This window comes from Metopolophium dirhodum, chromosome 5 (assembly GCF_019925205.1).
Source record: "Metopolophium dirhodum isolate CAU chromosome 5, ASM1992520v1, whole genome shotgun sequence".
NCBI lineage: Eukaryota > Metazoa > Arthropoda > Insecta > Hemiptera > Aphididae > Metopolophium > Metopolophium dirhodum.
This window is the reverse complement of record NC_083564.1, coordinates 37,364,143-37,508,321: the sequence shown is the minus strand read 5'-3', so window position 1 is coordinate 37,508,321 and position 144,179 is coordinate 37,364,143. Positions and strand designations below refer to the sequence as shown.

General features: G+C 32.4%; 12 protein-coding genes and 1 pseudogene across 13 annotated transcripts in view; 6 read left to right on the top strand and 7 right to left on the bottom strand.

Annotated features, from left to right (window-relative positions):
* The window catches only part of LOC132945729 (uncharacterized), a 22,615-nt gene extending 13,026 nt beyond the window's left edge, over positions 1-9,589 (bottom strand). Inside the window, exon 1 of the mRNA XM_061015482.1 lies at positions 9,455-9,589. Within this exon, the coding sequence (XP_060871465.1) occupies positions 9,455-9,566 (112 nt within the window). The 5' untranslated portion in view covers positions 9,567-9,589. The remainder of the gene's footprint in view (positions 1-9,454) is intronic.
* A 1,407-nt stretch (positions 9,590-10,996) lies between these two features.
* LOC132945727 (uncharacterized) lies at positions 10,997-12,903 on the top strand (annotated as a pseudogene).
* A 17,308-nt stretch (positions 12,904-30,211) lies between these two features.
* Positions 30,212-49,616, bottom strand: LOC132945726 (uncharacterized). The gene is made up of 9 exons (XM_061015481.1): positions 49,469-49,616; positions 48,575-48,631; positions 41,813-41,821; positions 41,620-41,688; positions 39,948-39,980; positions 31,342-31,401; positions 31,109-31,162; positions 30,454-30,499; positions 30,212-30,333 (listed from the first exon to the last, which is right to left on the bottom strand). The coding sequence occupies exons 1-9, from the start codon at positions 49,614-49,616 to the stop codon at positions 30,318-30,320; spliced, it is 492 nt and encodes a 163-aa protein (XP_060871464.1). The 3' UTR covers positions 30,212-30,317.
* A 5,961-nt stretch (positions 49,617-55,577) lies between these two features.
* On the bottom strand, positions 55,578-56,399 carry LOC132945725 (ATP-dependent DNA helicase PIF1-like). Its single transcript, XM_061015480.1, has one exon. It carries the CDS (start codon positions 56,397-56,399, stop codon positions 55,578-55,580), a length of 822 nt encoding a protein of 273 aa, XP_060871463.1.
* An 8-nt stretch (positions 56,400-56,407) lies between these two features.
* LOC132945724 (uncharacterized) lies at positions 56,408-64,504 on the bottom strand. Its single transcript, XM_061015479.1, has 7 exons — positions 64,443-64,504; positions 64,204-64,372; positions 62,371-62,658; positions 61,682-62,280; positions 58,984-60,411; positions 56,548-57,798; positions 56,408-56,504 (listed from the first exon to the last, which is right to left on the bottom strand). Exons 1-7 carry the CDS (start codon positions 64,502-64,504, stop codon positions 56,408-56,410), a joined length of 3,894 nt encoding a protein of 1,297 aa, XP_060871462.1.
* An 11,198-nt stretch (positions 64,505-75,702) lies between these two features.
* LOC132945723 (uncharacterized) lies at positions 75,703-78,011 on the top strand. The gene is given in 5 exon segments (XM_061015478.1): positions 75,703-75,859; positions 75,940-75,996; positions 76,270-76,788; positions 76,791-77,190; positions 77,192-78,011. Coding segments are annotated over 5 exon segments (1,953 nt in total).
* LOC132944875 (uncharacterized) lies at positions 77,707-83,177 on the top strand. Of its 2 annotated transcripts, none has more exons than XM_061014404.1 (7): positions 77,707-79,753; positions 79,811-79,885; positions 79,941-80,270; positions 80,341-82,581; positions 82,640-82,750; positions 82,821-82,953; positions 83,011-83,177. In XM_061014404.1, exons 1-4 carry the CDS (start codon positions 79,519-79,521, stop codon positions 81,942-81,944), a joined length of 2,244 nt encoding a protein of 747 aa, XP_060870387.1. In that variant the 5' UTR covers positions 77,707-79,518; the 3' UTR covers positions 81,945-82,581; positions 82,640-82,750; positions 82,821-82,953; positions 83,011-83,177. The 2 variants fall into 2 exon arrangements, with proteins under 2 accessions (XP_060870387.1, XP_060870386.1); XM_061014403.1 differs by having other exon boundaries at positions 83,006-83,177.
* Positions 83,178-88,355: 5,178 nt separating this feature from the next.
* LOC132945722 (uncharacterized) lies at positions 88,356-89,065 on the bottom strand. The gene is made up of 4 exons (XM_061015477.1): positions 88,757-89,065; positions 88,637-88,699; positions 88,513-88,577; positions 88,356-88,446 (listed from the first exon to the last, which is right to left on the bottom strand). Exons 1-4 carry the CDS (start codon positions 88,928-88,930, stop codon positions 88,356-88,358), a joined length of 393 nt encoding a protein of 130 aa, XP_060871460.1. The 5' UTR covers positions 88,931-89,065.
* A 1,771-nt stretch (positions 89,066-90,836) lies between these two features.
* On the top strand, positions 90,837-93,361 carry LOC132945320 (uncharacterized). Its single transcript, XM_061015029.1, has 4 exons — positions 90,837-91,798; positions 91,906-92,034; positions 92,140-92,426; positions 92,502-93,361. The coding sequence occupies exons 2-4, from the start codon at positions 91,938-91,940 to the stop codon at positions 92,508-92,510; spliced, it is 393 nt and encodes a 130-aa protein (XP_060871012.1). The 5' UTR covers positions 90,837-91,798; positions 91,906-91,937; the 3' UTR covers positions 92,511-93,361.
* A 5,251-nt stretch (positions 93,362-98,612) lies between these two features.
* Positions 98,613-99,104, bottom strand: LOC132945721 (uncharacterized). Its single transcript, XM_061015476.1, has one exon. The coding sequence runs from the start codon at positions 99,102-99,104 to the stop codon at positions 98,613-98,615; it is 492 nt and encodes a 163-aa protein (XP_060871459.1).
* Positions 99,105-105,236: 6,132 nt separating this feature from the next.
* LOC132944116 (uncharacterized) lies at positions 105,237-106,200 on the top strand. The gene has a single exon (XM_061013293.1). It carries the CDS (start codon positions 105,356-105,358, stop codon positions 105,782-105,784), a length of 429 nt encoding a protein of 142 aa, XP_060869276.1. The 5' UTR covers positions 105,237-105,355; the 3' UTR covers positions 105,785-106,200.
* Positions 106,201-107,287: 1,087 nt separating this feature from the next.
* Positions 107,288-107,890, top strand: LOC132945720 (uncharacterized). The gene has a single exon (XM_061015475.1). It carries the CDS (start codon positions 107,288-107,290, stop codon positions 107,888-107,890), a length of 603 nt encoding a protein of 200 aa, XP_060871458.1.
* A 12,182-nt stretch (positions 107,891-120,072) lies between these two features.
* LOC132945719 (uncharacterized) lies at positions 120,073-134,975 on the bottom strand. The gene is made up of 10 exons (XM_061015474.1): positions 134,951-134,975; positions 133,970-134,014; positions 132,246-132,275; positions 131,521-131,580; positions 129,094-129,129; positions 128,598-128,654; positions 125,586-125,624; positions 124,232-124,264; positions 120,428-120,478; positions 120,073-120,161 (listed from the first exon to the last, which is right to left on the bottom strand). Exons 1-10 carry the CDS (start codon positions 134,973-134,975, stop codon positions 120,073-120,075), a joined length of 465 nt encoding a protein of 154 aa, XP_060871457.1.
* Positions 134,976-144,179: the final 9,204 nt, after the last annotated feature.

Below are 144,179 nucleotides of genomic sequence, written 5' to 3'. Positions count from 1 at the left end.
AATTCGCACGACTGTCCCCGGAATTCGCACGACATTTTTTTACGGTTAAAAAACAATTTTAGTGTTTTTACCGTTGCGCCAGCCCGGCCCATTATATAAATTCTGCGAATTTTGGGACTTTGACTATACCAATATTTAGCACGTCATTCGCATGAATTCGCACGACTGTCCCCGGAATTCGCACGACATTTTTTTACGGTTAAAAAACAATTTTAGTGTTTTTACCGTTGCGCCAGCCCGGCCCATTATGTAAATTCTGCGAATTTTGGGACTTTGACTATACCAATATTTAGCACGTCATTCGCATGAATTCGCACGACTGTCCCCGGAATTCGCACGACATTTTTTTACGGTTAAAAAACAATTTTAGTGTTTTTACCGTTGCGCCAGCCCGGCCCGTAATAGAAATTTTGCGAATTTTGCGATTATGATACTGTTTTCGTACCACACTATTTATATTAGCATGATAATGACCTTATTTGTCGAAGCCTCAACCCATAATAAAAAAAAAAAATATTTATATTTTTTGAAATATAATATGCAGGTATGAAGAATATAAGCAATCATCATTCATCATCGATAAAATATTAAAATGTTTTAACTTGCACTGAACGACCCTTTATAGTATAGATCATCTTAATATGTTATAAAATCGTTCATATGCATAAACTATATTATAGAGTAATATTATCCAAACAAAATTATAAGTTAAATTATTACCAGCAAAAAATAACTTGAAATTCATTAATTTTCGATTTATTATTGTACTAATTTATAATATACATGATAGGTTATTAAAACTATTTATGTTTAAATATTTTACTAGGTGGGTTTTTTTTTGTGCGGACGTGCTGGAAGTACCTATTATTTTTGAGGGAGGACTACGGTTAGGTTAGGTTATGATACGTATGACTATGGTTCTGAATTTGAAATATTTCAATTGAAATTTTTCATTTGAAATATTTCGAAATTGAAAATTTCACTCTTCTTGAAATATTTCAATGTAATTATGAAAATATTTTTTCTTCTTTTAAACGTGTTCGGTTATAGATGATTAGAAATAATATAAATTAGTAATTACACTCAGTTGGAAGTTGACGACCAACAACTTTTAGACACAATAACCCTACGCATGACCATCATTAGACAAAATATGAACTGTCGTGTAGAAACGCCTCGGAACAGTTAAATATTTCGGTCTCGCCCTAAAAAAAAACAGTTTGGAATCATTGTTAAAACTTAAAACCAATTTGGTCTATTGATCTTCAACAACTGTGGTCTTAAATTAATCCTTCACTGTTTTTTCCTCATTTACTCTTCAAACAGAGGTTCACTATTGGGTGACTTCTTATTCAAATTTTTCATGCGTTCTGTGTTTTTTCTCAAATACTTATTATGATGAGCAGTTTAGATTAAATATAAAAAAAAAGCCTGATAAATAATAGAAACAAATATTATTTTATTTATCATTTACTGTGAATGTGAATGTTATTACGTCGTATATTAAAACAAACAAAGTATTTTATTTATATTTAAAAATTGTTAAGTAAAAATATTTACTATGTATTACAACTAAAATTGTTTTTTAATTGTAAAAAAATGTCGTGCGAATTCCGGGGACAGTCGTGCGAATTCATGCGAATGGCGTGCTAAATATTGGCCGTATCATAATCGCAAATATCCCAAAATTTCTATTACGAGCCGGGCTGGCGCAACGGTAAAAAACACTAAAATTGTTTTTTAACCGTAAAAAAATGTCGTGCGAATTCCGGGGACAGTCGTGCGAATCCATGCGAATGGCGTGCTAAATATTGGTATATTTAAATATTCGATATCTATATTTTTTCTTTTGTGTCGGGCTAGCGCAACGTTGCGCCAGCCCGGCTCATCAAATTTTGGATTTAACCGTTAAACCAATATCATGCAAATTCTAATTTTAGTCGTGCAAATTCATGCTAATTGCATGCTAAATATTGGTGAAAAAATTTTCCAAAAGTTCGAATTGGGCCGGGCTGGCGCAACGTACGTCAAAAACGACTTATAATATATCATAATACACGCGCCGCCGCCGCCGTGTCGTCCGTGTCGATAGTGCCGCCGAATCAGACGACACTCACTTACGCATGCACGCATCCGCCGTGCGTACCAACGAAACCAAACGCCTGTGCCACCGCCGTGTGTATAAATACATATATATTATAATATAGTGCCGGCAGAATATAGTCGCCGTAACGTCGTGTTTGTAAACAAATACTGCCGTCTAGTAGTATCAAGCAGTGTGGGCCGCCACCGTCGTATTACGTATATATAATTATATATATCGTATTATCATATACGTTAATATTACGCGCGCTCTCAGTTTTCGTCAATATTTCGCACGGGTCGTCACTATAGTAGTATATATTATTTATATAAATATACTACACGAGTGCGCCGTGTTCATTGGCACGTGAAATAAAATTATACTATACTAGTATTATCATAGAAACCCACTACAGGGTGTAGTGGTCCCCGCGCCAGCAGTTTCGGGGCTTAGCGAACTTCGATTCCACAAGCGCCGTCGAAGAGGAAAGTCGTCATTAACAGTCAAGGAACTCGATTCAAGCCAAGCCGAACACCCGTGCAGACCATCCAGAGCATCCCGTAGAAGAAAAAAAATCAGTAAATATAAAAAAAAAAACCATGGCAAGGATCATTGTAACTGCGTTACTGTGAGTAAAAATAAACAAATTTATATTTAAAAAGGAAAAAAAAAAAAAAACTATAACCGTATCTTGATTAAGTGATAGGTCATCAGTACTGCACTCCGTACTAACTGATAAGTACGTTTTCTTTTTTTTTTAAATGTATGATTCAGAATCATAAATCCGTAGTATTGTATTAATATAATATTAATATCGTAGTTAACCTTAGCAGTGTTGTATAATTGCATGTAAATACACACACTTATGCATGTCAATTTAGCAATTTATTAAGCATCAGTGAAGTAGCTAAGTAGTTAATGAGTGGAAAATCGGAAAACGATTCGGATAGGTCAACCCCAAATTCAGATAACGAATCGAGTAATCCAATAGTACCACCAAGTCCTACCCCTCGTGTAAGTTTACCAATACGATTCTCAAATCCAGAAAATCCGACATCCGAACGTTCTATTGGGAATATCAGTACTGATAACATCTTCATCAGAACTGGCGTATTAATAGACCATAATTCAGAGTTAATACATAACGTCTCAGTAACTTTGGGGGAAGTAGATACCGTTTTGGGGGAAACAGAATATCGAATCAACCTTAATATCCTAATCGAAGAAAATCCAGATCCATCCGGTGTACGATATTCATTCGGATCAAGAGGAGAGACAATAGGACTGGAGGCCACTCTAAAACTCTTGCCAGGCTCGTTCAGTGGAGACAAGCAGGAGGAATTGGAGATATTCTTGGAAAAATGCGAGTTTGCGTTAGCATGCGCACATGACCATGTACAGGCTCGACTTCTCCAAGGTATCCAAGTAAGACTGACAGGGAAAGCCCGTCAGGCAGTCAAGTTTAAGGAAATAAGACATTGGACTGAACTAAAGGAAGCGTTGAAATCTGCATTGGAACCGCAGAGGACGACCACTTATCTATTCTCAGAATTGTATTCAACCAGACAGAAAATCGGAGAAGACATAACTAACTACGCAAATAGGATTGAGCAACTCCAAACACTTATCATAGAGCAAGAGACGAGTGGGCACAGTTGGGAGGTAGCTCAAGCGCTAGGAGCAAGTATCAAGAGGCAAAGCATTCAAGTATTCGTAGAGGGACTAGGACCTTTAAAAGACTTCATCAAGGCCAGGAATCTGTTAACTTTAGACAAGGCCATACAAGCAGCAAGGGAAGAAGAACGGGTCAGAAACTCACAAGAAGCGACAAAGAAGCTATATGGAGCGCCAAACCAATCCACGAAGAAACCCACATGTTTCCACTGTAGTAAAGTTGGTCGAAAGAGTGAATACAAAATAATTTGGCTTTGCACTGAGTATAAAAGAAAAAAATGTTTGACAAGATGTTATACAACCACAGACGACGAATCAGGTTTGTTGATTTATGATTACATTTTAGGACGTGGATATAATAATATATATAATAATAAAATATAAGAACTGCTGATACCATTGATCTTATAATATACTAGCTGACCCGGCCACGCGTTGCTGTGGCTAAAGTTTTTGTTATATTACATTATAGTAAACAATCTAAGAGGAACAATAAGAGAACATCAGTCACGGAGTCCACTATGCTTTTTCACACAGATGGTATTTGTAAAAAAATATGGTGATCTCCTTATTTGACTTTCTACTACTATAACCCTTTAGTACAATGAAATTATTTACTAACAAAGATGAAAATGTTGATGTTGGTATACAAATTCACTGGATTGAGATTTGAAGGGGAAGTACGTTGAACACAATTAATGAAAATGTTCTTACACTTGATATTAAGCAGAAATCAATAGGTACAAAATAAAAATTTATCAGATTTATTATTTCCATTTAATTTTATAACAAATATAAGTATATTACAGTATAATACAGTAAATAACATGTGACGCTTAAACTCATGAATGAGATAGGCAAGGCAGACAGTCTTAAACTTTTAACAATGTATTGATGGAACAGCTGACGATATCGAAGGATATAATTGTCTTGATGTTGTCTAACCATTATTCGTGCGTAGTAGTTCATTGAGCTAACTTTATTATTTCTGTAATCACCTAAAAAAATAAAAAATAAAATGCAATACGAAATTAAAATCTATACATACAGTAAGAAAGTAAATAGATAATTGTCAAATTTACCGGTATTTGGATCATACTGTTTGATATTAAGGTGATATTCATCTTGTCCTGGCCAAAATATCAATGGATATTGTAGTGCGTCATATGAACGGTGTAGATCCGAAATCGTACTGACAGTGTTGTCTCGCCGTGTAATTTTTATAGATCTTTTGTCAACTGGATCACCAACCATGATAACAGCAACCTCATCAACAGTTGGAGCGTTGAATCTACCAGCATGTTCACCTAATGGTACTTTGTCGGCTTTTATGACGATTTGATAATTGTCATTTTGCAGTCGTGGCGAAACTCTTTTGATCAATTGAATTAGTTGATTGTGATCTTCTAAAAAATTTTCCAATAATATCACAATTGCTCTTTCCTCTGCTTGTTCAATAAAATTATACAGGCACCGAGTCGTCACACGCTCTTCACAATCGCCCATAAAATAAATTTGAAGAAATTTCGGATTGTTATCAGGCATTGGCCTCAGTGATCCGATTTTATGGTACACCTGGCCTTGAATTTTGAATGTAGTTTCAAAATTACGTCCATCGGATGCACGATCGCAAATTTTAGGTGCCCCAAATGACGTCATTTGGAAGCAAGAATTAAATTTGCGTATCTTACGCAAAAATAATTTGGAATCATCTGAATTGCCAGTAAGAAGGGATAATAAAGGCTCCGGCGGAGTGGGTAGAGGTGACAGCACAACTTTTCCTGATGCGCAGCACATGCCGGCTGCTTCATTCCGAAATTTCAATGCCTGACAATATTGACATAGGTACTTTATCCATTCCACCAATAGCAATTTTTGAATGCGCTGAGTAGTTAATATCTGGTGCATATTCAAAGGCAAGCCGAACGAATGATGCACGTGTTAATGAGCGGCTGATCCGTTGCCTTTGTCGATCTCTTTCTCGTACTGTAGCTATGTTTCGTTCTCGTGCCGCTCTTGTTCTCGTAATATTCTGTTGCAGACGTTCGTCACGCTGTTCTTGAGATTCTCGTGCACGACTTTCTGCAGTCCTCATTCTTTGAGCGGCATTTCTTGTTTCGATTTGTTCTGGTAATTGCTGAGCTCTTTCAACACGTTTGCGTCTTGACCCTTTGCTGCTCGCGTTGTTGAGGTTAGATTTTTTCGGTGGCATTTGACTGAAAATAATAATTTAATCGTTTAAATATTAGAAAGAGGAACTGAAAAACATGTTATCATAGCACATTGAAATAATAAGTGAAAAGTCAAAAATAATTTTCAATGGAGGTTAAATAAAAATAATATAAAAATTTTTGTACAATTATTGAAAAAGTGTGGGGAGCTTTGTGCCATTTTCTCATTGATATATTAATTAACAAAAATTTGTGATATTACTTACATGTATAAATTGAAATTATTGTTCCTGTGCTCCTACTGTGGCTATGTCTCGTTTTATTAATAGGTTATTACGTACCTATGAGAAAATATATTTTTTTTTTATTTGTAGTTTATTAGTGGTTTTGGAAATCATAGAGCATAGTAAACTATTGAGTATGTCAAATGGTGCACAATATTTTTGGTTGTTGGCTGTATTAACAATTCATATCTACACGTATTATGGCGATAATTCTCGGAACAATTCATATCTACATGCCACCGACGATAAAACACATACAATAGAAAAAAGGTCAGGTTACAGATAGATATTATCGCGGTCGTCCACGGAAAAACCCGAAATACACCATGAAATCATACAAATTTATTAAAAAGTTAATTAAAATATTTAATGTATTAAAAAATTTGAAATAAAAACTATCCTACCTTTTAAGTTGGACCAAATTACACGCGGTGTAAAAAATTTCATCAAAATCGGTTAAGTGGTTTAGGAGTCCATTGAGGACAAACATTGTGACACGAGATTTATATATATTAAGATGTATAATATGTTACGGTTTTATCAGATTTTTAAGTAATATACAATTGATGACAATATTGTAAAACGAATACTGCTCGTACGATTATTCTCAATAGGCCTGGATATAATAATATTATATTGTCATATATTGTCACAATTATTATTAATATTTTTGTAGGGGAATTCCTTGGTAAGAGAGGAGATCATGAACACGCTCCAGATGCAGCCGGATTAGAATCAAAGAAGGTACTAGAACGAATAAAAAAAGCTAGTGATTCTAATCAGACAACAAGAAATATTATAAGCGAGGCATTTTCTCAGTCATCTATGCCAATTGCAGCTAGGTTACCTTCAACTGTTGCGCTTAGTCAAACAATTCAACGTTCTCGAAATCGAAATAATGTACCTCCACCCAACCCTGTGACTGTTGATTCTTGAGTAATACCTAGCGAATACATATTAACCTTAAGTAATTTACCTTTTTCGTTATCTGACAGTAAAAATAATGAAAATTTTCATATTAATAACAGAATATTCACAACAAAGGAAAGTTTAAATATATTGAATGACTCCGAAATATGGTTCGCAGATGGAACGTTTAAATCTGTACCCAATATATTTAATCAACTGTATACTATGACAACATTGACATTGACATTTGGTAACATTGACTGCACTGTATATCCACTTATATATATATTAATGTGTTATAAAAACGAAAATAGTTATTCCGAAGTACTAAATCAAATTAATATATTCAAACCAAATTTAATACCAAAAGCTATTGTGATAGATTTCGAACAAGCATTTATAAAATAATTTAAAGAATTTTACACTGATGTTAAAATACATGGATGTTTTTATCATTTTACCCAGTGCTTATGGCGAAAATTGCAATCGTGTGGATTAAAGATTCCACGGACGCAATATTTTATCATGAAATAAAAAAAATATCGGCTCTTGCTTTTATACCGGTTGATAATGTTATTTCTGCATTTGAAGAACTAATTAACTCCAACTACTACATATAGTGAAGAAGAATTACGAACAGTTGTTGATTATTTTGAGGACACGTGGATTGGGAGACCAACACGTAGTGGTAGGCGAAGAGCGCCTACTTTTCCAATTAAAATATGGAATATGTTTGATGCTGTAATGGAAGGCTCTTCCAGGACAAATAATGCAGTAGAAGGATGGCACAGAGCGTTTAATTCTGCACGGGCAGCTAACCATGTAACAGTGTGGACATTCGTAAATATGTTAAAGCGAGAACAAGGTCTGCAGGAGGCCAAAATGGAGCAGCAAACAGCTGGTGCACCTCAACAAAAAAAAGGCGAAAGTATAAAAATTTGGACGAGTGGTTAATTGCTGTTGTACAACGATATGACGACACTAGTAACAATAAATATTTAAAATCAATAGCACATACTTAGTATTATAATAAGTATTAAGTATAATAATTTTTTGACGGAAAACATACTATTTTAATATATTTTTAAAAATGTTTTAATTAATTTTTTGTATTATATAAATGTATCAATATCTTTATGTAACTTATTTTATAATAATAAGTGTTGTTGTGATGTATAGTGGATTGTAATTGGAATGTACAAATTAGGTTAGGTACTTCTGAGTAGAAGCGTATCAAAGAAAACAATATGCGAGTTGTTATAAATCAAAGCCGGGTTGCGGTCTACTATTTTACAAAAATAACGTAAGGGATAGAGGGCACAATAGGTGCTGGCCAGCTAATGGGAATACTTAAGATAAAACATACAATAATAATAAATAAATAAATACAAAATAGGTATAGATATAAAAACCGTGACGGCGGCTACAGTTCCGGTTGACGGTTGATGGTGAACAGGTAAAGGTAGACGGTGAGTAAGTGACGGATGACGGTAGACGGTGACAATAACGGTAGACGGTAGATGGGTGAACGAATTTTCACACATAAAAAGGGGTTCGACGACGATGGAACTCACGCACCAAAAATGACGACGGCGTCCTACGTCGGCGGTTCTGTCACTGAAGAAGAGAACAAAACTGGTCTGTGTGGGTATACGGTGGACACTGGACAGGTCCGCTTATCACCGATAAGGTCCATCGGGACGGGGGTATCGGTGCATAAATGTAACGGTGGGAAAAATGACGGCAGCTTTTATATAACGATATCTCAAACATGTGTAATAATTTTTGACGAAAAATATACCATTTTAATTTATTTTTAAAATGTCTTAATTCATTTTTTGTATTCAGTTAATGTATTAATATCTATGTAACTTGTATAAAAAGGTTTACATTTCTAATTAATAGTTACGCGGTATATTTTGTCATGGAATATTTTGTCGGGTATATTTTGACTGGGATATTTTGATTGGGATATTTTGACCGGGATATTTTGACGTATCACCAGTAGTTCCAAAGATTACCCTCAACGACGGTAACTAACAACTCTTCTTTATAATAGTATAAATATAATAAAACTATAATAAATATAGTTTCAAACGATTTAATATAATATAGTCAAATATAATCAATATATAATCAATCAATAATAGTTTTAAATAATTTAAGTAATATATAGTAGAGTATATAGTAATAAAGTAATTACAATAAGTAGGTAGGTCAAGTATACAAAGCAACATACAGATGTAATGACCATTAAATTGTGTAATATTTATAATATGTAACATAGGTACGTTTAATAATTTTCTAAAATTAAATTTTGTTCAAATACTTACGGTATACTTTTGAAGATTGTATTTGATACACAAACGTAATATTAGAAAATACAACTATCATCATTAAAACGATAGAAATATTTAAAACGATAATTAATGAAATAGAAATCATTTTGTTGGTTAAAAAAATGTACGTCTTCAACTGTAACTTACTAGGTAGCAAATGATTGAGTAAAAAATATTGTTATAAAATATAGGTACGATTATTGCGTTGGATTATTTTTCAAGTCTATAACATGCAGGAACATTTGAGTAAATTATTTACATTTTACTAGAATACAAGATTTAACCAACAGAGTTTAATATAACAAACCAAATACAGACAAATATAATGAAAAGCGGTATTATAAATATTGTTACCACAGCTGCATACAAATGATATTTGTATTATAACATTTAAAAGGTTGTAAGTTGCTATATGTACAACGTACATAAGATACTATATTATGTACACGTTAAATATTACTGATAGTTGTTCTTATATATTTTACTTTGTAAAACTACACTGTCTTAAAAACTCAAGTATAGAAACAAATGTCCAATGGCAAAAAATTGTATACCCATTACCCATCTATACTCTATTTTAAATAAGTTGACCCATTTTCGAGCTTGCATATTTATTAAGCCAACTAATGACGTGACTGCGAGCTTTGTCGAATTGCAGAAAATGTGTTTCGAACTCATCAATCAGTATACAAAATGGTTGGTGCTCCAGATATAAGAGAGACATGTGTAGTAAAATCTTTTTCGAAGATCTGATCATATTATAATATATATAAGATCCGATAAATAATCATTTAATTCAAATCATCAAAGATATTTTCAAAACTTATTTTAATATAAAAATACATCATTTCAACCAATCAAGTAGTCATCGTATAGAGAGAATACGGTCTCATTTTACAAAACTTGTACATTTCAGACATCAATAATTTATGTTTACATTGTAAGTTATAATAATTTAAGTCATTGATCAATTGTTATAAAATTTTTTCCTAATAAAATAAGGTTTTTTTATTCTTATAAATAAAAATGCATGATAGATTTGCAGAAAAGCATCGTATTATTCCTTTTGTTAAAAGTAAGTGATTCAGTTTTAATACCTATGTTTGACGGCACAAATCCACTGATCAATGGTTGGTCTGTGTTCCTAGCGATAGCATAGACGAACTCATCACCCAAGTGCATCGACATTTTGGCCATGTTGGACCGAAAAAATGTATATTAGCTTTTCGGGATTTTTGTTTTTTTAAAAGTTTCCAATCAAGAATCCGAAGAGTTGTTCAAGGTTGTGCTCTATGTCAAAAAACTAAGGCATCCACTGTCCGTATTGAAGGAGAATTGGTATCCGTTTTAGCGGACGTCCCGCTTATGAACGAGTACTGGTGGATTTGTACGGCCCCCTTCCTCTAGGCTGGACTCAGGTACGCTACATCTTTGTCGTACTAGACAATTTTTCTCGGTTTGTCCGCTTGTACCCGGTAAAGAGGGCAACAGCGGTAACTGTCACAAATCGAATGATTGACGATTATATTGCCACATATGGGAGACCTCGGTGTATTGTGTCTGACCATGAAGTACAGTTTCGAAGTAAAGTTTGGCAAAGATGGTTATTGGCTCTCGACGTTCTACCCACAAGTTTTATGTATTGTATGTAAATCAGTTTTTTCAATAGAAAACGGTGGTCGTTCAGATATTACACAACATGTTAAACAAAAGAAACATTTATTGGCCGTATCAAGCAGTTCTTCAAATAAGGTAACGATTTTTTTCACTAATGTACAGTCAACAAATGAAAGCAAACATATTGCGGCGGAAGAGGGTCTTTTTGCATATCATACTATCATACACAATCATTCATTCAGGTCTATGGATTGTACAACATCAATTGTAAAAAAAAATTACGAAAAAAAATTTTCGTGTGCTCGTACAAAATGTGAATCTATAAATTGTGAATGTAATAGCTCCTTTTGCCATTCAACAGATGTTAGATTAACTAAAATCCGTTAAATTTTTAACAATTATGGTGGACACGTCAAACCATACAAATTTAAAACTGGTTCCAATTCTGATTCGGTATTTTAACCCCCAAGAAGGGGTAAAAATTAAAGTGTTAGAATTTATGAATTTAAAAGGAGAAACATCAAATATTTTATCAGATTACATACTGAATGTTTTAAAAAAATATAATTTATTAAATAATGTTGTTGCATTTTCGGGTGACAACTGCAATACAAATTTTGGCGGCGTCTCGAGAAAAGGCACAAATAACGTTTTTGCAATTCTAAATGAAAAATTAAAAATAAATATTTCCGGTATTGGCTGTGCTGCTCATAATCTGCACAATGCTATGCATAGTAGTGTTGATATTTTGCCAACTGACATTGAACTCATAATTAATAAAATATTTCAGTATTTTCATATTTATACAGTTCGTATAGAAAAATTGAAGGATTTTTGCGATTTTGTTAGTATTGAGTACAAAAATATTTTAGGATCTGTAAAAACGCGTTGGTTATCTCTACAGCCAGCTGTTTCTAGAATAATAGATTTATATCCTGCATTGAAATCATATTTTATGTCACAAGAAAAGTGTCCTACAGTTTTAAGAACTTTTTTTAATGATCCTATATCCATGGCATGGTTATATTTTGTACAAAGTCAGTTGAAGGTGGTATGTGATACAATAAAAAGGATAGAAGGTGATCATATATCAGCAGGCGAGGTGTATGAAGAAATTGAAGTGTTATGGGGTAAAATAAAAAATCGGAAAAATCAACATTTTTTTACATCAGAGCTAGCTTAACTTATTTCAGATCTTGATAAGAACAAACTGTACAGTGAAAAAAAGTTTATTGAGATAACTGATGAGTCTTATGACACGTTTTTATCGTACGTAGAAAAATGGGGATATCACTTTGAACCACTAAAAGTTTTTCATTGGATTCAAGTACTAGATTTTCCAATTTGGAGTGACATTCAAGAAAGTTTTAAATATATTATTAAGAATAATCCAACATTGAAATTCGATGAAGATGAACTCTTTGACGAATTTAATCATGTGATAAATGTAATGAAGGTTAAAATGCAAAACTGGAAAAATGGTTCAAAAACCGAAGATAGGTGGTGTGAAATATTCAAAATTCTAGAAAAAAATAACATTTCAATTAAATATTTTACGGTTATTTTAGAGTATTCGAGGAACTAACGCGTCGGTAGAAAGAGTATTTTCAATTACAAATGTTTTATGGACAGATGAGAAAAATCGATTTATTGTGGACACAATTAGATCGATAATAATCGTAAAACAACATTTTAAAAATGTTTCATGTACAGAATTTCATACATTTCTTTTAAAACATCCACAATTATTAAAACTAATTACTTCTTCAGAAAAATATGAAAAATCAAATAGTGAAGACATCTCTGAACACTCGTCATCAAAATGAATTAATAAGTTTTTTTAAAAAAGTAAAGTACATGAATTTAATCTTATACAGTGTTATTAAAAATTATGTTTAAATTATAAAATATATATTATATATAGATATATATATATATTAAGTATTAATAAAAAAAAATTAAATTATTATTAATTTTGTCCTGTATTTTTTTTTTTTTAATTATGGTCACCCTAATATAATATCATATTACTTATTAGTTATTCGTATTAATAAATTATTATTATTGTTATTATTATTACAATATCATGCCCGTATGCCGCAGTATGGTATGGTATATATTTATTGATAGTTTATACGATACACCTAAATAGCTATTGCTATATGTATAATTCAGTTATTTTTCTTGAAGAATTCTGGTTAGTAAATGTAACTATACTTCTAATTTCCTATTCTAGTAAATGGTTATGTAATATGCATCATCAGTTTTAATACCTATGTTTCATACTTTCATAAAATCTTCTTTACACAGTGTTACTGTTCAGAGGATTTTTAAAATCAAAAGATTTATGCAGCATTCTGTTTATTACCTCGTTTAAGCCAAGCTGATTAAATAAGTTCTTCGTCTACAGCATGTGGTGTACCAGATTTCCCAATCAGTAAAGAAATGTTGTGCGACACACATACACAGGTTATCCATCATCATCTTGCATGGACGTTGTTAAAAAGATATTGACTAATGTCAGCTGTTTCAAAAATGCCATTTCAAGTGTTTGAAAATAACATTAAATAAAATAAACATTCAATATTATACTGCCTACATTTTTCGGTCAGCATTTCCAAATAAGTTAATAATGTCTTTTTTATGAAATCTGACAAAACATAAATATTTAAATACTTATTTATAGATACTAGGTACTATAGTATATTTTATAGAAATATTACATAAAAACCGTCTCCCCTATGCTAGCTGTACATATAACTAATATAATATTACTTCGTAATAAACATTAATCAGTAATCACTGTTGCACAAATATATTTAATTATACAATGAAGTGCTGTTTGGTTCCATAGTGGTTTTTGGAAATTTTTTTTTATAGTTTAAAACAATGATGCTATCAGAATGTTGGTCAGACTTAGTTTCAAAGTTATAACCTGTTGAAGTTATTTTGAGTATAACGTTTACACAGATTATTTCATAAATCTACATAACTCCATGTCTCCATTAAAAGTATATAATAATTATTTATTTATGATACATTTATACATGTACTTACATTATACAGATCACAATGGTTGTACAAAGAGGTATTTATGATAAAAACCGATATTAATTTTTTTTTATTGATGGGGGTGGTAATTGTTTACCCCCCACAACCCCACAAACATGACCAAATTCCACCGTTGAAATACTTGTATAGTTAATCTTAACTATTGTTAATGTACCGTTAGTCATCAATCACAATGAGTAGGAATAAAAAGAGCATTCTGGAACCTCAACCTGCTGGCTGATCCCTATACCACCTTGCTCAACCCGTGCACAACTTCTACTCAACCCATGCATGGTTGCTCTTCTGCTCAATCCATGGTTGAGTCCATCCATCACATACGTATATGATATTCCCCCGCTACCCCGTTCTTCCCTATAGTACACATCAGTTTTTCATTCTAAACTTATATATATTTACTACACACACATAATATTAAAAATACGTGTAAATATTGCAGTGTAAAGGAATAGCTTTACGTACTACTATAATATATATGTAGGTAATCGATTCACGTATTAGTGTATAAGTATTATTCTAGTTCTCCTTGAGTTGTTATGGTCTCTTAGACGTAACCTCATAGTTAGAAACCACATTCTATTTTGGCAAGCTAATCAAGAGGAGCGGGCAAAAACAAGTTATCATTACGAGGCGACGGTTGCGAGAATAACAACTTATTGAACCAGCTACATCCACCTCAAGGACACCCTGTCCACGCGCAGGATCCATCAAAGGAACCGACATCATATTATATAGGAGGGCTGGGAACACAGTAAAGACAGATGTACCTGGACCAGCAACGCAGAAGCGACTTCACTCCACTAGCCATATACAGGACGACTACTACTACTACTATTACCACGACGATATTATACATTTCATTCTGTTATAATAAAAACATTGCATTTATAATTCTAATTTGACTACTATTATTTTCAAATAATCTACATGAATGGCAGCACGTAACAGTAGGAAGAATGTATACGTAAGGGGGAAAAAGCGTGGTGAATAGTTATAAAGAAGCGTTTATTAGTATCTGTATAAACATCGTTAATTTATCTACTAGAAATAGATAACAGCCTAGATAGGTAAGTTCCAACTTTTAATTTCAAACATAATCATTAATAATTATCTGCTACACAACTGATTGTTAACAGGGGCGAGACCGTTTTCGACTAAAAACGTACCCTTCTCTTTTCGGCCAATTCACTTTTCGGGTAAACGGACAGTTTGTACTATCTATTGTTTGAGTTGCATATCGCGGACACTTTGTACGGTGATAATAAATTGGTAAAATTTGATCGCGGACGTTTTGTACGGTATAAATAAACCGGGTAATGTACCTTAAAAGATGAGATAAAATTTAATTGCTCAAAACTTTAGATTGCGAATCATGATCGCGATTAGTATGTGTTTGGTGTCACAGGCCACAGCATTAAAAGTATTAAAATATTAACTTATTTACTATATAAAATGAACAAAAATCAAGTTAACTAAATTTCCCTCTTTTTCAAAGACAAGATGGTGGTCTAAACTAGATGTTTTGGATGTGGTTATATCTCAAGAACTTCCGCTTTCATCATTTCTGAGAACCCACAAAAAAGGTGTGCATAAAGAAAAAATGCTAACAGAAGATGAAATGAAAATAATAAAAAATATCTTGTTTGTATTGAAACCAATACGGGTAATATCTGATAATTTATCTGCAGAATCTTATGTAACTGCATCTGCAATTCTTCCTGTAATAAAAATGTTGGAAAATAAAATGCAATATCAAGAGTTACAAACTGACAATGATACGAGTCATGATAATTATTTTGACCCCCTGTTAAAAAATCTATTTTTCAAAACAATTATTGATGCACTTCATACTCGGTATAACAATTCAATAATATTGCAATTTTGTACTGCTTTGTATCCAAGATTCAAATTAGAACAGTTTAATTTTGATAATGCAGAAGAAACTTTATTCAAACTTCAAAGATACATTACAAGTAGAATGTCTATGAAACTGGAAATATTGGCAATCCAAATCTGATTCACCATCATCTAGTTCTAGTACAATGGTACATCAAAATAAAAAAACTAAAGGATTATCACTTTCCGCTATTTTCAACTCTGAATTTGGCTCAGAAACAGTTAATGGTAACATGGTAAGAATATTTTAAACAATTTGAATATTTAATATTATTACACTAATACAGTAATACACTAATACATATATAGATATTATTGTTAAATGTACTAATTATTATTGTTTTGTCTATTTACTGTAGGACCAATTACATGATTCAATTTCTACACCTGTAGTGTACATTTCAAAAGAAATTAGTTCTTATTTTCAACTTCCTAAAATTTCATATGAACAAGATCCAATAAAGTGGTGGTCTTTAAATAATAGTATGTTTCCTATTCTTGCAGTGACTGCTAAAAAGTTATTAAGTGTACAAGCTATCAGCGTAGCATCAGAAAGAGTCTTTAGTCGTGCTGGGAATAAAATAACAGATACTAGGGCATCATTGACCGATGATCATTGTAGTCAACTTATATTTTTGTCAATGAACAAAAAATATGTGAGCAATCCACTTTAAATGTTCCTTTTAAATTATGATTTAAATATTTTATATAAGCTTTACTATTACCAAATAAGTGTTGTTTTTAATTTTAATTTTGTTTTTTTTTAAAAAAATATAGTATTAAAAGAAAATAATTTCTTATGTGTACTTAAAAAAAAAAGTTTCTTTTAAATTTTTTTAAATGATTATTTAAATATTGTACAAAAGTTACTTACTATTGCAGTCTGAATTACCAACAAAGAATGTTTTATTTTGTTTTTAATTTTAATTTTGTTTTTTAAAAAGGAATATAGTATTTAAAAGTAAGTTATTTCTTATGTGTAATTGAAAAAAAACAAGTTTTTTAAAGTTTTTAAATGATTATTAAATTTAAATATTATTACATAAGATACTATTAAAGTATTACGAAAGAAAAATGTTTTATTTTGTTTTGTTTTTCGTTTTATTTTGTTTTTACAAAAAAAATATAGTGTGTAAAACTAAGTTATTTCTTATGTATACTTAAGTCTTAAAAGGAAACAAGTTTTTTTTAAATGATTAAGTATTTAAATATTGTTACAGAAGTTACTAAAAAAAAATACTATTTAAATATTGTTACAAACGTTACTATTACAGTACTATTACAATGACAGTGACAGAATGTTATTCATCATCATTATAATCATCAAATAGAATACCTGAATACCTGAATACTCTTTATACTTTTTAGTATTTTACAAGTATATTAAATATTAATCTAACGATAAGTCATTGCATTTGAAAAATCTTAAATGAGTAATGTAGTGTATTACAAGTGGCAATACTGCAACATTATTTTGTTAACCTCAATGTGAACAAATACGGTTAAAACATGTAATGTGAATATCACACATCTTTATTTTGGAATCAATGAATAAAAGAATAGTTATGATTTAATGAGTGTTAAACTATTAAATGTATTACTTCCTCTCTCATTGTCTTTGAGACATTACAAGTAAACCATAAACCTAGCAGGAAATATAATTCAGCAATGCTTAAAACAAAACCATTAAACTTTTATCGATTAAACTAAAGACGAAACGGCAGTCGGACGCTAAAACATGTGCTCACTGCTTGATAACACGAATACTGGAAATCAGTTTCAGTATACTTACCTAACCTAACTATAACAACTATAGACTGAAAATTTCGATTAATCGAAGATTTTTATCAAGAAGTGCTAGAGTGCTCGATTCCTTGTTGAAATAGTCAAAGACACATCGATTAATCTATTAAAACAATCGATAAAAGTTTAATGGTTTTGTTTTGAGCATTGCTGAATTATATTTCCTGCTAGGTTTATAGTTTACTCATTTAAGATTTTTCAAATGCAATGACTTATCGTTTGATTAATATTTAATACACTTGTAAAATACTAAAAAGTATAAAGAGTATTCAGGTATTCTATTTGATGATTATAATGATGATGAATGTGTGTATGTATGTATATAATATATAATTATATAATAATGTATAAAGTATCTAAATATGTATGAACTATACTATAGTAGTGTATGAGTGTATGTGTGTTGCTAGAGAAATGTGTGAACGAAACTCAACAACATCTGTAAACAATTAAACGATTGACCATATATATTATATATATTTTTGTATGTTGCCAGGGAGAGGAATGTGTGAATGTAAACGAATGTATCTATATTTTAAATTGTATATTTTGAAAATAAAATTTTTTACAAATTTATGTTTGTGTGTGTGTACGTATGTATCTAAATGTAATACCTATGTAGGCATAAAATGTGTGCACGTAGTGCGTTTAGTATACATGTATGAATACAGGTATATATAATATTATATAATATGCATTCCATCTATTTTATCCACTGTCTTTATCCAGCTAACTATATATCGCTCAACCAGCCATAAAACGAATTTCAACTGGAAGTCGCTTATACGAGTGTGTTAATATTCTATATACAAAAATAATGATGAATAAGCATTGTTATTTAAATGTGACTTTAAATTCAAGGATATTAACACACCCGGTACATACATCAAACCGACGACCCTGTATTATATCACATGACGGGGACCGGAGGCGGCGTCAGCGGCGGCGGTAGATCTTAGGTAGGGATTTTTTGAATGAATAGCGGCTATTTATTACTCCCTGTAGTTGGTGATATTCTCTCATAATATATTAACCTACATCTCTATCGATCGCTCTGTGTCAATACTATGCACGTAATTATTATATGACGTATTAATTTTTCTTGTCCGTTTATTTTAAAATGTTTAAATGTGAGTAATGTTTTCTGGAATTCGTATACAAGACAAATTTGATCGCTCACCGAAAAACACATCTCGAAATGTTGAAATGCCGACAATGTCCTTCGGAATCCACGGTGAAACGTAATCTGACTAGACACGAAAAAAATCACAACGAGAAGCGTATCCCATGTATTAGGTGTGGCATTACGTTCAGTTACAAGACCAGCCTCAATAAACATTTGAAAAATGCTCATGGTATGCATTTTTGTATCCACTTTAAATATTTATTATATTCTAATTGTTCTTACCAGGTATAGTACAGATCGCGCCGCACGTTTTTGTATGGGACTTATAGCCTGGTACATTATCCGTTGGTAAAGATTGTGTAACAACTGCACGAGATAAACAAAATTTTCGCTTATCACCAGAACGAGATAACACGAAGGACGAATTTTGGAGTAACGTGAATGATGATGAATGCTTGGAAGTTCTAGACACCGTTAAGAATCTTGGACTTTATGAATTTCAAGGTTAGAAATTTTTTTTTATAAACGCGCTATAAGCTAATTAGTTTTTTTTTTAAAAGATTCATACACTACGTTCGATAATGGCAAACGTGTTTCCAGTGCCAATACAACGTCGGCTGTTAGGGCAAAAAAATTACGCTTAAAACTCGTAAAGTCTTCAGGATTTACACAAATCTTTACATCATCAAACCTACAATCACCTGGTATTACGTAAAAAATACCAACAATATTCAAAACTACTTTCTTGATTCGAACTAGTTAATTTACTAAAATCATTCGGGAATAAAAATCAGATCAAATTTAGTTTAAAGCTTGAGGCAACAATTAGGAATATTCGTCGGAAAACCGTGCTTTGAAAACATTAGCTAAGGTGATTTTCTGTGATACCGGAGTACAGGAAATTGTTGAAGAGGCATTTACTAAAATAATGCGAGAGCAAGATGAGTACGCTGGTAAGGGTAGTGGATTCACATTATAGTGTATTGACGGGTTAATGTTAGGTATATATAAATATATACCTATGGGCGGGTCATCATACATGCAACTACCAGACGCAATAGAAAATAAAAAAGGTGTGATCAATTCGCAGAACTTAGACTCACAATGCTTCAAATGGGCAATCCTAGCAAAACATGTCACAGGAAATAATAAACATCATGTTGGTGATAATTATTTTAAACACCAAGAAAGATATAATTTTACAAATCCATCATTCTCAACACCGCTACATCAGGTTAACATTTTTGAAAAAAATAATCCTAACATCTCTGTCAATGTTTACGGTATCGACAAACAATTTCAACCACCAAAATTTCCAGAATATAAAGTATTTCCACTAAAAGTAGTATATGAAGAAAAACCCGATCACTTTGATCTTTTACTAATTTCAGACCAGGATGATAACAGTCACTATAGCTAGATCTCTAATTTTTCAAGACTCATCAGGTCACAAAAAACCAAACATAATAGACAATCAATTTTCTGCAAACGGTGCTTTACATCATTCGATAAACAACAAAACAAATATAAATTAAACGGAGTTGCAGGACTTGAGCAACATAAATTAATATGTGGGGAACACAAGCCCATACTACATCAGATGCATGGGATAAATGCAACGTCACCCTATAGTAATTTACGTGGATTTCGAAGCAATTCTCAAGAAAAGTGATGAGACAATTGGAGAAAAAACAACGGCTTTTCAAGAACACGAAGCCATGAGTTATGGGTTTATGGTTAAAGCAAATGAAGAAATACCTGTGGAACTGCTTGAACAATTTTGAATTTCAACATCACCTGTAATTTATCGTGGAAATGAAAATAATAAGGACGTGGTGAAACATTTTGTAGATAGTATTGTGGGAATAGGCGAAATAATTGAAAAACTACTCTGAACAAATACCCCTATAATTTTCATGGTTGATCAACGGAGAACACATGACATATGTAATACTTGTAATTTATGTAAGAGCAAGTTTTCTTGAGAAAATTGTAAAGTGGTTGATCATTGCCATTTATCAGGAAAATTTAGACAATCATTATGCAATACGTGTAATCTTAAACTTCGTACCGGTATTTTTCCATAATTTGCCAAATTATGATGCACATTTTATCGTCACCCGTCTTGGCTATGATACAAACTCCATATCGGTAATACCAAACAGCGAAGAAAAATTTATTACGTTTTCAAAATACATTAGCAACTTCTTCACATTAAGATTTATCGATACACTAAGATTTATGGCCTCCAGTTTATCAACACTTTCAAACAATTTAATAACACCAGGATTTGAAAAGTTTAGAGACAGTGCAAAACATTTTTCTAAACAGGATTTAACACTAGTTAACCGTAAGGGGGTATACCCATACGACTATACAGATGATTGGGATAAGCTTGAAGAAACCAGTTTACCAGCAAAAAAAGATTTTAAAGTTCATTGGAAGAATCACATATAAAACATGAGGACTTTGAGCATGCAAATACAGTTTGGAACCATTTTAGCTGCCAAACACTCAGAGAATACTCTGATCTTTATTTAAAAATCGACGTGCTGCTGCTGACTGATGTGTTTGAAAATTTCCGAAATCTCTGTATAACCACTTACCATCTGGACCCATAATTTTACTACATGGCACCGGGATTTAGATTTGACTGTACGCTGAATTACACGGGTCAAAAACTTGAATTGATTTCATATTATGATATTTTATTAATGTTCGAGAAAGGTAAGGTTAGGTTATTTATTAAAAAAAATAATGTGATAGAATATCTGTTTTTATTATAGGAATTCGTGATGGCTTGACTCAGGCGAGCATGAGATATGCAAAGGCGAATAATGAAAAGACACCAGATTATGACCCGACACGGCCAAAATCAAAAAAACTTGTATAGTTTCGCAATGTCACAATTCATGCCATACGGAGGATTTAAGTGGTTTGAGCCCAAACTAGAGGGGTTAAATGATTTTGACGATAGATCATCAATCGGACAGATGTACGAGGTCGATATATCATATCTAAAAGAACTTCATGACAAGCATAATGATTTACCATTCCTACCGAAAAATAGTATTCCGCCTGGTTCAAAAGTTAAAAAACTTATGGTGACTAAAGAATCAAAGAAAAACTATATGGTTCATTATCGGAACCTACAGCAGGCTATAGTCAACGGACTCGTTGTGGAAAAAGTAGCATATTTATTTTATTTATTACATATTTTGTTTTATTGTAGGTCCACAGAGTTGTACAGCTTAATAAGTCAGACTGGCTTAAAAAATACATAGAATTAAACACTGAGATGCGGAAAATAGCGAGGAATGACTTTGAAATGGACTTTTTTAAACAACGCTGTTTTCGGTATATTTATATTTATTATATTTTTCAATTCTTTTGCTGACATTTTCTACAACGTTAAAGGCAAGACTATGGAGGGTTTAAGACGTAGAATTAAAATGGAGCTTGTTTATAGTGAGAAACGTTTGCAAAACCTTACAATATTCAAACCCTGTACTACGTATGACGCAACTCTTAACGCCATATCATTAGAAAATAAAATTATCAAGTTTTGCAAGCCAATATATTTAGGTAAATATATATATATAACTAATTTACTATTATCAACCATTTTTTAATATTTTTAATTTTCATCAGGTTTTGCAGTGTTGGAAATTCTAAGACCGTCATGTATGATTATCATTATAACGTTATGCAGGCCCATTATAGGTATAAAATTGAACTCATGTATACAAATACAGGTAAATGTTTTGAAACTAAACTTTCTGCTCTCTGCTGTAATTGAAATTGATGTCGCATCCGTGATAATATTGTTGTACTTCTAATGGAGGTGGTAATTTCCAAAACTGTCATAATAATCAACTTGATTTCCGATTTTTTTATACGCTATCCAGTAAGTACCTGCACCGTTTTCCATATCCAAGTTAACAATCACTGATTTTACTCGTTTACGAAGTACGGGTAACCTATCTTGAGTAAGCACACCGATGAAATGAGGTATTTTATTCAAACGAGCAAATGTTATAAGTTGGAAATCGTACAGCGCTCTTCTGGGTAACGTAGTTATTAGTTTTTTTATTTTTTTTTATTTTTTTTAGTTTTTATTAGTGATGGGCACTATCGAATAGTTTGTACTATCGAATGATGGTCGATAGTCCAAGTGAACTATCGAATAAACAACCGATAGTTTTATTCATGGACCGAATAGTAACAACTATCGAATAAACAACCGATAGTTTTATTTGTGGATCGAATACTAAAAAGTAAAAACCATCAAATAATCATTTGAAATATTAAAATAAGGAAAAAAACCTATGTGACAACGTTTTTGATTCATATTATAATAATCTAAACTAATTTGGTAAAGTATTTTTTTTTTTATTTGAATGGTGAGGTTCAAGGGGTAACTTTTTCAAACGGTAACCTATATTTTTGAAATATGATTCGGACACAACTTAATTTTTAATGAATTTTGACGGGTGGTTTACATTAATTTAATAATAATTGATGAAGCTGTTACGTACCCACGTATTAAGTAGTCGTATATTAACTATGTACAGCGCACCGCACGTTTCTAATAATATATGACACTATAACTAATAAGGCAATTAGTATAGTATAACATGCGGAGGTCGTTGCAAAAGCGTAGAGAAAACAATTAAACTATAGAAGGTGCCGTCACATACGTATCTTTCCTGGAAAGCCAACGCCCATACGCAGGATACGAGTCGACCAGCATACCAAATACGAGACCCAAACTCTGTCTCATGACCGAGCTTAGACACTACTACAACCACCCACTCCAAAGGACACAATCATATATATAGAAGCCCAGGACAAGAGCTCTTCAGACGGTTAGGGACATTCAGAGTCAGGTCGTAACACCACTCACAGTTTAAATTCTATCTTAAAGAGTCGTAACACCACTCTTTTACGCCATATATTATAACATTGTAATTTTGTACTACGTTAATAAACATTCATCATACCTAGTACATCACGTATTTCATTTCTGCGTTGATGTATATATCGACGTCGGTTGGGACGTAACAGAATTTTAGCGTTGTGGACAGGGTCTTCCAAGATACAAGGAAACTTCAATCAACAGAGGCAATTTCACCTTCGTGGATCACCGTTGAACTGAGGAGTGCACACTTCAATTCAACGACTCTGGGAAGACCGAACTTTTGTTACAATTCAACTACGGCGAGAGAGATCAAGCAACGAGATGAATACAGCAATGTTGTAAGCATAATTTATACAACCGTCTCCTTTGGACTATTGGTCCATCGTATTTAAGGAAATTATTATTAAAGGGCAATTTATTGAAATTATTATTGAAGTTATTATTGTGATTTATTAAAGGGCATTTATTGAGAATTGTTATTGAAGTTATTATTGAGAATTATTAAAGGGCATATTATATTATTTTGAGAATTATTATTGTGAATTATTACAGGGCATTATTGAGATTATTATTGAGATTATATTTATTATTGATTATTGAGGGCATATTATTGAGTTCATCTTATTTAAGTACAACTCCCTTGGAATTAGCTACTCCATTGTATAGAACACGTGTAGATTTTTGAAGCCCATGTTTAAGCCCCTAGCCCATGTTTAAAGCCCGATTTGAAGCCCACTAGCCCGATTAGAAGCCCCTATGCTCGAATTTCAAAGCCCAAATCGAATAAAATATATGAATAAAAGAATTTTATGTTTGAAATCTATATTAAACGTTAAGAAGAATTAAACAAATATTAATGAACAATAGTTCAGAGGAAAATATTAGCGACGAATTCGAAACGATAGCTAGGGAAACATTAGATAGAATAATTGAAATAATCGAAAACGAGAATAATTTAGAAATTGACGTATACAATACTGATAGCGAAATAATTGACGACATAGAAATACATAACTTGGACGAATAGTTAGACACATTTAACGAAGAAATAATTAACGAACGTATAGAGATCAAACCAATTAGTAGTGAAATATTAAATAAAAGTTTAAGATTAATAAACCTAGAGGAGTTTGAAAATAGTCCTACTACTGGCACAATTCGCCAAGATTTACGAAGTAATAGAAATACTATTCACAATATATACAACCGATAAGAATAGTCAAAGCTAAGAAAATGACAGGCGGTACCGATATGAAACAGATAAGCGCGTTAGACGCAATAAAATGAATTCCTAACTATTCAGGACAATCCGAAATATATCCATTTTTAAATGCATGCGAAGTAATTATATGTACAGTAGACTCAGAACAGCACCCTTTCATGTTAAAAATGATAGCAGCTACTAAACTATCAGACAGAGCTTTTAACGTAACCAGATATAAGGAAATTATAGAATAGGGCGATTTGAAAAAAATATTGTTAGGCATTAACTTACAAATCGAATTAAACATAGTAAAAACAAAACATAATGAAACCATATGCGCATACAGTAATAGAGTAGAGGAAATATATCAGAAACTATGCAACACAGTAGCCATAGACAAAACACCCACTGAAGCAAAAATATTACGTGACAATATTAGGGAACAAGCGTTAGTCAGTTATATAAACGGTTTAAGCGACCAAATAAAATTCGAAGTAAAAACAAAAAATCCTACTACTCTCGAACAAGCAATGCAAATCGCGTTAATTACCGAAAAAAATATTCGTACATATAATGATGTACAAGAAATTTTCCGCGCAAATAATACGTATGGCAATAGAAATACGCATCAAAATAGACAATTTAACAATAATAATCAAAACACAGCGTACAACTATCGTAACAACGACAATAACAATAATATAAACAGAAACAATACCTACGATAGGAATACTAATAGAAACCCCAATCCGAGGAACATCAATTTTAATGTTAGGCGTTGTCATACGTACAATCGCGAAGGACATTTTTCGTCACAATGCCGAACGAACAATGTCGCGTATAATAGTAGACCACCCAATCAGAATAATTTCCACGAGAATCCGAGTTAAATAAGAAAAGCATATATATATAAAGAATAAATATAATATACATGTAAATATGATCATTAACAATAATTGATAGGATTGGGCAATGAAAATATATATATGAAAGTGTATATATTTAATATATTTATATATCATATTGTATTTATATTTATAAATATATTTAATTTAATATATAAGGAAACTTTTTAGGATCATGATGACGATCGTCATGCTCCAAGTCGCATTGGCACAAACAAAGCCGTATCAAATTTCAATTCTTTCAAATCACGTACATTCTTCACTTTTGCTTTCGTGTTCGAATTATATTTCAATCCTAAACACGTACCAATAACGGTCAAACACCGTACAAAAATATGTAACGATACATAAGTATAAAGTAAATAAGAATATATATATAAGCGTATAATTTTAATTAACATCTTTAATTATAGGGCTAAAATAGTACTAAACGAAATTTTATTAGAATTAATTTATAAGCACTCTCAAAATTTGATGGTTACTACCATTTCTAGTATTTCTTCATCTATACCTATAATTTGGAATCAGGGAGTACCTAAGTAAGATTCTACATACTTGAATGGACATACTCTAGTTAAGAAATAGATAACATTTTAACTAACGATTCAATCATTAAAACAAAAACCATATAAGACCAATAGAATATAGGACGGATATATAAATATGTAATAAATGTAATGTCAAGTTTTATAATTTTAGGTAATAGCATAAGTATTTACATATATAAACATGTAATAGTTATAATAATTAAATTATATAAATGTAACAAAATACGTATATTAACCACACATATATGACCACCATGTACTAACACTAGACTAAGAAGAAAATGTAAAACAAAAGAAACTATATACTTATATAAAAAAAAAAAATCTACTAATATCTAACAACTATTATATTACTAACAAAATGTATCACTATTTTATGTATCAATATACATTATGTATTAATAATCACTATTGTAAAATTATTGTAATGACTACATACTATGGAAATGTTAAAGATTAATGTTTAAGCTTTTAAACATAAAGTCTTTTTTTTAGAAGGGAGGTGTTACGTATTAAGTAGTCGTATATTAACTATGTACAGCGCGCCGCACGTTTCTAATAATATTTGACAGTATAACTAATAAGGCAATTAGTATAGTATAAAATACGGAAGTCGTTGCAAAAGCGTAGAAAAAACAATTACACTATAGAAGGTGCCGTCACATACGTATCTTTCCCGTAAAACCAACGCCCATACGCAGGATACGAGTCGACCAGCATACCAAATACGAGACCCGAACTCTGTCTCATGACCGAGCTTTGACACTACTACAACCACCCACTCCAAAGGACACAATCACAATCATATATATATAGAAGCCCAGGACAGACGGTTAGGGACATTCGGAGTCAGGTCGTAACACCACTCACAGGTTAGGTATGGTCTTACACCATATATTATAACATTGTAATTTTGTACTACGTTAATAAATACAGTGGCGGATTTGATTCGTCTTCTAGGGGGGGGGGGGGGGCAATATCCTTTGGGTCCACAAATGATACTACTTTTCAACCAACAGAGGAAAAACATGTAATAGGTAGGTATGAAGGTAAAAATGTAAAATAAATATTTATATTAAAAAAATTAAATGGTTAATTAACATATTATACAATATAGTATAATTTGTATATTGAATATACAAATTTATATTAGTCTTCTATAATACAAAATCTAAATTTCTTTTTTTCATTGAAGCAAATCGACTAATTATATTTTCCACTGATATATTATACTCTCTGTGAACATTAAGTAATGCTAGCCCTACTAGTCTATCTTGACCCATTTGTGACCGCAACCATGTTTTTAATCTAATGTGCAAAAGCATAGGCAGTATTAAAATTAATTTTCAAGCTAAGCAATAATAATTATACCTGCGAAGCGTGGAAAAGCTGCGTTCAGCTGTAGCAACACTTACAGGCAGGGTCCCTAATATCAATAGAATGTTGTGAATTGTAGGAAATATTATTGGCGAACAATTATCTAATGATGCCCATACAGTTTTCGGAGGTTCAAATTCTAAAAATAAAATTATTATGAATGTATATACTACGTTGCAATGTTTGATGTCTAGGCCTCTAGGGAGGGGCCATGGCCCCTATGCCCCCCCCCCCCCCCCTAAACGCCGCGCCTGAATAAACATTCATCATACCTAGTACATCACGTGTATCATTTCTGCGTTGATGTATATATCGACGTCGGTTGGGGTTGGGACGTAACAGAGCTATAGACACTAAAATGTCAATGGTTTTTATTCGAATGAAAATGTCGATAGTTATTGTAAAACAATCGATTGACTAGATAGTTACAAACAATCGAATATGTCGATAGTTTTCATTCAATAGTGCCCACCACTAGTTTTTATCGTTTTCAGATCCCCACTACTTTTATATGGTGCAAGATACAGACTTGACCCGATTTTATACAAGTTGCCTTTATACGGTGCGATGTATAATCAACTACCCAAATGAGATTGTGTATTTCTTTTAAATTCATTCGCAACCTTGACAACGTTGGCAACACCACCACTCAGTGCTCCTAGTGCTGATAAACCGGCGAAAATCGGGATTAACGGCAACACCCCACCCTTTTTAGAATTGATAATCCTTGGAATTTTTGTCTTTTTATTTTTGAATGTTTTTCGTGCGACGGCTATACATTTTTTACTTAATTTCATCAGGTTTTTTTCACTGATATTTTTCTTTATAACGTTTTTAGCTGCTTTAATGGCTGCTTAATTGGCTGCTTTAATGGCTGCTTTAAACCCACATCCAGCGCCAATTTTATGTTTCACTTTCATGGTGGTAGTTACGCCCCAAGCTACAGCTTTTTCTTTTAAACTCGAATTTTTAGATTTGAACTATCCCAGGCTCGTGACATCGTGTACTGATTACGTTCTCAGTGTTACAGGGATATTTATTTAAAAATTAAATTCATTAAACAAGATATACAACTCATAGTTGAAAACGTGGACCCAACTTATTCGTATAAAAAACAAAGACATGCTTCTACCTAATACGATTAGAGCACTTATCGTGGGTCCTGAACAAATTACAGACTTCCAAAGTCGATGATGATATGGTTTCCAACGCGTCTGACAGTCGGTTTACAAATTTTCATAAATTAGACGACCAGGAAAAAGATAAAGTATATGGTCCAAAAATATCCTTGCTGTTATTGTTGCATGAGGTATAGCATTTTTGAAAATATAGTCAATCGAATATTGCAATTAATAGTTTATATGTTGCCATAATTATATAATAATCTAAGGTGATCTTTTGTAAGTTATTTATTTGTTTATACAATTTTAAAATCTTGAGAGTTGTTGACATCTAGCGCAGATACTTAAGGACGATCATTCATTTTTCGGTATCTGAATTTTTTAGTCATAATGGTCGTTAATTAAATTGACGCCTATACGAATATTGTAGACTCTAAGATTTAAAAATGGCACAATTCATGGATCTTACATGTCATGTATCGAAGTTAGTCAGATGAACTTCCTGGAGACTTGTCACTCAGTACACAACTATACTTATATATACGCTTGCGTCAAGGTCTTATTTCAAAGATTTTTACCTACTGCCTAAAATAATATTGAAACATTTTTTTATGAACTCATCTGGACTATAATATATTCTCCCTCCCTCCAAACAAATTGTACTTAGATACTTTAGTACAATACTTTAGATACTTTAGATTTTGATCATGTCTTGGAGAAAAGAACAGAACAATTTTCTTTAATTTAAAACAATACGAGTACCTACCTATATAACTATAAAATGCCAATATTATACTTTTATTTTTCTTATATACTTATTAGTTTATTAATGATTACAATATTAGTTACTAAACAATCAATATGTATTTATTTAAATTTTAAAGTTTTAAATACAAATACAAACTATTTACTTCACGCAGGTTTCAAATTATAACCTTTAGACTATAGTTGCTTATAAAAAAATATTTAAATATGGAATTAATTTTGTCATTAATCAAGTAAAAAATATAATTATAAAATATTTCGTATTTCATTAGATTAATTGATTATATTATATTATAATTAGAATAAATTGTTACATAAAAAATATGTTAAATAATTGTAATAATAAAATAAAATTTTTGATTTCTAACATTCAAGTATATATTTTTATATATTTTATAGCTTAGGACTCTATATAATTAATTTATATTGTTTAATACTTCTACTTTATACTTATATTCTATAATAAATATAAAATATTGTTAGTTAGTAAATCGGTATTTGTTATTTACGTATTTAGTTTACTATTTTTAAAAGTTATGTATGTTTTCACCAAAGACGCCGCCATATGAAAGAAAAAAAAATCAGTTATAAGATAAATATTCTTGATAGTTTTGCCTATTATCAACAAATATGGCGTTTACTTCACGTTATGTAAATCCATCTGCAGTTTAGCGACATTATTAGTTTCTGAAATATTTTGAATAATATGTGTTAACCTGTAGCACTGAATTGACGTAATTATTTTTAAATTTTTTCATTCGTTCACACTAATGGATAGATTTATCTAATAGATAGATTTTTATGTAATTACCCAATTAATATTGTTTAGTAGATTAAGACATAGGTTTATAGAAACTGTTCTTCAATTAAATAAATAGTTATAGAATGCAATGTGTGGTATATGGATGAATATTGCTTATAAGTTTTACATATTATGTCAAAAATATACGAAAAAATGTAACAGAAAATGCAAGTCATAATGCAGTCTCTATGTTTGGTTTAGAAAATTAACTCAAAATCTATGTTCCGGGAACACAAACTTAACATAAGCAGGTCATACTACTAAAAAAAAAATGATCGTGTTTACATTGACAGAATAGTGAGTAATTTACTGTAAAATACACATATTTAGACAAACCACAACCACTCATAATCTTGCCTATATTGAATTTCATTAATATAGCCTGAACACAAATTGCTTGAATACATACAAATTGTAAAATATTATAACTGTTATTGAAGTATAACATTTACGGTAGTACGTAAAATATTAACCTTAACATTTTAAAATCTTACTTTCTGTATCATCTAGTTCCTTACGCCACTCTTTATCACCTAGTGGTCTGCATCCTAAAAATTAGCATCAATAAGATAGGTAGGTATTGAATTATTAAATAAATAAAACGATTAATTTTTTAGGAATTGAAGTGAACTGAGAAATAAGATTATATTAAGTGCCTTGTATAGTCTTATTTCCATAAATATAATATAGGTACTATTGAAGAAATCGTTTGATTAAAATATTTTACCGATATTAATTAGTCTCATTACGTATACTTCATAGAGTTTTTCTCCGCTAAGTGCCCGACCTGATAATTATAATAATACGATTTGAATACATTAAAATTAATAAAAAATATACAAAAATTGAATTATTCATTGTTAATAATTAAAGATATACAGAAGTTAAAGGTAAATAATAATAAGATCGGATATATATATAATATAATAATAAGTATAATGATTCGATGTACAATAGTGTTACGAGGAGTAATATAAACTCCTATCTATACCCGGCTACACTACACAAGACATATATGCTGTAGTATTATAAAAATGTATAGTCAGCGTCTGCTGAACTACAGTGTGTGTATATTACTTATACACTACATTATATAGGGGGTTTTGTTTATAATTCCAACACTTTCCCTTAAACAATATACCCTTATACATCAATATTTATAACTCCTAACATCTCCCTTAGCTCATTGAACCGCGTTCGTGGAGTTGGCTTTGTCATAATGTCCGCAATCTGCTCCTTGCTGGATATGTACTCCAATGACAACAATCCCTCATTGAACTTTTCTCTTATATAGAGGTAGCGAACATCTATGTGCTTTGTTCTTCTATGAAACTCTGTTTTTTTACGAGTTTAATCGCACTTTGATTGTCTCCATACATCGTTGGCACCATTTTTGGCTTGTCCAGAAATTCACCTAAAAACAATTTTAACCAAGTTAATTCTTGTACTGCTTGACTTAAGCCTATGTACTATGATTCAGTTGTGCTAAGGCTAACACACTGTTGACGACGTGAACTCCATGCTATACTTCCAGATTCTAATGTAAATACTGACCCTGATGTTGACCTTATTGTAGCCAAGTCATCTGTATAGTCAGCATCACTGTATCCCTTTAACATGAGTTTTTGTCTAGAACTAAAAATCAATCCAAAATTAATAGTTCCCTTTAAATATTTCAAAATTCGTTTCACTGCTATCCAGTGTTGTTCCTTTGGATCCTCGATGTATCTACTAACTAGATTTACTGAAAAAGTTATGTCTGGTCTTGTAATCTGACTGAGATATAATAAGCTTCTGACTGCTTCACGATATGGGACTTTACTAGTTAGATTAGTATTTTATTGCTTGTCATCTAATGAATGTTGAGGGTCTGCTGGTATTTGAACTGGATTTGCTTCAGTCATATTGAACTTCTCCAATATTCTTTTACAATACAACCCTTGGTGCATTACAATTGATCCATCAGATTTTTGCTCAATTTCTGTACCTTAAAATTGATTCAATTCTCCTTCGGTAATATTGAAATGTTGTCTCAAATATTCAATTAATGCATTTACATCCTGACTCGATATAGCTGCAACTAGACCATCATCAACAAATATAGCGACAATTAATACTTTGTTATTTTCTCTATTAACAAAAACACAGGGATTTGCTTTTGTTTCTAATACATTAAAGTTAAGAAGAAATGTTTTGAACTTTATGTTCCAACATCGTGGTGACTGCTTTAGACCATATAAACTGCGTTGAAGTCGGCACACCAGTTCAGTACCATCGTTGAACTCTTCTGGTTGTCTCATGTAAATTTCTTCGTACCCTTTTGCTACTAGTCTAGCCTTGTATCGATCAACATGTCCATAAACATTGTATTTTGTTTTATACACCAAACCACAATTTACAATAGCTCTGTCCTTAGGTAACTTTACGAGAGACCATGTTACGTTTTGTTCAAGAGATTCCATTTCATTGTTCATGGCTTCTATCCATTTTTCTGAATTTTTTGACTCCACAGCTTCCTTGAAATACACTGGATCGGATTCGATTACGAAAAAGGCTGAATTATCATAACGTAATGGTTTCTTAATATTACTTCTGTCTCGCAAGTTGTACACGTTGACATTTGACCCATTTCCTTGTTCATGTCCTTGTTTTTCATTGTCAGCTACACTTATTGATCCAAATTAATTTTCCATGACTTCATCTCCTTCTGATTTATTGCTGTGTTCTAATGAGCCGTCCTTGTGTAAGCTAAGAACATCAATGTTATTACTATCATTTAAATTATTAGAACATTCTACAAGTGGGTCATTTATAACACTTTCATCCTTGAAAATTACGTATCTACTAAGTGACACCTCGTTATTTTTTTTATGCCAAATACAATACCCTTTTGAAGTTTCTGAATATCCAACAAAGTATCCTTTTCGGCTTTTTGCATCCCACTTCTTTCGTCGTTGTTTTGGAACTAAACTATATGCATTGATTCAAAATTCTATGAACTTTTCTATTTTAGGAAGTTTACCAAACCATAACTTGTATGGAGATTTACATACTTTCCCTGAAGTACCAGTATAATTTAATGAGAACACTACTGTATTGACTGCTTCTACCCACAGTGATTTTGGAAAATTCTTGGCATATACCATTGTTCTAGCTGCCTCACAAATAGTCCTCATTGAACGTTCAGCTCTTCCATTTTGTTCAGGAATATAAGGTACACTTGTTTCATGCTTTATACCAAAATTATTTAGAATTGATTGAACTTCAGAATTCTTATACTCTAATCTACAGTCACTTCTAATAGTTTTAATAACGTTTTTTGTTTGAGTTTTAACCATACTCAGAAAACAATTAAGTTTTTCTTCAACCTCAGATTTATGTTTCATAAAATATACATAAGTATATTTAGAATAATCATTTTTAAAGATAATGAAATATTTTTTACCTCCTAATGAATTCTCTTCCATGGGTCCACATATGTGTATTATTTGCCCTGGTTCAGTAGTTATTGTTTTGCTCTGAGTGAACGTCTCCTTATGCTGTTTGCCATAGATGCATGGTTCACAGAATAACTGTCCTTATATATCTGTTAATTGTATTTCATTGTGTTTTAAATACTCACGAACATGTTTGATATTCTGATGACATACTACATTGTGCCAGTGTTCTAATGTAAATTCCTTAACTGCAACGTTAGCACAGTGTCCAATTTCCTGTGAAATATCTGTTTTGATTAGCATTGTAAACAATTTATTCTTACAAACACCGACTGCAATTACACGATTATTAATTTTAAATGTACAACCTTTACTGTCTGTTACCATTGTAATTCCTTTATCAAGGCATGCCCCACAAGAAAGTAAATTTACCTTTAGATCAGGTACATATAAAACATTTTCTAAGTAGCCTTTTATCCACTTATTGTCAACATAAGTATGAATATTTATGTTACCTTTACCGACTGCCATAATGTGCTTACCATCTCGAATACGTACAGGCGAATGCACATCAATATAATCGACGAACCACTCTTTTCGATTAGTCACGTGGTCGCAGATTGAATCGTAGATTTCTTCAATTTTTCTTTGTACACCTATAAGTGCCAAACCGGAAGTCGATTTCTTTTCTTCTTGTTCCTTTTTGAATATCCTGCAGTCCCTTTTCCAGTGTCCTGGTTTTTTACAGTGATTGCATTTTCCTGGTTTTGAATTACCATTTTGCTCACGTATTTTTGACTTTTATTAAACTTGCCTTTGTTTGCAGTCAAAGCACTAATTTCAGCACCATCGTCACGGACCTCCTGTCGTGTTTCTTCCACCATCAATTGAGTGGTTAACTGTTCTAGCGTTCTATTTGCACAATTGAGTCACATTGAGCCCATGCACTGTAGAAGTGCCTATAGCTCTCAGGTAATGTCATCAACATTTTTGTAATTAACATTGATTCTGATATAGGTTTTCCCAATTGTTTTAGTTGTCTACTTAGATTTTCTAAATTTGAAATATGACCTGCTATATTTTCTTTTGGATCCATTGTATAACGATAGAACTTTTGTTCTACTATTGTTATGCTTGTGTCCGGCATATTTTGTTCGTACACACTAAGTAGTTTGTTCTACATACCATTTCCTGTGTCACAGTTCATAATGTATTGTAGAGGTTGTTCATCTAACGATGTGACGATACATTTTTGAGCCTTATTATCTGCCCTTTTCTATATTGAAAAATCAACGCTATGCCTTTTTCTCGCTTCATCTTCAGTTTCATTACCGATTTTTGCTACAATTGGTTTCTTTGATTTTCCTGTTACTACATCAAATATTTCAGCTGCATTCATGATTACCTTAATTTGAAATTTCCACATGTTCCAATTTGATGCATCTTTGAGTTTGTTGATTTATATTGTTCGTTTTCCATATTTAATAAAACGTAAATGTACACTATCTGCACACTAAGAAAACGCAAGCACACTCCACTGCACTGACTTCGCAAATTATTATTGCTGTACACTATCTGTATACAAAACACGCCATTCGTTAATCAATTATTATTTTACTAACTATTCATGACTTTATTATAAAGACCTTACTACTGGGCCCATAACCTGTTGAAGTACACAGATATATAGAAGTTAAAGGTAAATAATAATAAGATCGGATATATATATAATATAATAATAAGTATAATGATATGATTTACAATAGTGTTACGAGGCGTAATATAAATCAACGACTAACTATGTATACCCAGCTACACTACACAAGACATATATGCTGTAGTATTATAAAAATGTATAGTCAGCGTCTGCTGAACTACAGTGTGAATATATTACTTATACACTACATTATATAGGGTGTTTTGTTTATAATTCCAACAAATGTCATTCAAGAATTACTTTATTACGTATCATAAGAGGCTGTCATTGGCCAATATAATTCATTAGGTAATAGGTATTGAATCTATAAGTATACTCTATTCAAGTTAAGAAACGTAGGTAGTTGGCTGCGACAAGTTTTCGTCGGGCAGCAGTCAAGCAAATACGCAAACACCCGTTTGCAGTCTTGTGTTTTATCTATATTTTATATCTTTTATCTTATCCAGATAAATGGGAAATATGTTATCTGAGCCATTATTCAAGATAAATCATCTAAATCATCTAGATCAAATTTAAATTTTAAATTAGGTACTTTCAAAATTCAGCTTTGGACAAACGTAAAAAAGTCAAACTTGAACAAAATTCAAACCTTTTAAAATATTGCTCTAAGAAAACTTAGAAAACATTAAATAAATATCGCTTCTTATTTATCTAATCACACACACCACAAAGATCTTATTCCGAAGACGCTAAATAAAGAAGTCAAACTTAAGTATAAAAGGTTTCATGGCAGGATGACTTCTAATACGAACAGTGTTTGGAATAGATAAATACTTTTTATCTAGATAAAGATAAAGATAATGCAACTCAAATGTATCTAGATAGATATAAAAGATAACTTAACTCATATTTATCTAGATAAAGATAAAGATAAATACTTTTTTTTATCTAGATAAAAAAAAGATACAATTATTTTTTAAATGGTTTTAAATTTAGATATATTTTAGTTGGACACTAGGAACATTATAATAATAATGATATAAATAAAAATAATTACATTATTTATAAACCATAAACTTTGTTTGAGAATCTGTATAAATATTTAAAAATGCGTTTGTACAATTTTGCGATATTTATAAATAAAAAATGTATCTAGATGAATTTATTAAGATTAGTAAAAAAATTATCTAAGATGAACGTTTAGATACCTTGTAACTATTTATCTAGATAAGATAAAAGATGAACAAATAATTATCTAGATAAGTCCGAACACTGCATACAAATACTCTAATTAAAATCCTTTGTTTGCTGGTCTGCATTTTTTCTAGATAGTACCTACCATTTATTTAGTCTTTTCATCGTTGTTATATAAACCCATGTTTTTGCTGGTTTCTATTGGTTTATAGAGTGAGTGGGCAACTTTATCTCGTGTATTCCCTTAAAGAACTATGTCATCAATATATGCTTAAACAGTTTCTTCACCAATTACTTCCATTTTCGGTCTTCGTAAGATTCTCTTATCACTTTTTCTAGTCTTAAGTTTAACAAAGTATTCCAAGGATATTTTAGGATAATTCCTAAGAATTCCAAAACGTATCACTGCTTACCACAATTCCTATCTATTCACTCTGTCATAAGATTTTTTGTAATCAACAAATACCATATATATCGTCCTTATCGAACTCATACTATTTCTCCATTGTTTGTCTCAGGGTAAATCATAGAACAACTAGATAGCCGACTATAATTTGTTATTGAAGCCACGTCCCCATCCCGTCCGCTCTATGCCTAAACGGCAATGTTTACATCTTTATATTATAACAATGATCAATATATATATATATATATATATATTATAAATATGATAAAATATAAACATTGCCGTTTAGACAAATGGCGACACAACCTCAAAACATTGCATGACAGTTGTATAGTAGTAGGCTATCTAGTTGTTCTATATATTTATGGGGTAAATATATGGCCGATAGTGGATTTCCCTTTTATAAAACCACATTGGTATCTTCTTTTGATGTCCTCAGCGTACTGTGTTATTCTTTCCAGAAGCAGCGTCGATAATATCTTATACCAAGTGTCTAATAAGGAAATTCCTCTATAATATTTTGGGTCTAGCATGTTCTTTTTTTAAAAATATTGGGCATAATATTGTGATGTTAAACTCACGTGGCATTACTTAGTTTTCCCAGATTAACTTTATCTTCTTCTAATTTTCACTCTTAATCGATTTTCCTCCATTTTTTTAGTAATTCCGCTACTACGTTGTTCTCTCCCTTTCTGACTGTTTTTCTATACAGTACAGAAAACTGCAAGTTCCTTAATTTTTTACATCATCCCATATTTTAGATAGTTTAACTTTAAGTTTTGCGATTATAATTTAGTGGTCTGATTCAGCGTCTGCCCTTCTATAGCTCCTGACACTTTTTATGCATCCTTTGTGCGTATTCTATACGTGGTCAATTTGGTGTTTTGTTATCCCATTAGGCCTAGTATGTTTGTAAATGTCCTTCCTTGGGAAGTATATACTACTTAGGGTAAAGTACAAGATGATTAGCTGTGTTCCATTATCGTTACTCAAGTCGAGTAAGCTATTTGTTCCAATAGTTTGTCTGTATATCACCTCCTTCAATATTTTCCAATTGAAGTCACCTACCAATATTTTGATGCAACTGTTTTATATTGTGTCAAGTATATATTCCAGTTTATCGTAAGATTCATTCAGAATGTTTTCTTCTTTTTTTCAGTTGGTGAATATGCATTTATGATAAATGTATAAAAAAAATTGACCTAATGGTCGAATATAGCATATCCGGTCACTTACTACCTTGAATTATTTTAACTGTGGTAGTATGTTTTAATGCTGAATATACTCACAACAAATACCACACCATTTTCATGTCTTTCATATTTTCTTCCGTTATAGAATATTATTTAATCTTCTTTTTTCAGATTTCTGTTGTTTGGCCATCTAATTTCTTGCAGATCTAATATGTTCGTATTATACTTATTAATAGCATTCAACAAGTACTGTAAAATTGTTACATTATTGTATATTTAGCAAAATAAGAAAGGAACAATAAATATTGAGGTAATTTTCAATTTCAATTATATTATTCTTACTGATATTGGTAGAATGGTTCATTTAAAAAATACATACATATTATCTATTTAGAACTTATCTAACCTTAGAATATATCTAACCTAACCACTGAGAACGTTTTAAATGTTAAATGTGTGCAGTGTGCTACTATTATAGCTATGGCTATAATTTGACTTGTAAAATAACTTGATTTTAAAAAGCCGTACTTAAGTAATAAAAATAAAATAAAATAAATAATATTAATAATATATTATAAAATAATGTAATCCCGCACTACGTTTTAAAAGTTGCCATCGTGGCGACTGCTGCGCGACTGAAGTGCGTAAATCAAAAATCGCGCACGTGAATTATTAATTAACACAAACACTGTTTTTCGGTGTTTCAACTACTGCGTGAACACGCATCACGCACCACGCATTCACGGATGCGTGATTGTAGGAAACCACAGCTTAACTCTCCCGTTTTAGTTAGAGATTAATTAAAATGTATCAATATGGAATTAATATTTCGAGATTGTTACCACCGAACGTGGTCTATATGATAGAAAGTTTATTAAGTGATTTTAGTATACAATTTACATAATTAAAACATTTTATTAGTGATGTGAGTCTCGTAAATTTACCAAGTAAAATTTTACCGGTAAAGTAAATTTACAAAAAAAAATTTACAATTTATATTTTTTTTACCACTCAAACAATTGAGTGACCACTTTATTTGTATGTTATTGTATTTTTTATTAAGATAGTAGGATTATAATACAAATCAGGATTTTTATAAAATGATAATGACAGTTACGCGATACGAATTATTGTTATATGGTGTATGTGGTTACCACGATTTATTTTTATTTTATATTACTATAATTAATAATTACTAATCGTTATTTTTAATAAAGGGATTAAATACTAATACTTTATTTTATATTTATCTTGTCTTACATAATGTTGTGAAAAAAATCAACAGGTACACTATAAATTGAATTTTAATAAAAATTTACCAATTTTACCGTACATTTGGTAAATTTACTTGGTAAATAACCAAAAAAATTTTTATGTAAAATCCACATCTCTACATTTTATACTAAAATTATTAAATAAGAGAAAAAGAATATATGAATGACTCACATTTTCTCATCAAATTATAATAATTTTCGTCCACTGAAACATAATTATTAATAGGTATGTACTATTATATTTTACATTATAGCTACATTAGTATAATATAATATGTTTGGTACTTATAAATACTACAAGCACACCAATATTATTTAAAAATATACAACATTATATTATCATGTTCCTACGTGTACTGCTCCTTGTGTATTTGTTGTGAGGTCATACATCAGCCGACATCGAAAGTTCCCGGATGGATGAGACCACCCAACACACGCTTTTTCCTCAACCAACCGTCTCTAACCAATGTCTCTAACTAACAATACTTAAAATCAATAATAAAAAAAAAAAAAAACATTATTATCAAAATTGTTTTTTTTTGTGCCTGTCAGCAACATTTTAGGTTGTAAAAATGCTGCGATTTTTGAGATTAGCATCTTTTCAGACAGAAAAGTGAATCTAGTTGGTACTTTAAGGATGTCAATATTGAAAATTCCAAGCAATGTTAGAGAGCGTCAAGAAAAACAAAAAAAAAAAGTTGTAAATTTACGCAAATCCACTTTTTTTAAATTCTTTTTAACATAAAAACATATAACTAGCTTGACATATTTATATTAAAATTTTCCTTAAATGTTAAAATGTTCGAATTATTTATTTATATAAATACATTTATATAATCATTTATTAGAATTTAATAAAAACTTTTTTACTTGGTAAAAAAGCATGAAAGTTTAAGGCTTTCTTATAAATTTAATTAATGGAAGTTGAAAAATATTAAAGATACATAGACTCAATTATTTATTTTATATTCAAATTTTGAGAATATTTATCAAATTTTTGTAAATGTTAAAACTATTTTTCAGTTAAAAATTCATGAAGGTTTTTCCTTTAATAGCTTACATTAGAAATTTGATAGAAGATTCCCCGAAAATGTTCCTACCTTAAACAAAAAAAAAAATGTTTACTGGAAAGTATAACATTAATTTTTTACGAGCTTTTGAGTTTAAAAGTTCTACGATATTGGATTTTTGTTGCTAAATGAACGAATTTTCATCTATCAGTTTTTGATATTTTATGACAATTAAAATTTTCACCAAATGTTAAAATGATAATTTTTCATAAATGGTTAAGTTTTTAAACTTTGTTGTTTCTTTTGAAGATATTTATAGCCATGATAATTTTTCCAAATTTTGCAAATTATTTTTCAGTTAGGAACTTATAAAAATTTTACTTTTCATAGTTAACATAAGAAATTTTAATTGAAGGTTCCCAACAAGCTGTTGTATCTTTAACAAACAAAAAAAGTACACCGGAAAGTCACGCTGTTTGTATAGTCATCTTTGTTATTTTTTTTTTAATTATTAAATTTGATTATTTATACAAGTACGAGGCTGACAGCTGACACAACGTCTTCACTCAAAATCATTTTTCGTAAAGAATGATTTACCATTGAATTCAAATATAACACATCCATTACAACGACATGCTCAACAACTATTTTACAGCAAAGTGGTACCACTTGTTCACTTTTTATAAAATTAAAATTAATATTTATATGAATCATTTATAATTGTGTTTTCATTAATTATGAATCTCATTAACTACTATTTAATTATATATTTCCACTTTACATTTAATAAACTATATAATATGACGCATATAACGAATACTGTGTACTATATACCTTTGCTATTTGCATCTTCTAAAATTGTGTACATATTATTTGCCGAATCATTTTTGTGATGACGTTTGTCTATAAGGAAAAGTAAAAAATGGTATAATTTAAAACAATTTTGTTTTTATAACTATAAGATTGGTATAAAATACGATTATCATTGTTCGAGTATCAATATTAAGATTACAAATAAAATACTTACCAAGCAATTCTACATGGGATTAAAATAAATTTAACATTTATACAACTTTTAATATAATTTTTTGAGATTCAAACATATTTATGGCCTTGAGGTACATATATTTATTGAATCTATCTGTATTATTTATTTTTAATTATAAATAAAAATAAAATACCACTTAATTTACTATAAATTTATAAATATATATATAGTAAGTCAATGACCTGCCTACTGGCTATTAAGCAGACCAGCAGGGGAGCTCTATACATTTATTTTTAGGGAAGATTGGAGTACATTTTGCAGACTTCAAAGGACAAAATCTGACGACTATATTATTCCTCTATACCAATCCTCTAATCAAAGCAGATAGTGCGTGTTAATATTCACCAGTGAATGTCTACATCTATAGTCTATTCCACGAGAGATCATGCCGGTTCTGCGCATGCAGAATGAGCCCGTCGTCCACGGCGAGCCGTCGTATCCCCTCCATGCATCTACATTTTACCGACGACGAACGCACAAGTGCTGCTGCTGCCGGCGAACGCCAAATGTTAAGAAATTGGTGGGGGATGCGCAGCGCCGACGAAATTTCGTTTTCCCGCGGCATGATCTCTCATGGAACAGACTATAAGAATAATAGAACTCATATTAACAATATCAAATTCAAAGCGTTTAATGTTTTATGTTTTATCAAAACTTAAAAGAATAGTTGGGGAATTTAAAATGTCGAACTCATCTCTTAGAGAAATTTTTGTTCACATGTTAGGCCTATTGTTTAATATGGCTCTGTTATTTGTGATGCACAGACAGCAGCCGCTTGCAAACAACTTGAACGTGTCCAGCGCAGATTTCTAATCATTGCAAAATACACTTTTAGTATTAATTGTGAACCTCACGACTATACACTCCTGTCCACCGCTTTCTAAATCTCTCCACCTTAGGCGATCGTCGTCGCCACAATTATATATCTTTTTTCGAAAACTTCTCTCTGGCTCTATTAACTGTCCTTCCCTCCTCACGCTTATAAATATAAAGTTACCAATCCGAAACACTTAACATTCACAATTATTCTTGTTTTTTCATACAGTTATACTATACTGCTCAAAATTGAATTCGTAAATAAAAATTAATACAATGAACTTTAATAATATTATATTATATCATATTGTACCTATATAGCTAATGAACATAACTGTTATATACTTAAGTTACGGAAAAATTAGTTATATGATAGTTGTTAGTAAGTACTTAAGTATGTACTTACGTAACTTTTTAACTGTAATTTATGTTTGAATATAATTAGGTATATAAAGGTATAATTGTTTTATAAGTGCTCAAGATTTTTAAGTAACAGGTGTATTTTTCTCCAAAAATGAAATACTACCCACACAATACTCTGGACTAAAATGTTGACTAAATTAAAATAATAAATACTAGAATATGGCATACTATCATGGGGGGGGGGGGGGGGGGGGGTGGGGATCATAGAAATATGAAACTAGACATAGAAGTAGGTATAATAATACTAGCAGTAAAACTGTGTAACTGTGAAATGCAGCAGTCATTTCACTCAGACAGGTTTAGTTCTTATACCTAGAAATACAGAATTGCTCAGCGCGTTATTGAATTACTTTTCATATTGTGATATATATAAAAAAAAAGTCAAACTATGGTTGCTAACAAATTATAATTAAACCTACCATCATAAGCTCTATAATATGCCACATTTCGTCAACATTATTTAATATTAATTACAGGAAAGTAGATACTTTATATTAATTTTATACTACAATAATTAATTTTGTATTCAATTATCTATATTGTCTCAATTCGTATTTGTTATCTTAAAATTGTAATGTTTTATTATTATTAATTGTTTGTTTTTAGTTTTTTCTGTCGTTTAACTTTCTTATATAATATGTAATTACTTAGTGTATTCCACCTTATATTTTAGGAATATTACTCAAATACTATTCCTCCGATAAGTGGTTTGCTAGGACGTAGCCCATTCTGCTCCCGTTTTTCTTAAACGTTGTACAAAAATGTAAATTCCCCGACTGTTCTTTTTACAACACAAATTTTTTCCTACTTCATATAGACTTCTGATATAGGACTGTACAAAAGAGGCGTGGTTAAAAATGTGTTGGTGTTTTTTGATGGTTATATTCTAAGTAAATTTTAAAATTTATATAAAAAACCATATATTGTGAATTAAATTTTATTAAAATAATATTAAATTGTAGCGTCAACAAATATAAAAAATGTATGTAAGATAGTACCTATATGTAAAAAATATAAATGTTGTTAAAGCACAATATTTTTATATAATCCATATATGTTATTTCATTCGATGAAAATTCGTCAATAATGTTTCCAATGGTATACCGTTAATACCGTTAGCCGTTTGAGAATTTACCTGTTCGTAATACCTTTTTCGACGGTAGCCGTTTGGGAATAAGCAAACAATAGACGGGAGCCGTTTGGGATGCACCGGTCATCTTCAGTGGTGGATAGGGCATATTTAAAACTAAGTATAATATTAATGTTGTAATCTTTTCTTTGGTCAAATAAACTTATTATTATTATTTTAACTTTATATTTATGATCTATTAATTTGGGGTTATTAAAGTTCTGAATTATTACGAAAAAATATCTACATTTACTTTTTTATTTTATCACAATGAATTTGAAATAATTTTAATTTATTTTTAATTCGATGATATTTTTGGTTTCAGGAATGCACAGTGAAGAAATGCGGTATCCCATTTTTGAAGGAAAATGGTTTTTGCCGTTTATAATTGCTTTTGGTGTCAACTATCAACAATTTGTTACATATGTAGTTCATACTACGTAACGTATACCAGATAAAGCTTATAGCTCAGTAGTTGGTATACGTATCAACTATTGCTGAATAAATAAATAAAATAAAATAAATAAATAAATGAATACTATACAATTATTATAAAATATTAAAATATAAGTACATAACCTATCTATCGTACGTAATAAAAAATTTTAAAAATAGGTGCTGAAGTAAAAAAAATAATGTATAATAATATTTTAACTTACTTATCATTTGTCTTTTTTTTTTATACACACTCAGGGTATCTGATTGAGATGGGTATACTAAATATTCAAAATTATAAAACTATTACTACTTAAAGGATTTATTAATTGTTAAAAATTATAAATATTTTTTATACTTAAAACAGTTTTTAGTCAAATAAATGTTGTTAGTGTTTTAAAACAGTATTATATTAATTAAAATGTGCTTACTGTATTTGTAACCTGTAGGTAATGAAAAATCCTATTAATATGACTTTAAAAAGCAGGTAAATGGATGTTTCTTTGCTGTACAGTAGGTTACAAGTGGGTCAATGTTTAATAAATTGTATTAAACTTGAATTCAATGATATAATATCATTATATAAGAAAATGATTCTGAGCGAAGACGGTTTGTCAGTCTAGATTTTTTATATTGTTATTATTTACTATAGCTTGTTAGTTGAATTAATATTATAATATTATTTTTATTTGTAGCTCTGGTGATAAACAAAGCGTTAGAAATTAAAAACCCATTTTTAGCGGTTTTTCGTAATTTGTTGGTAGTTTTTCCTGTGGCATTAAATAACTATTGAGAAAATCGAAAAATGACATCATTAAAGTACCATCTTGATATAATTTTCTAAAAAATAAGGTTCTATATGTGGAAATCAAAGCACTCCTTCTGGTAGAAATGTTGTATACAGGATAAAAAAAAAATAAACACCATTGTAAAACCACTAGCTTCCTCGCTCCGCCCAGAATCTAAAATAAGACGAACAAACAATTGAAATACAGTATAAAATTAAAAATTGATAATTGTATGATTTATAACCAATGTTTTAATAATAATTATAAATTTATAAATGAGTTCAGTCGTTACGTTAAACATGAAAAAAAATTTTTTTTTTTTCAATAGTAAAAACTTCACAAAATCAAAATAACTAAAAAATAAAGTTTTTATTTTTCCTTTACATTTTGCCATATTCACCACCGTTGATACTAAAGATAATGTAATTTCCACGCTCTCAATCAGCACCATGTCTGTGGACAATCTTCACTACCAGCCTAACACAATTCACGCCGTGGAGCTTCAGTTCCTACATATAAATATAGAATATATCAAAAATATATCAAACTTCTTCACATTCAACATGGTCATATCTCACTGTATCAACCACAAGTCACCTTAATTACAATAAAAATTATATATCACATAAAATCAACTAACGCTAGCTAAACTAACATTTATTTATTCCCTGTTCTCTCCACACGTATAGGTATAGATCAAAAGAACCCTACATCATCCCACCTTAATCATTGACATTATTACAGGCAAGGCTGGGCAAGTTAACGATTTTTTTCAACTCGTTAAGTTAAGTTATTTCAAAATAATTAAGTTAAGTTAAGTTAAAATATACTCGTATTATAAAAGTTAACTTTGACAAAAAAGTAACTTAACTTAGTGTAAAGTTAAAATTTACTATTTTGCAAAAATAAAAACTCCAGACACATAATATGGTTTGTTAGATAGTTTTTATTTACACTCAAGAAAATTATTGGGAAAATTTAAAATGATACATCAAAATAAAAGTAAACTCATTAGAAAATTTGTATTTTTCTTTGGATAAAAATTAACTTGATTTAGATACTTTTGAAATAAAATTAACTTGAAGTTAACACGTTAATCTTGAAAAAAAGTAACTTATTAAGTTAATAGTTCTATTTGAAAAAAAAATTAACGAGTTAATTAACTTAACGTCTTAACTTAATTTCAACTTTTAAAGTTTTAACTCGTTAATGCTCAGCCTTGATTACAGGTCTAACTGAATTAGGGCAATCGCAGTTAGCAATTGAGAAACCATTTAAAAAGAGTTGTGACGCACCAAAATGTCATAATATTTCCAATCCTACTGACACACGCACACTCCTTGCCATCACGAAAAAATTGTATCGTGTATAGAAGTGCATGATAGTGTATGATAGTGAAAATGTCATGTATCTACGGTTATTTGTTTTAGAGTTACATCAAAAACCAGAATTGATTTTGCGTAAAAATTCTCGTTTTTCCTTAATATTTATTTTGTTTATTGCTTTTGAAAACTATTGAGAATTTAAAATGTTAACCTCCTGAATGCACCAACTGGATTCACTTTCCCATCGATAGATACTGTTGAAGAAAATCTAAACAGTTTTACTACCACAAACAATGATGATAGACACAACAATATAAAAAAATACATATTATTGTAAAATCAATACATTCATCGATCCGCTCTGAATCTGAAAGTATCTATGTACTGTAAAAAGTTTGAAAATTTAAAAAAGGTTTATCATTATTGGTACTATCGTAACTTTTACTATGCAAATTAAAAATATCAAAATAATTTGATGGAATTATTTTTATAGTCGTTAAAGAATTTATATAATTTGTTAAATACACCAACATTTTAAAATTATTTTATATAAGTATTTGAAACTACATAAAATGTTTTATCTATTAACTTTGAAACAATTTTTTTTAGATATTTTATGTTTAATTTGATATTTAAATGAAAAATAATAGTTTTAGTTATTTTGTTGTATGTTCAAAAAATATTATTCGTAATATTATTTCGTTCAAATTAATATTAAATCCTCTCGTTTTCAGCATCCGATAGTGGTACTGAAAAATGTATACCCCTCAAAGTATTTCATGAAGATACATTTCCTCTCTGGGTATCTCCTGAACTTAAAAGCTTAACTGTCCATAAAATGCGAGCCCATCTGACATTTAAAAAATCTTTAGACTATTATGTTTTCTCTGAACTAAGGGCTATACATGTATTTATTTCTCCAAGTCAAATTACCGTGCATATATTGGCAAAACAGAAAGAGAGTGGTCCAACACTCCACGTATTTCTGAAAATATGTAAGGGATCTTAAACATCATCCTGAAATTCCAGTTTCTGTACGCTTTACCAATCACTCGTCAAATAACCTTTCTCTGGTTCCTTATATAATTTGTATGTTTTTTCTTATTATTGTTATAGCTTTTTTACTGTTACTTAATTGATATTGCCTACATATTGGTATTCTTGTTAACTGTCAGTTAGTGTAAAATATATATAAAATTAATAAAATTAATACAATTACGAAAAAAGAAATGCACTAATCGCTATTTGTCCAGTAAAATAACTATAAAAAATGTTTATCATACGAAGTTGGGTTATAGGAAATATAAAAATCATTAACCTGATCCCATTTATATAATAAAATAAAGTAATAATTATTATTATAACCCTTCCAGGACAGCACCTTAAAAACATTAAAAAATTTTTTTTGGACTTTTCAACATTTTTCCTATTTCTAAGATGGGATTTGAAAAAAATTTTTTTTTTATCCTTTATCCTTATTTTATCTTGGGACTTTAAATTCCCGTCAGTCATCTAAGTCTTTTTTTTACATACACGCAATGTAAAAATAATTATAAAGTTAAGGTAAATTTATATATTTTTTTTTGGCTGGGACTTTAAAGTCCCGTCTGTCCACAAAGGGTTGGCAAATCAAATATTTTATAGCGTTTTCATTTTACAGTTAAAACGGTTTTTATGGTAAAATATTGACCAATGGACGATAGGTACTAGTAGGTATATTATACATAATTATGTTTAAACGTTTCATGGACAAATTTAGGGAATCTAAATTAAAAGTCGTTTAATATCTGAGTTAAATATATTATATTATGTTGTATGAACTTACTCAACTGTGTTAATCTAAATATCCATTCATTCACATTGGAGGGGTCTCCTAGTTTTTCTAAAATGTATAACAGTTAAAAAAGGTAGTAATTATATGTTGTATGAAAAATATAGTTAGAATAAACTGATATACAGATGCAAATAGAATGTTTTTTGCATTGGGGAGAGGAGGGCAAAATGAGACACGGGGTACAGTGAAACAGTGTAAATACAGAGCCGCATTTAACGGGGGGCAAAAGGGGGCAATTGCCCCGGGGCAGCAATGTTAAGGTGATTTGAGGGGCGGCAGATTTTTAGAAAATATATCATATTATAATATTATACATTCTCCGTTACGAATTTCGTATTAAATTTTTAAAATAATACAATATTATTATTATATTTAAAATATGAATACCAATAATATAATCTACTAACGATTCAATAATAACTAAATGCATCACAGTTGTGTGCCTGTGTTATTTATAACTTTTAATTTGAGGCATGTGGCTCAATCATAACGAAGAGCTGTCGCCTGTTGGCTGTTGCGGGCAACGCAGGCTGTATGATCTAATAATAATCGTAAAATACGTATTTGATTAATTATCATTTTAGTAATTTTATTATCGGCAGTCGAAGATCACAGTCTCGACGAAAGTTCGATAGACAACAGTGTTGTGTTTGTGAAATTTATGTTTACCATTCAATAATATTATTAAATACTATGTCAGGTAAGCGAATTAAATTAAGTGATGAAGCTTACCTAAAAGTTGCAAAAGAAAAAAAAAAAAAATAACGAAGAATGTTCGGTGCCGACTCCGGCGGCGACAATATTTATTTTTGTCGTGGGTCTACGACGATAAGGCGTAGAATCTTCTAGAAGACCCCACCCCCCCCGCCGCCGTATAGTGCAAACCGGCTTCCCGTCCGGCCGCCGCCAACAGAGGCCTACCGCCGCGGTGCACGGACTTTGTAGCAATTAAGTCAGTCGTCGTTCTGTGCCCACCGCCGTTGTCGTAGTCGCGGTCCGTAACATATTTACACGTCGCGTCGCCTTTCGACATATTTGATTACGGAATCAATACGGTGCAGTGCATTTGCCATCGGTGGCATATAATTTTGTGTAACGTCGTGAGTGCGAACGGGCGACTCGGTTATTATTAAATTGTCAATATAACTGTTTGAAGTACGCGGGTACTTAAAGCAGTAACGGGCAAGATGGCCGTTTAATATTAATAATCGGTAGTTAGTGATCGCGCGCGGGTGCAATCTAACCGGACGCCGAACGTGCGTCGGACATTCGGGCCTGTGTGTACGATGTGTCATCTGGGCGAGGAGACGTCGTATCACATGCATAATTAGTGTGGTTCAGCCATCGACCAGCAACGTGGATCGCGGGATCAGAACGGGCAAGCAGGCGTCATGGAGGGTCATAAGGACAGTCGAGTGGTCGGCGGCAACAACCGGTAACGCGGTATCACGACAGTGATACGCGCTTTTATTATCACTGATTGTATATCAACAAATTATTGTCTATGATACCATATCATTGTTTTGTATTTTGTTTGTTTATTTTTCTTATATTGCCTTCGCGGCGTTTTGTATTATTATTATACTAGCTCTAAGTGAAACTCGGGGCCCGTTGGATTCGCTGAGAGTGGGTACCGATTTTGGAGACGCAGTCGAATTATGAAAGTCGCACTTATAATGAAGGTGATGTTGGTAGTCGGAGGTGATTTGGTGATAAGAATTTGTAATAAGACTTGGCTCTTTGGCGGTCTTGTCTCAAAGGCGGGAAAGTTTAAAAGTCGAATTTTAGCGTCTAGAAATCTCCCATGGGAATCGGCAGTACAATGATACGATTCCCCAGCGTATGTCCGGTGCTTTTTTGTATGTGTGTAGAAATATAAATTTGAAAACCATGTTAGAGTGTCTAGCAAGTCAATCACATGAACTCTGAAGTGAAAATCGATTACCTTTCAAGTTGGCCACCTATGTGTGCTACAGAAAATCAGGTGGGCAGGTATTACAGACATTAAGCGGCTATAAGTGAAACTCGACTACCGTCTACCTTTATGAATGATGAACAATCCGACTTCATCGTAATTCTACAACTGTGGTCGTAGTAGAATGATAATGAAGTTGTCGAGTTGGTGATAACGATTTGTGTTATGGCCATGATAGCGCTTGGTGGTTTGGCGGGAATGTTTAAATTTTTTAACTTTCGGTGTCAGTGCTGTTACCCGTCGCATGTCCGGTGACTATTCGTTTGTGGAACAACTATAAAGTTTAAAACCGTGTTGGAGTGTCTAGCAAGTAGATGCCTCATGTGATATTCGATATACGTTCATCGAAGTCACCTAGGTAGGCACCCCGAGTACGTCGATCGCGTACAATATTCAACGGTATATCAGGTATGTATTGCAGATGGGTACTTTAGCTTAGATGTCACAGTAATAGTTTAAATGTTACAGCCATCATCAACAAATATATGGATCGTACGCGGTCATACCTTGCGTATACGTTAAAAAATTAGTGTGTCGAGTCGTGTATTTATAGGTATGATATTGTTCATATAATATGTGAAGGGAAAAATTATGTCTGCGTAAAACGTATAATTCGGTTGAACGGTATGTAGTTGCCATAATGTTGATATCAAAGGCGCGTTTATCGTGACGGTCTCTGTCTATCTACCTGTGTTCACTATCGATCTCTCTTATACGAAGCTTTTACGTTATCGCGTAATTGTCGATACGACCGGCATCGTACCTAATTTAGTGGAGTGATGGAAAATCCGTTTTTTTGCGGACAGGCTGTATGATCGGTGACGAACGCCGGACATATTTCATTTAACATTTGGACGCTGACCAAGTAAGTAAACGTATTTAATTGCTTATTATACCTTCTTAGATTGGCCTTGTGTCACTTTTTTTTTCATGTTATGTTTAACTTGCCTTAGTAAAAGGTTTTATGCTCAAACACTTTTTAATACTTATATAATATATATATTGAATTCAATCTCGAACAATGTTTAAACACCCCTACGTACAATGTCGTTTAATTGTTTATGATACCGGAATGTATGACTATCGGCACGTGTGCATTTGAATGAATGTAAATTGTATTTCGTAGTGATTTTCAGTTAACCGGATTAAATAGTGCGCTGTTAACATTGGTTTTTATAAATATTTTATAAAATTATTTTATATATTTTATATTTTACATACACATACTTCGTTTAAAAATTAAAATGTCGTAAAAAGTCTATCGAGAGGACACAGATATTTTCTTAGCAAAGTTTAATTAATAATAGTTCAGTTCACTGTAAAACTAATAGCACACTATTGAAACTGGCAAACGAAAATTAAATATGTCGCACGTGTGTTAGACGGAGACAACATAATATTATGCAGGTATCCTCTTAACTGGACCACGTAGAACGTCTGTATAATATTATGTGCTTTAAAACTCAAGTGTTTGTTGAAAAAACTGTATACCTATAATATTCTGAAAAGGTAGTGTAGGCCATGTGCTCTAATAAAATTTTGTTTTTGGCACATGACTAATTCGTGTAGGTAAAAAATGGTGTTCGTTAGCCCACTACCAATATTCGATAACCGGGACCGTAACGCTTTTACAATTATATTTTTTCATTATTTTATGTTTGACTTACGCGGGTGAAATGTAATGTATATTCAAACACTTTCGACGTAGATATTTTTCTTTTACCAGATTAAATAATGTGCTGTTTGTTGTGATGTTCGAGTGAATTGACCTATAGGCTATTATACAACGGCTAGGTGGTAAGAAAATTATCTGCATCATTGTCTTATATTTGACATAGTCATAATTAGCTTAAAAATTAAAATATCGTAAAAAGTCGATCGAGAGAACATAGATAATCTTCTTGTTATTTAGTTCAATGATAAGTCAATTTACTGTAAAACTAACAGCACACTATCGATACTGGTGAACGAAAATTAACTGTCATACGTGTGTAAGACGGAGACAATATATGCGGGTATCCTCTTAACTGAAACACCTAACACTTCTAGAATATTATGAGGTGCTTGAAAACTCAAGTTTTTGTTGAATTCACTATAGGTACCTAATGGCTAATTATACTCAATAATTGCTGTTGGCCGCGTGTTCTGATTTTGTTTGAGTGCATGACTAATTTTTTTAGGGAAAAAATTGTATTTGTTAACCTTTTACCAATGTTCGAAATCCACCTCGTGACATTTTGATAATTAATTTGCATAGCCAACCCATCACGGCCCAAAAATAGAATAGTGTCTGTAAAAATGACTATTTTTAATATTAATTGGTTTTATTGTTGATTTTTAGAATGAAAGTGAACAAAATTGTGCATAAGTACACGGGGAGCGGTATACAGGTGTTTAACGCACCTGTATACTCGCGTCCCCGCGATTTAAACAATTATAACGCTTCCGGGGGGGTCCGGAAGCGTTATAAAAGTAATTTAGAGAAGCGACGTGAGTAGTAGATGTATAAAAAATAAAAATTCTAGAATAATATAATGAAATGTGTACCATCTAATTTGTGTTTCAGGTTGCTTCAAGTGCCACAGAAAGGGGCATATTATTAAAGATTGCCCGGGTGAGTGTGTGTTATGTTCTACCACGACCACTGTTATTCCGTGTTCTATTATTAATTTTTATAATTTTCTTAGTCTCGCATACACCTGTAACACCAATCAGCCAAGGGCTGCCACCACCACCACCACCACCACCACAACAACAAAATATTGTGACTCCATCACCACCGCCGCGGGAACTACAGGCGGACGACCACCAAGTGGCCCAGGTGACCGCGGCGATGGCATCGGTGGATGTAAGCGATGTAAGTACATTAATATACATTTCTAATAGCTGCTTGAGAAGAAACTAATCTTACCAATTTTATGAATTGTAGACGATGCACTGAGCAATGGAAGTTGTAAGTTTCAGTTGGACAATATCCATTGAATTTCATGTTTTGTTACGTATTTTATTTAATTTGTTTTATTTTATATTTTTCAGCTGAATAAAAACTTTTTTTTTCCATATGTTATGTTAGTTTCTTGCCTGTGTCTACTTAAATGGTGAAGTTTTGAAATGTATACCGTCAAACAGGCCAACTTGGGTCAGTTTTGAAATTCTATTGTAAATAACTTTAAGATTAATTAATCTAGAGGTATTTTCAATGTAACATTATTTTTTTTTTAGTTAAGGTTCGATTTATTAATGTCTGTTGCATTTGAACCATACAAATTATTCCTTCTATGTTATTTTGTTTTTTGTCTGCATGTCCCTGGTTGTACTGAATTTCGACAACATGGGACACTCATGTTTTTCTTATGAAAAACCTATTTTATAATTTATAATAATATATATATATATCTAAATATTATACTTAAACCAACTTGAGGCACTATTTAAAATTTTCAAATATTATTAATATTATAATATTAACATTAACATTAAAAAATAAATAAAAAAATGTCGGTTGTCCAATTATATATATATATGTAAATAATATTAAAAAACCTGGGTTTGATTAACGGTGGCTCAAGTTGGATTAAATAAGTAAAACGTAATTTACAGAAATGTATGTAGGATTATAATTAATAATTTACAATATAGAGTAGTTAATTTAACAGATGTCGGAACATATTTTTTATTATCAATTTTTATGTAAAACGTCTAATTCAATGAGTATTAGTGTTTTTCGGACCTTTTCAAAACGATAGACATTAAACACAAAATTAATTAATAAAAATTAATACTTATGTACAAAATTTGATGCTGCAACACTGTGAAAGTGATTTTAAATATTATTATAATTAAAATTGTTAAGATTTTGAACAGAATTTTTGTATTACATTAATTAATTGATAAGATACCGTTATGGAGGTAAAACTAAAAGATAATATTTTTGGTCCGAGTTAAACACACATCCCAAGTTGGCCCGTTTGACGGTAGTATCTGATTCGGTATTGGTGATATTGAGCTTTAGAACATTGCAATAAAGTGGTAAAGAAGTTATTAAGTCACACAACAGTTGAATGTAAAAATAAGTGGTAGAAAGCTATGTGAACATTATTGTTCTCTTTAAAAAAAAAAAAAAAACCTAAAGCTGAGTAATAGAATTATTACATATATTACTGATGTAGTATAGTAGTAGTGTAGATAAAGTAAAAACTATTTAGATTGTTCTGGCATTAAAAACTGTGTTTAAAATACTCATATAAATAAATAAATATATGAATAATAATAAATAATAAATAAATACATGAATTACCAGGTATTTGTTATTTGATGCATATTTATATAACATTATTACAGATTTACAAAATGTTACTTATTACAAATCCAATGTTAATTTTATGGTATATGTATGTAACATTAGTCGGTAGTTAAATACAAACAACACATTACATGTATATATATAGTGTATAATGTATAGAATAAAATAAATACAAACTGAATACAAATAAATATTACTTAGCATAGCATAGGATGTAAATTGTACAAAGATATAAATATTATTGATATATTAGTAGTAATGGCAATTTTATAACATGGTATATAACAATAACTGGTGGAATACAAACAACACTACGTGTTAAAAGTCTACAAATCTACACGTCAACAAATCTAGGCCCTAAGTATCCTAGTTTTTTTATTTTATCAAAATTTTAACCAAACGTTTGACATTAGTTACGAATACACTGTTGAGTGTACTCGCATCCAGAGAGACCACGTGGAGGTTGTCAAACTTTCTCTCCGCACAGAGTCACAAAGACCCCGGGGGGGGTCACAAAGACCCCGGGGGGGTCACAAAGACCCCAGGGGGGTCACAAAGACCCCGGGGGGGTCACAAAGACCCCGGGGGGGTCACAAAGACCCGGGGGGGGGAGTTACAAAGACCCGGAGGAGGTCACATAGACCCCTTGGGGATAATATTTTCCCCTTGGTGAATATTGTATAATTACATTAATTATATAGCTACCTGTAATCGCATCAGAGAACTTCTGCATACACGATATTCTTGGTGACGAATCGACCATTTCCATCGCAGTACATGCCGACTTTAACTGATTGCGCGTCCCTCACTCTTGAAAACGCAACGTACAACTGTCCATGGCTGAAGACGGGTGACGGCAGGAGCAAACCGACTCGGTCGAACGTTTGACCCTGAGACTTGTTGATTGTCATGGCAAACGACAACCGTACCGGGAATTGAATCCGCTTCATTCGAAAAGGCAAATCGTCTTCCTCACCGGAAGTCATCGAAACAGCGGGTAAGATGATGTCTTCCTGCACGTCGTCAGCGCCGGACAACCTCCTCGCCTTGAAGTTGTGTCTCCGCAGTTCGGTGACCACCAACCTCGTCCCGTTGCATAGTTGTCGCTTCGGATCAATGTTTCTCAGCAACATCACAATCGAACCGACCTTGAGCGTTAACTCGTGCGGCGGAAGCCCGTTCGGATGCAGAGCGTTGAGGAACTCTGTCTGGTAGTTTGCCGCTTCGTCGGCGTCGTCGATCATCACTGTATCTATGGCGTAGTACGTTCTTACGGCGCCCGTTACACGTCGTAGCACTGTGGAATTAATTTGGTGGCATTCCTCGTTGCGGGGACACAGTATGATTCTTCGAGCGAACTCGTCGACGTTGGCCAACGACATTTGCTGCGGATAGACGAAATCGGTCAAATCCACAACGTTACAAACCAGTTGCGGTAGGATGTTGATAGTGTCCGGAATACCGTCGACCGACGGCAGTTGACCGTTACCGAGTTGAAGTAGCCAAGCAGCGAAGTCAGCGTCGTTGTCGGCGCGCATGTTCCGCGTCAGCCGTAACTGTTCAAATTCTCTCCACAATGAGTGGCGTTTGATAGATGACATGACGATGGAGCTCCTGTTCCCTCGGCGAACGACGGGCAATATCTGCCTGAAGTCGCCAGCTAACAGTATTGGTTTACCACCAAACGGTAGTGCCGATCCCATGATGTCCTTGAGCAAACGATCGACCACCGTGAATTGTAGGCCCGGGGACATGGGCGCTTCGTCCCAGACAATCAGCGAAGCTTCACGTATCCTTTGCGCCCGCAAAGACTGCATGGTGATGCTCGAAGTAGATTGTTCGGTCAGCGTTCCCAATGGCAATCCGAAAGTCGAGTGTACCATCATGCCGCCCTCCATGAGGGATGCAGCGATCCCAGTGTATGCCACGCTCAACACCGTTTGTTGTCTATTACGAAGCGACGATATTAGGCATCCGTATAGAGTCGTTTTTCCCGTGCCTCCTGGCCCGTCGACGTAGAACATTTTCTGGACGTTGCGGTTGTCGTCAACGGCCGCCATCACTCGATCGTACACCGTTCGCTGTTCGTCGTTCAAGTCGCGCAATCGTTGTTGCCAAGCAACAACCGCGTCTATTGCACCGAACATTTGGTCGTCTTGATCCGGTTCCAGTAGATCGTCGTCTGGATTGGGTAGACCGTAGTCGTTGAGTGATTTTCCGCGTGCACGAAGTAGGTCTCCAATTGCTTTGAGACATGCCGCCCTCGCGCGGCCGACGTTTTGGAAGCGCTGATTGAAGTCTTCCATCATGTTAACTTCGAACCGCCGGTACAGGTCCGCAGGGTCCGCGGGATGGCAAAACAATAGTATAGTGACGTATAGATAACGCAGTTGAGTGGCTGTGTCCAACGGCGATGATTCTGTCAAGCACGCCCGCCACGCTTCGTCGTCTTCCAACAATCCCAACGCAACAGCTGCGGCCGCGTATGTGGCATGTACGACCCCGTTTACCGTCTTCAAGTCTCGGAAAGACCGCGGGCCTCTTCTGTTTAAGAGTAGCAGTCGTAGATGAAAACGGTCTCTATCTAGTGGGTTGACGACGTACATCCGAGCTAACGTCTCGCGAGGTGCCTGTCTACGCCGCAGTCTCCACTCTTTTGACGATGCTTGCCAAGTGTAATGTATCGGTATCTCGTGGTACAGATACTGTCGCGCATCAACGTTTCTCTCGTTGAGCGCGAAGAACGCCGTGAGTTTTGTTTGAGGTAGGGCGTGGTTTTGTACCCCCTGTAGTTCTTGTCCACGCGCAAAGTACACGTTGTGGTAGTTTTCTAGGTGCACCGGAAGTCTAACTACCGTGTGACTGATGTCGTGTAGTTTATACGCAAACAACCTCCAAATGGCTTCTGGTGGGCTAACGTACCTCGAATTTATGTAACTGAAAACAACATTTATGTATGTATGTAAATATTTAGAACAGTTGTTAAAAAAAAAATCAATAGTTATTTAAAATTTCATTTTTACATATATGTATATAAAATATTGTCATGAGTAAAATGTTGTAATACTATTGTCTGTGATGTATGTATAATAAATGTAACTATGCCTGAGTATAGTGTAACACTATTGTAATTGCAATGCTAATAAAGGAGAATACGATATATGTTGGTTTTGTTGATCTGGTTGAATATAACAATATATTAATATTTCTTCAATTTGAATTTAGAACATAAAAAAAAGAAATTGAAATAAAAGGATTGTGGTTACACACCACCTATAGTTTAACACAAGTGTAGTTAAGGTTTACAAAAAGAGGTTATAGTTGTACATATTAAAATTTTTTTAAATATTTTTTTTTGCATTTTAATTATATTCTATGTACATAACTTAAGACATTAAGACTTAGTCTAATGAGTGTTAAATGGCTTTAAAAAATCTAATTTATTTATTTAATTTATTACAAATGTTAATAATATGATGTAATTAATTTCTTAATAATATATTCTTAGTGTTAAGTTATTGTAGTGTGAACAGAGAAATGCTTGTCAAATGAAACAAATGAATAACATTTATATGAAATTTCTAATTTACAAAATACCGGTTTTAATAATTTATATTATGCTGAACGGCTTTCCTAAAATGTCTTTAGTATTGAAATGAGATGGAGATGATTGAGTATTATATGTAGTTTTGCGCATTGAAATAATGAAAAATAATTTAAAATGAATACAGTTATTGATTGAGGAGTAAATATTATTATATGAATGATGATTGTGATATACAGTTGTCAACTGGCCATGCTGATACTACTGTAGTGACTATCAAATAATAGATATCATGCACTATGTGGGCAGTTGTTTTAAGCTAATACTCTAAACAATTTTTTTTAAACATAATATCAAGTTATATCCAACAACTCTAAATTAATGAACACCAGTAGTTTGTACTCTCCTGTTCTATGCTGTGTTTGTGTACAATAATTGAAGTTTACATAAGTTGCAAGTACAATGTACGTTAGGTTAGGAAGTCACAGTGAGGCCAGGACATCAAAAAACTTTACAAATGCAATAGTTGAAAGAATAAAATGTGTTAACTTTTAGAAAAATGAATTTTGATGACATACCTGTCTATTTCATTTCCGTTCCATACTTCCATGGTCGCAGCATCGTGCCCTTTATATACGTATTTATACAAATACTGAACACTCTTCACAGTAGAGCATACCTCTACGTTAATGTGTGCATCATATTTTGCTAACAGGTACGGATTGTAAGGCACGACAAACTCGTTGCTGACCTCTTGATTTCTGACCCTGGCCACAGGTCCGTTGTTTGGCCGGCGGTACTTCGGGTAACCGCCGTCGGAAATGTATACAGTCTCTTCGCTGAATTCTTTTGGAAACTTTTTCGAACAACTGTTGTCCACCATACATGGGCTGTTTGGGTTTAGCGTGCCACACGGCCCGTGGATCATGTGTCTCGTCACACAATCGAATAGACGCGGATCAATCACCGGGTCTGGTAAAAAGGCGCACACTACATTGTCAACATCGTCAGCGGTTAGCAACTTGCTACCCTCACTCAGAATGATCAGTATGTGGGCGTGCGGCAGTCCTCGTTTCTGAAACTCGACAGTATAAACATATGCATCGACATTACCAAATATATTGTTCACCGTTATGTCGCGCATCAGCTGCTTGAGTTTCGCGTTGAACACTCTGGACACCAGGTCCGGTCTGTCGCTTGCCGTGGCCCATCTCGGTAGGTTCTGTGTGATCTCCGGCCAGGTAGGATTACACGTAAACGTAATAAAAAGATTAGGCTTTCCACACTTACACACAATGCCCATAGCGTCATGATAACACTGTTTCATGAAACGGGGACCGCCTGTGAACGACGATGGCAAAATCATCCTACGACCGACACCCGCCATGGGTGCGTCGAGTTGGAGCTGTTGGTTGATGTGATCCACAAGTCCCTGATACGATTCGGCAAAAAGCTCAGCTTGATGCCATCTAATGTACTGTAAGTTGTTCGCTTCCATTCGAACGTAATGATCACCCACAAACTGTTGCAACAGAAATCGACCATTATGTAATAAACTCATAGTATCGTTGATTGTGTCGTTGTTGCCATTGTAACGAATAGCAAGACGATAGCAAGTATACTCCCTGATACTGTTCCGATTGCGAACAGGGGTACGGCGAGGGCCCTCTTGTAGCAAGCGTTGATGCCAACCGAGCTCTCCTCGTGGAAAGAGTAGGGGATACAGCATTGGATCCGCGTTTGAAGAGCCGGCTGGTATGGTCTGTAGCCGACGATGTTGTGGGTCAATCGGATTCCGGTCATGAATGACCAGATCGACGTTTGTTGGCGGTTGACCGTCATCACCGACAAACACTACTGCGACTTCGTTAACCGTTTCAGGCGGTGGGTTGTATCGTCTCCTGTCCACATTTCCGTCGGCGACAAAATGCATTCTCACTCTCCTTGGAAGCAACTGAGGATCTCTGCCGGGAGCGTTTTCTGCAGCCCACACTTCTCGCATTGTTCTGTAACAAAGTAACACGGTTTTATGATTTATTTTACAAAATTGAAATTGATTAATCCTTGTGTAGGTACATGTTTATAGCGCATATATTGGTGTACTGTTGATGTTCTCAGAAGTGTCAACAACAGAGTTCTATTTAATTGATGCTCACACATAATGTCAACAAAGAGTGATGTGTTGGTGTAAAAAAATGAAAAAGAGTAGCATAATGCAAAATGTATTACAATGTAGAATACAAAGTGTTTTGTTTAAATACATTGAGTTGAAGTGTATTTAAGTACATAAGAAACACAAACAAAAGTAATCCGTAGAATTCATTAACTCTAACTCTAGGCACGTGTGTTTGTGTTCAATTGAAATGAAATGAGAAATATTCAAGTAGAAGTTGAGTTTTGTACATAGGAGTAGTGTACGCACATAATGCACAAAAAAAAATAAAAAAAAATAATGTATAGACATTATTAGCTGTAAGCATAGGTATTATAAATGAAATAGAAAAAAACCAATATCTAATCAGAGACAGCAGTAACGCAATTGAAATAAGTTATACATCATGTAAAGTGTAGTGTCTATGGTAAGTATATGAAGTATAAAGTAAGTGTGGCATGAGCGAGTAAGTTAATTGTAAGTTAGTGATTAGTTAAAAATGAGTTGTGACAATGCAAATAGTGTAGTGTATAACACCAACGTTTTGTCATACATTGAAGCTTAATGACGCTAGTATATGTAATTGCTGACCAACAATTATTGGGATAGAGAACCAGCACTTGACATCAATCAGAAACTTATGTAGCATAGAATATATTAAAAAGCAGTGTATGTAAAGAATTTTGCGTGTACCTACCAAGTATATCAATACTTTTAAGATAAATAAATCTGTATCCGTAACTGAATATGAACAAAATAAAATAAACTTTTAATTTGTGACTGAACATTGTTAATATATTTAGGAAATAATGTGTTGTGATTGCGAATAAGAATTTATCTCTTTCTAGTTACTTATTAAAGTAAGTATTTGTAACTAATTGAAAATGTATGAATGCAAACAAAGTAAAAAATGTATAAATGAATAGTTTAAGTAGGCAGGTAAATCTACACTGTTGTAAGGTTAATCAAATAGTGTAATTAATTATAACAATTGGTAATTGGAATAATGACATGCGTACTTGCTAGCCGATTTTGAGAAACTAAATGTCAATGTGAACATGATTTGTCTATAGTGAGTGTAATGCAAATCTGAATTGTTCAGTAAAATTAATTAAATATATTACTCAAAAGCCTGTGCGAATGGATTGATGTCCCGTAACAGCCCGTCTAAGTCTTCGAGTACACTTGGCAATAGACGGTGTGCGGCAGGCAGTAATTGCTGCTGGTCCCTACGAATCCGGTTTGCCTCGCCGGATTCAACGAAATACAACTGGCAGAATCTGCGTTGGATAGGATCGTTCCCGATCAAGTCATTACTTATTGTCCAATATCCCTGCCCTTGAACAGTGAACACATTCGGTCCCCGACCTGGCAAGCGCCGTGTGTTGAGGTCGGTGGAGAAAGCAGCAAATGCCAAAGTGTTGTTATACCGGCGGATGTTATTTCGGTAGTGTCTACCTTCTACCGAATCTTCAACCAACAACCTCTGTAGTAAATGTGGTGCAGGTGTCAACACACGCGGTCCTGAAACGGCCATCAGACCGTTATTGCAGCATGTAGAAAAATGATTCGGGCTTGTTTCCTCGCACTTAAAGTGGCGGGCCCTACAATACTGGCATACGTAATTCAACATGCCTATGTTGTGTGGTTCCGGTAGTGGGTGCTGAACGCCAGCCGGACGGTCTAGCAACAGTCTAGCGACAACTGGGGCCATTTGTTCAACCTGAAATTTAAGAGACATAGTTGTATTTAGTTTTTTCCTTAATGAACATTAAATTAATAATTAATAATATTAAACAAAATATTTACTGGCCTCTTCAATGTCGTATAGTGGTGAAAGGTCGAAAACACCAACAAAGTTATCATCATCTGATACCACTTCGACTTGAGCTGGTACTTGTTCGTCTCCGTTAATGAGAACTTCAACGATTTCAACGTTGTTGTCGTCCATCGCGACTTCCACTACCTCAATGTTGTCATTGACCATCATGACTTCAACTACCTCAATGTTCTCTTCCAACAAAACTTCATCCATCTGAACTTGTATACCGGCATCGACGTTTTCCACATGATCTTCTCGTTCTCTGTATGGTCCGATTACCTATAGAACCATAGGCGGTCAATTTAAATGTTTTTAAAAACAAAATAATAAAATCATAATAACGGTTTATTCTAAAGTAAACCAAATATACAATACTGTGTTTATTGTGAAACAATAACATGGCAACAATATTTTATATTACATATTTGTTTCCAATGCACAATATAATAATAGTTATTAATTTTGTAGTCTGTAGAATGTACCAAACCATAAATAATACTAAGCATTAGGCGTAACAACAAAAAAAAGAGAATTGTTGAATAACATAAGGTTTATGGTGACAAATAATTGTTGTTGTGTCATATAAAACTGTGTTATAAGTATATTAAATGTTTTTAAAAACAAAATAATAAAATCATAATAACGGTTTATTCTAGAGTAAACCAAATATACAATACTGTGTTTATTGTGAAACAATAACATGGCAACAATATTTTATATTACATATTTGTTTCCAATGCACAATATAATAATAGTTATTAATTTTGTAGTCTGTAGAATGTACCAAACCATAAATAATACTAAGCATTAGGCGTAACAACAAAAAAAAGAGAATTGTTGAATAACATAAGGTTTATGGTGACAAATAATTGTTGTTGTGTCATATAAAACTGTGTTATAAGTATATTAAATGTTTTTAAAAACAAAATAATAAAATCATAATAACGGTTTATTCTAGAGTAAACCAAATATACAATACTGTGTTTATTGTGAAACAATAACATGGCAACAATATTTTATATTACATATTTGTTTCCAATGCACAATATAATAATAGTTATTAATTTTGTAGTCTGTAGAATGTACCAAACCATAAATAATACTAAGCATTAGGCATAACAACAAAAAAAAGAGAATTGTTGAATAACATAAGGTTTATGGTGACAAATAATTGTTGTTGTGTCATATAAAACTGTGTTATAAGTATATTGTTTAATATGTTTAATATGTTTTAATATAATAACTGTTGTGTTTAGTTTTATGTAATATATTTAAAATGATGTGTAAGTTAAGTCAACTAAGTAAACAAATTTTATTAAATTATGAGCACAGTGGATTGACTATTGTAGTAGTTAAGTATGGTTATAGTAATTACAATATATGACGTCACATGGTATTTTTAAGTGAAAAAAGTCATCTGAATAACATTAATACATTTATAATATAGTAACATTTATAATAATGTAATGTATTTTGTTATATTGTTATGTAGGTATACTCTTTTAATCAAAAAATTACATATTTTGGTAGTAAGTATATAGGCGTACATTTTATTTATAAATGAGTTACATAAGTTACATCAGAAACATGTGGGTAAAAAACAATATAGTAGTATGAAATAAAATATTGTAGAGGTCAATAGATCATCCTGCTGTAGTGTAAGCCTATTTTTTATTGTTTATCCATCACAAAGTGTATTTATTGCTGTACAGCCAGGTGGATAGGTATGTCACATTTGTTGTAATGCAGTGTTAATATGTTGGGTTTGAAATGAATGAGTTGTGATACTTGGAGATTTATGTACGATATATGATATGCACTCACCAAAGATGGGATTGCTGTGTGCCTCAGACGGCGGCGTTGTGCCTCTCCTTCTATGTAGTCATGACCAGGGATAAAATGCCTCGAACACAACTTTGAGCTTAGGTTTACAGGAAAACCTTGGTTCACCACGAATTCCACCCACTGAAGACGACGCACATCAGTTGGAATTCTAAGGATGAATGTGATGTATAACATGTTATGTTATATTATTGTTATATGTTGGTTGACATTGTAAATACCTGTGCATTGAAACGTCGTTGTCACCATCCATGTTTCCACATATGACACATAGTTTCACCATCGTGAATAGCCTGGATGATATGGAATAATATAATAAAAACATTGTTATAGAAAAATATAATAATATTACTAATGAAATACTTGAATACTAAATCACAAATACGAAAAACAAATCATCTCGGTCGTTGTAATCGAATATTCGAATATTATTATGATGATATCAGTATGTTATCAGTGGTGATATATGCATCTTGGGTAGTTTAGTGTTATTTTTAGAATACTATAAAATTAATATTGTTAATAGTATTAAAAAAATGAAAAAACGATATACCGAGCTCGTATAATGTTAGAGCCACGAAACAATGTAGAATGAATGGGTAGGTACGCAATGTTAATTTGCGTTTACCTAAGACACAAACGGCTTCATCGGAACGGCTAACGGGCCAACGTGGACCACAGTGTCAGTCACCAGTGAGTCCCAGTACGAATGTGGATATAAAAAACTTTAAAAACGAAACGCGCCATGGTAAAAATTATATGTACAATGTTTGCAGTGTGTACAGAAGTAGCCATTAACGATACGCGCTGCCAAACGCGCGGATAGGTAATAATGCTAATATTATTATGTCTATCAAAATTGTACTTACCGGTATCAAAAATCGCCTGATCCAAAAACAAAAACCCGGAATAAGGAAAGCACTTGTTAGGAGTCTAGAAATATTAAAATGTGCAAAAGAATCACCAAGCTTTCTGTGCATATACAACCTTCTCGTTCGAACGTTGGCAGTAGCCTGATGTTGGATAACACGGTACGGTTCCGCAAAGCTTAGTTATCCTCTCCATTCCACTGCCGAGCGATAAGTTTTAACTAATGAAGGTCCAAAGGGCATTTAATGTTACGGACAGACGGTAATAAAAGATACAAACTATTTTTATATGGAAATTTTGAAAAATGTACAATTATACTTCCTAATAAAATAAATAACATATAGATACGTAATATTATATTAAACAATACAATACAATACAATACATATAAACATGTACCTGTAATGTATATATAATTATATCAAAAAAAAAAATGCAAAAACCTGCATGTTTAAGTGTTAAGGAAGTCAGTCATCACCGTCTAAGACGAAACCAAAATGAGCAATCCGTCTACGGCGGTTTGAATGGTAGGTATGTGCCGTCGCATGTCCGGTACTTTTTCTTATGTAAAAAGTGTAAAGTCGAAAACCGTGTTGAAGTGTCTAGAAAGTCAGTCATATCAAGTCAAAATCTATTAACTTTAAAGTTCGTCAGCTAGGTAGGCTATCCGACTTAGTCGGATAGCGAACAATGTGCTGCAGAAAATCAGTCTAGTATGTATAGCCGCTGTAAGTGAAGAGAAAAAATAGTATTTTCCAAAAACCCAATCACACAACATTCGAAATAACTTACGAAAAATAAAGACAATTTAAAGAAAATAATATGAGTTAAATTCCTAATAATTTAAATAACATATAGGTACATAATATATAATATACAGTCATATAATGTAAAATTAACATGTATATTATTATATTATTTATGAAAATAAATATAAAGTGAAAAAAAATGTAAAAAAGTCAATCTTCGGGCGGCCGTGCATTAGAATACACGGTACAGTCTTGCCGCCCGAATTGAGCTACGACGGTTTCGAACCCGGACCTACCTATCATCCTATGTTTGGGGAACCTACGCCTAACCTATCGAGCCACAGTTTGTGATGCATACCTCGGTTAAAACTTCAACAATTAAGCTGTGTGTCTACGGAGCGACGTAAACCAATATATTCGATATACATCGATGTAATCGTATATAATTTCATGTATCATAATTCTACACACTGTTTAAACTTTAATTGTATTTTATTCACTTATCTGACCGTTATTATGTATGCTTGAATAATACATTTATTTGTGTTTAATAATACATGTAATTGTGTTTACGTTAAGCAATATACCAGCTACGTTATTAAGGACCAAATAATACGTCTACAATCACATAATGCAATATTTATTGAATCAAAAACAAAACAAAAAAAACAGTATATATTTATTGTGCACTTGTGCGTTGGAATGAAGACTGACTGACATTTCGTGAACGCGAATTTTTAAGTGTACAAACCGCATATTCACGGGGTTCAAAAGAAATAAACTTAACAAATAGAGCACAAACGGCAATTGAAAAGACGAAACGAAAAGCGATAATAACGACCTACGCTGGCGATATCGCGTACAAACCACGCGGCTTTTAAACGAAACGAACTATATGTGAAAATGTCTAAAAGTCGAAAAACAGCGTAAAAAGCGTAACGTTTAAAAACCGACCGCCGCCGCCGCTGCGAAGGTACGCGATTGGTCGCGCTATAGGGAATCGACGGGATCGGTCCGGCGGACTGGGGAAACGGAGCGGTGTTTAATTTTTTCCACCATGAGATCCTCCATGAATTCCCTATAGATCAGCTGTTTTTCTTGCGATTTTATAGAATAAGATATATTGTCTCGAATATCGAGCAATCGGTTCAATATTATATTATATAGTAGGTGGGCGCCTACATCCCTCACATATGTATTATACGGATGCTAATTATCATTTATATTTATTTTATGTTGTGTGGTGTATATCATTTTAATACAGTCCATTTTTTTAGATTGAAAACTCTCCGAAGTTGTTAATTATTTATTATTATTAATAACCTATATCTGTAGGCGAGTACCTAATTATTACAATACACGACACATCAAAGAACTACTTCAGAAAATTCCAAAACTTCATTATTTTTTCCCTACTAAAATTGTAGGAAGTGTAAGTATTTATTTTTACATAAATTACATTTTTTAAATCATATATAAGCTAATATAAATATTTACATTGGTTATAGCCTGAATTGGTCTCCACAGAAGTATATTCTCAATCTCAAACGTGTTTTCCAACTGATATTTTTAAAATTGAAATACCGTTGAATACAGCCGATGATACAAAAGTTACTGAAATTATTACGCAGCCACAAAGTCTACAGGCATAAATATAAAATAATATACTTCATAAAATATATTTCTAAATACGGATAGTCAGATGTTTTTAAATAGTCATATTAAATTATTGTATCATTATTTTATCATATTATATTATATACATCTATCCCGTTAAATTGTATTAAATTAGGGATTATAACCTACCTATATAATTAGTATTCTTTTTAGAGCTAGACGTTAGTTATGGTTAGGAACCGAGTAAGAAAAACCAAAAATGGTAGTTTTAGTGACAAACAAATCGAAGAAGCAGTTAATTTAGTGATAAATTAAAATTATTCCATTAGAGATGCTACTAAATTAAAAAACCTTAAGTTTCAAACTGTACACTGGATATTTCTATTATTATAATTAATATCTCAACCCGATGTTTTATTGTGCACAATCGGTGGGGTACATCGGTGGTGAGACAAATTGTTATCTTTTAAAAAACTATCAATAATAAATTGAATTCAAAAAATCGGGTAAGTGTATGTTCCTTTGCTGTACAGTTGGTTAAAAATGGGTCGATGTACAATGGATTGTATTAAACTTGAATTCAATGATATAATATCATTATTTTATAAGAAAAACCATTCTGAGTGGAGACGGTTTGTCAGTCAGGATATTTTATATTGGTTTTATTCATTATAGATTGTAAGTTGAATTAATTATATAATATTATTATTTTTTATCGTTTCTATTGTGATACACAACTCGTTACACAGTTACAACAGTAATACAGTTATCTTCAAGTTGAAGGGATTACATATACCTACATGATTTACGGTAAATCAAATTTTAAGGAAATTATACATTTCTGATACCACTGTGGTAGATATTTTCGGGTACTTTTTAAAAGTATTGTAAGGTATTGTCTACAATTAAAGCAAATAAACGCCTCCAATTATAAAATTAAAATCGTTTTGATTCGAGAAAAAAAAGTTAATATTATGAAATTGTAAGAACTTGTTATATGAGAAATTCGTGTTTTAAATAATTATAATATAATTACTTACTAGTACATTCAATGTTTCCGCTTTTTTTAGGTATTTCTAATATTGAAGTACCTAAATTAAAAATATTTAATTTACTTATAGGTAGGATACCAATTATTTAAACTTATTTTGTATTAATACGGTAGGTACCTACCTACACAATATTAATTTTTTAACTTCCTTATACCTTTCAATTGTTTTATATAACTTTTGAAAAATCAATTAGTACGATTGTTTAGAGAAAATTATCATTATTTTTCAGTTGTTAAAATTATTGGTCTGTGGTAAACTCTCCCGATTGAATAACAAGCTCACTTGTTTTTTTTAACTAGTGAACTGTCTCGATGGTCAATACTAAACTGGCCCAGGTTAACATGATGTTTACCTGAAGGAAATATGTAAATAATAAGCCACTCCAGATTAACCTTATGTTAACGTGAAGGAAGTGGGGCAAAATGACAAATTAAAATTATTATCGATAGGTAATAACTATAATAACCCACGGTTCCCTACTATTTGGATAGTATAAGATACTTAGATTTACCAAATAATATTTAAACTTAATAACATAGGTAAAGTTTGGTCATGACTTCAGACTTGTTTATATTATACTTTTTACATATACTTTATGTACATAATAGTACAAAGTATCCGTGTTCTGCAATTTAATTTTTAACCCGACTCACAGTGGTCGAAACGTAATCTAGTATATTAATTAGTGATAAAATTATGATTATGATAAATTTAGATATTTATAACCTTGCTGAATTCCCAGATAAGCGTATACAATATATAAAATTGAGGGTGTAATGTCATTATTGAGTTCACTTTATGTGCCACGTGGTCCTAAGTACACACGTTTTAGATTTGATATTTTTTCTTTCGATATACATTATGGATACTATGGAACAAGGTAAGTACATTTTTAGAAGTTTTAAAAATGTATAAATATTTTTTTTTTATTTATGAAATTCAAAAATTTCCGATTTTTCAATATTTTTTTAATTTAAAAGGGTAGTTTTAAAAATTTATTCATTTTTACAATTTGACAATACACACAAATTATAGTTTAACTGAAGCGCTACACGGGTCAAAAAAAAAAATTGCGTCTATTTGCGTTCGTGCTTAAAATGTATTCTTTTCTAGGGACTAGTAATGGAGAGAGTGGTCTAATGAATTTGAAATTTTGCGGTCTCTTTGAATTGTTGCGGAAAAAAGGACCATTAAATCCTATTAATGTTGAATCCAGGCTTTATTTATATGAGTTTCTTAATAAGTAATGCAACGTAAAGGATTAGGTCAGGATATATTTTCTGTTTCATTGAATTTTCATTCTGTTTCTGCTCAAGAATGTCGAAATAAGGACTTTAAAAATTATCGAGAACATCATACACGATTAAACACAAATAAAGATCTGTTGCATAATATACTTCTGATATCATCTGACCCAGTAATATCAAGTCACGGAAAAATTAAAACAAAAACTAAATCCGAATTTTCAAATGAAGCCAGGATGTTATTAAAAATCATTGATTTAAATTTAAGCGGTACAAACTATTATGAATTTGAATCTAATAATTGATTAAATAACACTTAGTAATATAACTTTATCGTTATAATTAATTATTGTAATTAGAAAATATGTTTTTTTGAAGTATTATACCGGCTGAAAACTAATAAAATTTTCCTTAATTTGAATATATGTATATTTTTTTATTAAATAAAAAAATAAGGAAATAAAATGTTTTGGCAATGAATAGAGATGGTTAGAAAAATGGTTGTGAGACATCTCATGAGCAGGATTGTCCAAGTAGTCGGATAAACCCCACAAAAAAAAAAATGAAAAAAAAAAAATTAATTATAAAAGGACAAATTATTCAAAATTTTCATTGACCTCTGTATACAGAATTGTGAAAAAAACCGCATTAAAAAATATTGATTTTTTTCGGAGACATTAATTTAGGCAAGCTAGATTATGCTTCCAACCACTGTGCGATTGTACAAAGTGTCCTGCACGTTATGCATTTTAAGCAATTCACCATACTAGGTGACCGTTTAACAAAGGGGGTATGTTACGCAAGTTTTTTAAAATTATGTCACAACAAATTTTAGACTACAAAGACAAAAAATATAGGTACCTTAGTTTATTTTTTTATATTATTGGTTCATTTAATTATAAAAATTAAATTAAAATGTTAATTTAATTTAAAAATAATTTAAATTATTATTATTTTTATTATTTACTATTATTTAAATAATTTACTTTTTTTAATGAAATTCAAATGTATGTTAAATTTAAAAATTTTAATTCGTTCATATTATTATAAACATTAAATAATAATATATAAACGAAGTTATTACTGACACAAGAGAATTCACATATACTTTTCAAGGTAGTGCTGAAGTAGACCCGTTGGAGTTTACAATCGTTCAAATTATCATTATGAAGTTTTGTATTATAAATATAAATATTATCTAAGAATATCCTTAATGAAAATCCCTATTACATATTTTGATTTGGAGGTATGATTTATATTTTATTTTTGTAATGTAGAAAATAAATTCGATGGACATTATGCATTGATAATGTCAAATATAATTAAGTAAATACCACCCTGAATAAGCAAATTATAAAAATAGATTTTTAAACATAATTTGCTAGTTCAAATTTTGGGAATTGTGTGAAATTAAAATGGGGGGGAGGGGTCTAAAGTTACCGAAAAAGCTAAATTTTTCAGTAGTATCAACCAATTTGTTTTGATTTGCAAAGATTTTTAAATTCATTTACGACTAATATGTGTTGGTTTTTATTACGAATCACTTATAATTAAAACTCTATTAACATAATTTATTAAGCCCCACTAAATGAATTCAAGGAAATGTTTAATCAGAAAAATGCGTTCTAACATTGTTGTATAAAAAGTAGGTATAAATTCTTATGTAACCTAAATGATTACATATTATCCAAGGAAAGTTCTTAAGAGATATTCTGAATTGAATCTGTACTATAAATTACTAAGATGCTGAATAACATTAACCTTAACATTTATAGCAATAAAATACTCAATAATATTATGTACCTTTCTCAGTTCTTTGTCAGAAACAATAATTTTAACAATTACATGTGTATCATTATAGTAGTATATACATATAGTCAGGGCTTTAAACCGTTATTAATTTAATCGGTTACCGCGTTAGTGGTAACTGAAAAATTGTTAGATACCGTTTACCGGTTTTATACCGGTCCTGTTGATAGCGGTAACCAATTACCGGTACTATATTCAAAATTACAGGTTACCGTTAAGTAATAACCACTTCCAAAAAATGTCGATTACCTGCAACTGATTAAATACCGGTTTTCTAAAAAAAAAATTGTAATACACCATTGTACCCGTATACTTAATACAATATTCGTGTTGTTATAGGAATCAAGAAATTTTTAGATTTCCCAGTACAATATATATGATGAGGGAGACCGGGACTATCGACTATCGAGTACATCATTACCAACCAACGATATTTTATGTTATAGGTAGGTAGGAAATAGAAATGTAGAATACCAATTATTTGAATTATTATTACAAAAATTTAGACTAGGGAAAATAAACGAAGATATAATAGTATGATTTAAGAATAGTTTTAAGAAGTTATTATTTATTAAAACATTAGTAGCTACAAACGTATAATCATTTATATAGCTAAAATAAATTATACATATTGTTATTATAATTCATACATAACGGTAGTCAGTATTAATAAATACCGGTGATCGGTTCTTAACCGGTTAAAACATATTACGTTATTATGTTAATGTTAGTTGAAAAACTGTCACGGTAACCGGTAACCGATAACCGGGAGTACAAATAGGTTTAAAATAACGGTAATCGATTATAGGTTCCCCAAAATTCCGGGAAATTACCGGTTTTTATCGAAAACCGGTAACCGGTTTCAAGCCCTGCGATATAGTATACGTTAGATTAATTTAAACTTATTTCATATCCATAAATCAAACTGCTTACCGGTATATACTGAGTAAAAATCAACAAAAACATTTTCATTACATATTATACTCGTAAATAACATTACATATTAAATAAGATATAATGATATTTTATTTTATTTTTTCTTTACTCACATTTTAATATCTTACTCATAGTTACACTTATTAATTATTTTTCCAGTTTGATTCTTATGTTAAATAATAGTTATGAAAATTCTAAGCTTTCGTTCCAAAAATAGAAAGTATAAGTTTAACAACAATATTTTCTATTTTTCTGAGTGATCCTTTTCTGAACTGAATTTCACCAAAAGTTTAAACGTTTTTAGAAATAGAAAACATAAAATCATTTTTATATGATTTAAAGTTATCAACTGCCTATTTTTATTGTTTAAGTCATTTAAATTTATTAAATGTCAATACATAGTTTATAATTTAATAACATTCATATTCTGAAGAGGAATATTATATTATTATCAAAAAGCTGGTATTTTAACTTTAAATAGTTATATATTATATGCAAGATATGTTGTCGTCAATGATTGTTATGATAACGTTTCGTCCAGTGTGATGATTTATTTTATTTTTCAAGTATTTATTTATGTTATATTATTTTTAGATTTTCTTTCATACCCAGTGGAAAAAAAAAGGAAATACTGCTAAGCTATGGTAAAAAAGTTACTGTCAAAAAAAAAAATGATTATACCCGTCTTGTCTAATTTATCAAATAGGTACTAAGATAGTAAACCTAGAAATTCAGAATGAAACATTATACAGGCGTGGAAAAAATATTGGAAAAAGTCAAGTGTAAGCAAAGAGACACAGATTGATTCACTAAATGAACGACGTTCTTTCCAAACACTGCTTTTCTAGATAGGTAATAAATATTTATTATTGTATAGTTGATAGTTACTTTCGATCAATCTTGTTATGGGTTTAGCTGAAAATCATAATAATAATGTTTATCTATGTCTTTACTTTTGATATACTGCCAATTATGATATTTTACAGTATAAAACTTACAGTAAACCAAATTTAAATTAATATAATTAGCGTTATATAATTTATTAGCGTTTACAATTTTTTGATTTTATAGACGTAATTAGTGATTTAAGATTTGATAGGAGACAATTCTCTGAATACAAAGAATATTCTCAGAAATGTCATTTTTTTAAATATTATGTGGGTGGTAACTATAACAAAAAAAACTCCTGCCCATACGTAAACCGCGCATCGGTACTGACGTACGCAACATCTGCCGGCCGAATTTTCTCCCACCACTCGGCAACGTGAATACAGTGGTTCATAAAAACACATCTAATTAATTGCGTTTTGGGGGTGTTATATGATTCTTCATATTAAATAAAAAAACTCGCAAAACACTCTTAAAAAAATACGTTATAAACTTAGAACGTAAACGACACAAGACACCAGTTATAAAAACGAATCAGTACTGCTGTCGCTACGTATACACGAATGTCAACGACGCCTGTCGGCGATCGTTGCCGGCTGGCTTCCGTTCGGTATGATTCGGCATATGGAAGGGGAACCGATGCACAGCGACGGACGCGTTTTTACGCATGGACTCTCGTGGGCCATAGTTTATGTGTTATTATTTTTTATTTAAACAACAGTAATACGGTGGAACCTTGATTATCCGGGGTAATGGTGGGGAGGGGGTCACACAGAAAAATGAAAACCACGGTTAACCGAGACTTTTTATAATAATGAAATTTTTATTTAATTATAATTAGAGATACATGTACAATTTTATAATAATACACTAATATACTTTCACAATAGTTATGTTTTTTTTTTTTTAAATAAAAACGTTTACCTAATACTTGTGGGTAGTATCTTCAATTAATATCATGGTTATTGGTTAATGGCAGGGCTTAAAACCGTTCCCAATAAAGTCGGTAATTGGGAGCCGAACATTCTTGAAAACCAGTAACCGGTTATCGTTTAATTTTGATATTACAGTAACCGGTAACCGTTTCTTTAAAGATACTTCAAACACTATGATAACCGTTAATCGTTTAAAAACCGTTGATTCAGGTTTTTGGTGATCGGTTACCGGTTAAAACCGGTTTTTAAAAATCATATTTTTTAAAACAGATTTTTAGGTGATTTGTGGGTTGATACCATAACTATTATTATTACAAAATCAAAAACTTAATATGCTTTAATTTGGTCAATTTCACTCGAAGTTTAAAACATATTATCAAGATAATGGCTATCTTAAAAAATCAAAAAACTAAATTGCATACATTTTTGTTATTGTTATAATTTTAAAATCATTTATTAATTTAAACTTTAAACATAACTAAAAAGTTAAAACAATAAAATAATACCATTGACCAAAGTATAAATTGTGATAGTGTGACACGATATAAAAACGACGTAAATCTCAGACTATATTATTGATTAAAATATCGTAAATAGTACTTAATACTTAATATTAAAATTTACTAAAATATAGACTAAGCCCCTATTCCACCAACTATTTCGTAATAGGAATCAGCGGAGTCATGTTTATGACGGTATTTATAATATACATTTGATATTCACAACAGATAAGCAATACTTAACGGCAATTAATTGGGACAAATAAGACAGTGGTACAACGCCCATGACTGTAATTCAAAATCCGGTCAAATAGTAAAAGAAATCGTACCGACAGTAGATATAAACGCTCACACCGGCATATCCGTCATATATAGCTATAATATATACTCTATAGTCTATACATACTATAGTATATACCTATACATACTAAAGTATATACCTATATATACTAAAATATATACTCTATACATACTATAGTATATACTCTATACATACTATAGTATATACCTATACATACTAAAGTATATATTCTATACACATATATATATATAGTAATATTATATATTATACAACATAAGCTTATTTAATATGTCGATGCGTTGAAAAATTATATCGCATTCATCCCACACGATCGGCGGGAATGTGGATACTGCGGCGTATTCAGCAGTGAAGTCTACACTGCGGATTTTATTATTAATATTAAATATATACATAATATATAATATACAGAATTCGGTGATCCACCGCCGTCGCCAATGTTTTCCGCATCAGACGGTTTTCTGAGCTCGACAGTGTTTAACGTCTTAATAACAGTTTTAGTCCTGCTCGTATTTTCGAACGTTTATTTGTTAAATTCTGTGCGTGGAAAAATATCGTAAAAATGTTCGACTGTATGACGTGTGGAAAAGTTTTTACCCATAAGCGTGGTCTAAACAGGCATTCAAAAATCCACGACGGATCAACGATTCCATGTGGGATATGTGCAAAGGTTTTCACTCAGCAAAGCAACCTATCGCGGCACACCAAGAATATCCACAGTAAGTACATTACTACTATGCACACTTTAACTACATATATAATATATAGGTTATTAATTTAATTATTTCCGAATAAACAGGGGTCGCCCGCCATACTAACGATGACCGCAATGTGGTTCGAATAGGCAACGCAATGGGTAAATTTTTTAAATCTCATTAAATAATAATAATAATACAATTTTAATATTAATTATTTGATAATTTGTGTTAGATCGCCCGACGGTTATAAACTGGGCGCCCGCACTCACAACCGTTATACCGCGCGCTCAGCCAGCTGTAACTCCTCGGACGGCCGGCTATCACGAATCGGCGCGCGCACGCAGCTGGGCCATCTCACGCTCCCACGGCGTCCCGCACCACCACGGCACGTCTGGCCATTGACGACGCGCCGGTTATTTCTGGTATCTCAGGCGCGTCTAATCGGACATTCGACCGTGATAACGCGTTCCCGCCGCCTGCTACACTATCACGGCAATATACGGAGAACAGTGGCAAAAACATTAGGCGTAAAAAGGCTCGTATGCAATCGGTTAATACGTCGGGGTTTATCGAATTACAATCTACGCTCGAACGCACGACCGTGTGGTATTTCAGAAAAAATATCGAAAACGTTAAGAGTTATCGCGCATTTTTCCATTCGATAGAGTCGGAATTAATAGTAAAATTACGCGAGTGTGTGATAAGTCATCCGATTAAATATAACCTTAAGATAGAGGCCACCTACGGCGTACCTAACGTGGAAAATACCAGCGAAAACCGTGTTTTCAAGTCATCGGCCCGAGAGTTGTACTCGTACAACGACGTCGAGGGTGTGGTAGATCGTGATTTTACGGCACTTCTCGCCGAGGAGAACGGTTACGCGGGCAAGAACAGCGGTTTCGCCCTATCGTGCATTGACGGGATGCTTTTGGGGGTTTACGAGTACTCGCCCATGGGTCGTCATACTTACCACTCCCGCCGAGCATCGCAGATCGAAAGGTCGTAATAAACCCTCAAAACATAGATCTGCAATGCTTTAAATTGGCGATTTTGGCAAAGCATGTGCCCCATGTTAACAGTTTCAGAGTATGCGCGAATTATTTCTGCGAAGAGCACCGTTACGACTTTTCCACGTTATCCGTTTCCACGCCCGTATCGGAGATAACATCGTTCGAGCGAGCGAATCCCGGTACATCGATTAACGTTTACGGCGTGAGAAAATGCAAAAATAATAAAAATAAAAAATCTACGACGGAATCGGTGGCGTACCCCCTGCGGGTGGTCGATGACGAACTGCCGGATCATTTTGACTTACTGTTGATCACCAGCTCGGGGGAAAAAAGTCACTACACTTGTGTCAAATTTTTCGAGACTCGCTAGCATGCAGAAAAATAGTCGTGAACAACGATTATTTTTTTGCAAAAAGTGTTTCACCAGTTTCGACGACCAACCTATGCGATATAAATTGCACGGCGAGGAGGCGTTGGCACGTCATCGTTTAGTCTGCGGTACTCACAAATCCATATTGCCGCCGGAAGGGAGCACGCTCGAGTTCAACGCGTTGTGTAAAACGCAACGCGTGCCGTTCGTTATATACGCCGACTTTGAGGCCCTTCTCGTGAAATCTACGCAGCGATACGGTGACAATACCGAAGCGTTGCACACGCATCAGCCGATGAGCTATGGGCTTATGTTTGCCGCTGCGGACGGTGTACCTGGAGAGCTGATGGAGCAGTTCGACATCCCACGGACTCCGATCATTTTTCGCGGCTCAGAGACCGTGGACGATGTAGCCAAGCGATTCGTCATAGCCGTCATCGATATGGCCGAAAAAATATGCAAACTGTTGAAGACGACCAACGTGCCGATCACGATGGGCGTCGAGGACGTGCGCGCGCACGGAATGAAGACCGTGTGCGATCTGTGTGCGAAAACTTTCACAGACCAAAATTGTAAAGTCACACATCACGACCACTTGTCGGGCCGATTTCTCAAGACTCTGTGCAACACATGCAACCTCAAATTAAAAACGCCAAAGTTCGTGCCGTGCTTTTTACACAATCTCTCAAATTACGACGCTCATTTTTTCGTCACGCATCTGGGACTTCACGCCAACACGATATCGCGTTACCCAATAGCGAGGAACGATATATATCGTTTTCGAAATACATAAACAACGAGTTCGCCGTCAGGTTTATAGACACGTGTAGGTTCATGGCTTCGAGTCTGGCCGACTTGGCGAAGAACCTCACGAGTGCGGACTTTGCCAAGTTTCGCGAAGTCGCGAAAGTGTTCTCGCCCGCGGAGATGCCGCTGGCGACGCGTAAAGGCGTGTATCCATACGAGTACACGGACAGCTGGAGTAAATTGACTGAGACGAGGTTACCGGCTAGTAGGATGAAAAAGACAGTTCCAAAACCTGAACCTGCAGGCGTTTCCCTATACCGCCTTGCTGAACCCTGACACCCGGTTCCAGACCCTCTGCTGAACCCTCCGCACCCTCCGCACCCCCACAACCTCCGCAGCTTATCGTTCACGTGCGCGAGATACCCCCCGCCCTCGCCGCTACCCCTTCCCATATGGCCGCCGCCCGGGGAAAATAATTTAAAAATTTTTTTTCCCGGACTGGGATTCGAACCCAGACCCGTTGGTTGATGAGCGATCACCGTACCACTGCGCCACCCTGTTACATATATTTATCATTAATAACTGGCCTTATTTAACTTGTAATAAAATATGTCGCCAACGTGTATGACTTATATCTGCGTTATCATATATGCGTTATCATATCTGCGTTATCATATCTGCGTTATCATATCTGCGTTATCATATCTACGTTATCACATATACCCTTATTTTGTAATAATAATATACCACGAACGAGTATATATCAGTTATCATATCTACGTTATCACATATACCCTTATTTTGTAATAATAATATACCGCCAATGAATGTATATCATATCTACGTTATCGCATTATTTTAATATATATGTAATATTGTTCTTCCCCATTAAATACAAGACAGCCCGTTTTATTTTCCCTTTAAAAAAAAAAAAATATATATAAAATATTCTGATGTACCTACATTTGTATCATACATACACATACATACACACAACACACATACATACCTATACATACACACACATACATACATACACACACACACATATATTCATTTACATACGTACATATTCGTTTACATATTTAAAAATATTATACAATTTTCAGATTATAATCCCATTCGAATAAACATCCCGCTAAAGCATGCGTTATACATCGGAATATATCTCAAACAAACCCACATTCAAATATATTATAATATAGTTTACTTTTAAATATTTTAGTTTATATATTACTTATAGAAAAAAAAAAAAAGGTCTGAAAAAATCTTTTGTTATCCGTAGGGGATACGGATTCATGGAATCTATACAACAGATGTCCGAACATCGTATACGGTATAGATCCCTATGATTGGGGGTGAGTGGTGGTGAGGAATGTTAGGTCCAGATGATAGGACGAGCGGTGCCGGGGGATGTCATCTCCTGGTGTGTCTGTAAGGTATGGTCTGTAAGGGAAGGTCGGTTAGTACGATTCACACTGTTGTATTACAACGTACGTAATTTACTCCATTTTAATTTGCCGTATTAATTTTTCTCGTGCGTTTATTTAAAAATGTTTAAATGCGAGCAATGCCCTTTGGTATTCATGTACGAAACTAATTTGATGGTTCACCGAAAAACGCATATAAATTTTTTTAAATGCGATCAATGTACTTCGGAATTCACGACGAAACGTAATTTAACTGCTCACCGAAAAACGCATGAAGGTGTCCGTTTCCCATGTACTAGATGTTCCATTACATTCAGTTACAAGACCAGCTTCAAAAAACATTTGAAAAATGTTCATGGTAAGTATTTCTGTTTTACACTTTAAATATTTATTTATATACATATTTTTTTACTAGGTGTTATACAAGCCCCGATTCGGCAAAGAAATATTCGAATCATGCCGCAAACAACCACCCCCGATAATGTTCATGGTAAGTATTTCTGTTTTACACTTTAAATATTTATTTATATTATATTTTTTACTAGGTATCATGCAGCAAGGAAATATACAGATCGAACCACATATAGTCGTTCCTGATATTCCAGCAGGTTCGTCATGTGTACGAGATACCGAGGTAAACGGTCCACCAGTGATACCAACCCTAAATGATGCCGCGACAGACTGTCCGGTGGAACCATCCGTCCGAAATGATAAACTATCAGCAGTACGAGATAGCGTATCACCAGTACGAGATAACATAATGTCAACAGTACGAGATAACGTGATGGATGAATTTTACAACAACGTGGATGACGATGGCGATTACGCTCAAGTTGCAGATATCATCGAAAACCTTGGATTCTGTAAAAAGGAAGGTTAGTAATTTAATTTTTATAAACGCAGTATAGACTAATAAGGTTTTTTTTTTTTTTAAAAAAAAAAAAGATTCGTACACTACGCTTGATAATGGAAAACGCGGTTCCAGTGCAAACACTAAATCTGCTGTCAGGGCAAAAAAATTACGCTTGAATCTTGTAAAGTCCCCCGGGTTTACACAAATCTCGACGTCATCAAACAACACAATCACTTGGTATTACGTAAAAAATACCGGCAATATTCAAAACTACATCTACTTCCTTGATTCTATTAAATCCGAACTAATCAATTTACTAAAATCAATTGCGAGTAAAAATCCGATCAAGTTTAATTTAAAGCTTGAGGCGACATATAATATACCAAATGTCGAATATTCATCGGAAAACCGTGCTTTTAAAACATCGGCTAAGGCGGTTTTCTGTGATACCGGAGTACAGGAAATTGTTGAAGAGGCATTCGCTAAATTAATGAAAGAGCAAGACGAGTATACAAGCAAGGGTAGTGGTTTCACATTACAATGTATAGACGGTCTAATGTTAGGTGTATATAAATATACACCTATAGGTGGCTCATCCTACATACAACTACCAGATGCGATAGAAAATAAAAAAGCTACGATTAACCCTCAAAACATAGACATGCAATGCTTCAAATGGGCAATCCTAGCAAAACATGTTACAGGAGAAAATAAATGTCGTATTGGTGATAATTATATAAAACACGAAAAAAAATATAATTTTACAAATATATCGTTCCCGACACCACTACACCAGGTTAAAATTTTTGAAAAAAATAACCCAAACGTGTCCGTAAATGTTTACGGTATCGATAAGAAATTTCAACCACCAAAATTTCCGGAATATAAAGTATTCCCTCTGAAAGTAGTACATGAAGAAAAACCCAACCATTTTGATCTACTTATAATATCAGACGGGGATAACAGTCACTATAGCTACATTTCTAATTTTTCACGGCTCATCAGATCACAAAAAACCAAACACGATGGACAAACAATATTTTGCAAACGGTGCTTCACAACATTCGACAAACAACAGTACAAATATAAATTAAACGGCGTGGCAGGACTAGAACAACATAAATTAATACGTGGGGAGCACAAACCCATACTACCTCAGATACCTGAACCTGGGTCAATACTCGAGTTTACTGCATGGGATAAAACACAACGTCATCCTATAGTAATTTATGCAGATTTCGAAGCAATTCTCAAGAAAACTGATGAGAAAATTGGAGAAAAAACAACAGCTTTTCAAGAACACGAACCCATGAGCTATGGGTATATGGTTAAAGCAAATGACGAAATACCGGTAGAACTGCTTGAAAAATTCGGAATTCCAACATCACCCGTAATGTACCGTGGAAATGAAAATAATAAGGACGTGGTGAAACATTTTGTAGATAGTATTGTGGACATAGCTAAAAAAATTGAAGAATTACTCAAAACAAACATTCCTATAATTTTTACGGGTGAACAACGAAAAACACACGAATTATGTAATAATTGTAATTTATGTAAGACCAAGTTTTCTCGTGAAAATCATAAAGTGGCAGATTACTGCCATTTATCGGGAAAATTTAGACAATCATTATGCAATACGTGTAATCTTAAACTTCAAACACCAAACTTTGTACCGGTATTTTTTCATAATTAATCGAATTATGATTCACATTTCATTGTCACTCGTCTTGGATATGATACAAACTCAATCTCTGTAATACCAAACAGCGAAGAAAAGTTTATTACGTTTTCAAAACATATAAGCAATTCGTTCACATTAAGATTTATCGATACACTGAGATTTATGGCTTCCAGCTTATCAACACTTTCAAAAAATTTAAACACACCTGGATTTTAAAAGTTTAGAAACAGCGCAAAACATTTTTCCGCACAGGATTTACCACTAGTTACCCGTAAGGGTGTATACCCGTATGACTATACAGATGATTGGGATAAGCTCGAAGAAACCAGTTTACCGGCAGAAAAAGATTTTTACAGTTCATTGGAAGAATCACATATAAAACATGAGGATTTTGAACATGCAAATACAGTTTGGAACCATTTCAGCTGTCAAACACTCGGGGAATACTCTGATATTTATTTAAAAATCGATGTGCTACTGTTGGCTGATGTGTTTGAAAATTTCCGAGACCTCTGTTTAACCACCTACCATTTGGATCCATCATTTTACTACACGGCGCCAGGATTTAGTTTTGACTGTATGTTGAAATACACGGGTCAACAACTCGAATTACTTCATGATTATGACATGTTGTTAATGATTGAAAAAGGTAAAATGATTATTTATTTTTTTTTAAAAATGTGAAATAATACTTGATTTTGTTATAGGAATTCGTGGTGGGTTGACTCAGGCGAGCATGAGATATGCAAAGGCGAATAATGAAAAGACACCAGATTATGATCCAACAAAACCGAAATCATGGCTTGTTTATCAGGATTGTAAGAATAATTTTAATATTTTAAATTAATTTAAATTAATTATAAATTATAAATTATAAATTTATTTTAGGTTCACAAAGTTATACAGTTTAATCAGTCAGAGTGGCTTAAGAAATATATAGAATTAAACACTGAGATGCGAAAAAAAGCTAAAAACGACTTCGAAAAGGACTTTTTCAAACTTTTAAACAACGCTGTTTTCGGTATATAAATTTAATATATTTTTAATTATCCTACTAACATATCTAATTAAAGGGAAGACGATGGAGAATTTAAGACATCGAATTAAAATGGAGCTTGTTTGTAGTGAAAAACGTCTGAAAAACTTATAAACCTTACAACATTCAAACACTGCCTTACATACAATGAAACTCTGAATGCTATATCATTAGAAAATGAAATTATCAAGTTTTGCTAGCCAATATATATAGGTAAATATATACAATTAATTTACTATTATCAACCATATTTTAATATTTTTTAATTTTCAATAGGTTTTGCAGTATTGGAAATTTCTAAGACCGTTATGTATGATTATCATTACAACGTTATGCAAGCTCATTATGGAAATAAAATTGAGCTCATGTATACTGATACATGTAAATGTTTTCAAATTAAACTAATTTTCATATGTTAATTTATAATGTTATTTTAGATTCACTGGTATACTATATCCAGACCGATGATTTTTACAAAGACTTGGAAAATAATTCCAATTTACTCGATCGAATGGATACATCAGACTTACCACGAGACCATCCGTGTTACATTGCCGAACGAAAGAAAATTCCGTGTCTGCTTTCCGATGAGACTAATTCAGAGGTTATGACAGATTTTTGTGCACTACGTTCAAAGTCTTATGCATATAAGATCAATGGTAAGGAGAAGATCCGGGTGAAAGGAATCCGAGGACATGTAGTGAAAAACCACATGAACTTCGACGATCATTATCGCTGTCTGTTTGGAGATGCAACCTTGAATATGAAGACAGAAAATGTCTCTATCCGTTCATTCAAACATCAATTGAAGACCATTAAATCAAACAAAGTCACTTATAATAGTTTCGATGACAAGAGGATTATACTCGAGGATAAAATACATACCCTAGCTCACGAACACTACTCCACAGAGTGAGTTAAAAATAATTTTATTCTACTTATAATATTCTACTTATAATATTTATGAATTTTATAGGGAACCCGATACACTAGCTTAGCAAGATGAATAAATACAACTTCTAGAGCTGGACAGATGGTTTTTTATTCTAAAATAGATATTGAATTGTAAAATACCTTTGTAGTTATTTCATTTTTGTAAAATATCTACAGGGATATTATTTTTTTCTATCTTGTAAAGTATCCCTCTAGATATTGTAGGTAGATATTAAGTTAGGATAGGTTAGGATAAAGAAAGAAAGAACTCTTTAGTAATAAAAATAAATTTGATATTTATTTACAAAACATTTCAACAATTATTTACAAACCATCTTCTTAGACTAAATACTTTATAAAATGTACATTGTTTAGGGTTAATCCCCATATGAAAAATGCAACATGGCAAAGTTTCTTCATCACATATTTGATCTAATCGAGGGCATCCTATATCTTCAATGTTAATAATTACGACGTGTGGTATAAATTCTATAATAAGTTGTTTTTTCTGCTCCCCTTTTACGTAAATGTTTCTAAACTTTAAGGAATTCAATATTCTACTTAGTTCTTCATACTCGACATCACCATATTCTATTGATAGATTATGATAGTTACGTTCCAACCACTTATTAGTTGTTCGACTCTTATTGTCCTGCTTAGATTTAGAATTTTTAAAAATCCAATGTTGGCTTGCCCATGATTCTGTGTCTACAATAGACATTTCTTTAATCATATTGTATTTATTATCCATTCCAAGAACACATTGTATATCGATGATAGCTGAAGACATTATGGCTTGTCTTTATAGTAAGTTTCTATAGTGTTAAGACGGCTCAGTATAGCTGGAATTATTTTTTTAATCTCGCTTATAGTTTCTTTGATATATTGTGATGATACTTCTCCTCTTGTCATATGCTCTGTAATCTCTATGCACGTTAATTCTAACTTTTTTGTTTGTTCTTGTTGTATATTAACGGATTTTTGATTTTCTTCAAGTAAATGTTCGATTTTATCCAATTTAGACGAAAACGATTTGATTGTCTTTTCAAGATTTGTCACAAATTTATTTGTTTCACCAGCCTGAGAACTTAACCTAACCTAACCGAACACGTCCATGCCTATAGCTCGACTGACACTATTTTCTAATGTCTATCGTATTTATCCAACTATTGTGTGTATTATCGAACCCTAACCATTTTACAAACATTTGGTTTCCCTTCTTACGAATAATTTTTTCGACTAAATAATCATTTGGGTAAATGGTTTTCTGAATTTCCTCAGAGTAGAAACAGCCTGCAATCGGTTTTCCAGTATAATCTTGTAGTTGATAAGTAGTAGGAAAAGTTTTATTTATTTTTATAATTTTAAATATTCCTGTGGACCAGCTCGGTAAGTAACCTTTTGCAAATACCCCTTTATACGTGCTTATCCTTACATTATCACCGATGTTAAATTTAATCTTTACATTTTTAATTTGACGTTGCTTTAATTTCACTGAAGAAGGATTTGCATCAGCTTGTATAGGCGTCATACCTATTGTTCTATGTTTTGAATTATTATATTCGTTAATCAGAGATTGTAAAATGGAAACCCATTCATGAGATCCTCGTGCAGTGAACTCTCTATACATTTTTCCTTTAATTGTCCTGTTCAGGCGTTCTGCTATGCACGCTTTCGTTGTACTATACGTGGAATATTTATTATGTATATTATGTTTCTTCATCAACGCGTCGAATGTCGTATTGTAAAATTCTTTTCCGTTATCAACTTGTAAAAGTTTTGGTGACCGATCAAGTAATATTGTAGCCATAGCGCTAGTAACCTCTTTCCCTGATTTACTCTTTAACGGTTTCGCCCAAGAAAGTTTTGTAAATGCATCAATTACAACCAGGAAATATTTGTAACCACCATTAATCTTTGAATAAGGAATCATTTCGACCAAGTCGGCCTGCCATAGATCGTTTTTTCCATACACATTAACTCTTCGCCTCGTATAATTTTTTCTGGCTGGTTTGTGTAGTTCGAAAGCGATGTCACGTTTAGACATTTGGAATTCGTTTTATCAAACCCGCTTCATACAATTCTTCATAAATTGAAAGTATTTCGTTGGAAAGCCCTGTATTACCAGCAGCTTGAGAAGCTAAAAGTAGTCGTAAACGATCGACTAGCTCATTAGGATCATTCCAGTACACTATACTTTTATTTTGTAGTTTCATAGATAACCCACTACCAGTTGGGAACAATGGTTTGATTGATAGTGAATTTATTTCCACCTTTTTTAATTTTTTTCTCGTCTGATGTCAAATGTGCTGATGTCTGAATTAATATGCGCTTATACGCGTCTAGGTTGTCTGTGGTATAGATTTTCGGAGTTTTCGAGATTATTAAACTAACAAGCCCTTGTGTTAACGGGTATGATATATCTTCAATAATTAATGTATTTCCGTCAAGTTTAATTTCTTTTTTACCCAAATATGCGTCCCCGTTCGATCGTAATTTAGGACCGTACGTTTTGTCTATGCTGTATGAATCCAACAACTCGTTTATTTTAAAAACTCTAGAATTTTCTGTATTATTTTCTGTATTATTTTCTTCAATATTTCAAACACTTATGTCCCGAGGTTGTGATGTCGAATTATGAATATCGTTTAATGGTTCGATAATCGGCTTTAATGTTTCTGTTACTATTGAATGAATATCAGCTTTTCTGTGTTTTAATGCAGTGTACTTGCGTTTAATATTTTCTTTGGCTTTAATTAATTCACCGAGTACTTCGTCGTTAGGTGACATATTTATGAATGAAGTGTTTTTATAAAAAACACCAGTTTATATAACGACGAACGTATCGAATCCGTAACGATATCGTCCATTATCACGTTCACAGTCTTTGTTTATGACGATAAACTTAAATCTCCCTTTACGCCAGCATGAAGTACAAAAGTCTTTAAACTCTGTATATGACATATCACCAGAGCAATGTTCCATGTAAACGTGCTTTAAATTTGTATCATCTTGATTAAATAGTACAATAAAATTAGCGTTGTCGCGCAAAAGTTGTTTAGGCACTTTTGAATAACTCTGAGCTAAATAGAAAACATCTATTAAATTATGTCGACCTCTGGAAAAGTAAGTTCTAGCAATCTTTTGGTTTTCAGTTATAATATCGTCGAAAATAAACACAGAGTTTGGTAAAGCTTTTTCAGGTTCAATAACTTGATCGTTTTCGTAGAACGTGAATAATTGTATTTCAGCAATGTCTGATAAAATATCACTCAATAATTTATATTTCGGTTGATCCAATGTTTTCGAATATATGTAAACGTTGTTAAATCGTACACCGTTTATATGTGTTAATAATGTGAATATTAAATTAGTTTTCCCACAACCCGAAGGACCTACGATAAGTGATCTTATCGTATTAAGTAGAAGCGTTCCATGTCTTTGTTTTTTATACGAAGTAGGTGGGTCCACATTTTCAACTGTGAGTTGTATATCTTGTTTAAGGAATTTCATTTTTTAAATAAATATCTATGTAACACAGTAAACTTGATCAGTACACGATGTCACTCGCTCGGAGGAGGTACAACAATAAAGGCGCTGGTCTTATCAACACGCTTATAAATAAATTACCATTAGAGCTTCACGTACCTGGTGAGATCATAAAATGCGTATATAATATTAGTTATAATAATAATATTTCTCTCTAGGTTATCAATATTGTGGTCCTGGTACAAATTTAAATTTTCTCCGTTCGTTGCAAGTTTAATCATGGATGACTCGTATTTAGACGTTACGGCCGACTATGTCGACGAGTGTAAAATAACACAAATGGATTATCATTCGTTCACCCCGTACTCAAACATGTCTTTATCAAATAACGATGAAATCAGGATAAGTATTTTAAATATGGATTCATACACTTTACCGTGTGAAAGTTATATTTACATCGAGGGGAAAGTAAATAAACCTATCGATGCTGCTGATTTTAAAAATAATACAACTAGTATTTTGTATAAGGCCTATACAGATTTTCAAAAATCGTATTATGAGAGAGACTATTGCGAACCATTATTATCAAAACTATGTTCCAATCATCGTTGTCGATTTATCACGTCAAAACGACAATGTAAAGTCGTCGACCGTAGATCTACGTATTGAATTTGAAACGGATACAGTTATACCAGAAAAGACTGCAGCATATTGCTTAATATTACATGACCAAATTATAACTTATAACCCGTTTAGTGGTGATGTTAGAAAATTATAAAAATGTACATTATATATTTTTTTTTGTTTCAAATATATAATATGAATGTATTATATATATATATATATATATATATATTGTAACCTTATATAATAAAACCTTATGACTAATAAATAAAAAGACTTGTTTTTTAAATATCACGGTTGTTTTTTTATTTTACACAAAAATTACAATAGTACAAATAAAATTAGTTATATATATACTGTGGTCCAAATGGTCCATCGTTTTCGGTGAAGCTCTCCTGTGTGGGTAGAGAATACTGCATGTTTTCGACGGGGCTCTCCTGTGTGGGTAGAGAATACTGCATGTTTTCGACGGGGCTCTCCTGTGTGGGTAGAGAATACTCCATGTTTTCGACGTGGCTCTCTTGTGCCGGTGGAGATAAGGGCGAGATTAATGGCAGATTTTCCTAAAAATATTTAAAATTAAAATATGTTTTGTGGGTTAAATTTAAAAACTGTTTATTACCTGTCCATATAAACTGTTAAACGATGGCGGAGAATAAACTAATAAACACTGACCATTGTATCCCTGTACAAATTAAATTTATTAACATAACATAATAATGATAATATAATATATTCGTACCTCATCTTTTTCCAATTTTTCCATCCATTTTTGAACGGTACAATCAGTTGCATATAATTTTAACTGACTTGTGAAAATGTAGTCGTTCTCACCAATAACGTGTATTGAAATGAAATCATTATTGACGTTTCTCACACGGTTTCTCATTATTTTGAGTGTCGAGTGTTTTAACATCGAGTTTGATTTTAAGAATGACGCGATTAGATAAATTTGATGTATTACAATTGGTTTAATTATAATAGATTTTCTATCGATGATCTCAGAAATGGTAGATTCTAAATCTTGCAAGAGTAATAGGTCGGTACGATTTAACAAAACACGACAACCGTCTTGAATTTTTGATTCTATAACGAGTGTATTCTCCGATTGATACACCATACTAGATAATGAAATTGAGCCTGTCTCCAAAAATAATTTTCGTTTATATTTTTCTGGTCGATCGAGTATGAACGATAGAATGTTTCCCATAAGTCTGAATATTCGATTTAGAAAGTCGACAGGAATATTTACATAACGTGAAGCTGTTATTGTTGAAAGTGGAGCTTGACGGACTAATGATGTTAGCATTAATATAATAAGTAATAACACGACAATATGATTATGTATAAGTATAATGTATAATAACGTACAACTGGACAATTAAACTGTGACTACACGCACACACCGCGTACACTCGGTATGACAGCGTCTGTGCAAGTGATTATTACATACATCAAAGGCCCTATTTATATGAACAATCGAGGCCATCCCGTATCCGTATATAATATAGAAAGCGATAGTAAAGGTGTTACACAGCTATATCGTAGCTGCATAAGTATCTATTAGAAAACGACATTGTACACGCACGTGTGTTTACATGGTTTGAATACTAATATTAATTGTATATTTCAACAGTTATAATATGTATCCTGGTATTGAATTCATCGGTAGGGTCTAGTCCAATGTTTAAAAACTTACGAGCCGCGAAATCGATAGTTAAATTACTACAATCGATGAGATTAGCTGGCGGTGATGGTGGAGTATATTTAAAAGGCTTCTTCTTCCAAATATTAGCCATATTTGCGACTGGTCCAGCCATATTTATTTTAAACGCCGAAAAATTATTTTATTTTAAACACCGAAAAAATATTTTTAACACCGAAAAAATATTTTTATTTTAAAACAAGATGAACGCACGGACAGAGTAGACACTCGGGTGGATGTAGAGCGACTGATTTTATTTTATGGTATTTAACGTATACATTGAATATCATTTGGAGGGAGGAACATCTACATGTCCCTGCAGGGATGTTGCATGCAGCTACATGTCCGTTAACGCTTACAATTGTTTGACTATAGGAGGGTTAGTTGCCATATGTTCGTTAAGGCTGTCGACGTTTACAAACAGATATGTATATATTTTAATAATTTTGGGAATATAATTTTTAAAGTGGAGAACAATATTACATATATATTAAAATAATGCGATAACGTAGATATGATATAAATTCGTTGGCGGTATATTATTACAAGTTAAGGGTATATGTGATAACGTAGATATGATAACTGATATACACTCGTTCATGGTATATTATTACAAGTTCGATAGGGGAAGAAGTAATGTGATAACGTAGATATGATAACTGATATACACTCGTTCGCGGTATATTTTATTACAAAATAAGGGTATATGTGATAACGTAGATATGATGACGCAGATATGATAACGCAGATATGGTAACGCAGATATGATAACGCAGATATAAGTCATGCACGTTGGCGACATATTTTATTACAAGTTAAATAAGGCTAGTTATTAATGATAAGCGGGGTGGCGCAGTGGTACGGTGATCGCTCATCAACCAACGGGTCCGGGTTCGAATCCCAGTCCAGGAAAAAAAAATTTTAAATTATTTTCCCCGGGCGGCGGCCATATGGGAAGGGGTAGCGGCGAGGGCGGGGGGTATCTCGCGCACGTGAACGATAAGCTGTGGATGGTGCGGGGGTGCGGAGGGTGCGGAGGGTTCAGCAAGGCGGAGGGTTCAGCAGAGGGTCTGGAACCGGGTGTCAGGGTTCAGCAAGGCGGTATAGGGAAACGCCTGCAGGTTCAGGTTTTGGAACTGTCTTTTTCATCCTACTCCGGCTAGGGAGGAGTTTTACAGCGCGTTGACCGAGACGCACGTTAGCGAAAGTGATTACGTGCACGCAAAGCTTGTATGGAATCATTTCGACTGACACACTCTCGGCGATTACAGTGATCTATACCTGAAAATCGATGTGTTACTCAGTGCCGACATATTCGAGAATTTTCGCGATATATGCATGTCAACGTACCAGGTGGACCCGTCGTATTATTTCACGGCCCCCGGATACAGCTTCGATGCTATGCTCAAGTTCACCTCCATCAGGCTACAACTGCTTTCCGATTATGAATCTATATTGTTTTTTGAACGAGGTACCCGTGGCGGGTTGACGCAAGCCAGCAAGCGTTACGCCAAGGTGAACAACCCGAAGACGCTTGGGTATAAAGCTGACGAACCGGACACATGGCTCGTCTATCAAGATGGTAATATTTTAAGATAATAATAATAATAATAACAATAATAATACATATAAACTGTCGCATGAAAAACAGACATCTAATTAATGATAAATTGTGGGGAAAAAAGTTTAACTTTAGCCATTGCGACGATCGTTATGTATATGCTTATAATAATATAATATCGTTGTTTCCACATAGCTAATAATTTATACGGGTGGAGTATATCTCAAAACATTCCTTACGGGGGGTTTTCGTGGTACGCTGGAAATCCGGACGTGGCATTAGCTCAACTCGAGTATATGGAGGAGGCAGATGACGTGAGGAGAGTGTACGAAGTAGACATATCGTATCCGCAAAGTCTGCACGACGAGCACAACGACATGCCGTTCCTACCACACGCCAGCATTCCACGTGGGTCTAAAGTGCGGAAATTAATGGTCACATTCGAACGTAAGGAAAACTACGTCATACATTATATGAATTTGAAACAGGCCATTGCAAACGGGTTGATCGTCGAAAAGGTAATCTTTATTATTATTATTATTGTCATGATTATTGTAACTGCGAATAAAAATATCTATATCTATTATATTGAATATTATTTAATTACTTATTTTATACATTTCAGGTGCACCGAGTGCTGCAATTTCGACAATCTCGATGGCTTGCACCGTATATCGCATTGAACACGGGGATGCGTGCACGGCTAATAAATTTGAGGAGCAATTTTTCAAAGACATAAACAACAGTGTATTCGGTAATTTATTTATAATTTTTTTGCAAAAAAAAATATTCGCAAAAATATTTGCAAAATTTATTTTTATGTCATAATAATCTACCTTACTACCTTATTACCTTACAGGTAAGACAATGGAATCAATGAGGAAACGTATTAACGTAGAACTTGTATCATGCGAAAATTGCGCCAGGATGCGAAAATTGATTAACCGCCCGACGTTTAAACAATGCACCAATTATAGTGAAAATCTTGTGGCAGTGACTATGCACAATAAAGAGATCAATTTCTGCAATCCTATTTACATCGGGTTTGTCATACTCGAGCGGAGCAAGGAGTTAATGTTCGAATATCATTATAACGTGATGAAACGTCATTACGGCGACAATATCAGCCTGTTGTACACCGTACTGGTATGTATATCACGCTGTGATCCAATATCGGATTTAATGTGTTATTAACGTTATCACTATTTTACTTGTTGACAGATTCTCTGATATATCACGTGAAAACACGCGATTTTTACGACGATGTGGTGAAAAATCCGAACTTGCTGAATCGTATGGACACATCTAATCTACCACCTGATCACAGGTGCTACACTTTGGCACGTATGAAATTACCCGGTTACTTCAAGGACGAGATTTCTGGCCGAAATATACATCGGTTTATTGGATTACGCGCTAAATCATACGCGTACGATATCGAGGGTGCCGTAAATATGTGATTAGAAATCACCTGACGTTCGATGATCTTATGCGCTGTTTGTTCGCCGACGACGACGATCACGATCACGATGGTTCGGATGCAGATGATTATTGTGATAAGGAGTTCGATGCGTCTAGAGGGAGGCTGATAGCGAGAGATTGCGCGCGAATAGTCATTAAACGTATACATCGATACGCCGCGATTGCAGCAATTCCGTCAACAACACCCGCCGCCACCACCACCACCACCACCGCTACCAACACAACAACAATCCTACATGCCTTATACGGCGTATAGAGAAAATATATCTATCCGATCGTATAAGCACCAACTCAGCACGATTAGAACTAGTAAATTAGTCCTAAACAGATTCGATGACAAACGACATATTCTCCCTAATCTTATTGATACCCTCGCACATGGACATTATCGAATTGATTGAATAAACATAAAAAAAATATATTGTTATCATTATTACAATTATTATTATTATTATTATTATTATTGTTATCATTATCGTAATTGTTATTATTATTGTTATTATTACTATCACCATTATTATTGTTATTGTATAATCTGTTAAAATGTAAGCGGTATTTGTGGCGGGAAAAAATCTCAATTCAAATATATATATATAAAACACACACGTAAAGTGGATTCATTATTTTTATCTTTAGGGGTAAATACCATATCACATACAGTAATGCAATCATTTACGGTGATACATAAAGGTAATTAAGTAGGCTTAAAATAAAATAGTATTTGGTATATTTTTTTATTATTATTATAATGTAGAACGTCATATTATTACCTTGTGTAGTGGATAAAGAATAATCGTATTTATCATCCAACCTTATCATATTTTATCTTATTTTTATCTTATCATCATTATCTTATCTTATCTTATACTTACCCTTATCTTCATATATACTTATCCAATATATTATACCGAGGTCTTGGCAACATTATTATTATTATTATTATTATTATTTTTAAAAAAACCCCGCTCATTCGCACTGCGATAAGAAGTGAATGGGGTGTAGCGAGGATTTATATGTCTACATACGGCGGCTTTCTGATGGCTAGCACTTCATCAGTCAGTCGTTGGAGTTAAGCATTTACGAACGTGTAATAATACGATATATTAATATGTCGTCAGAGGAGTGTTCGTTTTTCAACCGTGTCCCCAAGACTCGATGCATGGTAAGTTTTATTATTTTGTACCACTCTACTTAAATTAAAATTAATTTTATTTTTATTCACCGCAATTATTTCGAGAGACTTACAATCCGGCTGACTATACGCTACGTATAGTCGAACCCGAGGTCCTGCAAGAATCGTTAGGATTTAATCCCGGCCAGCGATTTCCGTGGAAATCTTGGGAGCCGGACGGACAACGATTTCCATGCTCGACGCCGGATTGGTATATCCCACCTGTTTTCGATATGTTCCTGATATCCGTCAATTTCGCAAGCGGTGGAGATGCACTACGTAAGTCTTAACGTATAAATAAAATCGCAATAGAATTACTATAAAATTACTCATATTTTCAGATAACGAACAATCTGGTAATATCAGTGACTCCGGGTCGGATCGAGAAAACATTCAAAACTAGAAAAAAAAATTGTTATCCAAATTTAACGCTGAAATGTAGTACCTTTTAATTTTGTGTAAATAAAATATTATTATTATTTACAACACTGAAGTCTCTCTTTTTTTTTTTCTTTCAAATCTTAATAGCAGATTTTAATTATTATTATTATTATTATTATTATATAGTGCTGCGACTATATATATATAATATATATATATATAATATATAAACAAAACAATTTTTCCAAGATTTTTATAAAATATACCTGTATAATATTTTGAATTACCATTGTAGATATAACCTTAAAATAAAATAAATTAAAACTTATTATGTATAGGTGTATTTTTTATTCAAATCAAAATATCCTCATTCGAAATCAATTTTGAATTTATTGTGGTTTTTACTCCTATAAATTAGCGAGACGGGATGCACCTCGCCATTATTATATTGCTTAGCCTGCTCGTCAGATATCTTTATGTAGTTTGGGAGAAATATGTTTACCGTCCCCCCCGTCTCAGCGTCTTCCATTCTGCACGCGATCGCCAACCCGAATTTAGTCGACACCTCTTCCATAGAATTTATTTTATACGGGACGTTGATCACCAATTCTCCAATCGATTTATTCGTATTCACCGCTTGCCTTTTGATGTTTTCTAAGAATGATGTCATTTAAATCTGTGGATAAAGAAAATATTATAAAACATTGTCACACTTGTAATACACTGCATATATAGAATATCCAACCAAATTAAGTATAAAATAATATAATTATTATTTAACGTGTAATAAAATATTATATATATATATATATAAGTGTAAAAAAATTAACAGCCAAACTTGAATAATATAGTTAATCCTCATTTAGTAAAATTTTATGTTTGATAAAATATTTGTTCGAACACAGCAAGCCGTCCCGTTGATAATATTAACCCTAAATACTATTTTAATTAATATCTTTATAAAACGTGTTTTTTCCTAACCATGGTACATGTAAGCGTTAATAAAGTTTCACCGTGTTTAAATATTAGTATCTAGCATAAAATAATTATTCATAGAAAATTAGCTTAAAGAAAAAAAATAAAACATTTCACACTTGTAAGACATCATACAGAATATTCGACCAAATTAAGTATTAAAATAATATAATTGTTTAACGTGTGATAAAATATGATATAGAAAAAAAAAACAGTCAAACTTAAATATAGTTAATCACCATTTACCGAAATTTTATGTTTGGTAAAATATTTATTTGAATACAACGAGTCCCGTTGGTGATTATCCCTAAATACTAATTCCTACAATAAATAAATATATAAATAAAACTCACTTTTATTATTCTATGAGTGGTGATTGGTAATGTGAACGATGACGATGACTATGACAATATGACAATGACGACGATGATGATGATGATGATGATGATGATTACAAATTCGAATCTATACAGTAAATATTATAATATTAAAAATGAGTGTATACATAAAATTATGTCTGGGAACCATATACGATTTAAGGACATATAATAATAATAATAATAAAAATAATAATATTAATAAACTATTAATAAGTACTATTATTATTGTAGGATAAATTGAATATGTAACTCACTTTATATAACGCGGTGTTGCGGTGGTGATGATATAATAAAAATAAGTCAGTGCAGGAGATGACGTTGTATGCGTATTGGGGTGATGAAGACGACTAAATTATAATTCACTGCAATTTAATTAACTTAATGACAGCAGAGACACTAACACCCCACCACCCCCCTTGATCACGCTATATTCGACCACAACGATCCTTGTGCGTGTGAAAATGACCCTGCATCGGCATACTTTGACGGGCGGGCGGAACAATGACACCCCATTGCCCGATAAATATTATTAGCAATTCAACAAAAATTGCGGTGATTGCATACTTTTTTTTTCACGATTCCTTGTCTTTTGCATGTGGGATCAAATGTCATACATGCCGACTCGCCACATATATATATATATTGATAATATTATATGACTCATGAATGATGGTCGAACAGTGCAATATGCATTGTTTATGTATATTACCACACAATGATGGCACTATATTATGTATATGTATATGCAGACATTCTTGTTCAAATAAAAAACTCTACGACTGTATAATATAATATCTATGTGATTATTCATTAAAATATAATATTATTTAGAAAAATTAAGCAATATAATATTATATAAAAATCAAAAAACAAATATTATTCTACGAAATATTTATAAGCCATCTGCGCAATGCATAAACTCTATGATATGTACATTGTGTGCGATCTAAGTCCATGTGATATATACAACACGGAGATCCTAGGTCATAGTTTTCAACACGATTGTGAGAATAGCTAATATTATAATTAATCGAATTATTATTATTATTATCATCGTAATTGTCGTCAGTAGATGACATATAAAGTCGATCCAGCTGATTTAATCGAGGGCAGTCGTGATCCACGCCCAAATCGATGACATCGACTTCTGGAATGAAATCTTGTATAATCTTACGTTTTTCCGCACCCTTGACGTAGACACACTTGAAATGTAGTGATTTTAAAATTCTCTCGATTTGCGAATATTCCACGTCACCGCAACACAATGAAAGCTGATGATAGTTACGGTACAACCACATATTCACCGCTTTACTTTTAGCCGTAGGCACACGGTGTTTGATTGTGTTTGAAAATATAATGTTGGCTACCGCGGTTGTTTACATCGAGAATTGACATTTCTTTTATTAAATATTTAAAGTTTGGACCTAGTATGAATTGAATATCTATGATAGCCGACGCCATAATCCACTTCGTCGAGAGTTAAATACAACTATATATATATATATTATATATGTATAACGCGTCTTACTGGTAACAGGTTAGGGTTCTGACTGTTTCCAATTCTCTGCGAATCTGTCCTCGAGTATAATTATTCTGGCGTACGCATGAGCCAATGAGACTTTTAAATCTTTAATATTTTTATTTACATCCTCTATGCTATTTTAATATCACTGAAGAATTAGCCGCGCTTTTTCCAATGAAAGGCACAACAAAAAGTTGTGATATTTTTAATGCGTTAATATCGACACTTAACCGTTTTGACATCAAATTAAATAACCTTTCTGGAGTTATAACAGATGGAGCCCCATCAATGGTTGGAAAAAATGAAGGGCTCGTAGCGCTAATTAAAAAAGAAATGAGTACATGTGGTGCTCACTTCCCATGTATGTAAAAATACAATGTTACTTCAACAGAGAAATTTGCAGAAGCAATTTCTGATGTAAAACACCAGTTCAAGTTGAGGTTCTCAGATTTCAAAGCTAATGAAACATATATTAATTTGTTTTCAATTCCATTTTCATTACCAGTTGAAGATGTCCCAGAAAACATGCAAATGGAGATCATTGATTTACAAAACAATAAAGTATTAAAAGAAAAGTACAATAATGTTGAACTTTCAATTTTTTATTCGAAATATATTAACACAGAGACATATCCTAATCTTTGAAACAACGCATTAAGAATGATGTCTCTTTTTGGCAGTACTTACACTTGTGAACATATTTTTTCACGAATGAAAATTGTCAAATCGAAAAATAGAGCTCAGTTAACTGACAGTCACTTGGAAAGTTCACTCAGAATTGCCTCGTCGCAGATCCAACCAAATATAAACAAATTAGTTAGTGAAAAACAATGTCAGTTATCACACTAAAAATAAAATAAAAAATTTGTAATTAACAAAAAATGTTTATCTATATATGTTTTAATAATAATAATAATAATAATTTGTAATTTAAAATGTAATCATGAAAATTTTAATAATAAAACTGAATTTTTGTATAAAATACATGTTTTTACTACGAATGCGGCCCGCAAGATTATTAAAAAATAATACGTGGCCCGCTGCATAAAAAGGTTGAAGACCCCTGCTCTATGGACTCAATGCACGATTCGATTTTATTATTATTTTCTAAAAAATATTTATCGGTCGCCTGCACCGATCCGATTGTTCCTAGTCGAATTATTTGCATTTCGTTCGCCAGGACTCGATCGTTGTACGACGGTATTTTTTTATCGGTGGCTGTGATTAAGTCAGTGTGTAGACCTAATTCATTGGTAAACTTCTCATCAAGCTTCGTGATTTTCGAATAATTTATTCCAATCAAATTAACGTGGGAGTCGAGTTCTTCGGCAAATGTTTCTTTCATGTCGGTGATTGTCTTATTCAATTGACTAGACGGTGACCCCCCGAACACATCCATGACGTCGTGATAACTGCACGTCTTATATTCTAAGATCAGACTTATTTATCCAACTATTATGCTCGTCGGTAAAACCTAACCAGCGGACGAACACTCGCTGGCCTTTGGTGCAAATTATTTTTTCCACTAGATAATCATCAGGCAGTTTCGTTTTACGTATTTTTTCAGCGTAGAAACCACCGGCTATCGGGTTACCCGTATAATCCTGCAAGATGAATGTGCACGGCGTAGTCCTGTTCACTTTCATAATTGTGAATATTTCGGTAGAGCAATCGGGCAAATATCCTTTGGTGAAAACACTCTTGTACACACTAACACGAACTTTGTCGCCCACGCTAAACTTGATTTTTGTGGTTTTCGCGGCAACGTATTTTAATTTTACCCGCGACGGGTCATCGTTGGCTTGTAGTGGTGTCACACCAATTTTGGTATGCACCGTTTTATTATAGTCATTAATTAACTCAGGTAAAATAGACATCCAATGAGAACCTCTGCTAGTGAATTGTCTAAACATTCGAGCTTTCAAAGATCTGTTAAATCTTTCCACTATCGAGGCCTTTAACCTTTAGTGACGCGCGCGGGGTAATTATTTACCCCAGTCTATTTTTAAATTGCTTTCAAATATTCGTTGGTTTTTCCTCACTCATGCGGGTCATGCTATCTTATAGTCACTATCATACAACCATAAAAACGTAACAATCTGGATTTAATTACAATCAGTACGTGAGTAATCGTTGACTAAATTGGTTGTGTTTGTAGTTCGGTAAAAATTTACCCCGCGCGCGCTTATTTGTATTAAATTATAGTCGTTTTTTGTAAGTATGGACGAATTAGAACACCGTCGTATTGTATGCCTATTGGATGACATAAGTGACGAGGAATTGTGGGGTGGTACATCTTCCACTGACGAATGTTCACCCGATGAACATTTTGATGTATTAGAAACTTCGAACACCGAACAATCAGGAGAATCGACCGATGATGAGATTCACAATGATATTCAACAAACACTATCAGCAGATTGCGAATCTTATCATGAATCTGACGATGAAATTCCACTGAGTATGCGTGTAGGGTGTTTTTATGGAAAAGATGGGACAAAATGGAATCGTCGTAAGCCAAATCTGAGAACAAAAAATCCAAGTTACAATAAGATAACTGAAAAAAAAGGTGTGACTAATTTGGCAAAAAATGCAAAAACTGAAATTGACGCGTGGTATATTTTTTTTACGGGTCCTATGATTGAACATATAGTGTTCTGTACAAATATATATATCGATAAAATTAAGTCAAATTTTACCAGAGAAAGAGATGTAGCTCATACAACCACACGGGAAATAAAAGATTTACTTGGTTGCTTGTACATGATTGGTAAGTAATAATAATTTATATTATAGTTTTATAGTTATAATAATTATAAATTTGTATACGTTACACATCTTGTAATAAATTATTATATGATACTGCCCTGCTAAGAAAAGTTCCGTAAAAACCAATAATATATAAGTTTTGAGTAAAATTCAGTTTCGTATTTTTCATTTTTTTATACCTATATAATATTATATTATTATTATATAGAATTTTATTGTGTAACTATTTTCGTCAGTCGTCGTTGTTCTTATCGTTGTATTTTGTTATGTTATATTATATACATAATATATAATATATAGGTAGTTGTTTATTTATTTTTTTTATCATATTTCTGTTATTAGGTGCAATAAAATGTGGTCATAGAAATGCTCGGGATTTGTGGAAATTAGATGGAGTAGGTGTAGATATTGTATCATGTGTTATGTCAGAAAAACGGTTTGAATTTTTATTGCGATATATACGTTTTGATGACATAAGAGGACGCGAAGAAAGAAAAAAGTTTGATAAAATAACCCATGTGCGATGGTTATTTGAAAGTTTTATACTACAGTGTAAACAGTCATATAGTTTATCCGAGTTTGTCACTATAGACGAAAAACTCCAAGCCTTTCGTGGTCGATGTTCTTTTAGGCAGTACATTCCGTCCAAACCTGCTAAATATGGTATAAAAATTTTTGCTATGGTAGATAACATTTCATATTTCACCAGTAATATGGAAATTTATGCCGGATAACAACCTGATGGTCCATTTAGTATTGATAACAGTCCGAAAAATGTTGTTCATCGTTTGATACAACCTATTAGGAATACAGGAAGAAACGTGACAATCGATAACTGGTTTACTAGTGTTCCGCTCGCAGATGAATTACTGAATCAAAAACTCACCTTACTTGGTACTTTTAGGAAAAATAAAACTCAAATACCACAGGAATTTAAAATCACGAAAAATCGCCCTGTATTTAGTTCTTATTTTGGATTTAGTGGAAAAAAAGTTCTAGTTTCATACAAACCTAAAAATAACAAAATAGTATTACTATTATCCACAATGCATAATGATAATTCAATCGACAGTAGTACAGGAGCGGCAAAAAAACCAAACATGATAACGATGTATAATGCAACGAAAGGCTCTGTGGATACAATGGATAAGAAAATCGAGAATTACACTGTTGCACGGCGGTGTATACGTTGGCCATTAATAGTTTTTTATTCAATGCTAAACATCGGTGGACTAAGCGCACAAATTATTTTCCAAGAAAATACTTCAATAAGAAAAACAAGACTTGTATTTTTGAAGACATTAGCTCGTCAACTAATGCAAGAACAAATGGAATATCGTTTGACACTGGATTGTTTGCCAAAACAAATAAAATTAAGACTAAATGAATACTGCAACATAACAAGACCTAACGTGGGGGAAATACAACGTGTACGAGCTTCTGGAAGATGTACTTTTTGTGACCGCTCAAAAGATCGTAAGGCTACAAAAGTATGTACTAATTGCGCAAGACTCATTTGCAGAGACCATATAATAGAGACTTGCCCTGACTGCTTTGAAGCTTCATAGTTTTAATAATTTTAAATTTTAAGGAAATAAAAATTATGTATTTGTAAACAAAGATTATTAAATATTTTTTAGATTCTGAGTGAAACGATGAATGTATTGATTTTACAATGATGTGTGTTTTTTTTTTTATTTTTTTTTTTTATTTTTTTTTTTTATTTTTTTATTTTTGTGTCTGTGTACACGATAAGTAGTCGAAATAATGCTTCGATTTTCGACTTCAGTATCTTGTTCGATGGGAAAGTGAATATCGTTGGTGCATTGGGGAGGTCAAAATTTTAATTTCCCAGTAGTTTTCAAAAGCGATGTGAAAAACAAAAGAAAAATTAAGGAAAAACGGGAATTTTTACGCAAAATCGATTTTTAACAAAATCGATTTTGGTTATTGGTGTAACTCTAAAACAAATGACCGTAGATGCATGAAATTTTCACTGGTTGTTTATATTAGCATTTTCTATACACCATAAAATTTTCCAAATATTTTGACTCTTTTTGAGCTGTTTACAGCCATTGTCAGTTTTCAATTTTTTTAGTTTTTTTTTCTATAAATATCAATAAAATTTTATCTATTGAGTAAAAAAGCTTGAAAATTTAATAGAAGGCTCCTAGTTTATTGTTTCAAAGGCAGATGAAAAAAATTAAAAATCCTTAGTCACAGTTTTTAATTATAAGCATTTAAAGTTCAAATTTTGACAAAATACGGAAAAATCACGAAAAATAGCAAATTATTTTGATGAGAATTCATAAAAATTTTTCTTTTTAAATCTAAGATTTGAAAATGTAATATAAGATTACTCATAAGTTTGTCTACCTTTATCAAAAAAAAAATGTCTAGAAGAAACTTAAATTAAATTTTTATGAGCGTCTGAAATTTATATTTTTACAACATTTGATATTTACTCGATTTCTCATGTAACGATTTTTTTATTTTATTGTAATTAAAAAACGAATGACTGTAGATACTTGAAAATTTCACTGAATGTTTATATTACCATTTTCTATACACCATACAATTTTGAAAATATTTTGACTCTATTTGAGCTGTTTACGGACATTGTCAGTTTTCAATTTTTTTAGTTTTTTTTTCTATAAATATCAATAAATTTTTATTTGTTGGGTAAAAAAGCGTGAAAATTTAATATTAGACTCCTGATATATCGTTTTAATAGCAGTTGAAAAATATTAAAAATACATTTGCACAATTTTTTTTTATAAGCATTTAAAGTTCAAATTTTGACAACATTTATCAAATTTATAATTTATTAATTATTTTGTGGTTAAAAATTTATAAAATGTTTAACTTTTATGGCTAAGGATTGAAAATTTAAAACAAGGCTCCACGTTAATAGGTTATATATAAATTACTTTATTCACAATAATATCATCAAATATACTTGGTAATATCATAGGGTGACTGACCGTTTTCGCTCAGAATCTTTTTTCTTATACAATGATATTATATCATTGAATTCAAATTTAACACCATCCATTACAGTGACCCACTTGTAACCTACCGTACAGCAGAGCGACATCCACTTATCCACCTTTTTTTTTTATTAAAATTTGTAAAACACGCATGTAAATTAATTAATATATACTTAATTAATTTAATAAGAAAGTTATTTTATAAATTGTAATTTAAAATCTGCAATAAATAGTCAATAATAACTGAATAATGTAAAGAAAAAAGTGTTTTTATATTAACGGAAAATAATTACCCCACGCGCGCAACTATATGGTCTGATACCGCGCGCGTCACTAAAGGTTAAAGCACTGAAAGTGCTATACATTTTTATATTATACTTTTTTAATAAAGCCTCGAAATTTTTATTGTAAAACTCACGCCCCCGATCGACGTGTAATAGGTTAGGTCTATTCTGTGCAAAAATTCCACTAGCAGCCTTAGACACTTCGTCACCACGTTTAGTCCTCAATGCGATTCCGTAAGCGTACTTTGTGTAAAAATCAATTGCGGTCAATATGTAATTATAATTTTTATTGACGTTGGCATATTGACGCATGTTGACGAGGTCCGCTTGGTATAAATCGTTTTTACCGTAAACAATGACGCGACGTCGCGGGTATGTCCTTCTCGCCGCTCCATGAAGTTCGGCCGCGATCTCGTGCTTAGACATTTGGAATTTTTTTCAATATACCAGCCTCGACCAATTCTGCACAAATCGAGATTATCTCGTTACGAACACCCGTATTACCAGCCGTGAGAGACGAATACAATAATCGTAATCTATCGACCAGCTCATTGGGATCGTTCCAATATACAATATTATGTTTCTGTAATCGTATATTTATACCACTACCAGACGTCTTTTCGTCCTTGGCCGCGAACAGTTTTGAAATTACATTCATATATTTCGCCCCTAAGGAACTGCGGACACGCGTACCATCTGTTGTCATGTGCGCTGATGTCAGAATTAAAATACGTTTATATGCACTTAAATCTTCATGTGAATATTTTTCAGCCGCTGGGGACTTGGCGAATAATAACTCAATAAGTCCGGGCGTTATGGGATAAAAACCGTCATCGTCTTTGATATGCATTTCGTTATCAATAAATTTAATTTCTTTGTTGCCCAAAACATATTCGCCACTTCTTAATTTTTTAGGTGCGTATACTTTATCTAATTCAGTTATTGGCCACTGTCCGTATAGTTCATTCAAATCGTATTGTGACGTAAGCGACGACGACGACGACGATGATGAGGCGGTGGAATGTTTTTTATAGACATCCGGTAGCGATCGCGGTGATGACTGCCGTGACGACGATAGTGTGGGCGTCGGTGACGCGGGTGGGGGTTGTGGCTGATGCACCGATAAATGCGTGTGGGGGGTATCGATATTGTCGCGTATTTTATTAAGATGATCGATAATAGAACTGAGTGTATTATTTACTAATGATTCGGTTTAAAAACGGCCGGTTTTCAGCGCATGATATTTTTTTTTTATATTCATTCTCGCTTGAATAATATCCGCCAATAACGACGGTGACGCCGGGGACACCGACGGCAAGTTGTTTACCTTTCCCATGGTACCGGGCAAATGTGTTATATTTCGACGTACCGGCTTATTATATAATAACATATGTGTCGAACCCGTGTCTATAGCAACCGTTATCACGCTCGTGTTCACTGCTGATTACAATAAATTCAAATCTGCCGCCACGCCAACACGTCATGCAAAAATCTTTAAACTCGTTGTATTTGATATCACCCGAGCAATGTTCGTCGTAAACGTGTTTCAGGTTCATTTCGTCCTGCTTGAATAAAACTATGAAATTAGCATTGTCCCGAATCAATTGTTTCGGTACACGTGAATACGATTGGGCTAAATAACACACGTCTATTAGATTATGACTGGATCTCGAAAAGTACGATCGAATGATATTGTGGTTCTCTATTATCACGTAGTCGAATAGGAAAACTGAATTTGGTAGAGCTTTCTCGGGCGATATCACCGTCTCGTTGTCATTGAATTTGAATAAACTTATACCCGGAACGTCGCATAAAATCTTATCTAGCATGATATATTTGGCTTGATGCAGTGTTTTTGAATAAATATATACATTTTCGAATTTGATCCCGTTCTCGTGAACTAATAACGTGAAAATAAGATTCGTTTTCCCGCACCCCGACGGTCCTACAATCAACGCCCTGATAGAATTCGCAAACAGCGGCCCATGCTTAGGCGGTAGCTTCTCGATATCGCTATTGCATAGCGATAACGGATCGATATTATCCACTTTGAGTTTTATGTCTTGCCTGATGAATCGCATTGTATAAATACGCGTGCCGACCGTGTGATGTGCCCATACAATGTTACCACGTCGGAAGGTCAAGTCCAATAGCGGTGCTGGTCTGTTGAAAACTATAATAAATAGTTTACCATTCGAATTACATTTACCAGGTTATCAGTACTGCGGACCTGCGACTAATTTAGGAAAAAGACTTGCTCTCGGACAGACCGGCATAAACGGTCTAGATTCTGCATGTAGAGACCACGATATAGCTTACGATAAAAGTAATTCTTTATCCGAACGTAGTGCGGCCGACAGTATTATGGAAGAACGAGCTTGGAACAGAGTGGGCGCGAAAGCCGCTGGTTATAAGGAAAAATCTGCCGCGTGGCTTGTAACCACTGGTATGAAGGCTAAACGTAAAACCGGATGCGGGTTCGGTAAAATTGTCGGCGCGTGTAAAAAAGCGATTAAAAAATCGATTAAAACATGCCCGTCGACACCTTAAATTAAAATTAATTAAATCTGCGGTATGTGTTGCACGAAAACATGTGAAAACAAACAAGGGCGTTCGATCGAGGAAAAATAAAAATAAACTACCTCGTGTGATCAAAGTCCCTAAAATCGGTGGCGCGCTAGCGCTAATTCTTATATTGGCTGGACTTTCGGCGTTGGGTTCGCTGGTGGGCGGGGTGTCTAACATAGTGAAGACAATACGCAGTATTAGATCGGACAGCGGATCGCCTATACAATTAGGCGAAGGCATGTATCTAAATCCACATAAAAGTGGTGGGGGTTCGTATACTATTGCCCGGAAATCGAGTGTTCGTGGTTCGCGCAAAAACATCGGTAATGGACTTAAGAAGGTCGCTGTTAAAAGGAAAAAAATATCATCGACAAAATTAAAAAATAAAAAGTCAGTATCCACAGTTCAACTGTGGACATTTATGTTTGAAATTTTTAACCGATAAACAATAATTATATTATTATTAAATAATATATACATATATATATATATATATATATATATATATATATATATATATATATATATATATAATATATATATATATATTATCGTCGACAACATGCCGTCTCAGACACTATCACTGTGCGGAAACAGCTCCGAATTAGAATGTCATTTTTTCCCACCCATAGAGGTTGGTGACAAATCTGAAATCGGGCTTCTAAGCATGCAAACATTTAATTCAATACCTAATGTCGAGACTGGGTGCGATACTCTGCATATCATTCACGGCGAACAGTCCGAGATAATTAAGATTAAAATACCTACTGGGTGTTATGAAATAATTGTTTTAGAAACTAAAATACGTGAACTCTTAAAAGACATCGGCGTGCATTATTTTAGTTTGTCGACTAATAGCAGCACATTGAAATGTACTATGCATTGTAATAGTGATATCGATTTAAACGTCGAAGATAGCATCACGTCGTTATTAGGCTTCGATAAGCGTATTTTGGTACGCAATCATAGACACGAGTCCGATCGCGTAGTGAAAATTATGAACGTTAATACGATAAAAGTCGAATGTAACTTGGCTTTAGGCTCATTCAACAACGGACGGCAATCGCATACGATACATGAATTTTATCCGACCGTGACACCTGGTTATAAAATAGTTGAAATACCTAAATATAGTGTGTTGTATAAACTGAAAACAAATACGATTGATTTCGTACGAGTTTCATTGACCGATCCAAACGGGAAGTTAATTAATTATTGCGGCGAAGCTGTAAACATCAGACTGCTTATAAAAAATGGGTTTGAAATTTAATGACGGTAAATATGCTGTGAACAGTGGTGAGGCATGCATTAAAGCCGCGACCGTTGACAGGCACACACTACAACACGTCACAGCTGTTCGTAAAAAAATTAATCGTAATAATAAAAAAAAACAAATCGCTGACGCTCGATAATCGTAATTTTTTACGCTTGATCGCAAACAAATAGTAATTTTTTATTTGTTACTTTATATTATACATAAACACTATGGATAAATCGTTCTTAGACGTGGGTGGTGCGTATGTAAACGAATCACCAATTCGGCAAATGCTTGTACATTCTTTCCTGCCATTTTCCACAAGTGCGCTGGATAATGGGGACGAAATCCGTACCGCAATTCAAAATCGGGACGCACATACGCTGCCGAGCGAAAGTTATATCTATATCGAGGGTAAAATAACGCAGCCCGAAGGAATGAAGACAGTAATAAGCTTAGCCCATAACGGGTCAACGAATTTATTCAACGAGATGAAATACGAGATAAACTCTATCGAAGTACAATGGGTTAAAAAACCTGGTATAACCAGTGCGATGAAGAGCTATTGTTCGTATTCGCCTGCCGACGCGAATATCATGCAAAACGCTGCTTGGGATATCACTGGCAATAATGCTAATTTCGTTAAAGACGGTTCGTTCAGCGGATGTATACCGTTAAAGCATGTTTTCGGTTTTTGCGAGGACTTCAAGCGAATACTGGTGAATTGTAGCCAACAGCTGATTTTGAATAGATCGATGTCAGATTTGAGTTCATTACATTTCGCTACCGTTGCGGGGGAGGAAATTTCTAGCACGAATTTAAGACTCTGGTGAAAGAAGTCGAAGTACAGCTGACGCGAGTGTCGTGGAAAATACCTGTTATTAAAGTCGACGATCGAGAGAGATTGAAACTGTTGAAAATCGTTGATAGCAAAAAAAATGCTAAATTGTGCTTTTAGGAACTGGGAGTTGTGTGAGTTCCCCAACTTACCGCAGACGAGCAAACACTCTTGGATGGTTAAAACATGCTCACAGGTAGAGAGACCTAGGTGCTTAATGCTTTTCTCATAAATGTACCTGGTACCGTGGCAGACGGTTATAACGTCGATTACGATGCGTGCTCGCTGACAAACGTCAAAGCATATATTAACTCAGTCGAATACCCTTATGAAGATTTCAACGAAAGTTTCGATAAAAATCTGTTCACCATGTTCTACCAGAATTACGTCGATTTTCAGAAACATTATTATGAGCGATTTAACGCCCAACCGTGCCTTACGAGGGAACAGTATAAAGAGTTGGGCCCATTTATCTGTATAGATTGTTCGCGTCAAAACGATGACGCCAAGACTTCGAGTATCGATTTACGTATTGAGATAGAGGCATCCAATAATTTCTCAGCCCATACGTCCGCCTACTGTCTAGTCATACACGATCGCATTGTTCAATATAATCCATTTACGGGTGAAGTGAGAAAAATATAATTCATATACACCTATATTATATTATGTATATATTGTATTTATGTTTTTCCATTAAAATGTTTACTATTATTTGGCGATTGAATTATAATAATTTTAATTATAATATATAATATGTATCGTACGATATCTGATATCCGTATTAATAATGTTTCTGGAATAAATAATAATAATAATAATAAATATAACGCGTTTTGTTTTTTCCTATATAATATCATAATATATTATACAGTGATTTTGACAGTGTATATGTGTATAGTAATAATAGGTATAGAAATCTTATTTCACAATAATACAAGTAACGTACAATAATATGAATGCAATGTTATGTAACAATATAACAACGTATACATATATATTATATATATATATGTATATAATTTATTATATTATGCCTAGTCGACTATTTTTCCTATATCCCTGGCCGGTGGTTGAATGCACCGTGTGGAATTCGGTGGACAGCAGCACATCAATAGTTTGTATAAGAAAACATCGCTGACCCGTCAATTTCTTCGAGTCTGATCGGCTGTAAAAATAACGTATGATATATTATAAATTATAATATAATATAAAATAATATAATAATATATTACCCATTCGATGACAGCGGCGGCGGCGGCGGTGTCATCGTCGTTGATCGGATAGTCTGTACCGTTTTCACGCATTTTCTTGTGCTCACACTCGGCGAGTTTTTTGTGTGCAAACAATTTGATCTGGTTCGTGAAACTGTATTCATTTTTCGGGACGATATACAGTGTCGATAAATCGCTGTGGATATTGCAGATGATCGCTGTAATTTCTTCAACTGACGAGGATTTCTCCACTGGTACATTTGCGTATAAATATGCGGCCATAAGATCAGTTTATCCCATCACCATGTGACGTATAATGTTAGATTTTTGGGCGATAACCTCGTTGATAATCCATTGCATGTCTTGGAGCTTTAATAGATTTCGTCTGCTCAATAATACACGGCGTCCTTGTTGGTGGTGGGATTCGATTACCAGTATATTATTACCGCGATAACTAATTTTGGACAGTGTGATCGTCTCGTCCCGGAGTAACAGTTTCTTGCGGCTTTTAACCGGTGGATCGGTTATAATCGACAGAATATGCCCCATCAACGAGTAAAGGTGACGTAAAAAATCGGCTGTTATACATACGAACCACGATGGCGTGATTATCCGGATAGATACGTTTAAATCTTTAGACGGGTCGAGCCCGATGCTGATAGACTTGCGGCCTAAAAAGTCTATGACAAAATCAGTGGTATCGATTGACTCGACGAGCTGCATATCCCCATCTAGCCGCAGTCGAACGTCACGTTCCGTCATCATTTATTGTTTATAATATTAAATTTAACTTTAAAAAGTAATATCGAAGCACTGCACTTGGCGAACGTCGAACAGCTGCACCGGTAATGATCTACGATCATCATATATCTCGGCAGTGTATATGACGTTCGCATGCAAATTAAAAATAATAATTATCTTAGTTAATAGATGGTCCGCGGTAAGCGCGAATATTCCGCGAATATTCCGCGAATTATATGGGTGTAGACTTCACTGCTGAATACGCCGCGTATCTATATTCCAGCCGATAGTGTGGGATGAATGCGATATAAATTTTCAACGCATCGACATATTAAATAAGCTTATGTTGTATAATATATAATATAACTATATATATATAAATATATATATATATATGTATTATACCAATATATTTTAGTATATATAGGTATATACTATAGTATGTATAGGTATATACTTTAGTATGTATAGGTATATATACTATAGTATGTATAGAGTATATATAGCTATATACTGTGGTATATGTATATATATATATATATATATATAGGCGCTCGCGGGGGTCCACGATGACGTGGGAGGAGCTGGAAGGAAGGGCAGGGAGTCGCAGTGTAGGCGGTTGGAGGGGGAGGGAGATAAGCTTGATGACGTATGGAAGGGCAAGGAGGCACAGTGTAGGTTGGGGGGGGAGGGAGATAAGCTTGATGACGTAGGGAAGGGCAAGGAGGGGCATGATGACGCAGGGAAGGGCAAGGAGGCGCAGTGTTGGCGGGGGGTGAAGCAGGGGGAGCCAGAACCGGCTATTTCATACTACTTACGGACGCCAACGTTTAAAACGTTGAAAAGGTTGAAATTCGTAAACACTTGGTGCAGTATGTAAATCAACCGTGGTATATATTTCGAGACATGATAGGTGAAGGTGGGTTTCTACTACTACATACGTTCACGTGTACGTGCATAAAAATGCTCTTCTGTGATTGTGGTTGGTATACTTAGTAAGCTTTCGGTATACCGGAGTGTTTATACGTTCTTACCATACGATTAACAATGATACCGTGTTGCTGGATCCAATTCGATAATTTCGTGTATACCGCTGTATATTGATAACATAAGGATTATGAGGAAGCTAATATGTTAGCAATCCTAGCCGATCTAACCCATCTTAACTAACGGGAAACGTTCGGGGGACCGTTCATAGCAAATGGGCTCAGTCAATAAATTCACATACACGTGAACGTATGTAGTGGAGACCCCCCTTAACCGCTCTAATTTTGAATTAAATCAATACAGGTACTTTTGATTAATAAACTTAAGTTAAAATCATTGAAAAGTTAGTAAAGTGAAGTATTTATTATAACAACTAGAGGGCTAGCGTTAAAAAGCGGAAAGTGGAAAAGTATAAACAAACTCAATCACGGTATTGGTTATTGGAACTGAACAGACAAAACGCTCCTCAGGGATAGTTTGATTTTAAGCCTACTGATGAATATGAATCAATCATTAGTTGAATACACGATTACATATGAACTATGGACCCATATGAGCAAAATGCGTTTACGTAGTCTGAGTATAACTCGCTCAATTTTGGTGTTGGAATAAAAACACCTATTACGAAATTAAAATATGACAATATAAGATGGTGAATTAAAAAAAAAAAAAAATGTCATTTAAAAATGTTTAGATCTTCGCTATTTTTAAACGATATAATTAACGTTATATTGGGAATAATGGAAAAAACGTATCGTCTTGTCCTCGGTAATATTGCCAAAATTCAATTTTATTATAGGTACTTTTAATCTAGAACCAAAATTGAGTGAGTTCTACTCAGACTGTGTAAACGCGTTTTGTCAATGTCGTACGTGTCGTATTCACGGGTAAGAATAAATGAGTCAAGCCACACTGCCCATACCTATACGTTTACGAAGGGTGGGTAAAAACCATGGGATGTTGATACACCTTGGTAAAAACGTATACGTTTTTGACGAACAGTGATACGGTGGTCAAAACCATCTGTTTTTAATTCGTATTAAACTAATATCCGATGATTTATTTTCGCATTAGAACGCGACCCGTGGGGACTTTCAATGCGCAGGGCCGCTGCACAGCTCAAACCTCCTTCAAGCCAGCCCTGAGAGCGGCATACCCGCCGGAATACCCATCAGCATACCAAGGGCTCCTCCAAGCGTCACCGAACTATACATATATATTGCTGTTAATGACAGCTGCGACGTCGGGAACTTCAGCCAACGACGGGAAACAACGTCACAAAGCCGGCTGTGGTACGAGGGCCCAAGGAGACAACGCGCAACGCCGCGGTCACCATCACTGTTGCCACCGCGCAGACGACCGATACCTCGGCCACTCGTATAAGCAGGAGTGGACTGGGAATAAAAATTGTCCCCGGGAAAATAGAAAATTCAGCCCAATTTGGTAATAATAAAATATTTATAAGTTATCGGCCCAAATGTGTTCAAGCAGCCCCTAATTTTTCCTATTTCTAAACGATATAATGAATAATATATTGGGAACAATGGAAAAAAACGTACCGTCTAGCCAGAAATATAGTAAAATTTCAATTTTATAATAGGTACCTATTTTTACTCTAGAATCAAAATTTATTTCTACTGAGACTGCGTAAGCGCGTTTTGTCCATGTCATCCATATGTAAGAGTTACCTATTAACCCTTGTTTGTGGATGCTTAAAATATAATATGCATATGTTTAATTAATGTATAGGGTCCCCCCACACGAAAATTTGTTTTGGCTACGGATTTGGTTATGAGTTTATGACTCAATATAATTAAAATATGTATACAGTTTAAAAGCTAGTATATTTAATATTATTGAACGCTTAATCTTTAGTCCTATTTTTTATTATCTAAAATGTTGAAGTAAAATATAAATATTACTAAATATTCTTGTAAAAATTATTTTTTTAGAGTGATTAAAACAAACTAGATGTAGTACATTAAATGTTATAAATTTTATCTGTACACAATATTATGGGGTATATTATATACTTTAGACTTAGAAGAAGTAAAATAAGCATGTAATATTGTATTGAAGACAAATGTCAGCAATACTGAATATTAGTTAACTGTTTTTGTTTCAAATGAAACACGTTAATTCCTAAATATTTAAAATTTAGTTTGTTTCCCGAACAGTTACACCCGTTACGAAGAATATTTTTAAGCAGATAATTTATTATTCTAACGGAATTATTAACAGACTAATTTTCATTCATTGAACAATATAATATGCCAGGACCCATTAATTTAATAATTTCTAAAAACTGTACGTATCTTATATGAAGCAGCTGATATTATGTGTTAAAATTACCAGTAGAAAATATTTTAAATATTGAATACAATTTATGGTTTAATCGTGGATTATTCTGTATTATTGTAAAGTAATAATAGATTTCAACTTTAACTTCTGTAATTTTATAAATGTTATAAATGTTATCGAAATATCGAATAACATTGGTATTGTGACAACAGTTATACATTATAAAGCGTTTTTGTTGAACCTGCTATATCTTTCATTCTTTTTCGTTAGTATCCAAAGTGAATTAGTTAGTTTGTGTGCTATCATAAGTACCTAGTATTGGATGCGTGTTCGTATGTGCTTTGTCATTTATGATTATATACTTCTTATGTACTTACTTTTGGCTACGACTGATAATATAAAATAAATACAAATAAAAACGAACAAGATATTTACATTGAGTTAATTTACATTATTTCGACATCAATGAATCCAAATTCTTACCATCGTCATAACCTGTGAATGGTCATAGAAAAAATTTAATGATTTTTATTAGACAACATTTGTAGATAATAAAAAGCTATACTCTGTCCAGCGAAAGAACACGTAGCACAAAACTGGTTCTCCCATGCAACACCCTGACATAGGGGAACCGGTTTCGACGTGGGGAATCGACAGAATCGATGCGTTCTGTCGTTGGACAGAGTATAGGTTAATCATTTATTTAAATTTTTAAATTTTAGTTATTTAAATATCTAATTGATTTTTGCAAGGTGGTTGTAAAAGAAGTAATCAAATAATGATAATATTGATATGAAAAATACTGGGTAATTTTGTATTTGACAAAACTTATAGGTACAAAAATATAGTACTTATAAAACAACTGATCGCACTAAATTACTCACCATTAATCATCTTTAAAAATTCCATATCACGTATTCTTAGTACATTTTCTGAAATAAGTGTGTATTATTATCATATTAAATTCATTTGATTATCTAATGTCTATATAATATTAATTAATTATAAGATTATTGTAAATACTTAATGGTTTTTATTTATACTAATAATTGTTGAATATAATTTAATGTTGTATAAAAAGTAACATCATATTGTGCAATTATAACAATGTCGTTGTTATTTGCAAATTGTAAATCATGCCATAAATGTTACAATAACAAGGTCAATATAGGTCACTTGTATATAATGCCGACTTTTCACCTACTGTAAACACTACATTATAATATAACTTATGTGTACGTCATGTGTTTAGTAAAATGTTAATTATTATTAAAAGAAGTGTAGGTAGTCATTTTTGTTCAGATTGATTTACAAATATAATCCTAAACTCAACAATTATAAAGGGGAGTGGGGGACAGAGTTTATTTATTGCGATATTCAATTGTCCCTCCCTTGTAACGAATGATCGAAAATCAAAAATTCTACCCAATTCTACAACCATTGATGAAGTTAATATGGATCACTGATGATTGATAGAAAATTCAAAAACATCCCCATTAAAAATATTCGTTTTACAAGTTATTGTAACCTAACTCTGCTAGATATCCCAAATCTCAGCAAAGTTAACATAAAACAATAATTCAGTATTTGTCCGTGTTATGGTTATGTCCTTAACATATAAATTAACAAAAAATAAACGAGCGAACACTCAAATATGAAATGATAATATATTCAACTGTTGATAACGATGACCGAACGCCGGTTCAGCAAGGTTTATCGTTACTAGCGTACAAAACGAACATTTTAAGTCGAGCGCTAACACATACTATTCAGCTGACGCTTCGTGGTTACTGGCTACCTACTGTACCTACGTCTAAGCTCGTTTAGTCTATGGGTTTACATTATAATAATATGGTTCAAAACGTTTAGAACAAAATATATTGCTGTTTAAAAATTTAAATTAAATAGTAAAATTATAACTTATAAACTTACTTTTTTCATTTGTAGTTAATTTTTTGTTTTTATCTAAAAATATTTATTAATTCTATTAATTTCTGTCGCATAAGAAAAAAATTAATTTGCTTAGTGTTTATTTATTTATTATTGTTTATTATGTGATTATTTTATAAATATTTGAATATCACTGAAAGATTGCCTCCGACCACTAGACCAAATTTCATATTTTCTTTTATTACATAAATAATACTTTTAACTAATGTGATTCCTTAATTTAGATAAGAGTGCGTAGCGATAAATGTAGGTATTGGTTTTACAATGCTATTTTTTTCCTGTCTAGTGTCTATCATTAACATATTTTGGGATAACTTAAATGCTCCGATCTTAACATCAATATTTTTTCCGCTAGAAAAGTGAATCTAGTTAGTGCATTCGGGAGGTCAACATTGAAAATTCTCCTTTTTTTTAAAGCGTCGAGAAGAATCAAAAAAAAAAAAAGAAAAGAAAAGTGCGAATTTTTACGCAAAATCAACATTGACAAAATTGAATTTATTTTGTTAGAATTACTAAAAACTAATAATCTTAGACACTTAGGACACCTAGAAAATAGTCCCCAAATATTTATATTAGATATTATCCATACAATGTAAAATTTTCAAAATATTTTGACTCTTTTTGGGCTATTTACTGCCATTGGAAATTTTTAAAATAGTGTAAATTTTTTTTAAATTATTGTCGATAAAAACTTTTTAATTTGGTAAAAAAGCTTGAAAATTAAATATAATCTTTAAGTACGTAAATAATATGATTATTGACTCAGCTAATAACCAATTTGTTGATCCTAAAAAAATATGTAAGTAGGTAAATAAAAAATCAAAAAAATCCCAAATGTGTTATTAGATGATTTGTAATTTGTTAGGAATATTACGAACTGTCATTACAACAAAAATCGTGATTGAAAATTTTGTGTGAATCCAAAACAAATTAAAAATATAAACACTATAGTGTCACATTTAAAATTCTAACATCGGAGTTTTATAGTTTTTTTTTTATCATAGTTTTACATAATATAATATTAATGTATAATAATATTAATTGCACATGTGTACAAGCTACCATATAAAATAATTCTAATTATCTAAGTACCAACTTATCTCAACGTCAATAATTATTGATGGGTAGTTGGCTGAAAAAGTTATATAATAAATTATTATGCTTTACGCTCTATGGAAATCATTATACAGGGTGTATCTTATGTCATTGTACGCGGGTTTTTTTTTTAACAATTATGGATCGATGACATAGGATTTCGTTAAACCGAAAAAAGATGTTTTTCTTTATTTTTAACAGGCAATTATTTTATAACAATTTCAAAATTTTTAAACACGCAGGTGTACCAATAGTAAAATCAACTTTATTTTTTCAAATGGCAACTACTATATTTTTAATGAAGTCTGGTCAAGCTTTTTTTTTTAACATTTTGATAGTCAAATCATCAATTTTGGTTCACTAGTTTATTAACTATGGTCATCCAAAGTTTGGTAAAATCTGCATTAATACTTGTAATTAAAATAATTGGTATAGGTTTAATTTACAAGAGCTAAATATTATTTTCATATAACTACCTTTTTACACACTTAATTAGTTTAATCGGTAATCTAATGACACTAAAAAAAAAAACATAAACAACATTGTTGGCAAACATAGTTCATTATGTTTAATTTAACATACAATATCATAAAAATCAATATTATTATTTTAATTTATTATTATAGGTAATCGTAATTAATTACTTCACAGTTACTTTTCTTACAATATCATAAATTTGGATTCTTTATTAGGTGGCTAAAGTTATACCTAATGGTAAATTGGTAAATGGTATTAGATTGTTGACATTGATGTCTTAAGTATGTATGGGGATTAAAAAAAATTGTGTAATGAAAAAATTGCAAAGTTTTATGGTGCTCTTCTTATAGTGGGATAAACTTGAAATTTGAACCATATAGGTTATTGGTACTTATTGGTAGGTATCGCCTGTGAAGTATGAATTTAGGAGTTGAAATTCATAACCCTTCTTATTTTTTAGTTTTGTACATTTAAATTTTATTGCGTACTTTTCCTATCATACTTTTCTTACAATATCATAAATTTGGATTCTTTATTAGGCGGCGAAGGACTAAGGTAATAGGTACCTAATGGTATTTGATTCTATTGTTATAATAATATTAAAAATCTGTAATTAACTTAGATCAAAAGTATGCCTAAGTTAGGTTACAAACTAGTTAGATTACCTATTGAGATTGAATATTTATCTAAATATCTTGCAAATCGTTTATTTTAAATCACGATTATTAAATAATTCTTAAAGAATTTCAACTGCTAAATTCATACTTTGCATGTGATACCTACCAATATAGGGAATTTATGATTCAAATTTCAAGTTATACAAGTTAGTTATAAGAAAAATGTATTGAGCTCTTGTAAATTAAACCTATACCAATTATTTTAGTTAAAAGTATTAATGCAGATTTTACTAAACTTTAGAGGGCCATAGTTAATAAACGATCGAACCAAAATTGATGGTTTGACTTTCAAAATGTTCAGAAAAAAAAGCTTTACCAGAATCCATTAAAAAATATAGTAAAATTGCCATTTGAAAAATTAAAGTTGATTTTGCTATTGGTACACCTGCGTATTTAAAAATTTTGAAATTGTTATAAAAAAATTGCCTGTTAAAAATAAAGAAACACATCTTTTTTCGTTTTAATGAAATCCTACGTCATCGATCCATAACCGTTAAAAAACCACACGTGCAATGACATAAGATACAGGGTGTACACCTACATTATACACACTACATATTATAATGTATTATATTATACTATATAATATTAACAAACAACTGATTATTTATACAAATTATTAAATAATCATAGTTGGTGCGTATGTCGAATTTTATTCGTTACAATTAAGCTGGACGAAAGGACGAAAGGAAGGAAAACATTGGTTTTTAAATAAATGATCAGAATAAACAGGAGTTTATACATACATTTTAAGTAATTTTACATGTGATCTTATGCTAGGCGATAGAAACATGACTGATATATGTATATTATGAATTAATGGAATCCATAATATTTCTCCAGTGCTACATTCTATCGGGATATTACTATCCACTATAATCAATCAGCAAAATATATAGAAAGTATTGTTTTCATCAAAGTAGACAGAATTATAGTATTTTATATTATACTACAGCCTTGTATTATAATGTTATATTATACTAAATTAATAATGTAATAATAATTTTGTAGTTAAAAATTTATACTTAAACATCGATCGTATTTTAATTTATATTTTTTAATTTTAATTGTTCGTTATTATGGAGTTTATGTTTAGTGAAAAGGGAACTAAATTGTTGATTACGTTCATGAAACATACATAATGACAGATAGTACCTTTCCTCCTAAAATTTGTTCTAGATTTGACAAAAATATCGATAGGACTACAAATTGTTGCGAATCGTTCTATTCAAAGCTGAATGAAGAATTTACAAATGCCCATCCTAATATTATAGTATATTACTTTACGGAGTATTTAAACGGTATTCAGACATTAAATTATATTAAATTTAGAAGTAATAATACAAGGAACCTTACTAGCAAACAGAAAAGAAATAACAAACACTTGGAAAATTGTATGACTGAAAACATTAATGAGAGAGCTTACGCAAATTAAATATTTAAAGAAAGTTTGCTTCAAATTTGAAAATCAACGATTTTTAATTGTGTTTATTAAATGTTGTTATTTGTATTTTGTACACCTAACCTAACCTAAGTGATGACTAATTGACTTTCAAATCAACGTTTTTACTTTTTAGATTCTGAGTGGAACGATGAATGTATTGATTTTACAATGTTGTGTATTTTTTTTTTTTTATTTCTATCATAACGGTTTGGGGCACTAAAACTGCTTCGATTTCTTTCAACAGTATCTTGTTCGATGGGAAAGTGAATCTAGTTAGTGCATTCAGGAAGTCAAAATTTAAAATTCCCATTAGTTTTCAAAAGCACCGGAAAAAACAGCATACAAATTAAGGAACAATGGGCATTTTTACGCCAAATCGGTTTTCCACAAATCGATTTTGGTTTTTGGTGTAACTCTAAAACAAATGAACGTATAATATACGTATGTATATTATACATGACATTTTCACTGGTTGTTTTTTAGCATTTTCTATATACGATAAAATTTGAATAAGATTTATATTGAACTGTTAAGGAACTTTTTCCGTTTCCAATTTTCTTAGTCATTTTTTCTATTAATTGTCAATAAACCTTTCTTTGTTGGGTAAAAAAGCTTGACAACTGAATACAATGCTCCTAGCTACTATATTGTTACAATGACATTGAAAAAATGTCTTAGTCCCAGTTTTTTTTATAAGCATTTAAAGTTCAAATCTTGACAAAATACGGAAAAATCACGAAAATTAGCAAATTAATTTGAGTTGAGATTTCATAAAAATTTTTCTTTTATATCTAAGATTTGAAAAAGTAATACAAGATTATTTATAAGTTTGTCAACTTTATCAAAAAAAAAAAATGTCTACAAGCAAATCAAATTAAATTGTTATGAGCGTTTGAAGTTCATATTTTTACAATATTGGATATTCACTCGATTTCTCATGTAGCGGTTTTGTTATTTTGTTGTTATTTAAAAATAAATAACTGTAGATACATGAAAATTTTACTGAATGTTTATATTTTCATTTTCTATACATCTTTAATTTTTTTTACTCTTTTTAAGTTGTTTACGGACATTGTCAGTTTTCAATTTTTTTTAGTTTCTTTTTCTATAAATATAAACAAAATTTTATTTGTTGGGTAAAAAAGCGTGAAAATTTAATGCAAGGCTCCTGATATATTTTTACAATAGCAGTTGAAAAATATTAAAAATTTAAAAGTTACTTTAAAAACACATATTAAAATAAATAATACATGGTTTCATCGTTATTTTCTATTTTAGATGAATAAAAAGTCTATCGTATTATAAATCTACAAGCCATTGATTTAATATTAAGTTTACCATTTGCTATATTCATGTCAAGCACTTGGTTTTTAAACCTTTCTGGAAAAAAACAAAACGTAAAATATGCTGTATTAGATTATGTGCATATTATGTATAATTTATAATTTATAATATGTTTATATTCAAAGAACTAACGAATCTTTTATATTATAAAAAAAATAACTTATAATTGATAAACCATTATGTTATCCTTAAGGTTCCTGAATATTATAATTTATTACAGAATATATTAAGCACAGTATACTATTATTATATTATATGAAAAAACTTCAAATTTATACAGATATATTTTTTTTAAAACTTACTAATACATCCATAAAAATTTCGTTTATTTGGTTCTGATATTAATACTTTATCTGTTAAAATAATATGTATGTTGATTATTTAAAATATATTAATATCTTAGGACTTACCAATTTTATTATTTTAAAACTGGGTTTTTTCATTAAAATTATTCATTGTAGGTGTATAACTAATAAATAGCTTTTTTTGTTCACATTAAATAAAAATAATTTGTTTATCAATTTTTTCAATTAGAATATAACAAACGGCAATAGTTACTACTTACTAGTAATTACATTTTTTTTTTTTTTTTTATTAAAGATAATGGTTTTAACATCTTAAGAGTTAAGATTATTAGCCTACAATTGTAACAAATGTGAATAGAAATAAAGTAAAGTATTTACAGATATTTACAATTTGTGGTTTAAATGTATGTAATGAAAAAAATTGTAAATTGCTTCAGTGTTCTTTTCGCTGAGAACAAGTTGGGGGGATGTTGAGTTTTTGAAAATTTTTCGAGGTTCAGCGTATTTAATTACATTTATAATCTAATAATTATAAATAATAACTATACATGATAAAAATTGAATAATAATAGAAATAATCTACGGCAAAAAACGATTTTATTGATGTTTTACAATAATGATAACTAACTGAAATATTTAACCAATGACACGGCCCTAGCGCCTCCGTTTTCTTCTCAGCCGGCCGTGCACAATTCCACTCTGACCAGCGTGGTTCGTTCGGGTACCCATCTCGCCGGTGGTGACGCATGTACAGCCCTAGCACCTGTGTTCTCTCCTCAACTGTACACACTGTCACTCTGGTCCAAAAAGGAGTATATCGAGGTTAATATGATAAGATCGCTTTGGTGATTTTTATTTTTACAATTTTTAGGTTCAATTTGTGGCACTTGAGAATTGGCGATTAACAGTGCATTGGTCGCAGCTGTCCGTAGACTGAATTTAATAAGGTAACGACACAGCCTGGCGGATCGCTCGTGCTCTTATCTTTTCATTTGCGACCGATTGCTAACCCTTGCCAAGACCGAACAATCAGGTACTATTGTTTTTAAACCTTGTAGTCTTTATAAGTATGAATCTTATAAGTTATAACTATGAACCATTTAAAAGTTGGCAAACCTATGTTAACAGTAATTTAAATTTTTGAAATACTTCGACCCTGTTTGATTTATAAATATTGAATTTAATAGAATATTAGTTTATTTCTGTAATTCAAATTTCAATAAGATACAAAACTGCAAGGGCGTGGTTTGGTGTACTTACCTACCTACTAAATACTTGTATAACATTAACATTGTTATGCAATTTCAAGTTGTGTTATTGTAATAAATATTTTTTTTTAAGAAAATCTATTATTACATCTTTTTTATATTATGTTGCTTGACTTCCTTAATTATACGCGTTTAATTTACTTTTATTATCGATTGAATAATAGCAATTGAATATACGTACAGTAGAACCTCGATAGTCCGGACGAATTTAGACCGAGCATCGTCCGGATTATCGATTTTCCGGATTACCGGAGGTTTTTCAAAATTACCTACTCAAATGACTAAGATTTTATTTTTAATTTCGCCATCTTTATATTTATTGCATTTTAAATTACAAGAATAATAATTAAATTAAATTAAAACTAAACTAATGAATTACAAAAAAAAATGTTTATAATAATATGTATGTAGAACTTAAGACGTATAGTAATCGGTAATTTTTTTCTGAATAATACTTTTAATTTTCATTTCAAAAGCGAGTTCTCTTAATTGACGTACCAACAAAATATCAGTGCTATCCATGTTCTCATCTTCTGCCCATTGCAATACAGTATTCAGTGCATTCACAGCTTCTGAAGGAGAAACTTTACTTGTACTGATTGAGCCACTTTCATCCTCGTCGTCAATATCATCCTCTTTTGCTGCAATTTGTAGAATTTGATCATCAGCTAAGATTTCATGATTCGCTAAATCTTCGTCTGCGCCACGGCAAGCCCATTCCTGTGCTTGAGAATCAGACATTTTATTCGTACATGTTTCCTGTATCTGGTTTATGAGCGTAGAAAGTTGAATGTCATCGATTTCAACAACTTTGTCGATTTCATTTTCTGCTTGGAAAGGAAGTAAGTGTTTCCACGATTTCTTTATGAGCATTGGCGGGACCAATTTCCAACAATTTGCAAGACTGAAAACTACGTCTTTTAAATTTATGGCCTTTAGAGCATCAACAAGGTTTTCACCATGCACCGGATCAGCAAGAACATTAACTAAGAGAGACTTACGATAGTTTAATTTAATATTCTGAATTACATTTTGATCCATCGGTTGAATAAGCGCTGTAGTATTAGGAGGTAAAAACATTGCAAAAATGTTGCCATCATCACTACGTAATTCTTCTGCTGATGGATGTCCAGGGCAATTATCCAACAATAATAAAGCTTTTGGAGGTAAATTTACATTTAAAAGGTGCTCACGAACTATAGGAACAAATTGTTTTTGAAACCAGTCTAAAAATAAAACACGAGTGACCCAAGCATTTTTTTGTCCACGATAGCATACGGGAAGGTTAACTGATTTAAACGCACGTGGTTTTTGTGCAGTCCCAATAACGAGCAAAGGCAGCTTATGAGTTCCACTTGCATTAGCACAAGGCATGAATGTTATTCGAGCTTTAATAATTTTTCTCCCAGGGGCGTTTTTCTCATGACTTGATGCTAATGTATGCTCTGGTAACATTCGCCAGAATAAACCGGATTCATCAGCGTTATAAATTTGTTCTAGGTCCAAATTGTTTTCATTTATGACTCGCTGTAACTCATTTCGAAATGGTTCGATTGATGCTTCGTCACACGAAAGTTTCTCACCCGTTATTTTAAGGCGCCTAATACCATGACGATGTTTAAAATTGTCTAGCCAACCTTTACTAGCAGTGAAACCATCTTCCTTCTTTGTTATTTCACGGTGAAATAAACGTGCTTTTTCGCAAATTATTTCACCACTTATCGGAATGTGTTGTCTCCGCTGTTGCATAAACCACATAAATAAAGCATTTTCGAGAACAAGATTTTCCGGCTGTTTTAAAGTTTTACGTGTGCCTGGACCACGTTCAGTTGTGCTGACAAACTTCATAATTTTGTCTTTATTTTTTTTTATGTCACCAACAGTCGATTTACCTATTCCGTACTTCTCAGCAATTATACCATAGTTCTGGCCATTTTCTATTAGCTTAATTATTTCAATTTTTTGATCTAAAGTCAAAGTTACGTGTTTACGAGGAGCCATTGTAACAAACAAGAATAATAACCACTCGACAAGAAAGAAGTAAACGAACTGACTATCGGGTATCGATTTATTATGTACTAGGAACAGCAGGTAATAAAAATGACAAAATTGTATTTGTCGATAACAATATCTTATAGATTAATTGGGTTGCGGGAATTCTCGTAAAATCTATTTACGAACAAATGGAATTTTGCCGTCCGGATTACCGCGTTCACCGGATTATCGGGGGTCCGGACTATCGAGGCTCTACTGTATTACTGTATTACATCATGACAAATTAAATAGGTATGTCAGCAACTCGTAATACGCATGTCTGTGACGTAAGCATTTATTTTCTCCAACTAGTTTTGCGGTGGAGTGGCGGCGGCAGCTATTGCGGCAGTGACGGCGGTGGACCAATGAGAAACAGAGAAATGCTTACGTCACAGAATAAAGCTGGATGCGCGATTTGTTTCAAAACTGCTATATTGCTGACATACCCATATAATTTGTCATGTATTAGATACTGATTTAACAATAATAATTCCCGTACCTATGGCTTTAATTTGTTTGGTATACATTCGTTCTAAAAACAAAAAAAAAATCAACTATAATTAATTTTTTAAACATTTTTGATGCGCCAAACCTAATTATCTAAATAACTTGTATTTTATCCCCCCCCCCCCCACGCACACACACTCTTCGTTTTCATGGTATACAGACAGTAATTATTTTATTTTCATAGTTATTTACTTCATAATTATTAGTTTTGATTTTAGACTGCTTTTGTTTCATTGGTTACTTAAACATTTAACGGAGCTTAGGGAGTCTGTGAATATTGCTAACATTTCGGTAGTGAATGAAGTAGTAAGTTATTTTTTAATTTTTGTGATGATTGAAAAGTAGGTCCGATGATTAATATTCCAGTACTTTTTCGGTTTTTGATGCGTTGGTGTAGATATGTTTATAATAAGGGTTTTTTGTGTCTTTAACTGTTTCATTAAATAGTAGTTTATATATTATTGTATATTTGTCATTTGATGCTGTATCTTTTTTTTGTAACTAGCTTAGGATTCACCTATTTAGTGATACTCTTTGATTTTTACATGGTGGTATTTATGGTATTTCACAATTTATTATGTGTTTGAAAATTTGAATAATTGATTTGGTGTTATTGATTCTTCTGTACATTGGTTAAATAGTTTAATGTAGTTTTTAAATGTATTAGTGAGACGGTCATTGAATATCATGCAGTAGGTTGATTTTTGGTTATGCATTGCATTTGGATGAAGAATGTAAGCAGTTATGTATTTCTTCTATATTTTAAAGGCAGTTCAATTTATTTATGATCTTCCTATTATAAATATTGAATGACCTGATTTATTAAGAGGACGTCTCACTCGCATATTATATTGTCTCCGTCTTACAGATGTACGACATAGAAAATGTACATTCACCAGTTTCAATGGGCGCTCTCGAATTACCTCCCGCGAATTTATTTTATATATAAATATATAAATATTATTCATTCTAATTGCCTACTTTTTTGGGTAGTGACCATCTTATACAGTAATTGCCTACGATAGCCATAATTAATCGATTTCTAATCTTATAGTATAGGAAATATTAATATATTTTATAAATTGAGTCAATTGAGCCAATGTCGTTTGATTTATTGTAAATTGATTTTATGTGTTAAGTTATAACAGTAAAAAGGTAAACAGTATTTTAATAGTTAGCGTAATATACCGCTATTACTTCAATAGTTGTTCTTTCATAGAATATTACTATGTAATTATTTTAAATCAGAGTGCGCAAATGCGCAATAAATTGTATTCCATATTGAAAAACGAAAATATTTAAGTATTTTCCACTTAAAATATATAGAGACATGGAAAAATACTTACCATCCTCCTTCGAGAATATATTTCTGATTTCCTTGACAGCTATTATTAAAATAATTGTTAAGTTTGAAATTATTTTCTATAATTAACTTCAAACACCGTGTTTTGTATGTATATATGTATGTAATATGTATGTATGTATAATGTATGTATGTATGTATGTATGTATGTATGTATGTATGTATGTATGTATGTATGTATGTATGTATGTATGTATGTATGTATGTATGTATGTATATATGTATGTATGTATGTATGTGTATATGCATGTATATATTATGTATCATAGGATATTATAGGAAGGCCTAGAGGGAATACCCCCACAGTTTGAATATTAGATTGTAACGAGACAAAACCGGACGCCCCGCTCACGTGGCGCACTCTCGTCACTAACCGTTTATTCTCGCGTACTGAGTACCGCGACGCGCTCTTGCGCATCAATAACACATCACGCCCGCTGAACGCCGCAACATCCGTTCACGACGCAACCTAGAGCGCGTGAAGAAGCAAACATTCTTTGCGACGGCACGCCACCCGAGTTAATAAACTCATGTTCGTACCGAACCCCTCAACTTAAAACCCTTTTGAAGACATCATTGAAATCAGCATGTTCCAAACTATCGATAATAGATTTCAATGGGTTTTAAGTTAAAAAGAAAACATGGTAATCTTCAAAAACCTATTGTATGTTACATGCATCCCATGAAAGCCATGACTATGATAAGTACCAGCCAGAAACACGGCAAAAACAACAGTTTCCCCGCCGAGTGCGGTATATTAATGAGCCGGACGATAGTAAAACATCGTTATACATGGACGCGAATTACCAACCATATAACAGCATTGCCCCCAGACTGAGTAAGCCGGACGATAGTAAAACATCGTTATACACGGATGCTCAATAGTCTGTCCCAGCTTTCCCTTTCCGCTCCAAATGACCGTGCGCTGCGAAAAAGTGTGTTGTTGTCGCTCGTTGCTCTACGTACACTCTGTGAGACGACCAACACCAGGCTCCGCAGTAGTCAATCCGTCAGCCGAGGACATACAACCACCTATTACCATGTTACCGTGCCACTGTACGGGGCGTTATTATTGAAAGTACGCCGCCATCGAGAGCAGAGCCAATACTTCACCAGCTACCGAACAAAACTGTGAGTTATATGTTCGCATTCCCACCCCTTTATGTAACCCCATTAAATATTTTTATTGTACACTCTGATGAGTATAATTAAAATAATTTATAAAATATTGTTATACAAAACATTTGAATTATACAAAACTAAGATGATGAGCACATTGGTTCAAAACAGGATATTTCAATAAATAATAAACAATTTATTACCAACCAATTGCGTTTCATTACAAGATCCCTTATAATTATTATTGTCTATTTCGATCAAGTAACAGATAAATGTAATTATACTTATCATATTGAACTTGACGTGGTGAACGACAATATAATATGACCTACTGATATCAGGTATCACTTTTGTCATTGTTCATTATAAATTATAATAGTTTTTCACATCAGAACATAATAAATAATATAATTTTAGATTTTGAGAGCGAGTTGGTACTTTTGAGAGGTAAAAATTTAAAATGACTAGTACTTTTCATAATAGTAATAGAGGAAAAACAATAAGGAAGTTCTGGAATTTTTACACAATACCAGTTTTTGACAAAATTGAATATTGTATTTTTGGTGTAGGTAATTCAAAAACTAATTACCGTATGTTAGTATTATGAGATAATATTAACAATTTAATAAAAGTTTCCTCGTAAGTTTTTCTACCTATAACAAAAAAAAAGTTTGCCGGAAAATCGCATTCATTTTTTATAAGCGTTCAAAGATCAATTTTTTTTTACGTTGGACATTTACTGACTACAGTTCAAACCCTTGCTTTTTTCCGACTCGTCCACATCGACGAGGAATGTTCACGAACTACCACTCCCTTTCTGCCATACCAACATCTATCACGACCCGGTGCGTCTTCGAAATTGTCGAGCTTGGCAGGTGAAAACGCGTCACTCGGCTGTCGTATTTTCACCGTTTTTCGAGTGTTCCAATGTTCCATCAGTTTTGTGTAATTTATAGGGACAAAAACTACAATTTTATATTCAAATATATGAAAATTGCGAAATAAGTATTTAGTAAGTACCTTTATAAGTTAATTAAAACAGATTGTTGTACATACTTCTTAATCGGGTTGATAAAAAGTAAACTGTGCACATTAGGGACAATTAGTAAATCGAACGTAGCATAAATTCAATCACAATTCAGAACAGTCTGCCTTTCCGTTTGTGTAAGCAAGGCAAATTAAATACGTCGACACGGGTCGATATAAACGTATTTTCCATCACTACTAAATTAGGCACGATGACGGACGTATCGCCAATTACGCGATTAAGCAAAGCTTCGTGTGTGAGAGAGAGAGATAGATAGTGGATACAGGCAGACAGACAGATACCGAACGTTAAATGCATCTCTGATGATATTATATGGATCGTAAACACTGTTTGATTTAATAATACACTATAACATTATTATACGTTTCTTCTCAAACATGATTTGCCCTTCAGCTATTGTGTGCACAATATCATATCTATAAACATTCACAATCTGTACGTATGACACGATACACCACACACCATTTGTTGAACGTCTTTACTCCAATTTTAATTAAAAATTTCTTATACTCACCAAAACTCAATATTGTGAATGCCAACAATCACCGAAACTTAATTGTGAATGTCAAAACTCACCGATAATCTTTGTCAATGTTGACATTCACCGGTGACTGTTGGGTAAATTTTTAATATTCATTCAAAATGCTGACATCCACCAAAAACAGCAGTGAATGTCAACATTCACCAAATATCGTCATTCAAAGACATATACTGATATACATAATGTAATGTATTCAGTAATACAAAAACTAAATTCGAATCAAGCTAAATATTTTATAACTTATGCATTTTTGTAATTGATTTATATAAGTACAAAAACTAACTTACTTGGAAAAAATGAACAACATAAATGCACACCATAATCCCTCTCGGGTCTTACTTCACCTAATAAAAATTAAATTAAAAGTCACTGGTGGGTGATAAGTTAGAGTTTTCTGAAATATAATGTATTTAGTTAAAATAATAACTTAATTAATAGTAAAAAAGTTTTAAATATCTATGTAACTTATATTAAAATGAAAACGACTTCTGAACAATATAATATACAGTTGCAAAAAATACAAGAATGCCAATTTCCCATTCAATATTAATATTAATAACCTGGTACCTAGCTAAAGGAAATTCAATTATACCTACAACTTTATTTTAGCCAATTAAATATTTTGAATACAATTTAAATTGTAAAATTATACATTTTTGGATTAAATTGAATGTTTAAAATTATGTTTTAATAATGCTATTGCTATACATGGGTAGTAGGTACATTGTTTTATTCATAATTATTTCTTCATTATTTATGATAAAGAATAATATTTTTACTTACTTAAAGCTTTACATATGTCTTCTAAAAATTGTTTACCTGAAATATAATAGTATAACTGTATAAGTAGTTATTTATAAGTGGTAGATACCGTTACCATAATTACAGACATGATATGTAATAGCAAGTCAGCATTGCCGTATACGCCGATCACTTCTGACGTACACAAATAAACAAACAAATAATATTATTATAAGCACTATATTATTAAACACTGGCTAACCACTGGCCGTCTTCCGTCTTCACATATCATTATATCAATTTTTCTATCAAAACACTATCGATAATATCGATATTAAGTTTAACCTATTTACATTGTACTTATTGACTATGCGTACAAATTATACTAATTGTTATTTAATTATATAATTGTTATTTTAACCTAATTTGGTGGAATGCATGTATCTACGTTGTTACTTAGCTTATTGAACATTGTATAATTTGTTTTGGAATTTTACCTGTTACATAGTTGTAACATTAGCTGTTACATGTTTTCTTAACCTAGTTAAATAGTTTTAATTTTGATATTTTTTATATATTATGCATGATATAACAGCATTTAACCGTATAGGCATAAGAGAAGGCTGTTTTATTTTAAAGTTTGCAGACCCTATCTTCGATAATCCAGCACCAATTGAATCGTTGTTAGGTGCCGACATTATCCCACAGGTGTGGATTGGTGATCAATAATCACTTAGTCGTGGTCTCCTGTTCGCATACAGTTCTATTCTGGGCGCTAATCGATCCAATTCAGCAAGACGTTAGCTCCAACGCACATTACATGTTAGCATCTTTCAATCCATCCATAGAATCGCTAATAGAGAGGTTAGTACTATGCTGCGCAGGACTTTTAGCACGTTTGTTGGTATAGATCCAGAAAACGTTATTAGCACAGCAAATGATTTCGGAAATATACGCTTGGACAAATTCGTCCATTGTCCTTTCTTGGCTTAACACCCTTAATAGACGTTTTTTGTGTCCAACGCAATTAGTAAAGTCAATCAGTTATTGCCAAATTGTAATTAGTTACATGTTTCATCTGAAGGAAAACCGGGCAACTGCACGTCCGGTAATCTAAAACCATTGGAATTGAGTTATCATGGTCTTTATTGGGATGGACCTAGTTTCCTGTCTAGCACTCCGGATGGATAGCCATATGAAATATCACGGATTTCTATAGGAGATTTCCCTGAAGTTAAGCAAGTTTCGTTCCTGATCAGTTCCAATCAAAACCAAGAATGGATCATCAGGTTTTCCTCCTCTCAACATATGCGTCGCGCGTTTTAGTATAGTTGAGATGGTTTGTTTCGTTACCTAAAAGGAAAAATACACATATCGGGCCACTGTCACTTGTTGAATTAAACGAATCCCTACCAGCATTATTAATTAATGTTCTCAGCCTGTTTATTTTCGGTCTTTGTTGCAAAAATTGTCTCAAAAGTCAAGAGTTTCATGTAAGCAGTTGGCTTAAGCAGTCAACGTATCTTTACCCTTCCGAAGGCATTATTCGAGTAGGAGGTCGTTTACCTAACTCTCATAACGTCAAAACACCCAGTTTTATTATCAAAAACTGAAAATATGTCGAAATTAGTTGGCATGTTTTCTGGTGTCACTCTAGCAATCGACTGATGACTTCCCTCATCTCAAACCCGTTGTAGATTTTGTCGGTTAGAAGGGCAATTGGAAACGAAATTAAGAGCTGTATTACTTTCATTCAGTTATCGGCGGTAAATCCACAACCGGTCATGCGGCTGACTTACAACTGTCTCGGGTTGTGCCATGTCATCCTTTCTCGAAGGTTGGCATCGACTTTGCTAGTCATATCCACATAAAAAACCTCAAACTTCAAAAGACCAGAAAAGTATACTTTATATTTCAGTGTTCGTGTGCATGCCGACGAAAGCTATTCATCTTGAAATAGTGTCTGATATTTCTACTCCCACTTTTTTGACGGTCCTAGATAGATTCGCTGCAAGATGTGGCCTACCTTCTGATATTTATTCACAATGTGCCACAAATTTAGCATGTATGTCAATATAGTTTCACAAATTCTTGTCAGATTCAAAAACTCAGGACCACCCAAGTTCACAGAGATGAACCCCAGAGATTTAGAATGTTTAACCCCAGGATATTTTCTAACAGGTCAACAACTACTGTCAATTAACTTAGATTTGGAAGGTCCTTCACCAGTGTCACCAGATGTTTTGGAAAAAATAGTCCTCTGAATACCTTAATAGTGTACTGTTAACTTCAAAATGTACCTCAACCGATTGAAGATAATATATCTTGTAAAATGTACTTAAATGTATTTAATGTACTCGTTCTTTAAATATTAATATTAAAACATTTTTGCTTTTGTTTGTTAATAGTTTACCTACTTAAAAACAAAAAAATATTTTCATAAAAATATAACACTTAAAAATTACTTACCTATGCACTCTATCAATTGGTTAAACTTTTTCCCAAATGAGGTAATATAATATTGTGGTACTAAAATAAAAAGTTTGATCATCATTAGCTACGTAAATTAATTAGGTACCAAATTAAAACATATAGTAAACTAATAGGATTGTTATATATTATATATTATGCATCCACTAAGTAAAATCGCTCATTCCATGAGGTGGACATACACTTCATGAAATGTATCCATTTTAACTAAATGCATTTTTAGAATGCACCAAATACGTTTAGTTAAAATTACATTTTATTACACTATATGGACAATTTTTTGACCTATTCATGAAGCGGATGAAATTAATTTTATCCACATTCTGTAATATTACTGAATTATTTTATACGAGTATTTTTGGTATTGGGTAACTGTACGATTTACACTAGGTAATTGTGTACAAAATAAATATAAAAGTTGCTTAATTTATGGTGAATCGGTGCATTACGTATCATGTAAGTTAGACTCTATTGATCAATTATCTTACAACATTTGTCAGTTATATAAAGAAAAACAAACATTAATTAGTTACATAACTTAACAATGACAACTTAAATTAGTTGATTGGAAGTTGTCAACTGTGAACCAATAATAGTTAAGGTAATATAAAATAAATTAGCTATACAATTTTCATTAATATCTATGAATTAACATAATTCATAGTTCATACGAAGTATAACATCAAACAAAATTAAATATTTACCTGAATAATTCGTTAACTCATAAACTTCACCTATATTTAAAATCATTTATTTTGTAAATTTGTTAAATAATGAATATATGTATATCTATATTAGTTAAAAAAATAATTAGTATTAACATTACATTCAACACATCCCAATTAATAATTGATGAATTTGTTTGTATCAAATAGAAATTTAAGGGCATATTATGCCTATCTATTTATGCCTATCTAATCTACTAAAATATATCTATTTATAAAATTATTTTACCAATAAAAATAACAGATATTTTTGTATTATTTAAGTATTGGATTGTTTTAGTATTATTAATATTTAAATACCTATAAAACCATAAAAACGAACAATTTATTATAAAAAATTTTAACTCGATGAATTATTTTTAATTCGATTGAGGTATGTTAAGTTATTTTAACCCTAAACTATTAAACTAGTTAAGTGCATAATTTAAGTTAAAAGTAAAAAAAAATAACTTTTTAACTAGTCAATGCCCATCTTTGTAGTTATGTACATCTTAAAACCAATTTAAATATATAACAAACATTATATAAGTTAGAAAAGCCTATTCAATACCTACCTCTAGAGAGTTTTGAACCGAATGAAAAAAGTCTAGGTATAAGTCATTGTGATTTGTGAAATGTATGATATTGTTATTAAAATTATTATTGAGGGTTACATTAGTTACCTAAGTATAGAAATTTAATTTATTTTTAGACAACATTTTAGGATTGACCTGTCAGAAGAATTGTATAATATTTTTAATTAAAAAGGATTTATTCTTTTTTTTTTGGTTTATAAGCTTTTATTCAATCTGTTACAAAAAAAGAGAACAATTAGAACAATTAATGGTAAATATAGGTTAAAATAAAAATAAAAATAAAAAGGCAGCTTAAACAGACTGTAGACTGTAGAGGCCTCCCAGCGGAGGTACTATACGACATGAGTAAAAAAGGACTTCTAAAACCTTGAGTATTATTATAAAAGAATTTTTTTTTTATAAAACCTAATATCTTATAGGTAATATGATATATTTATCATTTATAATCGTTTTTGATTTAATTTATACATTCAAAGAAATTTTTTCAATATGTGGTTAAAAACACATTTTTTGGTTAACTTCATTAATCCAAAAATTAATATAATATAACTTTTACTACGTGTAAATAATAGCACTTGCTTTTATCTTTGTTCAAGGAGATAATTATTGCTTTATTCCATAAAAATCCAGTTACATTATTTTTCATCATTTAGTTCCTAGGATGTTGTTATCTTGACATTACCATTGAGTATAGATATGGTATATTTATACTCAATGACATTAATTTTAACTTGGTTTACACCTGGTTCTGAACAAGGATTTTTTTGGTTTAAGATTTTCAGAATTTACAGAAATATAAACAATAGTTTTTGTTCACGTAGCTCAACACTTGTTCATAGAGGTACTCTATCCATTATTTTCAAATCGGGTTTAGTTGGTATGTTTAACTGAATATTTTTCGATTCTATCAATAACCAATATAGTTTTGTATCTCTAAAATATGTAGAGAAAAATTACCGTCGTAATACTTTAAAGAAATGTTAGAACGTACGACTTTAACCGAACACTTTCAACTCAGAACCATTTTTCCAATGGAATGATTTATGATTACGTTTTACATACTTACAAGATATTATAACAACTATAGTCAAGAAACGTATTAAATCAGTATTTATATTATAAACTTACAGGATTTTTTAAAATATTCAAGACGCTCCTCAAAATTTTTTTCACCTGACAATTTAAATTCTGAAAAATAAATTGAGTATTTATTTTTTACAATAATGATTAATATAAGCTTTTATGTTTATATGCATCGAAAATATTATATAGATTTGTCTCTTTACATAGTAAATGATTATTTTATTGTGTATTTAAGGTGGTCAGAAGCAGCTTATTTATTTCATGTTTTAGATTACGGTACATTTTTAAAATATTCAGATTTCAATTCTGTAAAAAGATTTGAGTTGATCGACCTTTTTTTAGGTTATTGTGAAAATCAATTTTTGATATTTCTTTAAAAATTGTTCTTAATTCTTATTTTGGTTTCTTATTTTTTTAATTTTTAGATTAACTATAGTGTCTTTTTTAAGAAAGTCAAACAGTTATTCTAAAATCGACTTTGACATTAGCCTAAAAAACACAATGATTAGTACAAATATTTTTACAGAATAGAAATCCGATCATTCTGAGCTGACATATTTTTGTCAGGCTTTTAGGTCTAGATTAAATTTAATTGTTTCCTCGGAAAAAAAATGTTATTTCATCAAATGCAATGACTTGTGCATACGCGTGCGACCCGCTGCTATTTGTTTCCCGGAAATGTTCGATGCCAGTGTACCGTTGTTAAATATGCGGGTAGTAGTGGATGCGTATTATAGTAATTTTAATTTATTATTTTCATATACAATTTTTGAACATTTTTGAATATTTTTATTAGTTATTTTATAATTAATTTTATTAATTGTATTTACTAACATTATTATAAATTATCAACTATTGTATTAACTTTTATGATCTTGAATTTATATGAAATGATTCAAATCAATACCAAAAGTTAGCAAATAGTTGGCAAATATTAACAAATGTATTGCAGAAGTCAACAAATCATTTTTGCAGAAGTTATATTTTTTTTTATTTAGGTGGGCCAAGTTTAGGTAACCCACTCACTTTGTCCGATCGTTCCAAAAAACATCGTTAATTAGAAAATAGTTAAAAAAATAATAGCAAAACTATTTTTGAAGCATTAAAAAAATTATTTCAGTCCACCCACCCAGCGCAATTGTCTGAAAACAAGAACCGGTAGTGATTAGATTTTTTTATTAAATATCGTTTTTTTTTTTTATACGATTAGGTTTTTTTATCCAATTAATATTTATTTTATTCTATCAAGATTTTATAATAAATATAGATATGTGTATAAAAAGAATTTCAATGAAAAAACAGTAGAAGAGAATCACTACCTAAAATAGGAGGCAATTCAAGTGAATGATATTTTTGAAATCGGAAGGCTATTCAAGTACATAACCTTTTTAAAAAAAATTCACGGTAGCCAATTCAAGGGTCAGATGGGAGGCTATTCGTGAGCACCCCAATTGAGTGATCCTAAAATAACTGTTAGACAGGTTTTGTGTGTCTTTCATATGAATATCGGGGACTATTCGGAGGAAGGTAAATAATACCAAAAATCAGTTTTAAAAGAGGATTCGTTCTATCGAGTTCAATATAGGTAATTTTCTATGTGTATGCTTGTGGGGCGTATAGATGTGTGCGTAGTAATAGTGATCAATAGTGTGAGGGGCTGTGTTGCGGTATCACCCGTATAGAGTGACAAGCGGACAAACGGTAAGACCTGCTATAAGCATTATCATCGGACGCTCTAAGCTTTATGACTATCTCTAGAATAAATTCAAATTAGTACTTTGAAGCTAACAAAACAAAGCATGTTGAGGTACGATGGTATGCGTTTGTCGTTTCCCAAAATTAGAATACCTATCGGGATCTCATATGCCGTAGCGCTATTCAGTTTAAATAAATTGCATTGACTAGGTATAGATATGTATGTCCCAGCACTGTTCCAATTTAAAAAAAAGGTAAGAACGAAGAAGACTTGAAATAATATTCAAACTCTGGTTTTAAAGTAGAAAACACTTTTATTTAAATGTAAAACAAACATAAATAATACACTTATATTCGAAACATCCATACCATACGATCATCGCTTCACACGAACGTACTGAACGTACACCTGCGCGTATGACAACGTTGTATAGAAAATATTGTTGTTGCCTCAGTACATTTTGCTTCTGTGAACTTTTTTTTTTTTTATTTTAATTCGAAATATACAATCTATATTGCATGACATAATAAGTATATATTTTAAGAGACAGATAACAGTATACACAGAAAGAAAAATAAGGTGAGTATAAAGAAGCCACCCAATGATGACACTTTAATTATGATTTTTTTTTTTTTTTTTTAGTTGTGAACTAGAAATTTTTTTAGAAATGCTTTTTTTTCTTTTTCCTTTTTTTATATTAAAATATGTAAAAGGTCTCTGCACCATTTGCGTTTTAAGCGTCTAGGAGGGCTGCCAGGGATTGTAAGGGAGGAAAGGTTTTTAATTAAAGGATTTGAGTGGGAGGAAAGACGGTTGTGGAATCTTTTATAAATGTGTTTGGCTTCTTCATTGATTGTTTTTAATTTTATGTCTGTGTGGAGGGTATGATTAGATATGTATGGAGGAGCATTTATTAATTTTCTTAGCGCAATGTTTTGGAAGGATTGAATTTTGTTTAAATTTGTTTTTTTTGCACTTCCCCATAGCTGTATGCTGTATGTCCAGATTGGTTTCAGTAATGTTTTGTAGATGAGAAGTTTGATATTAGGGGGGTGTGTTTATTAGAGATTAGTGGTTTGAGGATACGAAAACGGTTGTTCAGTGATAGTCTTTTTGCTCTAATATGGAGGGCCCATGTTAGTCTTTTATCAAGTATAAGATCAAGGTACTTAACTGTAGGAGACGATGGGATTGGAGCACCGTATAGAGTTACCTCAGGGGAAGGAGCTGGTCTAAGTGTAAAGGTGGTGTGGAGCGTAGTACCACGAGGATTACCTGTGCGACAGCCCCACGATTGGGCTTCTTTGACCTGAACTATAATTTACAGTCTTAAAATATTTCCACTTATAGTGGCGTACATAGAATTTTTCAATGGTGGGGAGGAGGCTTGAAAATTAGTTACAATTTTATTTTTATTTTGACCAGTCTAATAATTTCAGGCGTTTATTTGAGGTATTTTAAAATGTTTGTAACTTCTCAACTTTTCTGGTAGAATAAATGCTCTGATCATAAACTTCGATGCCCGATGTATGTTTTTGGAAGCAAATTGGATCTAGTTGGTACTTTTAGAAGGTCCAAATTGAAAATGGTCAACGCTTTTTAAAATAATTGGAGAAAAAAAATGAAAATTTGTTAAAATTGTTTGGTAACTAGCTTGGTTATACCGTCCTCACTCGGATTGTATTTGATTAATTAAAATTTTTTTTTCTGTAAATGTCAATAAAAAATTATTTATCCAGTCAAAAAGCTTAAAAATGTCATTAGTATGTTTTTATTATAAATTATAGCTAAAATATTAACAATACATAGGCATCATGGTCAGGGGTGGAATTACCATTTTTCCGCCCCTAGGCACTACAACACTAGCGCCCTATACATTGGCGTGCTCCCCCCTTGTTTAATCTCTATATATAAAGGAAAGTGTACTTTACCAATAATCAACGCAGAGCTGAACCTATTTGAGTTATCGACTTGAAATTTCGAGGATAGATTTTTATAATAATTTCATCGGGCACTAAGAAAGGATTTATCAAAATTTTGATTTTAAAGGGTTGAAATCGGTAAAAATAATTTTTTTCATGTAATTTGTATATCTATATTGATAGCAGTCGACCGATAACAGGAAATAATGTAAGGCACGGCGCGGCGGCCCAAGGGTTTCCATCTACCTGGACTCTGAACTTTTTTTGTGTGTGTTTTTTATCGGCGTGTAGATATGAATTGTTCCGAGGCTATATTTATGAGTTGTATGGAAAACATTGACTACAAAATTAAACAAATATTGCATTATCGAAAAATAATAATACATTAATTCTTAGCGATATGCAATAAACGTGTTACGATCCACCATGCTGTCGCGGCGTTTCCTATATCATTTACACCATATTTTACACTATTCACAGTCTTTACAACAGTTCATTAAATTTTGTCTACTGACTTACTCACGAGTCACGAGGCTCACTGCTCTACTGATACGTTGTGATACACATTATATGTATTTTACTAATACGTATTATAACACGGCTTCAACCGCTAAATATATGACGTAAAATATTAACACACAAATATACCTATTATTACAATACGTTATATATTTTTATTACATTATTCATCATACATTGTATGTGTTTTAGTAATATATAGCACGGCTGCAACCGCTAAACTTATGACGTAAAATATTGACCAATATATTTATTATTATAATACGTAATATATTTTTAGTGAAAAAATAAGCCGTGAGCCTCCAGCTGTACATTATACGTAGGTATATCACATTTTATGTATAAAGATTACCCGGAACACGTTGGAAAATTATTTAAAATATTATATTTATTCATTTAACTGTTTGAATATTTTTTTTAAAAATGTCATCGATTGAAGACATTTTTGTCAATGGATAGACACATCATTCTGTTTATAATAGTTCTAATGTTAATATAATGATAGGTACGTAATATCTAAATATATAAATTACAATAAACACATTTTTAATTTGTATAAGTTAGTAGTTTTACACTTTAAGTATAACTAAAAATTCAAAACAGTATAAACTATTAACTATTATAATAATAAGATTTTAGTTTTATAGCTATGGCCTCAACTGACTTTTTTTTTCAATAACTATGGACTTATGGTTAAGACTGTGAATTGGTTAAGTAATATGAAAATGCCACCTTAGTATCCTATTATTTAAAAAAAATATATTTAGGGAATTAGGTACCTATATTTAAATTATTTTAACATATTATAAATATTTTTATACACGTTTTAGATTCTGAGCTGAGCGATAACATTTGTTTTGGTTTTACACAGTCGTGCTCGAATTGGAAAAATAAAAAAAAGGGAACTTCCAAACATAAAAATAATAGCTTTTCTTACAATGATTAATCTCAACCTAACCCGTTATACCCTTACACCTTCCTCAACCACCCAACAATATCAAAAATTAGTAGTTAAAAAATAATACACCAATATCAACAACATTTAACAACAATCAATAAATATTATTTTATTTCTCATTTATAAAGGTATTTATTTTTTCTGATTTCACTGTTGGCTTTGAATTTTGATTTTGTTTTCAGTTTCGATATCGATTTCGGTTTTTAAGGATTTTAACCGGTATTCAAAATCGGTTTCAAGCCCTGCATCAAGCTATTATAATTTAGTTTCTACATTGATCAGTCATTGAAAACCACTGTGTGACGGGGAGTATAAGACCAGCACCTCGGGGGTTTTTACACCTTTAGCCATGATTCTCGAGGGCGGCTCCTTCACGCCTTTGTGACGCGGTCGCATCCCTCCGACGGGTTAAGTTTAGGGCGCCCTGGCGCCATGCTGACGTTCCCCCGCCGGCTACTCCCGTACGGGGTAGATGGTTGGGTCTCGCTGATCCGCGTCGGCGAGCGCTGGATTCGACCCAGGCAAATTCCTCCCCTTCTACTAAGGCGCTACTCCCAGCAGCCCCCGCGAGGCCATCCACATATGTCGCGAACGCGCGGCCGGCGGGCGCGAGCACTCCAGGTACCCGCGCACGTCGGTCGGACGCACGCCACACAGCTCGACGGGCACTGTTACCGTACGGGCGTTAGCTAAGTCGGGTTTCCAGTGGGGCTATCCTCGTCGCCCGCGAGATGAGCTTGAAGGATCCGTTATCCAGAGTACTCACAACGACTCTTTTCCCACTAGCATCGGCGTCGGGGCAGCTGTTTACGCTGTCGCGACGCGACCTTTTATGAGTGGTACGGTTTTCTTTGCCGGGTGCCGTGTCCGTACATTGATCAGTCAGTGAGTCAGTCCGGACACGTTCGATTATATTATGTTATGGACAATTACGAATACAAAAAAAAAAAATCAGCCGTATCGGTAAAGCCGTTTTTTGAGTTTTAGCCAGACTAACAGTTTTTAATTTTTATTAATATATATTATAAATATAATAATAAGGTAATTAATTTAAATTTTTTTAAATTACATTCCATAATACAGTTGCAACTACACACCTCCTCGTTTATTTCTTCTAAGTGACTGCAAATTCGAGCACTTGTTTTACAATGATGTGTGTTTTTTGTGTCTGTCATCACACTTTTGGGGCGGTAAAATTGCGATTTTCAACTTCGGTATCTTGTTTGATGGGAAAGTTGATGTATTGATGTGGTAAAAATTTAAAATATCCAGAAGTTTTCAAAAGCGCCGGGAAAAACGAAAAAAAATATTAAGGAAAAACAGGAAATTTTACGTAAAATTCTACAAACTATAGTTAGAAATTCATAAATATTTTTATTTTTAAATTTTATACAATTTCCCACATTAAAATCTCTACTGAAAAGTTAAATTACATTTTTATGAGCGTTTGAAGTTTTACATGATTGGATATACTCGATTTCTCATGTAGCAATTTTCTTATTTTGCTGTAATTCAAAAACGAATCACCGTAGACACTTGGAAGTTACACAATATGATTATTTTATCAATTCCTATACATGATTCAATTTCAAAATAATTTGACTCGTTTTGAGCTGTTTACGGACATTTTCAATTTTTTTATTGTTTTATTCTATAATTGTCAATAAAACTTTATTTGTTGGTCCAAAAAGCGTGAACATTTAATACAAGGTTCCTGATATATTGTTACAATAGTAGTTGAAAAATATGAAAAATACATATGAATATTTTTTTTATGAGCATTTAAAGTTCGAATTTTGACAAAATGTATCAAATTTATAATTTAAAAATGAATTAAATGTTCAACTATTATAGCTGAGTTTTCACGTAAGTAGGTTATTCTGTAACCAATAAATCTAAAAAAATCAAACACAATTTTTATTACTCATTTTATGTACAGATTTGGATGAAATTTGATATTTAAGAGGATGCCAGCGCACTATTTGTTTCTCTCTCTGACTCACGCGCAACATAGACAAAACGTATTTGCACAGAATCGTTTTTTCTATGTTTTTAAGTAATTTCAGAGTAAAACCACCCATCACAAAAACGATAGAGAATAATATTTTAGAGGGAATGACATACCGATTTTATATTTTATTGTTATTTGACTTTGTATTCGACTTTCAAAATAAACAAAAAAATGTTGTAAATTTAAATTATGTTTAAATTGTTTTGAAACAATATTTAGAGAAATCGATATGTCATTCCTTCGAAAATATTATTCTCTATATTTTTTGTAATGAGTGTGTAACGTCACAGAATTTTAGACCTCTCAATATTATCATAAACCATCAGGCACACCTATTCCCCACACTGAATTATCGGTAGGTAACACATAAATTATCCGTACGACCATTACGTCGAAAACATTATTATTTTTATTATACTGGGCGTTGCGATTTAAGCGAACAAGTAATGTACTAATTTTATATAATCACTGCCCCCCAACCCCTCCTCAAGGTAGTGTCCGGCGATCTGTCTCGGCAGCTATCATCGCCTGCCGCCGTCGGCGACACGGTCGCGTCCGCTGACACACGCCGATGAGACAGCTGAGACATGCCCTTAATATTATTGTAATCCCCGACGAGGGCGACACTGCGACACCCCTCTTCAGCAACCAGAAGCAACGGCCACCGGCGAGTAAGGTCGTCCGCCGACGTCTCGTCTCTCGTAATTTTTTTTTTTCCTACTGTCTGGAACGATGCGTCTCTTTTGAAACGGACCCATTCTTTTTCTGCGTCGAAGTGGGCCAAGTCTGCCATCAACATCCAACCACGTGTTTTTTTTGTTTCTGACAACGCCTGTCAGCGCCATGATGGGCTAAGTTCACCATCCGGGGCTATGGGAAGCCCAGCAGTCTATCCAATACCACCGGTGCAGTTGGGCCATGTTCACCACGTGTGTGTCGGCGGCCCATGGGGCCAGCTCATCGCAGCCACCGGTTGTACTCGCTTCCAGTAACTAGCAGTCGTCGTCAAATTCAAACGTTGTAACCTATAAGAAAACATCCCCCCATATTCCCCTATTCTGTTTTTTTTTGTTCTATTAGTATAATATGTATTTGACAGCACATGACGTGTGTAAAGACTAATAGCACTTATATTAAAATGTTATCAGGAATATCTTGCTCTCCCGTACTTACCATCCTTCGCGATATGCCGGACGGTGACCCTATGGTTGGCGGTGTCAAATTTAGAAAATAATATATACTCTGCCGAACCTCGTGGGCCGATCCGTGGGTTCGTTTGTTCCTTGTATTTACTCCCAGATATCAATATTCCTATATTTGCCATGTGCCTCGCTTTATATTATATGAAAAATGTATAGGCTAAAATTATATGCAAAAATTGTATGCCGTTTTATATTATACCTAAACTAGGTGACAAATGTATTATACTAAAAATGTATAGGCCAAATTATATAATACTACATTGTATCCCTGTGAGCGGTAGTCACTATTATTATTAAATTTAACTTATATATTATATTATTTATTACAACCATGTGAAATATATCCCCATAATTACCCTAAAACTTTACGTTTTTTATTTTATTAATATTAATTTTTTGTTTCTTTTTCCCCTCTTTAAATAAATCTGAGGAATTCATTTTCCCTGCGTGTACCAAAACCCTGCAAGTTCCACCGACTTAGCCTTCGGGCTAACACGCGGTGCGGCTTGCAGGTCACAATATAAGTGTTCCCCTTACATTGTGGGTGGTGTATAGGAACTACAAAGCCTGTATCCTCACAAGTGATTTTACTCTAAGATTACTTAAAAACGTAGAAAAAACGATTCTGCGGAAATGCATTTTGTCTGTTGGGCATGGGCTAGAGAGAGAAAATAATTAATAGTGCGCTGACATCCTCTTAAACGAAGAAGAACGTTTTTAGTATTTATTGTGTTCTATTTTAAAAATATTTTCATGGATACTTGAAACTTCTAAAATATATTATTATATACAAATACGATAATAGACAAATTATAATAATTCAACTTAACCGGCTTCCTACAGTATTTACAGAAAATTATATGTAGTAACCAATTAGTTATTATTGTTGTAATATTAAAACTCATGTTGTACATTTTAAAAGGTTAGGTTAACTAGGTCGCCTAAAATACTTACTTATAAATATTAAATCTATACAAAAAGTTTATATAAACAAAAATATTAGGAACTTGTATGTAATATTTTATTTTTATTATTATTATTTATTTATTGACTGTCTTTTTTAGTTTTACTAATTATTAAGACAAGTTCGAAAGCATTATAAGCCCCAAATTTCCGAGTAGATCCAATTTGGTACCAGAATCTCTACCCTAGAAGTTTAAGGGACTAAAAAAGTAAAACTTTATCTGTACCTACTTTACAGTTTATGGGTACTATAATGGTTATAGGTGTAAACTAAGCGATATAACTTTAATAAAGTAACTTATATTTTTAACTTACTGTGTACTGATTTAAAATATTCATGAGCACTCAATTTTTTTTCATCTAAAAATTATATAACCATCTCATTTAGTAAGTACCTACAATACAGTATTCAAATTAGATTATTATTAAATATATATAGCTATAGTCGATTTACAATTTTCTATGATATATTTTGATACAGTATAATATTTATAAAACGTTAACAATTTATAGGTACAAAATAAATGTATTAGTCAAATGTCTTATCATGATATATATATATATATTCATAGATCTTACAGAATGAATTCATTTTTTTGTCCAAATAGTTCTCATAATTTAGCTCATTTAATTCTGCAAGTTCTGAAAAATAAAAAACAGCTTAATTACAATGTAATTTGTTAGTTAATTTATTATTTCAAAGTATTGTATTTTGAAAGAATTTGAGAATATTATTTATGTCTATTAATAATAAATTGATCAGCCTCATAATAATATAATATAGTTGCGTATAAATAAAAAAAAAACATTTAATTTTTTTATTTCACTTAAGTAACCTACCTATTTCTGTTATTTAATTAGAAATTTGATTACAATATTGTTTCATAAACAAAATATACAATATAATAGCTAAATAGCATAATAAATATAGTTCCATATCATTTAAAATAACTATAAAGTAATTAATAAATTCAGTAGCACAAC

What these genes read in the sequence shown, in the direction of transcription:
- LOC132945719 (XM_061015474.1), bottom strand. Translation starts at nt 134,975, where the DNA reads ATGTTTTTTGGAACGATCGGACAAA. An exon ending in ATGTTGTTCATTTTTTCCAA is followed by an intron (nt 125,625 to 128,597) that starts GTAAGTTAGTTT and finishes TTTTAATAATAG; the next exon opens with CTGTCAAGGAAATCAGAAAT. An exon ending in AAATTTTTATGGATGTATTA is followed by an intron (nt 120,162 to 120,427) that starts GTAAGTTTTAAA and finishes GTTTTTTTCCAG; the next exon opens with AAAGGTTTAAAAACCAAGTG.
- LOC132944116 (XM_061013293.1), top strand. Translation starts at nt 105,356, where the DNA reads ATGTTACCACGTCGGAAGGTCAAGTCCAATAGCGGTGCTGGTCTGTTG.
- LOC132945722 (XM_061015477.1), bottom strand. Translation starts at nt 88,930, where the DNA reads ATGTTAAAACACTCGACACTCAAAATAATGAGAAACCGTGTGAGAAAC. An exon ending in AAAAATTGGAAAAAGATGAG is followed by an intron (nt 88,700 to 88,756) that starts GTACGAATATAT and finishes TAATTTGTACAG; the next exon opens with GGATACAATGGTCAGTGTTT. An exon ending in TTAACAGTTTATATGGACAG is followed by an intron (nt 88,578 to 88,636) that starts GTAATAAACAGT and finishes AAATATTTTTAG; the next exon opens with GAAAATCTGCCATTAATCTC.
- LOC132945320 (XM_061015029.1), top strand. Translation starts at nt 91,938, where the DNA reads ATGGCTTGCACCGTATATCGCATTGAACACGGGGATGCGTGCACGGCT. An exon ending in CATAAACAACAGTGTATTCG is followed by an intron (nt 92,035 to 92,139) that starts GTAATTTATTTA and finishes ATTACCTTACAG; the next exon opens with GTAAGACAATGGAATCAATG.
- LOC132945726 (XM_061015481.1), bottom strand. Translation starts at nt 49,616, where the DNA reads ATGTCGAAAGGCGACGCGACGTGTAAATATGTTACGGACCGCGACTAC. An exon ending in AGAAGATGCAAATAGCAAAG is followed by an intron (nt 39,981 to 41,619) that starts GTATATAGTACA and finishes ATTATGTTTCAG; the next exon opens with TGGACGAAAATTATTATAAT. An exon ending in AATGAGACTAATTAATATCG is followed by an intron (nt 31,163 to 31,341) that starts GTAAAATATTTT and finishes GCTAATTTTTAG; the next exon opens with GATGCAGACCACTAGGTGAT.
- LOC132945725 (XM_061015480.1), bottom strand. Translation starts at nt 56,399, where the DNA reads ATGCGCGCCGACAACGACGCTGACTTCGCTGCTTGGCTACTTCAACTC.
- LOC132945724 (XM_061015479.1), bottom strand. Translation starts at nt 64,504, where the DNA reads ATGGTGAAACTATGTGTCATATGTGGAAACATGGATGGTGACAACGAC. An exon ending in CCATTCGCACAGGCTTTTGA is followed by an intron (nt 60,412 to 61,681) that starts GTAATATATTTA and finishes ACTTTGTTACAG; the next exon opens with AACAATGCGAGAAGTGTGGG. An exon ending in ATCATGGGATCGGCACTACC is followed by an intron (nt 56,505 to 56,547) that starts GTTTGGTGGTAA and finishes GACTTCAGGCAG; the next exon opens with ATATTGCCCGTCGTTCGCCG.
- LOC132945720 (XM_061015475.1), top strand. Translation starts at nt 107,288, where the DNA reads ATGGATAAATCGTTCTTAGACGTGGGTGGTGCGTATGTAAACGAATCA.
- LOC132944875 (XM_061014404.1), top strand. Translation starts at nt 79,519, where the DNA reads ATGTTTAAATGCGAGCAATGCCCTTTGGTATTCATGTACGAAACTAAT. An exon ending in ACATTTGAAAAATGTTCATG is followed by an intron (nt 79,754 to 79,810) that starts GTAAGTATTTCT and finishes TTTTTTTACTAG; the next exon opens with GTGTTATACAAGCCCCGATT. An exon ending in TGGATTCTGTAAAAAGGAAG is followed by an intron (nt 80,271 to 80,340) that starts GTTAGTAATTTA and finishes AAAAAAAAAAAG; the next exon opens with ATTCGTACACTACGCTTGAT.
- LOC132945721 (XM_061015476.1), bottom strand. Translation starts at nt 99,104, where the DNA reads ATGTTTAGACAATTCACTAGCAGAGGTTCTCATTGGATGTCTATTTTA.